A 118149-nucleotide genomic window follows, 5' to 3' on the forward strand; every position below is an offset into this window, starting at 1 on the left:
CTGAGCAGCAGATGAGGGGTAGTAGCATTCGGTGCAGTGTGGTTGATAACATGATGGCAGCCATGTGTTGCCTTGATGCACTTGGGGTCCATTCCTGAAGGCGGATGGATACCTGAGGTCCTGCAATGCCCTAATGTAGCCAACAAATGCAGAGGTGACTGGGAGCCTGCACACAAGCTCTGTATTAGGCTCATAAGGCCCCCAATCTTGAGGTTAATTAGGCAGCTGCCCTGTTGCCGAAGCACCCATTTAGAATGGGTGTTGAAAGGGAGCTGATGTTAAACCTTTTCTTAAATAATGAATATTCTGCTTATTTTTTTACCTCTTGGCAACCCTGGTTCTCTGGTAAGATGGCCTTCAAGCTTCTCAGCACACTGTCAGAGATGCACCCAGATGATGAGCAAATAATACCAATGGTCTCATGTTGTGTGGTAAAGTTAGACCATTACACAGGTAGCTCAGTGCTCAAGCCACATTATCTGTCCCTATATCTAACCACTGCTTAAATGATTTGAAAGAAACTTAATAAGAATGCTACTGCAGCTGGTGGTCCCAGCAACCTTTCCTCAGTATCACTCAATTCTAAAGCAGGTAACAACATTCAACTGGTACCTGCACCACCACCAGAACATTATTCTATCGCTGTCACTATAGCAGCCACCTTACACACATCCTCAGCCCATGCTAACTTTGAGCTGTTCACCTTTCAGTATTTACATATGTTTTAGCTGAATTTCATGATTTAATCTTTGTGCAAGTCATAGTGCACGGGATCACAAACATTTAAAGTATGTTTTTAAAGACTATGCAAGGGGGAAAGGACTTTGATTAAAATTTTGTGCTAAATTCTACTGCGTTCCGCCTGTCAGTATTTGAAAATAGTGGATAGTCAGAGCAAATTTTGACAGTAACTTTTCTTTCCTCCAGTTGCGTGACAAAGGTTACAATTTTTTGCGTAAACTCACATGCTCCTTTAATTGTATTAAAAAACACACAATGGTTCATTGTCAGTTAGATTCTTCTTCTCATGTTTTTATTATTTATTAAGCTTAATGTCTGCGCCTGACGCCGTGCAATATCCGTAGCTGTGTAAAACGCGAGTTACAACCTGCTGTATCAGTGTTACGTGTTTCAACTATTGCATAGTTTAAGCTTTTATTGTCGTTGATGTTGACGTGTCCGGGCACTTTAAAAACCTTTGCAAGGTTCCCAGTCCTTTCGAGTTTCAGTTGCTTGTTTGTACACTGTTTTCTTGCTGTTTAAACGTATGCCCTCCATCAGGCGCATAGGTGTTTTGTCTGCATCATGCTGGAATATGTTTTTTTTTAAATTATGTTTTAAATTTCCGCTATCATCAAATGGTAGTGCTGTAAATTCTGCAATTAATGTCCAATAAACTGCTTTTATTCATTCCAGACTGAATTTGGAGTAGTTTGTTACAGCAAATATATTTGTATCTTCTCCAACTATCATCCTGTGTCTTAGCTCTCTGTCCTCCTTGAATTCACTATTGCCCAGCTCCACGCTCAATTTTACCAAAAGTTTTCAAATCCCTTTAATGTGCCTTTCTCTCATCCTGCATGGGAATCTAGGTCAATGTCATCATTGGTATTCTCTACGATTGCATTCATGCCATATTGTCTGTCCATGACCTCTCCACAGCATTCAATACAAACCCCTCTAATCTCTCCTATTTCCTAGCCTTCATTTCTCTCATTTGATTTAATTCTTAACTGTCCCACTGTATCCAAGAAATGGCTTAACATGGGGTTCGGTTCCACCTGTAAACTGACAACACCCATTTCTGCTTCACCACCTTAACTTCCGTTACCTATGACCTACTAAATATAGATGTCTAGGTCCTATGCCACGGAATTGTCTCCTTAAACCTCTTCCTTGGACATCAAGTTCGATACCCGGCTTGGGTCATTGTCTGTGTGGAGTTTGCATGTTTTCCTCGTGTCTGCGTGTGTTTCCTCTGGGTGCTCCGGTTTCCTCCCACAGTCCAAAGATGTGCAGGTTTGGTTGATTGGCCATGTTAAATTGCCACTTAAGTGTCGGGGGACTAGCAGGGTAAATATGTGGGGTTACGGGGATAGGGGCTGGAGGGATCGGGGTTGGTGCAAACGTGATGGCCTGAATGGCCTCTTTCTACATTGTAGGGATTCTATGATTCTATGAACCTCTCTTCCACCCTCCCCTGCTTTAGAGCCATCGTTAAAACCCATCCAAAATAAAAACAGAAATGCTGGAACTCAGGCAGGATAGATTAGGGAGCTTGTCTACAGAGGCCCTATGGGTGGAGCTGAGAAACAGGAAAGGTATGACCACGTTAATGGGGTTGTATTATAGACCACCCAATAGTCAGCGAGAATTGGAGGAGCAAATCAGCGGAGAGATAGCTGACAACTGCAAGAAACACAAAGTTGTGATAGTAGGGGATTTTAATTTTCCACATATAGATTGGGACTCGCATACTGTTAAAGGTTTAGACGGGGTAGAGTTTGTAAAATGTGTTCAGGAGAATTTTCTACATCAGTATATAGAGGTGCCAACTAGAGAGGATGCGATATTGGATCTCCTATTGGGAAATGAGTTCGGGCAGGTGATGGATGTGAGTGTGAGGGAACACTTTGGATTCAGTGATCATAATGCCATTAGTTTCAACCTGATCATGGATAAGGATAGATCTGGTCCTCGGGTTGAAGTTCTGAACTGGAAAAAGGCCAAATTTGATGAAATGAGAAGGGATCTGGGAAGTGTGGATTGGCACAGGCTGTTCTCTGGTAAGGATGTAAATGGAAAGTGGGAGGCCTTCAAAGGATAAATTTTGAGAGTGCAGAGTTTGTATGTTCCTGTCAGGATTAAAGGCAAAGTAAATAGGAATAAGGAACCTTGGTTCTCGAGGGAGATTGTAACACTGATGAAGAGGAAGAGAGAGTTGTATGAAATGTACAGGCAGCAAGGAACAGATCAGATGCTCGAGGAGTATAAAAAGTGCAAGAAGCTACTTAAGAGGGAAATCAGGAGGGCTAAAAGAAAACATGAGGTTGCTTTGGCAGACAGAGTGAAGGAAAATCCAAAGAGCTTCTATAGTTATGTTAGGAGCAAAAGGATAGTGAGGGATAAAATTGGTCCTCTTGAAGACCAGAGTGGTAGATTGTGTAAGGAACCAAAAGAGATGGGGGAGATACTAAATGGTTTTTTTGCATCCGTATTTACTGAGGAAATGGGCATGGAGTCTACGGAAATAGGGCAAACAGGTAGGGAGGTCATGGAACCTTTACAGATTAAAGGGGAGGAGGTGCTCGCTGTCTTGAGGCAAATCAGAGTGGATAAATCCCCAGGACCAGATAGGGTATTCCCACGGACATTGAGGGAAGCTAGTGTTGAACTTGCAGGGGCCCTGGCAGACATATTTAAAATGTCAGTATTCACGGGGGAGGTGCCGGACGATTGGAGGGTGGCTCATGTTGTTCCGTTGTTTAAAAAAGGTTCCAAAAGAAATCCGGGAAATTATAGGCCAGTAAGTTTGACGACGGTGGCGGGCAAGTTATTGGAAGGTGTGATAAGGGATAGGATCTACAAATATTTGGATAGACAGGGACGTATTAGGGAGAGTCAACATGGCTTTGTGCGTGGTAGGTCATGTTTGACCAATCTATTAGAGTTTTTCGAGGAGGTTACCAGGAAAGTGGATGAAGGGAAGGCGGTGGATGTTGTCTACCTGGATTTCAGCAAGGCCTTTGACAAGGTCTCTCATGGGAGGTTAGTTAGGAAGGTTCAGTCGCTAGGTATACATGGGGAGGTAGTAAATTGGATTAGACACTGGCTCAATGGAAGAAGCCAGAGAGTGGTTGTGGAGGATTGCTTCTCTGAGTGGAGGCCTGTGACTAGTGGTGTGCCGCAGGGATCAGTGTTGGGCCCATTGTTGTTTGTCATCTATATCAATGATCTGGATGATAATGTGGTAAATTGGATCAGCAAGTTTGCTGATGATACAAAGACTGGAGGTGTAGTGGACAGTGAGGAAGGTTTTCAAAGCTTGCAGAGGGATTTGGACCAACTAGAAAAATGGGCTGGGAAATGGCAAATGGAATTTAATGCAGACAAGTGTGAGATATTGCACATTGGAAGGACAAACCAAAATAGAACGTACAGGGTAAATGGTAGGATTCTGAAGAGTGCAGTTGAACAGAGGGATCTGGGAATACAGGTACAGAATTCCCTAAAAGTGACGTCACAGGTGGATAGGGTCATAAAGAGTGCCTTTGGTACATTGGCCTTTATAAACCGGAGTATCGAGTATAAAAGTTGGAGTGTTATGGTAAGGTTATATAAGGCATTGGTGAGGCCGAATTTGGAGTATTGTGTACAGTTTTGGTCACCTAGTTACAGGAAGGATGTAAATAAGGTTGAAAGAGTGCAGAGAAGGTTCACAAGGATATTGCCGGGACTTGAGAAGCTGAGTTACAGAGAGAGATTGAATAGGTTGGGACTTTATTCCCTGGAGCGTAGAAGATTGAGGGGAGATTTGATAGAGGTGTATAAGATTTTGATGGGTATAGATAGAGTGAGTGCAAGCAGGCTTTTTCCGCTGAGGCTAGGGGAGAAAAAAACCAAAGGGCATGGGTTAAGGGTGAAAGGAGAAAAGTTTAAAGGGAATATTAGGGGGGGCTTCTTCACGCAGAGAGTGGTGAGAGTGTGGAATGAGCTGCCGGATAAAGTGGTAAATGCGGGGTCACTTTTAACATTTAAGAAAAACTTGGACGGGTCCATGGATGAGAGGGGTGTGGAGGGATATGGTCCAAGTGCAGGTCAGTGGGACTAGGCAAAAAATGGCTTGGCACAGACAAGAAGGGCCAAAAGGCCTGTTTCTGAGCTGTATTTTCTATGGTTCTATGGAAATGGAGAGCTGGTACCGACATGAGGGGTTGAATGGCCTCCTTCTGCGCTGTAACAACTCTGCGGTTCTGTTCAGCAGGTCAGGGAACATCTGTAGAGAAAAAGAGTTAACATTTCAGGTCAATGGCCTTTCTGAACTTATTTCGGATATCCAGCATTTGCAGCATTTTGTTTCTGTAAAATCCACCTGCTTGACCAAGCTCCTCATCCAATATTTCCATCTCTGGTTTGATGTCAGTTTTTATTGATCATTCTTCTGTGAAGCATCTTCAGATTTTTTTTCTGTATGGGAGGTCTTATGTGAATGTGAGTTGTCTCCAGCCCCTCATGATCACCTCCAGAGTACCTTAGGATTCCAACCCCTGTTGTTCTTTCTTTGCATACCGCTTTCAGAGGAAGTGCTCACCCTCCAGGCATCAGGTTTTGTAAGCATGCTGAAAAGAATTTCAGCCTCCACCAGCACCCTCAGTTCCACAACCATCTCAATTCTGTCGGACTCCATCTGATATCAATTCACTGATCAGCCAGAAGTTTACTCAATTTAGTATTAGAGGAACAAAGTCCATCTTATTTGGGTTCTGCCAAAATCTTTGCACTCTTTCTCCATCTCTTTTCCATGTTAGAGCTGCTGAGTTAGACTGAACCAGGTAACAGATAAATTGCAATTGGATTGTCCTGTTTAATCCCAAACTGAGTTTCAAACACCAATCCAATCATTTCAAAGACCAGTTGCTGCTATTGTTAATTGTAAATTAATTGTATTTAATTGTGTGCATTTGTTCATTCACTGGGGATTTACTTGTGCCCCTATACATAGGCATTGCTTAAAATTGTGGCTGGTGGGCTAGGAAGTACATGTGTATAATGTATGGCTCTGCAGATAAATGTTTTTTTTTAATGTGTAAAAATTGGCTCCAGTTCTATCCTTCACTTTCTGGCCCATAACATGACAGTGTAGGTTGGTTGCCTAAAGTTGAAGGTTTGAAACTAAGAAAAAAATAAACATATAACTGATATTTGAGTGGCCTCTGTGTCAAAGATTGGCAAAATTCAATTTTGGGATCCCTGGATCGGCACCAACATTCAGATTGTTGGATTGCATCAAGGTATGGACAAATGGACAGGCTACTCTGACTGGTGTTCAGTTCATGGAAAAGGAGACACTATTAGAACATAGAAAAAATACAGCACAAACAGGCCCTTCGGCCCACAAGTTGCGCCGGTCATGTCCCTACCTACCTAGGCTTATATATAGGCTTACCTATAACCCTCAATCCTATTAAGTCCCATGTACTCATCCAGAAGTCTCTTAAAAGACCCTATCGAGTTTGCCTCCACCACCACTGACGGCAGCCAATTCCACTATTGGATCAGATGTCTGCTGCCTGGACAAATTCCCAGAAAACAATCATCTATTTCAGCCTTCATGGAACATTTGAACACAGAAAAGTCAACTCAATGACGGCCAGGTTTCAAAATGACCCAGATATTGGACTCAGTCATCAATAAAAATAAAAGATTAAGGATAGGCAGAAAAAGAATGATGGCACCTTTAGCAGATTGACTATTATAGCAAAAACAAAATTGTAACAGAATAAGGTGAATGAATCCCAGAAATGCCCAAGGAATAGATAATAGATATTTTAGGCATAACTTGAATTATCATTACATGGTGAACTGCCCAAAGGGAAGATACAGGGGTTTCAACATGACACAGGAAGAAGATAATTCTGAGGGTACAGGTTGAACATAATGATGAATCTGAACAAGTTACACTGGTCATAAGAAGTTTTACTCCTGTGATGAATATGTTAGTTACTGATTTTAAAAAAGAGAAATACATACCTAGTTTCCCATCCTGATGTGACCCAATAAAACATGATGTGGAGATGTCGGCATTGGACTGGGGTGGGCACAGTAAGAGGTCTCACAACACGAGGTTAAAGTCCAACATGTTTATTTGGTAGCACGAACTTTCAGAGTGCTGCCCCTTCATCAGGTGAAGGAGCAGTGCTCAGAAAGCTCGTGCTACAAAATAAACCTGTTGGACTTTAACCTGGTGCTGTGAGACTTCTTACTGTGAAATCAAACATGAAACAGGTAATCTTTTGTGATGCTGCACATGCGTATCTTATTGATGGATATTCCAGTTTAGCTGGTTTCATCTTTCTAATGGGAAAGAATAGGAAGTGTTTGTCTTTGAGCTTGGGAAGCTAAGAAAAATATTTTTTTTAATTATAAAAGTTCTTTGGCTATGAAACACTGACTCTTGTGATGGCAGTGGATCTGACTTTCCATTTGTCAAATTTTTTAAGTCAGGTTTTGTACGATGGGAGTGCTGAAGATAGAATGCCCATCAAATGTTGCATAGGGTAATCATTCACTGGGGAAAATGTATACTCAATTAAAAATGTAAGTGAATAACGTTTACAGGTTGACTTGGCTGGCTTGAAATACATGTTGGGGAGGAAATAAATCTCTAAACCTAAATGGATGGCAAGTTATCAAATGTCTGATTGTTTTACGAAAAGAAATGGTCCAAGGGGAGGGGTGTCTCACAATGCTTTACACAGGTATGGAAGTTGTTGCTTTAATTTGTTTTCCAAATTTGGCTGCACATGTATACTTTAATTTTTTTTTCAAGAGAGAGAAGGGAACCTGTTAATTGCGTATTAACCATATGCAGGTGGTATTTTTGGGGGGTTCACTTATGCCTTCATAAATAGAGAAAGACTGAAACTGTGGTTGCTGAGTTAGGAGGTGTATGCTTGCAATGTATTAAACCAAATAAATGCTTATAAAAGTGTGTAAAAAGCGGCTCCAGTTCTATCCTTCACCAACTGGTTTTCTGGTGTATACACAGTAAGAAGTTTAACAACACCAGGTTAAAGTCCAACAGGTTTATTTGGTAGCAAAAGCCACACAAGCTTTCGAGGCTCTGAGCCCCTTCTTCACCTGAAGAAGGGGCTCAGAGCCTCGAAAGCTTGTGTGGCTTTTGCTACCAAATAAACCTGTTGGACTTTAACCTGGTGTTGTTAAACTTCTTACTGTGTTTACCCCAGTCCAACGCCGGCATCTCCACATCATTTCTGGTGTATAACATGACATCCACAGTTTTACTTACCTCCATCCTGACCTCAAACCCCACCACTGAAACTGATGATGGTTTTCCCAAACATGGACAAATAACCTTTGGGTGGTAATTATCTGCTAGATTTGGCTCATAGAGTTGGATGTTTGGGGAGAAGAGTCATCTCAGAGTTCAGGAAACATATGTATATAAGAATCAAGGGATAACTTCATGACATACTCTGTGTATAGCCATCAGTGTAGTTAAGTGTACTCTTGTCACATATTATAGTCCTTCTTGTTGTGTCTTTTTCTTTTAAGTCTTCATTAATTGATCACAAAATGACTCTGCTGTTCCTCCTTGGTTTGTATGTCTTTCCTCACATTATATGAAGTTGAACATGTACACCACTAAGAACTGTTGTTCCAAGTTACCCTTCTGGGTTTTGGGATACCCACGCCATTAACATCAGCAGAGTTCTTAACAAAATGCTATGAACCTTCTTTGTCCTTTTCGAAAACAGAAAACAGCCACTTCAGATACAGGTGTGAGTCCAGACATTTATGTAGGCAGCTGTCAACCGTTACACATAAAGTGCTGAACATGAAAGATAAACATTATCTCTGCTTGATTGTTTTGAAGACAGTGACACTGTGGTCATAGGAACAAATATTTCTAATGTTCACTTTCTGGTGAAAGTTTCTGCAGAATGTTAATAAGATGGTACACACTTTACTGGGAATCTTAGCCATTTTTACACTTCCATATTACCTGGTAATTTTCATGTATACTGCCCAATATTTATTGATCCAACACCATTTGCCAACAAACATTTTATAAACTATATTCCAGATATGCAAAATTGTTCGCTGTGGCAGGATATAATTTTCACACCATAAAAGACCTCACATTTATATTGTACTTTTCACAATCATGAAACTTCTTGAAGGCCTTTGCCCGCAATGATTTGCTTTTGAAGTGTAGTCGCTGTTGTGGGAAACACGGCAGCTAATCTGTACACAGCAAACTCCCACAAACAGCAATGTAATCATGACCAGATAATGTGTTTTTGTTGAAGACAATTCAAAAGAGTTAACTCTTTGGACAACTCATTAAATATGACGAGGTTGGATCCTTTTGAATTTAAAAAAGTCTTTTTAAATAAGTAAGCTTGGGCAAACACCACAATCCGTAACTTTACAGAGCAAGTATGAGAAAACAAATATGGATTAACAATGCCATAGTGATGCTACGTTATTTAGATTTTTTTAATTTTCACAAGATCCAAGATACACCGGCAAGACTTCATTTATTGCTCATTCTTGGTTGTCCTGAGTAATGTTATCTGCTGCAGTCAGTGTGGTGATGGTACATCCTCTCACAGATGTCTAAGTAAAGAATTCCAGGATTTAGACCGGGAAAGATATATCCAAATAGAACATAGAACATAGAAAAGCTACAGCCCTTCGGCCCACAAGTTGCGTCGAACATGTCCCTACCTACTAGGCTTACTTATAACCCTCTATCTTACTAACTTCCATGAACTTATCCACAAGTCTCTTAAAAGACCCTATCGAATCCGCCTCTACCACCACTACCAGCAGCCGATTCCATGCACCCACCACCCTCTGAGTGAAAAACTTACCCCTAACATCTCCTCTGTACCTACTCCCCAGCACCCTAAACCTGTGACCTCTTGTGACAACCATTTCAGTCCTGGGTAAAAGCCTCTGAGAATCCACTCTATCAATATCTCTCAACATCTTATACACCTCTATCAGGTCACCTCTCATCCTTCGCTTCTCCAAGGAGAAAAGACCTAGCTCTCTCAACCTATCCTCATAAGGCATGCCACATAATCTAGGCAACATCCTTGTAAATCTCCTCTGCACCCTTTCAATGGCCTCCACATCCTTTCTGTAATGAGGTGACCAGAACTGGGCACAGTACTCCAGGTGGGGTCTAACTAGGGTCCTATACAGCTGCAGCATTATCTCCCAATTTCTAAACTCAATTCCTCTATTGATGAAGGCCAGTATTCCATACGCCTTCATAACCACAGCCTCTACTTGTGACGCTGCTTTGAGCCATGATTGAATGGTGGAGTGGACTCGATGGGCCGAATGGCCTTACTTCCGCTCCTATGTCTTATGGTCTTATGGTCTTATGGTCCTATGAACCCGGACCCCAAGATCCTTCTGATCTTCCACATTGCCAAGCGTCTTACCCTTAATATTATATTCTTTCATCCTATTCGACCTGCCAAATTGAACCACCACACACTTATCTGGGTTGAAGTCCAACTGCCACTTCTCCGCCCAGTCTTGCATCTTATCTATGTCTCGTTGCAACTGCTGACATCCCTCTACACAATCCACAACACCACCAGCCTTTGTGTCATCAGCAAACTTGCCAACCCATCCTTCCACTTCCTCATCCAGGTCATTTATAAAAATCATCTGTCAGGGTAGCTTGTATCCCTTGGAGGTGATAGTGTTCCCTTGATTTTACTGCTCTTATTCTGCGCAAGTTGCGGGGCTGAGAGGTGCTATCAAAATAAGTTTGGCCAGTCACAGTTATGCACCCCTTCAGCAATATATATACCAGAACCAATATGTACTGGCTATGAAGAACCTACGTTAGAACTAAATTATAAATATAGCAGTAGATTCCAGTGGGGATAAATCTGTAGTTTCTCGAATTGGTAATAAGACATGAGAAATGCAAACAGACTGGGTCACGCCTAATCACACATAATTATGCTAATTGGATTTCATTCTAAAAGCAGCATTGGTATCTCCCTAAAATGAAGATTGATGCTTGACTACGATTGGCTTGATTGAGGACTGGCAAATTTGTCAAATGAGCACTCAGGTATGATACTGGGAATATAAAAACTGATCCTTTGTCCGATAGAGTTGAGGGAATGGTAGCATTGTGATAATATTACTTGATTTTATTAATTCCTAGGATGTGGGCATTGCTGGGACAGCATTTATTGCCCACCCCTAATTGCCCATGAACTGAGATTCTTGATTAACGTGGAGGTGAAAGATTATTGGGAGGAGGCAGGAATGTGGGGTTGAGGTTGCAATCAGATCTGCCATGATCTTATTGGATAGTGGAGCAAATTCGAGGGGCTGAGTGGCCTACTCCTGCCCCTAATTCATACATTCAGAAGAGTAATATTTCAGAGGGGATTTAACCACATTGCTGTGGGTCTAGGAACATAGGAATTAGGAGCGAGAGTAGGCAATTCAGCTCTGTGAGCTCACTCCGCCATTCTATATGATCATGGCTGATCTTCATCTCGTCCTAACTCCAATTTCCCAGCCTTTTCCCCATAGCCTTTTATCCCGCTTTTGATCAAATATTTATCTATCTCTTTCTTGAATCTATTGATTGATTTTGCATCCACTGCTCTCTGGGGCAGTGAGCTCCAGAGATTCACAAACGTCTGTGAGAAGTAGTTTCTCCTTATCTCTGTTTTGAACCACCCCCTTTAATTCTACAACTATGACCACTTGTCCTAGACTATTCTAGAAGGGGAACATTTGGTTAACATTTACTTTATCAATTCCATTGAGTATTTTATATACCTCAATCAAATCCCCTCTCATTCTTCAGTACTCCAGCGAGTACAAGCCCAAACTACTCAACCGCTCCTCATTCAACAGCCTCTTCAAACCAGGGATCAATCTAGTGAAACCCTTCTGAACCACCTCCAGTGCCGCAACATCCATCCTCAAGGAAGGTGACCAAAACTGAACACAATATTCCAAGTATGGCCTCGCCAATGCCTTATACAACTGTACTCTAGCCCTTTTGCAATAAATGACAAGATTCCACTTCCCTTCTTTATAACATTTTGCACCTGCATACCCACTTTCTGAGACTCATGCACAAGGATACCCAGATCCCTCTGCACAGACACCCCTTGAATCTGTTTACCATTTAAATAGTAATTTGCCTTTTTATTTTTCCAGCCAAAATGGATAACCTCACATTTATCCACATTAAACTCTATCTGCCAGATTCTGGTCCATTTCCCTAGCCTGCCAATATCCATTTGTAAATTTTTAATCTCCTCATCACAGCCTTCTTTCCCACTTATTTTTGTATTGCATTGTCAGCAAATTTCACTATGTTACATTCTGTCCCGACTTGTAGATCATTGATATAGATTGTAAATTGTTGTGGTCTGAGAACTGAACCCTGCAGGACCCCGCTAGTTACCGATCACCAACTGGAGAAGGACCCATTTATCCCAACCTTCTGCTTTATATCAGTCAGCAAATCCTCGATCCTAACCACTACTCTACCCTCAACCCCTTGGGATCTAACCTCATGGATCAATCTCTTGTGTGGCACGTTATAAAATGGAAGTCCAGATAGATCACATTCACAGGATCCCCAATATCTACCTTGCTGGTTACATCCTCAAAGAATGCTAGCAGGTTTGTCAGACAAGACTTACCCTTCACAAAACCATGCTGATACTGGTGAATTGGGCTTTGCTTTTCCAGATGTTCAGTCACCTCCTCCTTAATGATTGACTCCAGCAATGTTCCCACCACAGAGGTCAAGCTGACTGGTCTATAGTTTCCCACATTTTGCCTCTCTCCTTTCTTCAATAAGGGCATCACATTAGCATGTTTCCAGTTCACCGGTACCTTTCCAGAATCCAGGGAATTTTGGAATATCATAACTAATGCATCCACTATCTCTGCTGTCACCTCAGGTGTAGGCCATCAGGTCCCGGGGACTTCTCTCCTTTTAAACCGTTCAGTTTACTGAGCACCTTCTCTGGATTCACATGTAGGCCACACCAAGTAAGAATGGCAGATTTCCTGCCCTAAAGGACATCAGTGAACTGGATGAGTTTTTATGACAATCAACAATGGTTTCATGGTCATCATTAGACTTTTAATTCCAGATTTTTATTGAATTTAAATTGCACCATTTGCCACAGTGGGATTTGAACTTGGGTTCCCAAAGCATTACCCTGGGTTTCTGGATTACTAGTCCAGTGACAATGCCACTACACCACTGCCTACTGGGCCAGTAATTCAGAGGTCAAGACTATTGCCCGGGAGACATGAGTTCCTATCCCACCAGGGTAGCTGGAGAATTTAATTTCAATTAATTAATTAATTAAAATCTGTACTCTAATTCTGGTTTCATTAACAATGTGCTTCACTGATGCCCTTCAGGGGAAGAAAGCTGCTATCCTTACTTGTTCTGGCCTACATATGACTTCAAACCTTCAGCAATGTGGTAGACCCTTAACTGCCCGCTCAAATGGCCTAGTAAACCATTCAATTTAGAGAAAAACTGAATGAAAATTTAAAAAAAGGATGCCCACCTGTCATTGACCTAGGCATTGGAAATGATAAAGACACAAGCAGCCCAGACAACCCTGTTAAGTCTTCCTCAGTAGATCGAAGGAGGCGACTGGTGCATTCTGGGAGAAGTCGGACCAGCAACATTTACCAAGAAGTGGGAAACGAAAGATCACCTCCAGTGATAAACAGGAGTTAGAGCATCCGGTAGAGGCGGCTGAGGGATTTCACTGGTGCATTCTGGGAGAAGTTGGACCAGCAACATTTACCAAGAAGTGGGAAGCAGAAGATCTGGTGTCAAGGAGTGGTAAACCTGAAACACTACGTTAGTGTTTCCCTCCCTCTGCCTCTAACCAAAAAAAAGGCCACTGTGAGAAGGTAAAAGTGAAGGTAAGAGTTTTATAATTTTTTTCAAATAATTTCATTGCTGCTCGAAATGTTGGTCAGTGGGGTTAAGTGTTGCACTTGTGAGATGTGGGAGATCTGTGACGCTTCCAACGTCTCGGACGACTATGTCTGCAGGAAGTGCACTGTGGTAAACCACTGTTCTCTGCTATCTGTTACCTGTATATGTGGCACATCCCTGTCGGTTCCACCCAAGTCTCCTCCCCCTGGTCTGGGTATAAAGGCGGTGGCTCCTCCCCCCTTGCTCTTAGTTCAGACCAGATCACCGACAGGGATGGCTCCAAGTTCTTGCCAATAAGAGCCTATTTGTCTTGCTCACAACTAGTCTCGGCTCGATTGATAGTGCATCATGCACCCAATTGCAGCTCCTTACAGAACGCATGGATAGGTTGGAGCAGCAGTTGGATGCACTTAGGAGCATGACGGAGGCGAAAAGTGTCATAGATAAGAGCTTTAGAGACGTGGTCACACTGAAGGTGCAGGCAGATAGATGGGTGACCGCCAGAAGGGGCAGGCAGTCAGTGCAGGAATCCCCTGTGGTCATCCCCCACTCTAACAAGTATACCATTTTGGATACTGTTGGGGGAGATGGGCTATCAGGGGATACCAGCAGCAGGAGCCAAAGCTGTGATACCACGGCTGGCTCTGTTGTTAAGCAGGGAGGGACAAAGAGGACTAGAGCAATAGTTATAGGGGACTCTATAGTTAGGGGTAGAGATAGGCGTTTCTGTGGACGTGAAAGAGACTCCAGGATGGTATGTTGCCTCCCTGGTGCCAGGGTGCAGGATATCTCTGAACGGACAGAAAGCATTCTGAAGGGAGAGGGTGAACAGCCAGAGGTCGTGGTACATATTGGTACTAACGACATAGGCAGGAAGAGTGATGAGGTCCTGCAGCAGCAGTTTAGGGAGTTAGGTAGAAAGTTAAAAAGCAGGACCTCTAGGGTTGTAATCTCAGGATTACTTCCTGTCCCACGTGCCAGTGAGGCTAGGAATAGGAGATAGTGCAGCTCAACACGTGGCTAAACAGCTGGTGTAGGAGGGAGGGTTTCAGATATCTGGATCATTGGGGTCTCTTTTGGGGCAGATGGGACCTGTACAAGAAGGACGGGTTGCATCTAAGCTGGAAGGGCACAAATATTCTGGCCGGGAGGTTTGCTAGTGTCACACGGGAGGAGTTAAACTAGTTTGGCAGGGGGGTGGCACCCAAAGCAAAGGTGAATGAGCTGAAGGGGAACGAGAGAGTAGGGCCAGTAAGACTCAGAGAAACAGCAGGCAGGGTGGGATTGCAAATCAGAGAGGGTCTGGTGGACTGAAGTGCATTTGTTTCAATGCGAGAAGTGTAACAGGTAAGGCAGATGAACTTAGAGCTTGGATTAGTACTAGAAACTATGATGTAGTTGCCATTACAGAGACTTGGTTAAAGGAAGGACAGGATTGGCAGCTTAACATTTCAGGATATAGATGTTTCAGGCGTGATAGAGGGGGATGTAAAAGGGGTGGGGGAGTTGCACTACTGGTTAAGGAGAATATCACAGCTGTACTCCGGGAGGACACCTCGGAGGGCTCATACAGCGAAGCAATATGGGTAGAGCTCAGGAATAGGAAAGGTGTAGTCACAATGTTGGGGGTTTACTATAGGCCACCCAACTGCCAGCGGGAGATTGAGGAACAGATATGTAGGCAGATTTTGACACGGTGTAAAAGTAACAGGGTTGTTGTGGTGGGAGATTTTAATTTCCCCTATATTGACTGGGACTCACTTAGTGCTGGGGGCGTGGATGGGGCAGAGTTTGTAAGGAACATCTAGGAGGGCTTCCTGAATAGTAAGTAGATAGTCCAACTAGGGAAGGGGCCATACTGGACCTGGTATTGGGGAATGAGCCCGGCCAGGTGGTCGATGTTTCAGTAGGGGAGCAGTTCGGGAACAGTGACCACAATTCAGTAAGCTTTAAGGTACTGATGGATAAAGATAAGTGTAGTCCTCAAGTTAAGGTGCTAAATTGGGGGAAGGCTAATTACAATAATATTAGGCAGGAACTGAAGAATGTAGATTGGGGGCAGATGTTTGAGCGCAAATCAACATCTGGCATGTGGGAGGCTTTCAAGTGTAAGTTGACAGGGATTCAGGACCGGCACATTCCTGTAAGGATGAAGGATAAGTATGGCAAGTTTTGGAAACCTTGGATAACGAGAGATATTGTGAGCCTAGGCAAGGAGAAAAAGGAAGCATTTGTCAAAGCTAGGAGGCTGGGAACACATGAAGCAAGTGTGGAATATAAGGAAAGTAGAAAGAAACTTAAGCAAGGAGTAAGAAGAGCTAAAAGGGGTCATGAAAAAGCATTGGCCAGCAGGATTAAAGAAAATCCCAAGGCTTTTTACACAAATATAAAGAGCAAGAGGGTAGCCAGGGAGAGGGTTGGCCCACTCAAGGACAAGGGAGGGAATCTATGTGTGGAGCCAGAGGAAATGGGCGAGGTATTAAATAAGTACTTTGCGTCAGTATTCACCAAAGAGAAGGACTTTGGATGATGAGTCTGGGAAAGGATGTGTAGATAGTTTGAGTCATGTTGAGATCAAAAAGGAGGAGGTATTGGGGTTCTTGAGAAACATCAAGGTAGACAAGTCTCCAGGGCCTGATGGGATACACCCCAGAATACTGAGAGAGGCAAGAGAGGAAATTGCTGGGGCCTTGAGAGAAATCTTTCCCAGAGGATTGGAGAATAGCCAATGTTGTTCCTTTGTTTAAGAAGGGTAGCAAGAATAATGCAGGTAATTACAGGCCGGTGAGACTTACATCAGTGGTAGGGAAATTATTGGAGAGGATTCTTCGAGACAGGATTTATTCCCACTTGGAAATAAGTGGACGTATCAGTGAGAGGCAACATGGTTTTGTGAAGGGGAGGTCGTGTCTCACGAACTTGATCGAGTTTTTCGAGGAAGTGACGAAGATGATTGATGAGGGTGGGCAGTGGATGTTGTCTACATGGACTTCAGTAAGGCCTTTGACAAGGTCCCTCATGGCAGACTGGTGCAGAAGGTGAAGTCACATGGGATCAGAGGTGAGCTGGCAAGGTGGATACAAAGAACAAAGAACAATACAGCACAGGAACAGGCCCTTCGGCCCTCCAAGCCTGTGCCACTCCCTGGTCCAACTCGACCATTCTTTTGTATCCCTCCATTCCCACTCCGTTCATATGGCTATCTAGATAAGTCTTAAACGTTCCCAGTGTGTCCACCTCCACCACCTTGCCTGGCAGCGCATTCCAGGCCCCCACCACCCTCTGTGTAAAACTGGCTCGGTCAAAGAAGACAGAGGGTAGCAGTGGAAGGTTGCGTTTCTGAATGGAGGGCTGTGAGAAGTGGTGTTCCTCAGGGATCAGTGCTGGGACCTTTGCTGTTTGTAATATATATAAATGATTTGGAGGAAAATGGAACTGGATTGATTAGTAAACACAAAGGTTGGTGGATTCGCGGATACAGTAGGATATCGATCAGTTGGAGACTTGGGCGGAGAGATGGCAGATGGAGTTTAATCCTGACAAATGTGAGGTAATGCATTTTGGAAGGTCTAAAAGATAGGAAATATACAGTAAATGGCAGAACCCTTAGGAGTATTGATAGGCAAAGGGGTCTGGGTGTACAGGTAACACAGGTCACTGAAAGTGGCAATGCAGGTGGAGAAGGTAGTAAAGAAGGCATACGGCATGCTTGCCTTCATCGGCCGGGGTATTGAGTTTAAAAATTGGCAAGTCATGTTGACGCTTTATAGAACCTTAGTGAGGCCGCACTTGGAATATAGAGTTCAATTCTGGTTGCCACGCTACCAGAAGGATGTGGAGGCTTTGGAGACAGAAATGATTTACCAGGATGTTGCCTGGTATGGAGGGCATTAGCTGTGAGGAGAGGTTGGAGAAACTTGGTTTGTTCTGACTGGAGCGACGGAGGTTGAGGGGAGACCTGATAGAAGTCTACAAGATTATGAGAGGCATGGACAGAGTGAATAGTCAGAAGCTTTTTCCCAGGGTGGAAGAGTCAATTACTAGGGGGCATAGGTTTAAGGTGCAAGGGGCAAGTTTTAAAAGAGATGTACGATGCAGATTTTTTACACAGAGAGTAGTGGGTGCCTGGAACCCGTTGCCGGGGGAGGTAGTGGAAGCGGATACGGTAGTGACTTTTAAGGGGCGTCTTGACAAGTACATGAAAGTGATGGGAATAGAAGGATATGGTCCCCTGAAGCGTAGGGGGTTTTAGTTAAGTCAGGCAGCATGGTAAGTGCAGGCTTGGAGGGCCGAAGGGCCTGTTCCTGTGCTGTAATTTTCTTTGTTCTTCGTTGACCCAAAATGGAGAGAGCTGTTCCACAGATGAGTCAAGCCTGACACAGTCACACCCACCTAATTGTGCTGTGCTGTCAATGTCCCAAACTCTGTTATCACCATTGCTGGGTACGTTCTGCCAATGGTGGCGGCATAGTGGTACATCATTGAGAGGGAGTGATTATGGTCACTTCTCTTAATTGACTCCAAACTCAATGAAGTTACGTGGCATCAGGGCAAGCATAGTCAAGGAAACATCTTGCGAATTGCCGCCTGGCACCTCCCTCAATCATTCAATCAATCAATAAATCAATCAATCAGTATTGCTAAAAAATACTTTAAAAATACAGTAGAGGGCAGCCGAGTGGCGATGCTGATTGGTTGTTGTGGGAAAGATTTACATAGGTGCAGTCACTGCTACCAGAAGGTGGACTGTGGAGGAGTTGTCGTAAAGGGACAGTTAAACAGCTAAAAGCTTGGGAAGTACAGGCCAGTGAGCCTCAAATTTTTCCAGAAAAACACCTTTGACCATATGGTGGTCAAGTAGTGGTCCCCCCAACATTTCCCCTGTACCTACTCCCCAGCACCTTAAACCTGTGTCCTCTCGTAGCAGCCATTTCCACCCTGGGAAAAAGCCTCTGAGAGTCCACCTGATCAATGCCTCTCAACATCTTATATACCTCTATTAGGTCTCCTCTCATCCTACATCTCTCCAAGGAGAAAAGACCGAGCTCCCTCAACCTATCCTCATAAGGCATGCCACTCAATCCAGGCAACATCCTTGTAAATCTCCTCTGCACCCTTTCAATCTTTTCCACATCCTTCCTGTAATGAGGCGACCAGAACTGAGCACAGTACTCCAAGTGAGGTCTGATGAGGGTCTTATATAGCTGCATCATTATCCCCGGACTCCTAAACTCAATCCCTCGATTGATAAAGGCCAGCACACCATACGCCTTCTTAACCACCTCCTCCACTTGCGGGGCCGATTTTAGAGTCCTATGGACCCGGACCCCAAGGTCCTTCTGATCCTCTACAGCTCCAAGTAGTTGGACCGTACCGCAGCACCTGTCCTTCGTGGAGAACTTTTTCCGGAAACACACCTTTGACCACATGGCGATCAAGCAGTGTTCAGCACGTAATGTCCTTGAGGCCCTGAGAGAAAAGGAGATGGCGGATCCTGTCGGATGGTTCCCTGAGCAGACTGTCAGAGTCATCTGGCAGAATGCCTCATCACCAGAACTCACAAACAAGCACCAAGACCTGGCTTGGCTGGTGGTGAGAAGGGCACTCCCTGTCAGATCCTTTATGCACACTCAAGGTCTCAACACCACCGCACGCTGCCCTCGAAGTGGCTGCGGGGCTGATGAGACGGTCGCACACCTCTTTGTGGAATGTACCTTTGCAAAGAAGGTCTGGAGTGAGATGCAGTGGTATTTGTCGCGGTTCGTCCCGAGCAGCTCGGTGACGCAGGACTCTGTGCTCTACGGGCTGTTTCCAGGGACGGACACCGAGACAAATATCAACTGCTGCTGGACTGTCATCAACTCGGTGAAGGACGCACTTTGGTCCGCCCAAGACATGCTGATCTTCCAGTTGAAAGATTTGTCCTCGACCGAGTGTTGCAGACTGGCACATTCCAAGGTCCAGGACTACGTGCTGAGGGACGCGCTCAAGCTTGGGGCAGCCGCCGCAAAGGCACAATGGGGAAAGGCCACCATGTAAAGCCTTTCAACCGAGGCAGACCGAGGGCCCGGTAACTGTAGAGCACCCTCGGCCTGCGTAACTGTGTGCTAATCTGGAAAACAACCGCACACAGTAAAATCTGATGTATGTATATAGTTTCAAGTACTGAAATGTAATGAATGTAATGTCGCGTAAATAAGCATCGTACAGTACTGTAGAAATAACTGGTTCTTTTTGCACTGTTTGTAATTTTTGGATATGTTGTTTTTCAATGGCTTATTTGAGAGTTTTTTTATGAATAAAGTATATTTTTGAAATTAAAAAGAAATCTGTGCTTCTCGGCCTTTTGGCTAAGATCAAGTGTATGATCAAAGCCAAGGGCTTGGATTTCGCAAAGAGCTATCGAATTCCGATGGGGATTGTGGATTGAAGAAGCAGTCGGCAGACGACCGACTACATGGAAGAAGACAACACTTGAGCTTTGCTGCTACTGGTGGATCTTTATGCTGGTTTCAAGCCCCTGGCTTGGACCTAACGCCGGTACAGTTAGACTCAGTGTTTTCGAGCTATGGCTGCAGCTGCTCCGAGAGCTACAGGCCAAGGGCTGCCCAACACCATCCGGGTGAAGCCTTCGGGAGGAGGCTCGCCTGTGGGTCACGAGTACCTCGTGAAGAAGGTGTTGTTCGAGTGCTGCGATTTCCAAGCTGCAGACCTCTACGGTGTGGCTGAATACAACCACCAGCTGTACGTGGATGTCAGCTTCAGAAGCCTGTCAGGGTGCGTCAAGGTCCTGACAGCGTTGAAGGAGAAAGGAGAGGCCCCTCTCTATCCTGACGGCGGAGCCCCTGTTCACGATGCCGTCCCAGCGGAACCGGGTCATCACGTACCTGATGTATAACCCCTATGTCCCTGCGGCTGATATACTGACGTTCTTCTCCAGGTACGTGGAGGTGAAGGGAGAGAGCGTGGTCGTACGGAGTCTGGACTTGTAAAAGGCAGGTGAGAGTCACCCTGAAGATGGACCCCAAGGGAGGCCTCCTGCACCCGCCCTCCAATTTTGCCATCGGAGGGAATCGAGGCTTCCTGTATTATACGGGACAGCCACGAGTGTGCCGCATCTGCGGGAAAACCGGCCATTTTGCCGCAAGCTGCAGCACCACCTTCTGCAGAAACTGCTTGAAGGAAGGGCACCCGACCAATGACTGCAAAGAAAGCAAATGTTGCAACCCGTGCAGGGAGGCTGGCCATGTCTACAAAGTCTGCCCCAAGCGAAAGGTAACCTATGCCCAGATCACCGGTGGCGGAGCGAGGAAGGCAAGTACTCCTGCCGCCTCCGAGAACAAGAAATCCACCGCAAAAGAAGCTGGCACGGAGAAAGCTTCTGACGCAAAGGTGGATTCCCCGGTACAGCAGGATGACACATCCATGCCACCACCAGCAGAGGGCGCAGAGGCCATGGAGCAGGAGAGCGGAGATCCCGAGGGGCCCTGGCAGGACGTAACCTCCAAGAAAAACACCCACAAAAGAAAATCCCTCACAGCTGGAGCCTCCAGTGGCAACGCCTCCTCAGACGAGGAAAAGAAAGCTGGCAGCTGACGGAACATCAAGAGGCTCAACATAAAAGTGGCACGGGAACCACAGCAGGCACAGACCACCGACATCGAAACAGCCGGGGGACCCATCCAGCCGACGGATGCAGTAGCGCGGCCGAGGCTCCCCTGACCCCGGGAAACAGAAACGAGGACACCGACAGCACCAACAACGTCCAAGGCGGAGACCGGCCTGCAAGCCCGGCACTAACCGAGGGCTACACGACACCGCCGATGTCACCCAGTCGCGGTCGGGGAGCTGAGGCAGGGTCGGGCTGCTACCTCAGCCCTGCAGCCCTGCAGAATTTCGTCAGTGCCACAGGAATGCAGCACCTGGAGCAGGCTGACTGAAAGACATGTAAGAACTGACAAATCTTTTAAATTTTAAAATGTCTTTAAAGTTTGCTTCCATAAATGTACGCAGCATTAAAGACGGTTTGAGGTGTGCGGCCAACTTATCCTACCTGGCCAAGGTCAAGGCCGACCTGCTGTTCCTGCAGGAGTGTGGAATACCTCACCTCAGCAGTTACAGGCGCTGGTCGAGTGTGTGATCCCACAGACCGTCTATCTGGTCAGGCGGGAACGACTGCCGTTCCTCCGGCCTAGGCATTCTGCTGCAAGGAGGCAACTTCACCGTCTCCGAGGTTAAGGAGGTGGTGGGAGGACGCCTCCTCATAGCAGACGTCACCTACAAGAACTGCCCTCTCAGGCTGATTAATGTGTGCGCCCCCTGCCGTCAAGAGCGAGCGGCTGGCACTTTTTGAACAGCTGCCACTGCTGCTCACCACCTCCAGGCCAGTCATTCTGGGTGGGGATTTTAACTGCATTACAGATACGGCCGGCCGATCCAGCAGGGCTGAAAACGAACTGGATGCAACGTCCAGATTCCTGCTGGAAACAGTCAAAGATGCCAAGCTGCTCGACGTCTTCAGCAACCCAGCAGACGGAGCGCAGCGTAGATACACGTGGTTGCGGCCACACGGGTCTGTCCGCTCCAGGATCGACTTCATGTTTGTATCCCGCGCGCTCACGGTCAGGTCCACTGACGTCAAGCTGGTGTTCTTCTCTGACCACTGCCTCCTGCTGGCCGACTGTCAGCTGGAGGAAAACCAGAAAGTGGGCAGGGGGTCCTGGAAGCTAAATGTAGAACTGTTGACCCCAGAGAACCTCGAAGAAATCAAAAAGGTTTACCATGGTTGGAGAAGCGTGAAACCCTTCTTTGAGTCTCCATCGCTCTGGTGGGAAACCATCAAGGACAACATCAAGAGGTTCTTCATCCGCAAAGGGGTTCAGAAGGCCAGGGAGAGATGGGGGGAATGTCCCGACTCCAGAAAAGCATGCAGAATCTACTCCAACTGCAGTCGATGTCAAGGAGGATCTCCGGGAGGTGAAGAGCCAGCAAGCCTCGCTCTTTGCCTCGGAGGCCTCCAAGGTCATCTTCCGATCCAGGGTCCGCTCCGTGGAGCAGGATCAACAAACAAAGAACAAAGGACAATACAGCACAGGAACAGGCCCTTCGGCCCTCCAAGCTGCCGCTCCTTGGTCCAAACTAGACCATTCTTTTGTATCCCTCCATTCCCACTCCGTTCATATGGCTATCTAGATAGGCCTTAAACGTTCCCAGTGTGTCTGCCTCCACCACCTTGCCTGGCAGCGCATTCCAGGCCCCCACCACCCTCTGTGTAAAATATGTCCTTCTGATATCTGTGTTAAACCTCCCCCCCTTCACCTTGAACCTATGACCCCTCGTGAACGTCACCACCGACCTGGGGAAAAACTTCCCACCGTTCACCCTATCTATGCCTTTCATAATTTTATACACCTCTATTAAGTCTCCCCTCATCCTCCGTCTTTCCAGGGAGAACAACCCCAGTTTACCCAATCTCTCCTCATAACTAAGCCCCTCCATACCAGGCAACATCCTGGTAAACCTCCTCTGTACTCTCTCCAAAGCCTCCACGTCCTTCTGGTAGTGTGGTGACCAGAACTGGACGCAGTATTCCAAATGCGGCCGAATCAACGTTCTATACATCTGCAACATCAGACCCCAACTTTTATACTCTATGCCCCGTCCTATAAAGGCAAGCATGCCATATGCCTTCTTCACCACCTTCTCCACCTGTGACGTCACCTTCAAGGATCTGTGGACTTGCACACCCAGATCCCTCTGCGTATCTACACCCTTTATGGTTCTGCAATTTATCGTATAGCTCCTCCCTACGTTATTTCTACCAAAATGCATCACTTCGCATTTATCAGGATTGAACTCCATCTGCCATTTCTTTGCCCAAATTTCCAGCCTATCTATATCCTTCTGTAGCCTCTGACAATGCTCCTCACTATCTGCAAGTCCTGCCAATTTTGTGTCGTCCGCAAACTTACTGATCACCCCAGTTACACCTTCTTCCAGATCGTTTATATAAATCACAAACAGCAGAGGTACCCAATACAGAGCCCTGCGGAACACCACTAGTCACAGGCCTCCAGCCGGAAAAAGACCCTTCCACTACCACCCTCTGTCTTCTGTGACCAAGCCAGTTCTCCACCCATCTAGCCACCTCCCCCTTTATCCCATGAGATCCAACCTTTTTCACCAGCCTACCATGAGGGACTTTGTCAAACGCTTTACTAAAGTCCATATAGACGACATCCACGGCCCTTCCTTCGTCAACCATTCTAGTCACTTCTTCAAAAAACTCCACCAGGTTAGTGAGGCATGACCTCCCTCTCACAAAACCATGCTGACTATCGTTAATGAGTTTATTCCTTTCTAAATGTGCATACATCCTATCTCTAAGAATCTTCTCCAACAACTTCCCCACCACGGACGTCAAGCTCACCGGCCTATAATTACCCGGGTTATCCTTCCTACCCTTCTTAAATAACGGGACCACATTAGCTATCCTCCAATCCTCTGGGACCTCACCTGCGTCCAGTGACGAGACAAAGATTTGCGTCAGAGGCCCAGTGATTTCCATAAGGCCATAAGACATAGGAGCGGAAGTAAGGCCATTCGGCCCATCGAGTCCACTCCACCATTCAATCATGGTTGATTTCAACTCCATTTACCCGCTCTCTCCCCATAGCCCTTAATTCCTCGAGAAATCAAGAATTTATCAATTTCTGTCTTGAAGACGCTCAACGTCTCGGCCTCCACAGCCCTCTGTGGCAATGAATTCCACAGACCCACCACTCTCTGGCTGAAGAAATTTCTCCTCATCTCTGTTCTAAAGTGACTCCCTTTTATTCTAAGGCTGTGCCCCCGCGTCCTAGTCTCCCCTGTTAATGGAAACAACTTCCCTACGTCCATCCTATCTAAGCCGTTCATTATCTTGTAAGTTTCTATCAGATCTCCCCTCAACCTCCTAAACTCCAATGAATATAATCCCATGATCCTCAGACGTTCATCGTATGTCAGGCCTACCATTCCTGGGATCATCCGTGTGAATCTCCGCTGGACCCGCTCCAGTGCCAGTCTCCCTGAGCAGCCTTGGATAGATTCCATCAGGCCCTGGGGATTTGTCAGTCTTTATATTCTCTAACAAACCTAACACTTCCTCCCTTGTAATGGAGATTTTCTCCAACGGTTCAACACTCCCCTCTGAGACACTCCCAGTCAACACATCCCTCTCCTTTGTGAATACCGACGCAAAGTATTCATTTTGGATCTCCCCTACTTCTTTGGGCTCCAAGCATAATTCCCCACTTTTGTCCCTGAGAGGTCCGATTTTTTCCCTGACAACCCTTTTGTTCCTAACGTATGAATAAAATGCCTTGGGATTCTCCTTAATCCTGTCTGCCAAGGACATTTCGTGACCCCTTTTTGCCCTTCTAATTCCCCGTTTGAGTTCTTTCCTACTTTCTTTGTACTCCTCCAGAGCTCCCTCCGTTTTTAGCTGCCTGGACCTAACATACGCCTCTCTTTTCTTTTTGACCAGTCCCTCAATTTCCCTGGTTATCCACGGTTCTCGAATCCTACTCTTCCTATCCTTCTTTGTCGCTTCTTTGGACACGGGTGAGGTCCCTGAGGATTGGAGGATAGCGAATGTGGTCCCGTTGTTTAAGAAGGGTAGCAGGGATAATCCAGGAAATTATAGGCCGGTGAGCTTGACGTCCGTGGTAGGGAAGTTGTTGGAGAGGATTCTTAGAGACAGGATGTATGTGCATTTAGAACGAAACAATCTCATTAGTGACAGACAGCATGGTTTTGTAAGAGGGAGGTCGTGCCTTACAAATTTGGTGGAGTTTTTTGAGGAAGTGACAAAAACGGTTGATGAAGGAAGGGCCGTGGATGTCGTCTATATGGATTTCAGTAAGGCATTTGACAAAGTCCCACATGGCAGGTTGGTTAAGAAGGTTAAGGCTCATGGGATACAAGGAGAAGTGGCTAGATGGGTGGAGAACTGGCTTGGCCATAGGAGACAGAGGGTAGTGGTCGAAGGGTCTTTTTCCGGCTGGAGGTCTGTGACCAGTGGTGTTCCGCAGGGCTCTGTACTGGGACCTCTGCTATTTGTGATATATATAAATGATTTGGAAGAAGGTGTAACTGGTGTAATCAGCAAGTTTGCGGATGACACGAAGATGGCTGGAATTGCGGATAGCGAAGAGCATTGTCGGGCAATACAGCAGGATATAGATAGGCTGGAAAATTGGGCGGAGAGGTGGCAGATGGAGTTTAATCCGGATAAATGCGAAGTGATGCATTTTGGAAGAAATAATGTAGGGAGGAGTTATACAATAAATGGCAGAGTCATCAGGAGTATAGAAACACAGAGGGTAGTGTGCAAGTCCACAAATCCTTGAAGGTGGCAACACAGGTGGAGAAGGTGGTGAAGAAGGCATATGGTATGCTTGCCTTTATAGGACTGGGTATAGGGTATAAAAGCTGGAGTCTGATGATGCAGCTGTATAGAACGCTGGTTAGGCCACATTTGGAGTACTGCGTCCAGTTCTGGTCGCCGCACTACCAGAAGGACGTGGAGGCATTGGAGAGAGTGCAGAGAAGGTTTACCAGGATGTTGCCTGGTATGGAGGGTCTTAGCTATGAGGAGAGATTGGGTAGACTGGGGTTGTTCTCCTTGGAAAGACGGAGAATGAGGGGAGATCTAATAGAGGTATACAAGATTATGAAGGGTATAGATAGGGTGAACAGTGGGAAGCTTTTTCCCAGGTCGGAGGTGACGATCACAAGGGGTCACGGGCTCAAGCTGAGAGGGGCGAAGTATAACTCAGACATCAGAGGGATGTTTTTTACACAGAGGGTGGTGGGGGCCTGGAATGCGCAGCCAAGTAGGGTGGTGGAGGCAGGCACGCTGACATCGTTTAAGACTTACCTGGATAGTCACATGAGCAGCCTGGGAATGGAGGGATACAAACGATTGGTCTAGTTGGACCAAGGAGCGGCACAGGCTTGGAGGGCCGAAGGGCCTGTTTCCTGTGCTGTACTGTTCTTTGTTCTTTGTTTGTTCTTTTTTACAGGCACATGCCTGTCCTGTAGCCCTAACAAATGTTCCTTAAAAGACTCCCACATGCCAGATGTGGATTTACCCTCAAACAGCCTCTCCCAATCAACAGCTGCCAATTTGTGCCTAATCCCACTAAAGTTAGCCTTCCCCCAATCCAACACCTTACCCTTGGGACACCACTCATCCTTTTCCATCACTATCCTAAAGCTAACAGAATTGTGGTCACTATTTGCCACATGTTCCCCTACCAAAACTTTGAAGACCTGACCGGGCTCATTCCCCAGTACTAGGTCCAGTATAGCCCCCTCTCTAGTCGGGCTGTCTACATATTGTTCCAAAGAACTCTCCTGTACGCATTTTACAAATTCCTCCCCATTCACAGTCCCAGCTCTCAGCGATTTCCAGTCTATACCAGGGAAATTGAAGTCTCCCACTACAACAACCCTATTTTTCCTGCACCTATCCAGTATCTCCTGACATATTCGTTCTTCCACTTCCCTTGGGCTGTTGGGGGGCCTGTAGTATATCTCCAACATAGTGACTGCGCCCTTCCTGTTTCTAAGCTCCACCCAGAGTGACACGTTACACGACCCCTCTGAATTGTCCTCTCTCTGCACCGCTTTAATATGCTCTCCAACTAATACAGCTACTCCCCCACCTCTTTTGGCCCCTCCTCTGTCTCGCCTAAAACACTTGTACCCCAGACTATTCAGCTGCCAGTCCTGTCCCTCTTTCAACCAAGTCTCTGTCACCGCAACCACATCCAAATTCCTCGTGAGCATTAAGGCCCTAAGTTCGTCTGTCTTACCTGCTACGCTCCTTGCATTGAAGTATAAGCACTCCAGACCTCCAGGCCCAGTGAGGTCATCCTCCCCCAGCCTTGTCCCAGCCCCAAGCTCGTCCCCATCCTCTACACTTGTAGACCTAATATTTTGATCCCCACCCCCCTGCCATACTAGTTTAGTACTAGATGAAACGTGCTCACATTTCTTCTTCCGAAAGGTGCACAGAGAAACCTCTGTGATCAGCAGCCTGAAGGAAGAAGATGGCTCTGTAAGGTCATCGCAGTCTAACATTCTGAGGATCTGCAAATCCTTCTATGCCGGACTGTATGGCCTGAAGCCAACAGACAGCACGGCCTCCCAGTCTTTCCTGTCATCTATCACGCAGGTCTTAGACGACGGCAAGTGGGAGAGCCTGGACAGAGCACTATCTCTGGATGAGCTGACAAAGGCCGTCGAGTCCTTTCAGAAGGGTAAAACTCCCGGAAGCGACGCCTTACCGGCTGGGTTTTACTCGGCATTGTGGGACTTAACGGGCCCGGACCTGCTGGAAGTATACAAGAGTATGCTTCGGGAAGGCAGCATGTCAGAATCCATGAGGAAAGGCATCATTACCCTCATCTACAAGCAGAAGGGGGAAAGGGAAGAAATTAAAAATTGGCGACCCATTTCACTATTGAACGTGGACTATAAAATTTTAGCCAAGGTCATCGCCAACTGGGTCAAGTCTGCTCTGGGGTCAGTGATCCATCCTGATCAAACCTGTGCTGTACCCGGCAGGAAGATCTCTGATAGCCTCGCGCTACTCAGGGATATGATTGCCTACGTGCAGGACAGGCGGGTGGACCAGCTTAGACCAGGAGAAGGCGTTTGACAGAATATCGCACAGCTACATGATGGATGTGCTCTCCAAAATGGGCTTTGGGGAGGGAATCCGCAAATGGATCCAACTGCTCTACACAGACATCAGTAGCGCAGTTTCAATCAAGGGGTGGGAATCAGATAGGTTTCAAATCAGGTCTGGAGTCAGGCAGGGCTGCCCTTTCTCCTCTGCCCTTTTTGTGTGTTGCATTGAACCCTTTGCCGAGGCCCTCAGAAGCGACCCAGGCATCAAAGAGGTTACAATCCCAGGCAGCGGAGGCACACAGGTCAAAGCCTCCCTCTACATGGATGACGTGACTGTCTTCTGCTCGGACCCCTCGTCTGTTCGCTGGCTCCTCCAAGTCTGTGAGCAGTTCGAACTGGCCTCGGGAGCCAAAGTCAACCGGGGCAAGAGCGAGGCCATGTTCTTTGGGAACTGGGCTGATAGATCCTTTGTCCCCTTCACCGTCAGGGCAGACTACCTTAAGGTGCTGGGGATATGGTTTGGAGCGGCAGGGGCATGTGCCAAAAACTGGTATGAGCGCATCGCCAAAACGAGGCAAAAATTCGGCTTGTGGGAGAAACACTCCCTCTCTATCAGCGGAAAAAACCCGGTCATCCGGTGCAAGGTACTGTCCGTGTTGTTGTATGTGGCGCAGGTGTGGCTGATCCCCAAATCCTGCGCAGCAGCAGTGACAGGCCATCTTCAAATTTATCTAGAGATCAAAGATGGATCGTGTCCGGAGAGAAGCGATGCACAAATCTCCAGAGAACAGAGGGAAAAATGTTCCCAACGCCGCCCTCATCCTGATGGCCACCTTTGTGTGCGGCTTCATCAAGCTGTATGTAGATCCTCGGTACACTAACAGCAAGTGCCACTACCTTTTGAGGTACTACCTGTCCCAAGTGTTACGGAGGATGGGTCTGGCCACATTGCCGCGGAACGCTCCAAGTAGTTGGACCGTACCGCAGCACCTGTCCTTCATGGAGAAATTTTTCCGCAAACACACCTTTGACCACATGGCGATCAAGCAGTGTTCAGCACGTAATGTCCTTGAGGCCCTGAGCGAAAAGGAGATGGCGGATCCTGTCGGATGGTTCCCTGAGCAGACTGTCAGTGTCATCTGGCAGAATGCCTCATCAACAGAACTCACAAACAAGCACCAAGACCTGGCTTGGCTGGTGGTGAGAAGGGCACTCCCCGTCAGATCCTTTATGCGCGCTCGAGATCTCAACATCACCTCACGCTGCCCTCGAAGCGGCTGCGGGGGTGATGAGACGGTCGCACACCTCCTTGTGGAATGTACCTTTGCAAAGAAGGTCTGGAGTGAGATGCAGTGGTATTTGTCGAGGTTTGTCCCGAGCAGCTCGGTGACGCAGGACTCTGTGCTCTACGGGCTGTTTCCGGGGATGGACACCGAGACAAATATCAACTGCTGCTGGAGGGCCATCAACTCGGTGAAGGACGCACTTTTGTCCACCTGAAACTTGCTGATCTTCCAGTTGAAAGATTTGCCCTCGACCAAGTGTTGCAAACTGGCACATTCCAAGGTCCAGGACTACGTGCTGAGGGACGCGCTCAAGCTTGGGGCAGCCGCCGCAAAGGCACAATGGGGAAAGGCCACTGTGTAAAGCCTTTCAACCGAGGCAGACCGAGGGCCCGGTAACTGCAGAATACCCTAGGCCTGCGTAACTGTGCTAATCTGGAAAACAAAAAGCACACAGTAAAATCTGATGTATGTATATAGTTTCAAGTACTGAAATGTAATGAATGTAATGTCGTGTAAATAAGCATCGTATTGTACTGTAAAAATGACTTTTTTTTTGTACTGTTTGTAATTATTGGATATGTCGTTTTGCAATGGCTTATTTGAGAGTTTTTTTTAATGAATATTTGAAATTAAAAAAAGATCTGTGGTGGGTAAACCTTTTGGCTAAGGTGCAAATGAGATCAAGCCTTGGAGGAGGTGCAATGCCTACTCCAATCAGCTTGGATCATGTAGATCAAGCCCAAGACAGGAGGTGAGAGCCCTGTCTTGTCAGCGTGGATCCGGAATGTCTCACTTGTTGAGACTCTAAATTGGACTTGATTTGATTGAATTGGAGTTTTTAAAAAAATCTGTGGTGGGTAAATCACTTCTCAGCCTTTTGGCTAAGATCAAGTGTAATATCGACATGCTGTACTTGGTTGAAGTCATTAGGTTACATTTTAGCTTAATTTGAAGCGATTTTTAAAAGCAGCATCTCGGCCTTTTGGCTAAGATGCAAATGAGATCAAGCCTTGGAGGAGGTGCAATGCCTACTCCAATCAGCTTAGATCAGGTGAGAGCCCTGTCTTGTCAGCTTGGATCGGGAATGTCTCACTTGTTGAGACTCTGAATTGGACTTGATTTGATTGAATTGGAATTTAAAAAAAAATCTGTGGTGGGTAAATTGTTGGAAGGTATTTTGAGAGACAGGATCTACAGGCATTTAGAGATGCAAGTACTGATTAAGGACAGTCAACATGGCTTTGTGAGTGGATAATCATGTCTCACAAATTTGATTGAGTTTTTTGAAGGGGTAACCAAGAAGGTAGATGAGGGCAGTGCAGTTGATGTTGTCTGCATGGACTTTAGCAAGGCCTTTGACAAGGTACCGCATGGTAGGTTGTTGCATAAGGTTAAATCTCACGGGATCCAGAGTGAGGTATCTAAATGGATACAAAATTGGCTTCTTGACAGAAGTCAGAGGGTGGTTGTAGAGAATTGTTTTTCAAACTGGAGGCCTGTGACCAGCGGTGTGCCTCAGGGGTCAGTGCTGGGTCCACTGTTATTTGTCATTTATATTAATGATCTGGATGAGAATATAGGAGGCATGGTTAGTAAGTTTGCAGATGACATCAAGATTGGTGGCATAGTGGACAGTGAAGAAGGTTATCTCGGATTGCAACGGGATCTTGATCAGTTGGGCCAGTGGGTTGACGAATGGCAGATGGAGTTTAATTTAGATAAATGCGAGGTGATGCATTTTGATAGATCGAACCAGGGCAGGACTTACTCAAGTAATGGTAAGGCGTTGGGGAGAGTTATGGAACCATGACAGCATCGGTGAGCGTGACTACCAGATGGTCATTGTGAACACAAGAACACAAGGAATAGGAGCACCAGTAGACCATATGGTCCATCGAGTCTGTTCTGCCATTTCATCTGATCACAGCTGATCTTGGGCTTCAACTCCGTTTTCCTGCCCACTCCCTATATCCCTTAATTCTCTGAGAGAGAGAAAAAAATCTGCCTATCCCAGCCTTAAGTATATTCAACGATGGAGCATCCATAACCTTCTGGAAAAGAGAAATTCCAAAGATTCATAACCCTTTAAGTAAAGTAATTTCTCCTCATCTCTGTTCTAGATAATTGGTCCCTTATCCTGAGACTATGTTTTAGATTTCACAACCCTGTGAAACAATCTCTCAGCATCCATCCTATCAAACTGCCTCAGACTTTCTTTTTTACGTTTTAATGAGGTTGCCTCTCATTCTTCGAAACGCCAGAGAATATAAGCTCAATCTACTTAGTCTCTCACCATAGTACAAACCCCTTATCCACCCCAGGGATGAACTTAGTGTTACATTGTTGTATCACCTCCGATACAAAGTATACTGATTCCCCAAACCTGCCTGACTTGCAGTCACACCCTTTGTCCCTGACCACTGACCAACTATCAAGTCCTGCCTAATCTAATCTGGGAACAATGGAGCAGGAGATGACTATTTGGCTCTGCAAACCTGCTCTGCCATTTACCTAGATAATGACTGATCTTCTATCTTCAACACCACCTTCCTCCACTATTCCCGTATGCTGTGATGACATTGATCTTATGGATCTTATGGAGACTTATAAGATAATGCAGGGGCTGGATAGGGTGGAGGTGGAGAGATTCTTTCCACTTAGTAAGGAAGTTAAAACTAGAGGACACAGCCTCAAAATAAAGGGGGGTCGGTTTAAGACAGAGTTGAGGAGGAACTTCTTCTCCCAGAGGGTGGTGAATCTCTGGAATTCTCTGCCCACTGAGGTGGTGGAGGCTACCTCGCTGAATATGTTTAAAGCGCGGATGGATGGATTCCTGATCGGTAAGGGAATTAAGGGTTATGGGGATCAGGCGGGTAAGTGGTACTGATCCACGTCAGATCAGCCATGATCTTATTGAATGGCGGGGCAGGCTCGAGGGGCTAGATGGCCTACTCCTGCTCCTATTTCTTATGTTCTTATGTTCTTATGATAGCCGGAGATCCATCGGCCTCTGCTTTGAACATCTGCAATGACTGAGGCATCATGGCCCTCTGCAGCATGCTTTCCAACCTCTTCTTTATCCCTTCTCATCACATTCCACCTATATGACTTATATGACTTATTTCAGACCAAGCCTGTGTACAACAAGAGGGAGTGATTCCAGGTTGGAGGTGGGGGGGGCAGCGGGCGGGGGGAGCTGAAACAACGGACCTTCTGGTCGGATATCAGAAGGACGTATTGGATATCAGAAGGACGTATTTTACACAGAGGGTGGTGGGGGCCTGGAATGCGCTGCCAGGCAAGGTGGTGGAGGCGGACACACTGGGAACGTTTAAGACTTATCTAGATAGCCACATGAACGGAGTGGGAATGGAGGGATACAAAAGAATGGTCTAGTTTGGACCAGGGAGCGGTGCGGGCTTGGAGGGCTGAAGGGCCTGTTCCTGTGCTGTATTGTTCTTTGTAATTCAAGGAGGATGCTGCTGACTTGCCAGGGGTGATGGAATCACTGTTGTGGGGAAGGCAAGATTGGCTTCTCTCAGCAAGTCAGTATAGGTGAGGTCGCCACGAGTTGATCACATCCTGACATTCTCAATCAGTTACATGCAATGTTGCACTCAGTCTGTTCATGAACTAAATCTATCTGCTCTCTCTTACAGGCATCAGCTGGTCTGTACACTCCAGCAGAACCACCAAAAGCCCAGCCCCAGCCCCCAGGTCACCTCAGACAAGGAAACCGAGGATCCGTTTGAGAAACATCCATCACTGCATTCACCTCCATCCTCCATTAGCTCAGTGACACACACTTTGATGAGTCCTAGTTTTGGAATGGACTCAGGGTCATAATCTGGAGAACACCTCACTGACACATCTCCACAGCAGTCAGAGACAGTGACAACACAGGTCACTGGCACTTGGAGGACTGCTGGAGAAAAGCATCCACTGAGTCTGGGTCTGAGTTTGATGATCAGCCTCCGGAAACAACCATGTCATACATGCTGGAAATGCAACAGGCAGCAGAAAATCAAGTAGAGTGCGAGAGGCAGTAAGCGAAAGATGGAGGAGTCCATTTGCATGCTCTTTGGCTGCAACATGCGAGCACCTAGAGGTCACCATGGGAACAGAGGCAACCACCTTAGAGACTTTGGTCCAGCAGATATGGCTAGATTTGCACTTGAACCTGCATTCCATCATTGTAGGTATTGGTGGAATCCCTCATGGCTCGATGAGGTGAGGGGAGTGGTGAGGCTCTTTGACCTTCAGGTGCTGCTTCACCTCAGGACAACAGGCAGTGTCCTTAGGCACCCATAGAGAGGAGGACCAGCAGCTGGAGACCTCAGGTGACTGCCTAGGTGGCAGCTAGAGTGTCCAGCTGATGACAATCCCCTGTGCCTGCGACCCCCATCACCTCCCGCTGTATAGGGAGGAAGGTGCTGACCTCATAAGGTGCGGTGAGAGTGACTGCCCTTGCTATCAAGGCAGCATTTAATTGAGATGCAGTCACAAAACTGGAGTCAATGGGAATCAGGGGGAAAACTCTCTGCTGGTTGGAGTCATACCATGCACAAAGGAATATATTTGTGTTGGTTGTAGGTCAATCGTCTCAGCTCCAGGACATCACTGCAGGAGTCCCTCAGGGTAGTGTCCTAGGCCCAACCATCTCCAGCTGCTTCCTCAATGACCTTCTTTCCATCATAAGGTCAGAAGTGGGGATGTTTGCTGATGATTGCACAGTGTTCAACACCATTCATGCCTCCTCAGATACTGAAGCCCATATGCAGCAAGACACGGACAACATTCAGGTTTGGGCTGATAAGTGGCAAGTAACTTCCACCCCTTACAAGTGCCAGTCATAGAGATCATAGAATCCTGCAGTGCAGAAAGAGGCCATTCGGCCCATCGAGTCTGCACCAACCACAATCCCACCCAGGCCCTATCCATATATCCCGACATATTTACCCACTAACCCCTCTAACCTATGCATCCTGGGACACTAAGGGGCAATTTAGAATGGCCAATCAACCTAGCCCGCACATCTTTGGACTGTGGGAGGAAACCGGAGCACCCGGAGGAAACCCACGCAGACACAGGGAGAATGTGCAAACTCCACACAGACAGCGACCCAAGCCGGGATTCGAACCCAGGTCCCTGGAGCTGTGAAGCAGCAGTGCTAACCACTGTGCTACCGTGCCGCCCCTATCATTCACTATCTCCAGCAAGGGAGAATCCAACCATCTCCCCTTGACATTCAATGGCATTACCATCACTGAATCCCCAACTATCAACATTCTGAGGGTTACTGTTGACCAGAGACTCAACTGGATTGGCCAAATAAGTACTATGGCTAAAAGAATAGGTCAGAGTTTGGGACTCCTGTGACAAGTAACTTACTTCCTGACTCTCCAAAGCCTGTCCACTATCCACAAGGCACAAGTCAAGAGTGCAATGGAATACTCTCCAGTTGCATTCTACAAAAAAGCACTTCTAACTCCAGATGTCAGCATCTCCCCCTCTCCAATGTCTGGATCGCCTCCCCATGTCCGGATCCTGGAGCAGTTGTGAGCAATTAAAGAAACCTCCAGACAAGGTTACTATTACAAGATCACTATTACAAGATCTGGGCATACCAGTAGATTACCTTTATGTTTTTGAGACTCATAGATTAATCAGTTATATGTATTTGTGTAATTGGAAACATGTATTGTAAATAGTTATACTTCTTTTGAAGGGGGGGGAAGTATCTTTAAAAAGAAAGGGAGGATGTTGTAAAATGCCTATAAGGAATAGTCATGTGTCATCACTAAAAGGGAAGTGTGTCATGTGATCCAGTCTCAGTTTCACATCAGCCTGGAGCAGAACTCAGCACTGCTGCTGATGTCTTCAAGTTTTTTATCCGTGTTTATATGTTCTTCTGTAGTTTAAACAAATTAACCCACACCATGTTTATCTAGCATCTAATGAGTGACTGGTGCCTTTATATCATTATAACAAACACAACATACAGAATAATAGGGTGGCATGGTGGCACAGTGGTTAGCACTGCTGCCTCACAGCTCCAGGGACCTGAGTTTGATTCCCGGCTTGGGTCACTGTCCGTGTGGAGTTTGCACATTGTCTGCGTGGGTTTCCTCTGGATGCTCCGGTTTCCGCCCACAGTCCAAAGATGGGTAGGTTAGATAGATTGGTCATGCTAAATTGCCCCTTAGTTTCCTGGGACGTGTAGGTTAGAGGGATTAGCAGGGTAAATAGGTGGGATTATGGAAATAGGTGAAGGGTGGGATTTTTGTCAGTGCAGACACGATGGGCCAAATGGCCTCCTTCTGCACTGTAGGGTTTCTATGATTGCTATAGAATATGTCTGGGGGATTCATAATGGAAAATAAGAAAATTGCAGATGAATTTAAAATATTTTGCATCTGTCTTCACTGTAGAGGAATACCATCCCAGAAATAAATCTGCATCAAGAGGTGAAAGGAAAGGATTTTGGGACTCCACACTACTATTCCTTAAAGGCATATTACAACATCTTCCCTGGGGTGCATTGGAGGTCATCTTCCAGTATCCTATAGACTCTGGAACAGTCCCTGCAGATTGGAGGGTAGATAATGTAACTCCAATATTCAAAAAGGGAGGTAGAGAGAAAACAGGGAGGGGAAAATTCTCGAATCCATTATCAAGGACTTTATAGCAGAGTATTTAGAAAACAGTGGCAGGATCAGACAGAGTCAGCATGGAGTTATGAAGGGGAAATCATGCTCGACAAATCTGTTGGAATTTTTTTGAAGATGGAACCAGTAGAGTTGACAAGGAGGAGCCAGTCAATGTGGTATATTTGGACTTCCAGAAAGTATTTGATAAAGTCCCGCATAAGAGATAATCGTGCAAGATTAAAGCACATGGTATTGGGGGAAGTGTATTGAGATGGATAGAAAACTGGTCGGCAGAGAAGAAACAAAGAGTAGGAATTAATGGGTGTTTTTCAAATTGGCAGACAGTAACTAATGGGGTCCCACAGGGATCGGTGCTGGGAACCCAGCTATTCATAATATATATTAATGATTTGGAGGGAACAAAATGTAACATCTCGAAATTTGCAAATGATACCAAGTTGGGTGGGAGGGTGAAATGTGACAAGGATGCAGAACCTTCAGCATGATCTGGACAGGTTGGGTGAGTGGGCAAATCAATGGCAGATGCAGTATAATTTGGATAAATGTGAGGTTTATGCTTTGGAAGCAACAACAAGGCGGCAGATTACTACCTGAATGGCTGAAAATTGGGAAGGGAAGTGTGCAGTGGGACCTGGGTGTCCTTGCACACCAGTTGCTGAAGGTAAACATGCAGGTGCAGCAGGTGGTAAAGAAGGCAAATGGTATGTTGGCCTTTATTGTGAGAGATTGAGTACAGGAACAGGGATGTATTGTTGCGATTATACAGGGCCTTGGTGAGGGCACACCGAGAATATTGTGTGCAGTTTTGGTCTCCTTTTCTGAGGAAGGATGTTCTTGCTCTCGAGGGAGTGCAGCGAAGGTTTACCAGGCTGATTCCGGGGATGGTGGGACTGATGGATGAGGAGAGATTGACTAGGTTAGGATTGTTTTCACTGGAGTTCAAATGAATGAGGGAGGATCTCAGAGCCTTACAGGACTAGACTAGTAGATGCAGTGAGGATGTTCCCGATGGTGGGTGTGTCCAGAACCAGGGCTCACAGTCTGAGGATTCAGGATAGACCATTTAGGACAGAGATAAGGAGACATTTCTTCACCCAAAGAGTGATGAGCCTGTGGAATTCATGACCACAGGAAGTAGTTGATGCCAAAACATTGAATGTATTCAAGAGGCAACTGGATATAGCATTTGGAGTGAATGGGGTCAAAGGTGATGGGGAGAAAGGATTAGGCTATTGAGTTGGATAATCAGCCACGATCGTGATGAATGGCGGAGCAGGATCAAAGGGCCAAATGGTCTCCTCCTGCTCCTATCTTCTACGTTTGTATGTTTCTATGAACTTAAAACAGTTAGAATCACCAGGGAAACAGTGCTAAGAAAATTAAAAGTGAAAGCTGACAGGTCCCCAGGTCCCAATGGACTTCATCTTAGAATCCTAAAAGGTAAAGGCTGCTGAGATAATGGCTGCATTGGTTTTAATTTTAACCCCCACAAACACCTGCACCACCCCCCCCCCCCGCCCCCAACCAAGCTGATGAACGAGTAATAATTCTCCATGTTGAACATCACCTGGAGGAAGAACGGGGGTGGGGGAGGGGTGGTGACATAAGTGCACAGATTGTGCTCTGGATGAGGGATTTCAATGATGTCCATCACCAAGAGTGGCTCAGTAGCATCACTCCTTGATCACTGCGACTTGGACATTTTTATTCATTTACACGATGTGGGCAGGGCTGGATAAGCCAGTGTTCATTGCCCATCCCTAGTTGCCCTTGAGAAGGTGGGAGGCCCGGTGGCACAGTGGTTAGCACTGCTGCCTCACAGCGGCAGGGACCTGGGTTCGATTTCGATTCCCAGCTTGGGTCACTGTCTGTGTAGAGTTTGCACATTCTCCCCGTGCCTGCGTGGGTTTCCTCTGGTACTCCGGTTTCCTCCCACAGTCAGAAAGATGTGCTGGTTAGGTGCATTGACCCGAACAGGCGCCAGACTGTGGCGACTAGGGGAATTTCGCAGCAACTTCATTGCAGTCTTAATGTAAGTCTTACCTGTGACTAATAAATAAACTCTAAACTTTAGATACCTTCTTGAAGCACTGCAGCCCCTGAGGTCTAGGTGCACCCACAATGCTGTTAGAGAGGGAATTCCAGGATTTTGACCCAACGACAGTGAAGGAGGGGCGATATATTTCTAAGTCAGGATGATGAATGACATGGTGGGGGGGAAACTTCCAGGTGGTGGTGTTCCCTGCTATCTGCTGCTCTTATCCTTCTAGATGGTATGGTCATTGGTTTGGAAGGTGCTGCCTAAGGAACCTTGGTGAATTCCTGCAGTGCCCCTTGTGGCAAGTGGTGAGGGAACCAACAAGAGGAAATAAATACTTGAACTCATCCTCACCAACCAGTTTGCCACAGATGCATCTGTCCATGACACTACTAGCAGAACTGACCATCACACAGTCCTTGTGGAGACTCAGTCCCATCATCAGATAAAGGATACCCTCCATCGTGTTATGTGGCACTATCACTGTGCTAACTGGGATAGACTTCAAAAACATCTAGAAACTCAATACAGGTGATCTGAGACACTGTGGACCATCAGCAGAATTGTACCCAACCACAATCTGTAACCTCATGGCCCAGCATATCCCCCACTCTCAAACCTCGTTCATTTAAGATTCCAGGAGTGCATGCCAAGAACACCAGGCATATCCAAAAATAAGGAGTCAACCTGGTGAAGCTACAACACCTGAATGCTAAACACCATAAGCAAAAAGCAATAAACTGAGCTAAATGATTCCACAACCAATGGATAACTTCAAAGCTCTGCAGTCTGCCACACCCAGCCATGAATAGTGGTGGACAATTATACAACTCATTGGAATAGAAGGCTTCACAAATATCCCAATCATCAATGATGGAGGAGCCAGCATATCTGTGCAAAAAATGAGGCCTGAAGCATTTCTAGAATCAGCCAGAAGTGCCGAGTGGATGATCCATCTTGGTTTCCTCCAGAGGTTCCCAGCATCACAGATGTTAGATTTCAGCCAATTCAATTCACTCTCCGTTTTCATTAAATGGTTGGAGGCACTGGATATTGCAAAGACTATGAGTCCTGGCAATATTCCAGCAATAGTGCTGAAGACTTCTGCTCCAGAACTTGTGGGGCTCCCAGCCAAGCTCTTCCAGTTCAGCTATAACACTGGCATTGACCCAGCAATGTGGAAAATTGCCCAGGAATGTTCTGTACACAAAAAGCAAAACAAATTCACCTCAGCAAATTACTGCCCTATCAATCTACTTTCAAATCATTAAAGTGATGGAAGGGGTCATCAACAATGGAAATATATCACCGTTCTTTCAGTCACTGGGTCAAATTCCCTTTATAATTCCCTCCCCAACAGCGCTGTGGGTGTACCTACACCACAGGGATTGCAGTTGTTCAAGAAGGCAGCTCATCATCACCCACTCAAGTGCAATTAGTGATGGACAATGAATGCTGGTCCAGCTTGTGAAGCCCATATCCCTTGAATGAGTGAAAAAAACTAGAGGACCAAAAGACCAAGGAATGCATCTACAACATGTGAAGAATTAGGTACTCTTTAAACTGGTAATGTGTGGCCAATTATTCGTGAAGGTACAAAAATGTTCACAATTTCTAACATCACTGAGAAATTCCTCTCTTGTTGGACCGAAACTAATCCCGATCACACCAGCTCTGAGAATTCTATGCAATACCTACCCTTCGTACAAAGTGATCCCCACCCCAACTAGCAACCAGTTCAGCCTCATTCAAAAGAAATCAGTGAACCAGCATTGACTGCTCGAGTTGGCAGCCTGTTCCACAAGTTCCCTTTTCTCCAGAAAAAAAAGCAGCACTTGCTAACATCTCACCTAGATCTGGCTTTATTCAATTTAAAATTATGATCTCTGGTTCCCAGAATTAGAATAAATACACACATAATCTTTTCCCTTGAGCATCTTGTGAACTTCAATCAACTCACATAATAAAATCTCCAGTTCTTTAGAGTTCCAGCTCTTTTAACCCTTTCTGATGTCCAAGAAGCTTGAAAAGTAAAATTGATCCATTGGTCCTCCTCAGCATCCTTCTCAAAGCCATGAGATTACCATTAACCAAATGAGGAGACCAAAAATGGGACAGTGTTCTGAGGTTTGACCAAAATCTTGCACAAAGATGTGTCTAATGGTCAATTGTCTTATAAACATACTCCAACACCCTATTGGTTCTTGCTATCCATTCATAACATCACTCATGAACATTTAAAGATTCATATACTGGAATGTGCAGATCTTTCTTTCTTCATTTTCTTCAATGCTTTCCCCTAAAGAGTGTATATTCACCACATTCAGTTGGGGTGGAGAATTCATGTATTGTGCTGCACAAGACATCACAATTTCACGGGTCACATTGGATGTGCATACATTAACATAATCCAGGTTTTTAAATCGCAAGTAACATTTGCACCACACAATGGTCAGGCAATGACCATCACCAACAAGAGAGCCCTACCAACTCCCTATGCCATTCAATCATCAGCGAAACCCTCATCAACATCCTGGGATCAACAACTAACTAAAAATTGAATTGAATCTGCCACAAATGTCATGACTACTACAGGTCAGAGGCTTGGTATTCTGCAGTAAGTGGTTCACCTTCCAAATCCTCTCTGCCAACTACAAGGAGCAAGGCAGGAGTATAATGGCATAAATTTTACTTGTCTGCATGAGTGCTGCTCAACTTTAGGCCTAGTGAGAAGTGATTCCAGGGGTGGGAGGTGCTGTTCAAGTAGTTGAAGTAGCCACTGTAGTGCATCCTGGATAAATATCAGCGAGAAGACCCTTGAGAATTACCCTTCTTTTCAAATTCTGCCCTAGCATTTTGTTTTATTCATGGGCTATGGAGCCTCGCTGGCTGGCCAGCATTTATTGCCCTTGGAAGGCAGTTGAGAGTCAACCACATTGCTGTGGCTCTGGAGTCACATGTAGGCCAGACCAGGCGAGGGTAACAGATTTCCTTCCTGAAAGGACATTGGTGAATGTTGGAGAAATCCATTGGTTAGAGACATTTCAAATAATCCAGGATTTAAGACACTAATAAATTACTAGCAATAAGTGAAATGACCTCAGGTCAGACTCACGTCGAAGAGGGGAACTGCCTACATGAAAACAGTATGAACACAGTAAGAGATTTAAATAAGTATTAGATTTGAACAAGTATTTCTGATTTAAACATGTATTTTGGTATTCGCTATATTTTTAAAAGTAAATGTACACTTTAGCTAAAGGCAGACTGCTGCAAGGAATGATGGGATGAAGCCTTAGCAGATAGAACCACATTCTTTGAACAATTAAACCACAGAATGTGCATAGTTTTATCAGCAAAAGTTACAAACAGTAAGGTTCCCTAAGCCACTTTATGAATAGGGCTGTTCAGGTGTCCAGATAAGATAGTTCTTTTCAGACATGAGAATTTTAGCTGTCTGGTTCAGCCATTGACGTGAATAAGAATTGGTGGGAACTGTAACTTTGACCTTTGTAGCTAAGCATCTGGGGTTGCTAAACTGCAGGGGTAAGCAGCATCCAGATTCTACGGACCAATGAAATCCCATGATGTCAGAGGGTAGAATGCAATTGTATGTATATGACAATTGCTGACAGTGATTGATTTGCATTAATAATGATGGGTTCATAACTAATGGAGAGGCAGGAGAAGCAAACTTGAGAAATGTATAATTGTTTTGACAGATGTATTGTAACCTCACAGTGGTATTAGAATGCTCAAGGCCTTCTCTTGTAATAAGGCTTTGGACTGCCCAGTGCTAATCTCTCCCTTTGATCGTTGGTCAAAAAAAAAACATCCTTCACTGGGACACTGGCTTCGTCTTTGTATTTGCTCAGGTTTTTGGTGACACCTAGTCTCTGGAAAGACCCCCGCACCAGTGAACCAGATGGGTTTTTCTGACAATCGACAATGGTTTCATGGTTGTCAGTTGATACTTAATTCCAGATATTTTTTATTCAATTCAAATTCCACCAACTACTGTGGTGGGATTCGAATTTGGGTCCCCAGAGCATTAGCTGGATTTCTGGATTAATAATCTAGTGATTATACCACTAGGCCATCTCCTCCCCCTTTTACATCCATCTAAGGCAGAAGTCTTAGTCTGTCAGATTTGTTATCCTCATTACTGTACTGTTGCCCTGTAAGATGATTTGAACTTCCAGCAATGACTGAGAAGTAAAATGGTTACAAACTGAGGCAAGCTGACAATTCAACATTGTAGCTGGGATTATTTTAAAACTTTTCCATTAAATACATAATTCCTAACTTGTATGTATGTAATAATGTATCACAAAGATGTTCTGGAATGAATTGTTTTGGCAAAGTATAGATATATTTTATTTAATAGATAGCTCACATTCTTTCCACAAACTCAAAAAAAATTAAAATGGTGGTTTACTTACTACATTACATAATTCAATGCGCTTGCATACAGGCAAGTACGCCAGTCTCATTAAAAACAAGTGCTTCAGATAAAACACAGTACAAAGAATTGTTTTCATCACTTCATGTTAAAACCAGGGTCTTTTCTCCATTTTGTTTCTTTTCATTTTCAATTTCAAACTTCACATAAATGATCACCATCAGCGAAAAAGACTTATCAGAAATTTACGGATGTGTATGTTTAGGTCATAGATCATTTCTGGCAACACAGCACACAAACTTTGATGTGTCTATTATTTCTATATAGTTACGGTCCAGTAACTGCCATATAATGGATAATCATGGTCATGAAAATTAAATGAAATACAAGGTGTTTATTCTTTATGAAGAGTTCCAAAGCAATAATCTCAGAATGCCATTTGATCATCTAAGCCAACTGGATCATTATCTGGCAACTGATAAATTGTCATTGTTCATAAGATTCTACATTTTTATTTTATATGGTTTCCCTTACCTCTGTAAATTCTGGTGTTTTTTTTTCCCCCCAGTGTTACTTGAGCAAAACAGATGATTTAAAACTAAGGGTATTCCTCATTTATAAATATAGAAACAAAAACTAGAAGCAGGGGCAGGCCATCCGGCCCTTCAAACTTACTCCGCCATTCTTTTTGATCATCGGATTCAATATCCTGATTCCCCCTTACCCCCCACATCCTTCGATCCCTTTAGCTCAAAGAGCTATATCTATAGAAACATTGAATACATTCAATCAATGATGGCAAAGTGGATCAAATGATATCTGTTATATTAAGTTATTTTTAACAACTGTTTACAAGATTACAGTTAGCTCAGTTGGCTGGAGGACTGGTTTGTGATGCAAAGCAATGCCAACAGCATGGGTTCAATCCCCGTATCAGCTAAGGCTATTCATGAAGGTGTGCCTTCTCAACCTTGCCCCTTGTCATAGGTGTGGTGATCCTCAGGTTAAATCATCACCAGTCAGCTCTCTACCTCAAAAGGAGGAGAGCAGTCTATGGTCACCTGGAACTATGGCGACTTTACCTTTATGGGTTTATAAATAAAAACAATGACAAACTTATAATAAGCATTAAACTGTGCGCGATTCAGTGCTGTAACAGTAGGCAAAATTAGCAGAGTGGCGGGAACTGGATTTTGAGAGGAAGAGTGCCAGTGAGGAACAGTGCAAAGTTCCAACAAAAAAAAAATTATATGGAAGCACAAGAACTTAAAACACAGAAAAGGTCTTTTTCTGTTCAAATAACCTTCATTGAGCTCTATAATTAACAGAGTTTAGGTCAAAATATTCACTCACTTTGACCAATTCACAGAAAGAACTGGCATGCTACATTAAAGGTAATATAAGTACAGTAGTATACAAAGCTTTTATCACCCCAAAGATTCTCCCAATTTAATTCAGCGCTATCACTGACATGAGTGAACCCGAATCTCAATATGTTCCTTTCAAGTAGTTTTGAACAAAAAACAAAGAAAATTACAGCACAGGAACAGGCCCTTCGGTTCTCCAAGCCTGCACCGACCACATCTTTCCACATCTGAACTAGTGTTTGTTTCTAAACACTGAAATTAAGCCAAAGTGTTTTTCTGTTCATAGCAATAAGTGAAAATAGCTTATAAATTGCACTTAGTAAATTATTTAGAGTATTCAGTTCAGATTTTGCAAAAGCAGAAAGGATCTTTTATGGTAGACCTGTTACATGAATTTCAAAGAGCAGGAAATTGCATCGACATCATTCAATCAATACAGAACATCAAACATTCTTCTATTCAACTGGAATATGGTTTATAATTTTAACAATTAGCATTTCTCTTCAGATAAAATATACAAACGTTTGGTGCCAAAAATTGTTAAAAGCTTTGACTAGAAAAAGAATTCATCAACACAAACTGGTGCTTAAGGAAGAACATTCAGAAAAAAGCACCTGATATTCGTTTTAGAAAATTAGAATTAATTTTCTTTTTCTCTTGAAATCTATTTCTTTTAAAATCAGAAAATGCACTTAATGTTGTCATCGGAACTGAATAAACAAGCAAGGTAAGAATTATTTGCAACATATGGGACTCTATGTGATGAAGAAATGGAGTGATTTAATGAGGGTAATGTGGTTGATGTGTATAATGAGCTTCTTAAAGTTTTTTGATACAGGTGCCACATAATAGATTCACAAGCAAAAATGAAGCCCAAGGGATTAAATTGGCGTTGAGAATATGAAACTGGCCGAGAGAAAGAAAGGAAATGAAGGGTCGTGAAACCCCAAAAAGTCAGAAATGAGATCACTGCTCTTTCCAATATGTAGTAATGACTTGGACTTTGGTAGACACGGTATAATTTCAAAGTTTGCAGATAATAGAAAACTCAAAACAGTAAACAGTCAAAACGACAGTACAAGCGTCAAGAGGTCCTGGATAGACTGGCAAAATGCAACGATAGCTGGGAATAAAGCAAGGTGCGCAGCAATTCAATTATCCCCCAGGATGAGATCAAATCAGGCCCTTTAAGTTACTGCCTTGTGTGAAAAATTTTAAAGGCTGACATACTTCTAAATTGACCATGTACAATAAAAGAAAAATTACGGTAAATGTTGCATGACAGATGAAATTTGATGGAAATATGAAATGATTCAATATTGGAAGATTAAGGAGAAATAAAAATGTGTACAATTTTCAAAGAGATCTAGGAATAGAGACCTGGGGATTCACATACATAAATCTTTAAAACGTGGCACAAGTTGATAAGGCTACTAAAGCAAACTGGACCCTGGGCTTTATAAATGGAGGTATAGAATACGAAAGCAAAGCTATCCTGCTAAACTTTCATAATTCATTAGTTAGGCCTCAGCTGCAATATTGTGTCCAGTTCTGGACCCTACACTTTTGGAAAGGTGTTAAGGTTTTGGAAAGGGTGCAGAAATTTCCTAGAATGGTACCAGGGATGAAAAACCTTAATTACAAAGGAGAAACCACACCAGCTGGGATTGTTCTCCAAGAGCAGAGAAAGTTAGGAGTACATTTAGTAGAAGTGTTCAAAATTATGAAGGGTTTGACACGGTAAATACGTAATAACCATTTCCCCTGCAGACATGCCTGAAGCTGATTTAAGGTCACTGGCAAAAAGGACAGATGAGATTTTTTTTAAATTCAGTTTATGGTCTAGAATTCAGTCTAAAAGAGAGGTGGAAGCAGATTGAACACCAAATTTTCAAAAGGAAATTGGATAAATAATTGAACTGAAAAAAAATGGTAGAGGCAAAGCAGGGGAATGTGACTAATTGGACAGATTTCAAAGAGCTGTGTGGGATTCTATGATTAACTTTGTTTAAAATTATGGAAAAGATATAATATTCTTAAATGCCACATCCAATGGTCATTTGCTCAATCTCAACACATGCCATTCCAAAGTTATAAGTTTGAGACAACTTCACATTCCCACTTACTTATGTAGCTTCTCAGTCTTTAGGTAAAGTTGATAGGAAAGAACAGGATAACTTACTGCTGCCAATCAATCATATCTGCTACTGATGGGCAAATACAACACCTTTCCAGATGTGTAAATTGATGGTTAAAAGTGATGTAAAATACATGGGTGAGGAAAACAAGCCTAGAAGGAGAGTTAAACCAGTCCAGCTTATTGTATATTTGAAATTATTCAGCAGACAATACCCAAATTCATTAATGTGTGCAATGATGCATTTCCTTTTTTACTGAGTTGCTCTGTAGCGCGAAATCTTAATGAAGTACATCCAGTGCATGAAAATATATTTCTTAGCTCATACTGCAATCTCAGTAACTGCTTTGCAGTCTGAACGATTCTGCTCCGCTATCCATTTTACAAACCCAATACCATTTTATTTGTTCCCTTTATATTCCATAGCAACATGAGGCACTGTTTCATAAACAAAACGGATCAAAGTATAACATATAAAAAAAAGGGCTGAATTTCACAAAATATAGGCCAAGGTGCAAGGCCAGTGAAGGCATCAATTTTGCTCCTCACCATTTCATATTATACATAGAATACTATCCATTTTGTTTCTGTGCAGGCAAAATAACATACTGCACATCACACTGAGAACAGACTACCCTCAAATGGATGATCAATTACAGAAAAGTAATCCGCAGGTATAGACATTAAAACTTGCCCTTTCCTGGAAAGAGATTTTCATAAAATCCATAAGGCAAATGAAGAGAGAAATTGGATGAATTAGGATGATCCCAACTGGGCAAACTGTTCTGTACTGGCAGGCTACTGTATGAGCCGGTAAGCTCCGAGCAAGAAACTCTGTTGTCTGCTGGAGGTCTCCAAGCCTTGGCTCTGCCAACCCAGACTTAATCTCTGCACTTTGTGTCACAGAGAAAGTGTGCGCACTCTTTATTAGGTAAACAGTCATTTAACACATAGGTTTCTCAGTAGCTTGGTCTGGAGACTCTCTTTTTCACTCCAGCCCCCAGAAAGGATGTTAACGGGCCAGTTTGGTCAGGCGATTGGAGGTGGGGTATACTTTTTGATCCACTCAGTTTTAAAGCCTGATATTAGTATTAGATTTCTGATTGTTAGCAGTTTCCATTTTATATTGTTGAGAATATTTTTTCAATAGCCAATGTTTCTCACTTTGCCTCAAGTCAATGGACTCAAATGGATGAAGTCAGAAATGCGAGTTAATGTCAACATTCATAGAATCCCCACAGTGCAGAAGAGGCCATTTGGCCTATTGAGTCAGCACCAACTCTCTGACAGAGCATCTTACCCACGCCCACTCCCCTGCCCTAGCCCATAACCCCACACATTTCCCATGGCTAATCCATCTAATCTACACATGTTGGGACGCTAAGGGGCAATTTACCATGGCCAATCCACATAACCCACACATTTTGGACTGTGGGAGGAAATCCATGGAGAATGTGCAAACTCCACACAGTCACCCAAGGCTGGATTTGAACCCGGGTCCCTAGAGCTGTGAGGCAGCAGTGCTAACCACTGTGCCACCTTGCTGCCCATATCTTGGGGAATACAAGGTATATGATTTAGAGTTTTTGTCCATAAATATAGATTTCTTAAAACAACAATCTCTACAAGGTGAGGTTGTGCAAGGTGTTCACTCGAGCTGGCATGCCAAGCATCCACACCTTACTTAGTCACGCTGAGTTGGGCCAGTCATGTAGCCAGAATGCCTGACAATTGATCACCAAAGTGAACCTTCTAAAGGGAGTTCAAGTCTAATGATGAACATGGTCAAGGATGAGCAGGATAATCTCTACCAATATACATGTGAACCATGTTCAAAGATTTAACTCTTTAGCCCTCAAAAGAAAAACGATGGAATCAAATAAGAAAAATATGCTAAGGAACTAGTGGAAATTAAGCTTCCTTATCCATGCACAACGCTTTGAGAATAGTGCAGGCTAATTTATCCATAATTTCTTCAAAAGTCTAACCATCACTGGAATAAAGGATGCAGCTTCAGAAGTGAGAACAATATTTAGATTGAGATTGAAACTCAACATAGATGCTATTTCAGATATCACAGCAGAAAACAAGCAAAGAACCAAGGTGACCACTGATCAACCATTTTCTGAAGGGCAGAAAATTTCTGGACAAGTGCCATTTCAGAGATTCTGTTTAGCAAAAAATGCCTTGGTTTCTCCACATATTGGATTAACACAGAGTGGACAACGTAAACGCAACTGTCTGGAAGACGTTTCTGCTGATTTTAGATGAGTATTTACCAAATCTGCCAGAGCCTAGAAAATAAAAAATGGTAATTAATGAGACAAATGAGCATTTTTATTCCGAGAACCATTAGTATCAGTACATAAGAACACATTTACTACCAGTAACTACATGTCAGGCCATATATGGTGGGGGTATACAATTTACTGCTGATGATCCCAGTTTTAGGCTGCTAGATAAACCCTTAATCTGTCCCATTTAGCATGGCCATAGTGTCACACTTCATTGGTTTGTAGGACATCTCTCCCAGTCAGGACACCAGACCCCAAAATTGGGGAAAGGACCCATGAGGGTCAACTGGGCTAACACTGCTCCAATCTTGTCTTAGTAAAATGTCATAGATCCATTCAATTTTTTTTTTCCAATACTGAAACACAATGTTAGACCAGAGTTGTTTGCACTATGAACATGGTAGGCTCCCTTTAATTGGCATTAACAAATCAACTGGGATTTTATGGCAACTATGAGTTAAGGAACTATACCCAAGCCTTCAAACAAAATGTTCAGCTATGATATGGAGTCATAGTGACCCAGAAGATCTCTGGCCTGATAATGCTCTGCACTGGGCCAGGTAACCATAGACACTGATGCTTCAACTGATCTCAACCTCATGATCTCCGATCAACATTCTTGAATTAAGAAGAAAAATATCACTCTTTGACAACCAAATATATCTGCCGGAAAGAAAAAAAACCTCCTTGAATTTACATTATATTTTCACAACCTTAATGCCCCAAAACACTTTATAGCCAATGAAATACTTTTGAAGAACAGCCACTGTTGTGTTCTAGGCAAAAATGCCAAAAGCTACATGCAAACACATTGCCCAGTGAGATGACTGAGCTCAGCTGGAGCATTGCATGAGCAAGTGACCTAACACTCACTATTCAGCCTTATAATTACAGATGCCAATTTAGCTGACGCAGAGAGCTGACGATATGTGTAGAACAAACTCCCATTATGGCTTCAGGAGAAATCACAAAATAAAAATGCAAAGTGCAAGTATGTCTATTTTTTTCAAAAGCTATTCTGTATACAAAAGACCCAAAATTTCTACTGGATCTCGGATTGCTGAATTTGAATTATTTTTTAACCACCATCCCCTCCATCTACACACGAAGAGATGCTGGAGATAGAAGTAACATACAGCACATAAGTTTATCCATTTCAGAGATACTGCAATATATTGAAAGGAAAAGGTGGTGGAGTTGCATTGTTGATTAAAGGTGATATTGATACAATAATGAGGAAAGATATTAGCATAAATGATGTGGAATCTGTATGGGTCGAGTTAAGAAACAAAGGGCAAAAAACATTAGTGGGGGTGGGATACAGACCACAAAACTGTAGTGGTAATTTTGGGAAAAGCATTAGACAGGAAATCAGCGTGTTGTGCAATGAGAAAGGATTAGTTGGCAATCTATTTGTGAGAGAACCCTTGGGGACGAGTGAACATAATATGGTAGAATTCTGTGTCAAGGTGGATAATGATGTATTTGATTCTGAGACCAGGGTACTGAATCTCAATAAAAGGTAACTATGATGGTATGAGGCATGAATTGGCTACGATGGACCGGGAAATATTACTGAAAGGAAGGACAGTGGACAGGCAATGGCAGGCATTTAAAGAACAAATAGGTGAACTCCAGAAGTTGTCCATTCCTGTTTGATGCAACAGTGGTAAGGGAATTGTGGCCAAACCATGACTTACAAGGGAAATTAGAGATGGTGTCAGATTTAAAGAAGTATACAAATGGCAAGAAAAAGCAATAGGCCTGAGGATTGGGAGCTGTTTAAAATTCAGCAAAAGAACCCCAAGGGATTGATTAAGAAGGGAAAAATAGAGTATGAAAGTAAGCTAGCGGGGAACATAAAAACTGGCTGTGAAGAGAAAAAGATTGACAAAAATGTCAGAAATGGGAGAATTCATGCTGGGGAATAAAGAAATGACTTAGGAATTAAGTTTGTACTTTGTTTCAGTCTTCACAAAAGGAAGAGATGACTAATGTACCAGAAGTGTTGAGAAAAACATGTTCTAGTGAGGAGCTGAAGGAAATCAGTTTTAGTAGAGAAATGGTTTTGGGGAAATTGATGGGATTGAAGGTGGATAAATCTCCAGGTCCTGATAAGCTTCATCCCAGAGTACTCAAGGAAGTGGCCCTGGAAATAGCAGATCCATTGGTGCATTTTCCAAAAATTCTTTGGACTCTGGACTGGTTCCTACAGATTGGAGGGTAGTTAATGTAAGCCCGCTATTCAAAAAGGGAGGTAGAGGGAAAACAGGGAACTATAACACCCATGAGCCTTAAGTTGGTACTGGGGAAGTTGCCAGAGTTTATAATCAAGGATTTCATAATTTGGCATTTGGAAGGCAGTGGTATCATCAGAATAGTCAGCATGGATTTACAAAAGGGAAATCATTTTTGATGAATCCATTGGAATTCTTTGAGAATGTAACTAGTAGCGTTGACCAAGGAGAACCAGTGGATGTGATTTATTTAGACTTTGAGAAGGCTTTTGACAAGGTCTCATTTAACAAAAAAAAGTTGAAGCACATGAGATTACAGGTAATGTCTTGAGGTGGATAGAAAGTTGGTTAGCGGATAGGAAGCAAAGAGTTGGCATAATTGGATCTTTTTCGGATTGGCAGTCAGTGGCTAGTGGGGTTCCACAGGGATCTGTGCTAGGACCCCAAATGTTCACATTATATATTAATGATTTGGAAGAGGGAACTGAATGCATTATCTCCAAATTAGCAGATGATACATAGTTGGGTGGGAGGGTGAGCTGCGAGGAGGATGCAGAGATGCTTCAGCGTGATTTGGACAGGCTGTGTGTAGACATCTGCATGGCAGATGCAGTATAATGTGGATAAATGTGAGGTTATCTGCTTTGGTAGCAATAATAGGAAGACAGATTACTTGATTAGCTGTAAATTGACAGAGGTGGATACTCAACGAAACCTTGGAGTCCTCGTGCATCAGTCGCTGAAAGTAAGTGTGCAGGTACAGCAGGAAGTAAAGAAGGCAAATGGTATATTGGGCTTTATAGTGAGAGGGTTTGAGTATAGGAATAGGGATGTTTTGCTGCAATTGTATGGGACGTTGGTGAGGCCACACCTGGGAGTATTGTGTGCAGTTTTGGTGCCCTTAATTGAGGAAGGGTGTCCTTGTTATAGGGGGATAAAGCAAAAGGTTTACCAGGCTGATTCCTGGGATGGAAGGTCTGTCATATGAGGAAAGACTATGTCAGTTAAAATGATATTAATTGGAGTTTAGAAGAGTGGAAGGGGATCTCATAGAAACTTATAAAATTCTAACAGGGTTAGACAGGGTAGATTCAGAAAGAATGTTCCCAATGGTGGGGGAGTCCAGAACTAGGGGTCATAGTTTGAGGATAAGGGGTAACCTTTTAGAACTGAGGTGATGAGAAATTTCTTCACCCAGAAAGTCGTGAATGTGTGGAATTCACTACCACAGAATGTAGTTGAGGCCAAAACGTCTGATTTCAAGAAGAAATTAGATACAGCTCTTGTGGCTAAAGGGATCAAGGGAGGATCAGGGTATTCAATTCGATGATCTGCCATGATCAAAATAAATGACGGAGCAGGCTCGAAGGGCTGAATAGCCTACTCCTGCTTCTAGTTTCTATGCTTCTATGCAATATATTAATCATGATACAGTACAATGGCATAGTTCTCTAGATTCCGAATCCTCGGTTTCCATTTTACTTCTGCATTTTAGTGGAGAATGAAAGTGCTATTACGCTGCACAGCTTTTGCACACAGTGAGATATAACATCCAGTAAGATCTTAACTTTATTGGCACGTCAGTTGTGGCTTGGTTAGTAGCACAGTCGGTTCCTGTATGGCTTAAGCGCAAAAATCATGATGGGTACTCCAGTACAGCATTAAGGGGGCGTTGCAATGTTAGAGGTGCTATCTTTCGGATGAGATGTTAAACCCAGGCACTATAGAATTATTTGCGATGTGCTGGTCAATACTTATCCCTCAATCAACATCACTATCATTATCACATAGCTATTTGTGGGAGTTTGACACACACCACACACACCAAATGGATTTATTTTACAAATTATAGATGGACATATATCAGAGACTGAACTGAATTGATTGCAAATTGACTCCAGTTTTTCGTTGAAGCCAATTTAATGACTGTCCATTAGGCCTTTATTCAATCATAAACATTATGTGGTGTGAGAATGGGTACAAAAACGCATCAAAATCAATGAAATTTTAGAGGGCCTCTTAGTGAAGTGTAAAAACAGTACAGTAAAAGTGATTTAGGATTAACTAACATCCTTATGTTATACAGTTTTCAAGAAAACACCATCGCAAAAAACCCACTAATTTCAAACTGTAGTAATATTGATATCCAGTGATGCAGTATGGTTAATATCCAAAGATTTATTATTAGCATCCTGCCAGTGTTAGCCACTTTGTAGCTCAGGCAATTATCAAATTCTGTGCTGCACTGGAATTGACAAAATGATTAGCTGTTTTAAGTCACTGGGAAAAGTCTTGGAACTTCCTTCCCAACAGCACTGTGGGTGTACCTACCATGTGAACTACAGCAGTTCAAGAAGATAGTTCATAACCATCTTCTCAAGGACAACCGCAGATGGGCAATAAATGCCCACATCCCATTAATGAATAAAACAACTCCTTTATTTTCCCTTTTAAACTACCAATGAACCTATAATCTGAAAGCGTTCCTTTCACAAAAATAATCACACTAGGGTCAATGTAAGTTGACTTTAGAAAATTATATAAAATAAAAATACATCACCTTTATAAAAAGTTGATTTCCATTTAGTGACTCTGCGCGCCTAATATTTTCAACACCACACTGAAATGGGAAAGCAAAAAAGTTAGTTACTTTGAAACATATTTCAACAAGACATTTAGTTCCAATTCTACACACACCTCATTTTTAGTGGTCTAAGTGAGCAATAGCTCAGCACACTGCCTTTATGCCACTGGGTGAAATCTTGCTCAGACTGATTAAATATTTTCTTTCTGCAGGTTTCCTGATTTTTACATGAAATGCATTTGTTCAGACTCAATCCAAAAGCCCATAGCATAAAAGTGCCCCTAAGATAATACTCATTGACAATCTCACTCACAGGCTTTAATAAAATTTACACGTATATAGCAAGGCATGTCTTTCAGTTTAGGGTATAATGATGAGGCACATTAACAGGAGGTTTAACACTGCAGCTGCGTTAAGTGACAGGAGATTGTCCAGAGACACTGAAGAGATTATTTTTTGAAAGAAGTATTTAATTATTAATATTATTCATCTTAATGAGCAAAAGAGTCATTCACCAGATTATTCAAAAAGGGAAGGAGACAGAAAGCAAGAAACTAGACCAGTAAGCCCAACATCTGTCATGGAGAAAATGTTAGAAACTATTTTAAAGATGTTATAGCAATACTGGGGCCTCAACTTTTTATAATTTATGTAAATGACTTGGATGAAGGGACTGAAGGTGTGGCTGCTAAATGGAAAGTAACTTGTGAAGAGGATGTAAGGAAGCTACAAAAGGACACAGATAGGTTAAGTGAGTGGGCACAAAATCAGGCAAATGGCGTATGATGTCAATCAAAAAATTCTGAGTATATTCAATGACCCAGCCGTCACTACTTTCTGGGGCAGTGAATTCCAAAGGCTAACAATCCTCTGAGAAAAGAAATTCTTCCTCATCATGTTTGTCTTAAAGCCCGGGGGCTGAAAGGGAGGGAGGACTTTTTTTTTAAAATTTAGATTTAAGATTTTAGATCCAGATTTAGAATCTCCCAAGAGGGGAAATATCTTTTAGCATCAATCCTCTTAAGTGCACTCACAATCTTATGTTTCATTCTTGTAAATTCCAATTCACATAGGCCCAACTGTCTCGACCTTTCCTCATAAGACAACTCCTTCATCACAGGGATCAGTCTAGTGAATCTTCTCTGAACTACTTCCAAGGCAAGTATATCCTCTCTTAAAATCAGGAGACCACCACCATTGGTGTGGTATCACCAATGCCCAGTACAGTTAGAGCAAAGTTTCTCTTACTTTAATAGTCCATCTCCTTTGCAAGGTCAGCACTTCATTTGTCTTGGTAAATATTTACTGTACTTGCATGTTAATTGTTTGATTCATATAAAAAGGACACCCAGATCTCTACACCACAGTCTACATTCTCACTCCATTTGAATAATATTCTGCTTTTATATTACTCCTGCCAAAGTGCACAACCTCACATTTTCCCATATTATGCTCAATCTGCCAAATTTTTGTCCACTCACTAAACCTCTCTACATTCCTTTGCAAACTCTTTATATCCTCCTCACAACTTGCTTTCCTACCAATCTTTGTCCGATCAGCACATTTAGCATAAGTCAGTCCCTTTATCCAAGTCATTAATATAGATGGCAAATAGTTGAGACCACTGCTGTGACCCTGTGGTGCTCCACTAGTCTCAGTTTGCCAGCCTGAAAATGACCCATTTACCCAGACAGTCTACCTCCTGTTAGCCAGCCAATTTCATATACATTTTAATACATCATCCCTAACATGAAAGGACTCTTAACCTGTGCAGTAATCTTTTATGTGGTGCTTCATCAAATGGAAATCCAAATATACAACATCTGTTGATTCCTTCTTACACACTCTGCTTTTATATCCTCAAAGAACGCTACCAAACTTGTCAAACACAATGTCCCTTTCTCAAAACCATGCTGACTGTTTGATAGTCTGTTTGATTTGGTACATATACTGCTCCTGCCTCAATGATGGATTCCAGCATTTTCCCAATGACAGATGGAAGACTAATTGGCCTACAGTTTCCTGCTCTGTCCCTGAAGTTTCTTGAGTAGTTGTGTAACATGTGGTTTTCCAATCTGCTGGAACCTTCCCAAAATCTAGGGAACTTTGGAAATTACAACCAACGCATCCACTTCCTTTAAGACCCTAGGATGCAGGTCATCAGGCTAAGGAGACTTGTAAATTAAGATTACTAAAGGCTGCAAAATATTAGGTGGGTGGAAGAATGATTTAGATTTGGTGCAGCCAATTGTTATAAACAAGATAATTATCCAGAGGATGTAGTGTACTTTTAGGATGAAAGAAAAAAATCATTAGACAACTGCAAAGGTGGTCAAGAAAACTAATGGCATTCCCTTACCATGTCTCAATTATGCACAAATGTAATTTGCAACAAGTTCATGCACCAGGGACTAAGAATACATTCAAGTAAGCGTATTATAATGAAAATAAGTTATTACTGAGACTTGCACTTGTAAACACCCACGTTCTTCACAGAAATTCCATCTACAACAGTACAGGATTTGCCTACTATATCATCCCAACCCTTTCCTCTGCAAACAAAAATATGTCCAACTTCCTCAACCAATTAGATTAGGAACTTCCCATCAGAAAGATCATCCATCACAAACAGCGTTGCAACCTACCTCATTGGCTAAGATTTGTGCATATTCTATATCAAGTTCATGCAGTGTTTCAATATGGTCACTGGTGAAAGCAATAGGGACCAATAGTAAGTTTTTGTTGCCTCTCTCACACAATCCTTTGATGGTATCATCCGTTGAAGGGCCAAGCCAGGGCATAGGACCAACCTGTATGAAAGAAAAATGTCACAGACGGCATTAATGAAAGTACTCTCTCATCATCTTCAATGTGATCAGTTCAGGTTATTTACACTGTTGCAGTGTTTATGACAGTAAACTAAATGATGCCATCAGATACAGATAAATGAACCAAATGATCTTCAACAGTTGCAGTGAATGTCAAATGCCAGTAGGTGTCACTTGATGTCAGCATTCCATGTCATGTCACCTCAAAATGAAATACCACTCTACACTACATTCTAACAATTTCCCATCACAACCTTAACGGCTACTCTACAGAACCTATATTTTATCACTTTTGTAATTAAATTCAAACACAACATGGTCAACTAAGAATTATTTCCAACTGGGAAAAGGCAAAACAAAAATAGTTTGAATTGGATAGGTACCAAAAGTACATAGCAAAGAGGAACTCCTATATTTTATCTATTTGTTTATTTATTAGTGTCACAAGTAGGCTTGCATTAACACTGCAATGAAGTTACCGTGAAAATCCCTAGTCGCCACACACCGGCACCTGTTCGGGTACACCGAGGTTGAATTTAGCATAACCAATGCACCTAACCATCACGTCTTTCATGGAAACATAGAAACTAGAAGCAGGAGTTGACCATTCACTATGCTGGGGGTGTACTACAGACCACCCAACAGCCCACGGGAAGTGGAGGAAAGGATATGTCAGGAGATTCTGGATAGGTGCAGAAAAAATAGGGTTGTTGTAGTGGGGGACTTTAATTTCCCTGGCACAGACTGGAAAGTGCTTAGAGCTGGGGGTCCGGACGGGGAGGAATTTGTAAAATGCGTACTGGAAGGTTCTTTGGAACAGTATGTAGATAGCCCGACTAGAGAGGGGGCTATACTGGACCTAGTTCTGGGAAATGAGCCCGGTCAGGTCGTCAACGTTTCGGTAGGGGAACATGTGGCAAATAGTGACCACAACTCTGTTAACTTTAGGATAGTAATGGACAAGGATGAGTGCTGTCCTACGGGCAGGGTGCTAAATTGGGGGAAGGCTGACTATAGCCGGATTAGGCAGGAATTGGTGGATGTTGATTGGGAGAGGATGTTCGAGGGTAAGTCCGCGTCTGGCATGTGGGAGTCTTTTAAGGAACTATTGATAAGGCTGCAGGAAAGGCATGTGCCTGTAAAAAGGAAAGATAGGAAAGGTAGGATTCGAGAGCCGTGGATAACCAGGGAATTTGAGGATCTGATTAAAATGAAAAGGGAGGTGTACGTTAAGTCCAGGCAACAGAAAACAGATGGAGCTCTGGAGGAATACAGAGAGAGTAGGAAAGAACTCAAACAGGGAGTTAGAAGGGCAAAAAGAGGTCACGAGATGTTCTTGGCAGGCAGGATTAAGGAGAATCCTAAGGCATTCTATTCATACGTTAGGAACAAAAGAGTTGTCAGGGAGAAAATCGGACCTCTCAGGGACAAAGGAGGGGAATTATGCTTAGAACCCAAGGGAATAGGGGAGATCCTAAATGAATACTTTGCATCGGTCTTCACGAAGGAGAGGGGCGTGTTAACCGGGAGTGTCTCGGAGGGAGGTGTTGACCCGTTAGAGAAAATCTCCATTACAAGAGAGGAAGTGTTAGGTTTTTTAGGGAACATTAAAACTGACAAAGCCCCAGGGCCTGATGGCATCTATCCTCGACTGCTCAGGGAGACGAGAGATGAAATTGCTGGGCCTCTGACGGAAATCTTTGTCGCTTCTTTGGACACGGGTGAGGTCCCTGAGGATTGGAGGATAGCGAATGTGGTCCCGTTGTTTAAGAAGGGTAGCAGGGATAACCCAGGAAATTATAGGCCGGTGAGCTTGACGTCCGTGGTGGGGAAGTTGTTGGAGAGGATTCTTAGAGACAGGATGTATGTGCATTTAGAACGGAACAATCTCACTAGTGACAGACAGCATGGTTTTGTAAGAGGGAGGTCGTGCCTTACAAATTTGATGGAGCTTTTTGAGGAAGTGACAAAAACGGTTGAAGGGCGGGCCGTGGATGTCGTCTATATGGATTTCAGTAAGGCATTTGACAAAGTCCCACATGGCAGGTTGGTTAAGAAGGTTAAGGCTCATGGGATACAAGGAGAACTGGCTTGGCCATAGGAGACAGAGGGTAGTGGTCGAAGGGTCTTTTTCCGGCTGGAGGTCTGTGACCAGTGGTGTTCCGCAGGGCTCTGTACTGGGACCTCTGCTATTTGTGATATATATAAATGATTTGGAAGAAGGTGTAACTGGTGTAATCAGCAAGTTTGCGGATGACACGAAGATGGCTGGACTTGGATAGCGAAGAGCATTGTCGGGCAATACAGCAGGATATAGATAGGCTGGAAAATTGGGCGGAGAGGTGGCAGATGGAGTTTAATCCGGATAAATGCGAAGTGATGCATTTTGGAAGAAATAATGTAGGGAGGAGTTATACAATAAATGGCAGAGTCATCAGGAGTATAGAAACACAGAGGGACCTAGGTGTGCAAGTCCACAAATCCTTGAAGGTGGCAACACAGGTGGAGAAGGTGGTGAAGAAGGCATATGGTATGCTTGCCTTTATAGGACGGGGTATAGAGTATAAAAGCTGGAGTCTGATGATGCAGCTGTATAGAACGCTGGTTAGGCCACATTTGGAGTACTGCGTCCAGTTCTGGTCGCCGCACTACCAGAAGGACGTGGAGGCGTTAGAGAGAGTGCAGAGAAGGTTTACCAGGATGTTGCCTGGTATGGAGGGTCTTAGCTATGAGGAGAGATTGGGTAGACTGGGGTTGTTCTCCTTGGAAAGACGGAGAAGGAGGGGAGATCTAATAGAGGTGTACAAGATTATGAAGGGTATAGATAGGGTGAACAGTGGGAAGCTTTTTCCCAGGTCGGAGGTGACGATTACGAGGGGTCACGAGCTCAAGGTGAGAGGGGCGAGGTATAACTCAGATATCAGAGGGACTTTTTTTACACAGAGGGTGGTGGGGGCCTGGAATGCGCTGCCAAGTAGGGTGGTGGAGGCAGGCACGCTGACATCGTTTAAGTCTTACCTGGATAGTCACATGAGCAGCCTGGGAATGGAGGGATACAAACGATTGGTCTAGTTGGACCAAGGAGCGGCACAGGCTTGGAGGGTCGAAGGGCCTGTTTCCTGTGCTGTACTGTTCTTTGTTCTTATTCAGCCCGCTCTGCCATTCATTTTGATCATGGCTGATCATTGAATTCAACATCCGGATGCCCCCTTCCTTTCATATCCCTTGCTCCCTTTAGCCCCAGGAGCTATATCTAATTTCTTCTTGAAATCACATGTTTTGGCCTCAACTACATTCTTTGGGAGTGAATTCCACACATTCACCACCCTCTGGGTGAAGAAATTTCTCCTCACCTCAGTTCTAAAAGGTTGACCCCTTCTCCTCAAAGTATGATCCCTAGTTCTGGACTCCCCCACCATTGGGAACATTCTTTCTGAATCTTCCCAGCTAACTCTTAAAATTTTAAAAGCTTCTATGAGATCCCCTCTCACTCTTCTAAACTCTAGTGAATATCATCGTAACCGACATATAATCCTAACTGATTTAATCTCACTTCATAGATCAGCCATCCCAGGAATCAGCCTGGTAAACCTTCACTGTACTCCCTCTATAGCAAGGATATCCTTGCTCAAATAAGGACACCAAAACTGCACACAATACTCCAGGTGTGGCCAACACCCTGTACAATTGCAGCAAAGAATCCCTATTCCTATATGCAAATCCTCTCGCTATGAAAGCCAACATACCATTTGCCTTTTTTACTGCCTGCTGTACCTGCACGCTTACTTTCAGTGACTGATGCACATGGACTCCAAGGTCTCGTTGAGTATCCACCTTTCTTAATTTACACCCATTCAAGTAATAATCTGTCTTCCTATTATTGCTACCAAAGTAGATAACCTCACATTTATCCACATTATACTGCATCTGCCATGCACATGTGCACACACACACAGCTTGTCCAAATCACGCTGATGTACCTCTGCATCCTCCTCACAGCTCACCCTCCCACCCAATTTTGTATCATCTGCAAATTTGGAGATAATACATTCAGTTCCCTCTTCCAAATCATTTACATATGATGTGAACAATTGGGGTCCTAGCACAGATCCCTGCAGAACCCCACTAGTCACTGACTGCCAATCAGAAAGAGACCCATTTATGCCAACTCTTTGCTTCCCATCTGCTAGCCAGCTTTCTATTCACCTCAACACATTACCTGCAATCCCATGTGCTTTAACTTTACACAGTAGACCTTGTCGAAAGCCTTCTGAAAGTCTAAATACACCACATTCTCTGGGCAGCAGATTTTGGACTGTGGGAGGAAACTGGTGCACCCAGAGGAAACTCACGTAGACACAGGAAGAACGTGCAGACTCTACACTGACAGCGACCCAAACTGGAATCGAACCCAGGCCCCTGGCACTGAGAGACAGCAGTGCTAACCACTGTGCCGCCCTTCGTAAGATCTCGGGTTCCCGATAAGTCTATCCTCTAGAATGATATCATAGGCATTCAGTTGGATTCCAACAAGATCTATTGATGCAATGTCCCTACTATTTTAATTGCCTCAAATGGCATTTTACTTGGTTTTCTTACAAAAAGGTTTTTAACCTTCCAGCAGGCACATGGGAACACCACCACCTGGAAGCTCCCATCCGAGCTTTTCACCATCCTGACTTGGAAATATGCCGCCATTCCTTGACTGTCCCTGGTCAAAATCCTAAAACTCCCTCCCTAATACCACTCTGGATGTACCAATACCACACAAACTGCAACAGTTCAAGAAGACAGCCTGCCATCACCTTCTCAAGGGAAATTAGGGATGGCCGTGAACATTGGTTTACCAGCAAAGCCCACATCCCCTGAATTATTATTTTTAAATCTGCTGCTCTTGTCCTTCTAGACGGTAGTGGTCATGGGTTAAGAGGGTGCTGTCTAAGGAATTTTGCTGAGTTCTTGCAGTGCATCTTGTAGATGGTATACACAGTTGCTATTGTTCTTCAGTAGTGGAGGGAGTGAATGTTTGTGATGGAGTGTCAATCAAACAGGCTGCTTTGTCCCGGAAGGTGTCAAGCTTCTTGAGTGATATTGGAGCTGCATCCATCCAGGCAAGTGGAGAGTATTCCATCACACTCCTGACTTGTGTCTTTTAGATTGTGGACAGGCTTTGGGGAGTCAAGAGGTCAGTTACTCACTGGAGGATTTGTAGCCTTTGACTTGTTCTTATAGCCACAGTATTGGTATGGCTAGCCCAGTTAAATTTCTCGTCAATGGTACCCCCCAGGATATTAACAGTGGAGAATTAAATTATGGTAATACCATTGAATGCTATGGTTAGATTGTCTCTTGCTGAAGACAGCCATTTCCTGGCACTACTGTGGTGCGAACATTACTTGCTGTGTAGAAGTTAGAAATAAATTGACCACAGTAAACTGGCTGAATTATTTTTGGGTAACACACAAACGGGGAGGTATTCAAAGAAATATCTGGCACAATGCAAAACCAGCATATTAAGGGATATGAAACAAAGACAGTTAAACAGAATTGAGGTACAAAAACAGAAAATGCTGGAAAATCTCAGCAGGTCTGACAGCATCTGTGAAGAGAGATTAAAGTCAAAATTTTGAGTCTGGATGACCCTTCGTCGGAGCTCTAACGAAGAGTTATCCAGACTCAAAATGTTGGCTCTATTCTCTCTCCACAGATGCCGTCAGAGCTGCTGAGGTGTTCCAGCATTTTCTGTTTTTGTTTTAGATTCCAGCACCGGCAGTATTTTGTTTTTATTTTGGATTGAGGTACAGTTCAGTCACAATCTGTTTGAATGCAGAGCACATTAGTTATGTAACTTTCTGTAAAAAGATAAATAATTGTACAAACTAGTGCAAGTTACCTTAGACTGCCAGACCAGTCTGTATGGGTTACTGAAATTCAGTGTTTCCATGACTCGCTGGACAGTTGCTCCCACTTCCTGAGGATAGGGATCACCTCGATTCACAACCTTAAGTACAAACAATGGTAAATTTAAGAAGTGCAATAATGGACTGTATAGGTCTTTAAAATACAGGATGTACAATAAATGCTACATTTGTCAGCAACATGCAAATCTGAATTAAATTTTTAAAATCCCTAATTAACAGTCAGCATGCTCTAATGGGCTTCACAAATTTTCCATTCACTTTCTTCCAGTTGTTCACTGCATATTCCAACCTTTCAAAATATAGAATGTCAAATTCTATTCACAGCATCTTTTTTCCCCCTTCATAACAGGCATATTTATTTTCTACACATGACAGAGAAACAATCTTTATAATAAGATTGCATACAAGACAACTAATGCAGACTTAACGTCTAAAAACTTTAAACAAAAAATATCCATGGTGAAGACCCATAAATCTCACACTGCCAAAGGACAAATTACGAAAGTATTTTCTCTCCTGCCAATTCAATTATCCAAAAATCAATATTTGATCTCAGCCCAAATGAAACTTGCGTCCATCCTCACAGTTACAGTAGAAATAATATACACAATTATTTCCCTTTGTGTAAAATTTTACATCAATTCCAGATAGAATATGAATGGATTAGGATTTAAAGTTGGCAAACATGTTTGGTTTTGTCAAGAAGGCCAAACGTTTCTCCAAAGCCTTGAAAAAATCTGAGAAGGTCGACATTTCGAAAAGATTAAATCCATGTTCAAACCTCTTCCAACGTAGCAAGGATCCAGAAGAACTTGATCCCTGGTATCCTGACCAATATTTATCCCTCAACCAAACAACCAGAACAGTTAAATATCCCTTTGATGTTTGTGAGGTCTTTATATGGAAACCTAGAGGTCACATTTCACTACATAACAAATTACTTCAAAAGTAACTAATTGGCTGTGATGCACTTTTACATGGGATGGCCTAATTATGAGAAAGCATCACATAAATGCAAGATCTTCTTTCCCTTTTGCGGGCATTGCCACATCTGGACTCCAGATCTTGACCCAGTCTTTGCTCTCTGCTCGGCTTTGATCAGTATTATAACATGGGTACCAAGAAAAGTAAAGTCTGAGATGGTCAACATTACTAGAAGGTTAAATCTATGTTCAAACATCATCTAACAATAACAAGGATCTGGAGGCAAAATAATGAACTCAAGCACAAATTCCAAAGTGGAATAAAATACCTGGCAGCAAGAGGTGCAAAAACTCAGGATCCATTTTCCTTTGTTTTGTTAAATAACAAATTACATTCTTGTATCATAACTTTTCTGAACTTTGTTTTGTTAGGAGAACAACTGAGAGGCTAAAGATGCAGCTTGTGTTTCGAAGGCTCCTCCAATTCCATCTAGAATGGAAGACCACTGCGCTTCTAGTCATTTTTATACTTTCAAATACAAGATTGCTCTGAGGCACTTACAGACATCGGCAGTGAATGAGCAGAGAACAAAATGACTACATCATTGCTTTTCTCAGGTGGAAATCGATCAAGTTCCTGCCGTATATGATCTGCAAAACACTGCACGATAAATGAAATCTTTAACCTAGAATGCTTGAATATAAATGCAATCATCAACTAATCCACTTCTAATTAAAAATCATATATTATAAAATATTCCTAGATTCTGAGATCATCCAAAGTATTTTATTTTCAAAGGCAAGTAATCCTACAAAGTAATTAGATGTAATCATTTAGACAGCTTGTCAGTGACTGACGACAACATTAGCAGCTCTATTATGCAGGCCAAGGTACACCACTTCAAAAGCACAATACAATGTTAAGTTTCTGATGGAACGGACAAGGTGGAATATAATCTCATGTTTCGCATTTCCTCCTGTTAACCAGGATGCAGCACTAGAAAAAGACACTTTGCAAGGCTGTCACTTAAAAGACAGAAAAATAAAAACTCAAAAAATTTAAAGGTCCCAGACATGTGTATTACAATAACCAGCTTCTGAGATTTGCTTGTGTCAGGGAACAATATACAAGATGTGGAGATGCTGGCGTTGGACTGCGGTAAACACAGTAAGAAGAAGTTTAACAACACCAGGTTAAAGTCCAACAGGTTTATTTGGTAGCAAATGCCACTAGCTTTCGGAGCGCTGCCCCTTCATCAGGTGGAGTGGAGATCTGCTCGCAAACAGGGCATACAGAGACACAAACTCAATTTACAGAATAATGTCTCATTGTGTCCGCTGTTGGCCTCTTGGCCTCTACATGCACACCAAGAGCAGGAAACTTGAGAAACTCAGCATCACCATCAGCAGCAACCAAGCCTCCCCCCATACCACAGTAGAAAACAGTACCACTGCAGGGAAGTCCATTGTCAACTTGTCGGACTGCACACTTCAACCAGATGAAATCGAAGTTCTCAGCCGAGGACTCAATTTTTGTCCCACCACCAAAATAGACCCCATCAGTCTCGCAGCAGACACAGAGGAATTCATCAAGCGATTGAGGCTGCGTGAGTTCTTCCACAAACCCCAAGAGGCCAACAGGGAACACAATGAGACAGCCAATGAACCGGAACAGCCGACAGAGAGATCCGCAGTGCATCCGAAGAGGAAAGAGTCGAATTGGACTCCTCTGGAAGGCCGCTGCCCTCGACTTGACATGTATGCCGAAGCCATCAGGAGGTGCGTCAACACCAAATTCATCAGCCGCACTCACAAGACAGCCCCGAACATCACCCAAGCACAACACAACGCCATCTGCGCTCTCAAGACCAACCGCAACATTGTCATCAAACCAGCAGACAAAGGAAGGGCCATCGTCATACTGAACAGAACGGATTACTGCAAAGAAGTGTACAGACAACTGAACAACGAAGAACACTACAGACAGTTACCCGCAGATCCGACCAAAGAACACACCCATCAACTCAACACTCTGATCAAGACCTTTGATCCGCACCTTCAGAGCACCCTCCGTGCTCTCATCCCACTTACTCCCTGCGTTGGAGATCTCTACTGCCTCCCGAAGATACACAAGGCAAACACATCCGGCCGTCCCATCGTATCGGGCAATGGGGCCGTGTGCGAGAACCTCTCCGACTCTATCGAGGGCATCCTGAAACCCATTGTACAAAGAACCCCCAGCTTTCGTCACGACACTACGGACTTCCTACAGAAACTCGGCACACATGGAGCAGTTGAACCAGGAGTGCTCCTCGTCACAATGGATGTCTTGGCACTCGACACCAGCATCCCCCACGATGATGGCATTGCTGCAACGGCCTCAGTGCTCAGCGCCAACAACTGCCAGTTCCCAGATGCACTTTTACAACTCATCTGCTTCATCCTGGACCACAATGTCTTCACCTTCAACAACCAGTTCTTCATCCAGGCACACGGAACAGCCATGGGGACAAAATTTGCACCTCAATATGCCAACATCTTCATGCACAGGTTCAAACAAGACTTCTTCACCGCACAGGACCTTCAACCGATGCTATACACTAGATACATCGATGACATTTTCTTCATTTGGACTCATGGTGAACAATCACTGAAACAACTATATGATGACATCAACAAGTTCCATCCCACCATCAGACTCACCAGGGACCACTCTCCGGAATCGGTTGCATTCTTGGACACACGCATCTCCATTAAGGATGGTCACCTCAGCACCTCACTATATCGCAAGTCCACGGATAACCTCACGATGCTCCACTTCTCTAGCTTCCACCCTAAACATGTTAAAGAAGCCATCCCCTACGGACAAGCCCTCCGTATACACAGGATCTGCTTGGAGGAGGAGGATCGCAACAGACACCTCCAGACGCTGAAAGATGCCCTCATAAGAATAGGATATGGCCCTCGACTCATCGATCAACAGTTCCGACGTGCCACAGCGAAAAACCGCACCGACCTCCTCAGAGGACAAACACAGGACATGGTGGACAGAGTACCCTTCGTCATCCAGTACTTCCCCGGAGCGGAGAAGCTACGGCATCTCCTCCGGAGCCTTCAACATGTCATTGATGAAGACGAACATCTCGCCAAGGCCATCCCCACACCCCCACTTCTTGCCTTCAAACAACCGCACAACCTCAAACAGACCATTGTCCGCAGCAAACGACCCAGCCTTCAGGAGTACAGTGACCACGACACCCTACAACCCTGCCGCAGCAACCTCTGCAAGACAAGATGATTCTGGACAGGAGCGAAAGTAGCAGGGTAGTTGTACTGGGGGACTTTAACTTTACAAATATTGACTGGAAAAGCTACAGTTTGAGTACTTTGGAGGGGTCGGTTTTTGTCCAATGTGTGCAGAAAGGCTTCCTGACACAGTATGTAGATGGACCAACAAGAGGCGAGGCCACATTGTATTTGATACTGGGTAATGAACCAGGCCAGGTGTTAGATTTGGAGGTAGGTGAGCACTTCGGTGACAGTGACCACAATTCGATTACGTTTACCTTAGCTATGGAAAAGGATAGGTATATACCAAAGGGCAAGAGTTATAGCTGGGGGAAAGGAAATTATGATGCGATTAGGTGAGATTTAGCTGGCATAGGTTGGGGAAGGAAACTGCAAGGGATGGGCACAATTGAAATGTGGAACTTGTTCAAGGAACAGCTACGACGCGTCCTTGATAAATATGTGCCTGTCAGGCAGGGAGGAAGCAGACGTGTGAGGGAACCGTGGCTTACTAAGGAGGTTGAATCTCTTGTGAAGAGGAAGAAGGAGACTTATGTAAGGATGAGGCGTGAAGGCTCAGTTAGGGCACTGGAGAGTTACAAGTTAGCCAGGAAGGACCTAAAGAAAGAGTTAAGAGGAGCCAGGAGGGGACATGAGAAGTCTTTGGCAGGTAGGATCAAGGAAAATCCTAAAGCTTTCTATAGGTATGTCAGCTTTCTATAGGTATGAAAGAAATGGCTGAGGTAATAGCAGATGCGTTAGTAGTAATTTATCAAAATTCGCTGGACTCTGGGGTAGTGCCGGCTGACTGGAAAACAGCTACTGTTACGCCGCTGTTTAAAAAAGGAAGTAGACAAAAGGCGGGTAGCTACAGGCCGGTTAGCTTAACGTCCGTAGTTGGGAAGATGCTAGAGTCCATTATTAAAGAGGAAATAACAGAGCACCTGAATAAGAATGGTTCGATCAAGCAGATGCAGCATGGATTCATGAAGGGAAAGTCGTGTTTGATGAATCTACTGGACTTTTATGAAGTTGTCACTAGTGCGGTTGACAGAGGGGAACCGGTGGATGTGGTGTTTTTAGATTTCCAGAAGGCGTTCGATAAGGTGCCTCACAAAAGGTTGCTGCAGAAGATTGGGGTACACGGAGTTAGGGGTAAGGTGTTGGCGTGGATTGGGGATTGGCTATCTAACAGGAAGCAGAGAGTTGGGATAAATGGGTGCTTTTCTGGTTGGCAGTTGGTGACCAGTGGCGTGCCGCAGGGATCGGTGCTGGGGCCTCAATTGTTTACCATTTACATAGATGATCTGGAGGAGGGGACTGAATCTAGGGTATTCAAGTTTGCTGATGACACGAAGGTGACTGGGTAAGCGAATTGCGTGGAGGACGCGGAAAGTCTGCAGAGAGATTTGGATAGGCTGAGCGAGTGGGCGAGGATCTGGCAGATGGAATATAACGTTAGCAAATGTGAGGTTATCCACTTTGGAAGAAATAATAGTAAATTGGAATATTATTTAAATGGAGAAAAATTACATCGTGCGACTGTGCAGAGGGACCTGGGGGTCCTTGTGCACGAATCGCAAAAACTCAGTCTGCAGGTGCAGCAGGTGATCAAGAAGGCGAATGGAATGTTGGCCTTTATCGCGAGGGGGATAGAATATAAAAGCAGGGAGGTCTTGCTGCAACTGTACAAGGCACTGGTGAGGCCGCAACTGGAGTACTGTGTGCAGTTTTGGTCCCCTTATTTGCGAAAGGATATATTGGCCTTGGAGGGAGTGCAGAGAAGGTTCACCAGGTTGATACCGGAGATGAGGGGTGTAGCTTATGAGGAGAGATTAAACAGATTGGGTCTGTACTCGTTGGAGTTTAGAAGGATGAGGGGTGATCTTATAGAGACATATAAGATAATGAAGGGGCTGGATAGGGTAGAGGTGGAGAGATTCTTTCCACTTAGAAGGGAAACCAGAACTAGAGGGCACAGCCGGGGGGGGCCGGTTCAGAACAGAGTTGAGGGGGAACTTCTTCTCTCAGAGGGTAGTGAATCTCTGGAATTCTCTGCCCATTGAAGTGGTGGAGGCTTCCTCGTTGAATATGTTTAAATCACGGGTAGATAGTTTTCTGATCGATAAGGGAATTAGGGGATATGGGGAGCAGGCGGGTAAGTGGAACTGATTCGCTTCAGATCAGCCATGATCTTGTTGAATGGCGGGGCAGGCTCGAAGGGCCAGATGGCCTACTCCTGCTCCTATTTCTTATGTTCTTATGTTCTTAGGAGTAAAAGAATGACTAGGGTAAGATTCGGGCCAGTCAAGGACAGGAGTGGGAAGTTGTGCGTGGAGTCTGAAGAGATAGGAGAGGCACTAAATGAATATTTTTCGTCAGCATCCACACTGGAGAGGGACAGTGTCGAGGGGCGTACTGAGATGCAGGCTGTTGGACTGGATGGGATTGAGGTTCATAGGGAGGAGGTGTTAGCAATTCTGGAAAGGGTAAAAATAGATAAGTCCCCTGGGCCGGATGGGATTTATCCTATGATTCTCTGGGAGGCTAGAGAGGAGACTGCAGAGCCTTTGGCTTTGATCTTTGGGTCATCATTGTCTACTGGAACAGTGCCAGAAGACTGGAGGAGAGCAAATGTTGTCCCCTTGTTCAAAAATAGGAGTAGGGACAACCCTGGTAATTATAGACTGGTGAGCCTTACTTCTATTGTGGGCAAAGTATTGGAAAGGATTATAAGAGATAGGATTTATAATCACCTGGAAAGGAATAATTTGATTAGGGATAGTCAGCACGGTTTTGTGAAGGGTAGGTCATGCCTCACAAACCTTATTGAATTCTTTGAGAAGGTGACCAAAGAGGTGGATGAGGGTAAAGCGGTTGATGTGGTGTATATGGATTTCAGCAAAGCGTTTGATAAGGTTCCCCATGGTAAGCTTTTGCAGAAAATACAGACACATGGGATTGAGGGTGATTTAGTGGTTTAGATCAGGAATTGGCTGGCTGGAAGAAAGCAGAGGATGGTGGTTGATGGGAAGTATTCATCCTGGAGTTCAGTTACTAGTGGTGTACCGCAAGGATCTGTTTTAGGGCCACTGCTGTTTGTCATTTTTATTAATGACCTGGATGAGGGCATAGAAGGATGGGTTAGTAAATTTGCGGATGACACTAAAGTCGGTGGAGTTGTAGACAGTGCAGAGGGTAGTGGCAGGTTACAGAGGGACATAGATAAGCTGCAGAGCTGGGCTGAGAGGTGGCAAATGGAGTTTAATGCGGAAAAGTGCGAAGTGATTCACTTTGGAAGGAGTAACAGGAATACAGAGTACTGGGCTAATGGTAAGATACTTGGTAGTGTGGATGAACAGAGGGATCGGGGTGTCCATGTGCATAGATCCCTGAAAGTTGGCACCCAGGTTGATAGGGTTGTTAAGAAGGCGTACGGTGTGTTAGCTTTTATTGGTAGAGGGATTGAGTTTCGGAGCCAGGAGGTCATGGTGCAACTGTACAAAACTGGTGCGGCCGCACTTGGAGTATTGCGTACAGTTCTGGTCGCCGCATTATAGGAAAGATGTGGAAGTGTTGGAAAGGGTGCAGAGGAGATTTACCAGGATGTTGCCTGGTATGGTGGGAAAATCGTATGAGGAAAGGCAGAGGGGCTTGAGGTTGTTTTCGTTAGAGAGAAGAAGGTTAAGAGGTGACTTAATAGAGGCTTACAAGATGATCAGAGGATTAGGTAGGGTGGATAGTGAGAGCCTTTTTCCTCGGATGGTGATGGCTAACACGAGGGGACATAGCTTTAAATTGAGGGGTGATAGATATAGGACAGATGTTAGAGGTAGGTTCTTTACTCAGAGTAGTAAGGGCGTGGAATGCCCTGCCTGCAGCAGTAGTGGACTCGTCAACATTTAGAGCAGTCAAATGGTTATTGGATAAACATATGGATGATATTGGAATAGTGTAGGTTAGATGGGCTTTAGATTGGTTTCACTGGTCGGCGCAACATCGAGGGCCGAAGGGCCTGTACTGCGCTGTAATGTTCTATGCCGGATCATCGACACAGATGCCATCATCTCACATGAGAACACCATCCACCAGGAACACGGTACATACTCTTGCAACTCGGCCAACGTTGTCTACCTGATACGCTTCAGGAAAGGATGTCCCGAGGCATAGTACATTGGGGAAACCATGCAGACGTTACGACAACGGATGAATGAACACCGCTCAACAATCACCAGGCAAGACTGTTCTCTTCCTGTTGGGGAGCACTTCAGCGGTCACGGGCATTCGGCCTCTGATCTTCGCGTAAGCGTTCTCCAAGGCGGCCTTCACGACACACGACAGCGCAGAGTCGCTGAGCAGAAACTGATAGCAAAGTTCCACACACATGAGACGGCCTCAACCGGGATCTTGGGCTCATGTCACACTATCTGTAACCCCCCACAGCTTGCCTGGACTTGCAGAATCTCACTGGCTGTCCTGTCTGGAGACAATACACATCTCTTTAACCTGTGCTTAATGCTCTCTCCACTCACATTGTTTGTACCTTTAAGGCTGGATTATCTGTAAAGACTGCATTCCAATCATTATTCTGTAAATTGAGTTTGTGTCTCTGTTTGCCCTGTTTGCGAGCAGATCTCCACTCCACCTGACAAAGGGGCAGCGCTCCGAAAGCTAGTGGCATTTGCTACCAATTAAACCTGTTGGACTTTAACAATATAGAAGACAGAGTGCTCTACCAAAGTAAAGGATCTCGCAACCAGTTGATCCATAAACAACATTACCTGAATTAGTAATGGATGCGTTGGCCACCTGTCAATGGTACTCCATTTCATCTTTGGTGCTGTGCTCCTGCCATTATAGTATCGATAAATTGCATTTAAACTACTTCCTACAAAAGAAAGTCAACAATCAAATAAATTACTATTCTCATGTACCTCTCACATTGGTCAATTAATTCGGAGGTCTCACCACCATCTTCCACTGAAACTGTAAATGACATGTTGCATTAAGGTGTATGATATGCATTTTATTTTTTGAGATAACTCGCAAACAGTGAAAAATAAAAAATAGACAATGACAAATAAATGAATTTATGATTAGATGACACACAATGTACATTGTAAAAGCCCAAAGACTATGACATATCACAGCTGAGGAAAGTAAGGAGTTCCACTGTTCTCTTACCTCCAAATCCAAAAGACTGTGCTTTGAGTCTTAACTTCAGTATAGTGAGAATGCAGGAGGGTGAAACGCCATTTAAAACACATATTCATAGCTTACAAGAAAAATGGCCATAGTACAATTAATGAGTGAAGGAGCGAGGAAGGGGTAGCACGGTGGTTAGCACGGCTGATTCACAGCTCCAGGGACCTGGGTTCAATTCCCGGCTTGGGTCACTGTCTGTGTGGAGTTTGCACATTCTCCTCGTGTCTGCGTGGGTTTCCTCCGGGTGCTCTGGTTTCCTCCCACAGTCCAAAGATGTGCGGGTTAGGTTGATTGGCCATGCTAAAATTGCCCCTTAGTGTCCTGGGAAGCGTAGATTAGAGGGATTAGCGGGTAAAATATGTAGCAATATGGGGGTAGGGCCTGGGTGGGATTGTGGTCGGTGCAGACTCGATGGGCCGAATGGCCTCTTTCTGTACTGTAGGGTTTCTATGATTCTATAAGAATATGGATACTAGAGATTGAGAGTGGTTAGCTCTTTGCCTACAAAATGTTTCTTGAATCCAGTGAAATAGATACATCTCCCAAAGTATCGGCAAGTTCAAAGCATGGGTACATTTTGCCTTTCTATAAAGATTTGAGTTATTCATTGTTAAGGGGTTACATATTTAGTATAAATGAGGAAAGCAAGCTTTTTGAAGTAGATTTAACAATGTAATTTCCATCTGAATTCGGAAGAGTTAGCAAAACCAAAAATGTCAACATGTGAATGAGACGTGCATCTGCAAAGGTAAACAGTGGCAGCCCTTGGTTAAACTTGTAAGATATTCAAATGAACTGTGTCTTTGAATAATTGATGGAAACAAAGTTCTCAATCTTCAAAAAGTTACAAAGAAGATTAAAAATGTAATGGTTCGCCACTGCACTGGAAGATCTGTGCAGTTAGAGTATGTAAGGTGAAGGAAATGAGCAAGTTGAATATTGCTGGAGAGAGAAAAATGTTGCTGAAGCTTTTCATCTTGCATTCATCAGAGATAATTTCAAACAATCACAACAATTTATAGAACAGGAGAAAAGGGTGCCGATTGGCCGGCAAGTCAATTCGGATTGTTGCTTTCTCCATGACAGCGTCTCTGCCCGGGAACAATAGGCTCTCCAAGATCCTGGGTAATTCCCAAAAAAATTGCAAGGCCTGAATTCCTTTTGTTTGCAGAGAACGGGCATGAAAAAGCACTGACAGGTAGGATTAGGGAGAATCCAGAGGATAACCAGGGAAAGAGTAGGGCCTATTAGAGACCAAGGGGGCAATCTGTGCATGGAGCTAGAAGACATTGGTGGGGTGCTAAACGGGTACTTCACATTTGTCATCTTTGACATCGGGAACGAGGTGGTATTGGAGGTTTTGGCTTAAATGTGGACAAATCCCCAAGTCTGGATGAGTTGTATCCCAGGCTGCTTTGGAAGACAAAGCAGGAATTTAGAGGGGCTCTGACCTGAATTTTTAATTCCTCTCTGGCCACAGAGGAGGTGCCAGAGAATTAGAGGACAGCTAATGTGGTTTGGCTATTTAAGGAGGGTTGCAGAGCTAAGCCAGGGAACTACAGACCAGTCAGTCTCATGTCAGTGGTAGAGAAACTATTCGAGAAAATTCTGAAGAAGAAAATTAATCTCTACTTGGAGAGACACGGTTTGATTAGGGATAGTTAGCATGGTTGTGTCAGAGGGAGATCATGCCGAACAAATTTGATTGAAGTTTTCAAGATGGTGATCAGGTGTGTAGATGAGGGTAGTGCAGTTGATGTAGTTTATATGGATTTCAGAAAAGCCTTTGTAAAGGCTCTCACATGGGAGACTGATACAGAAGGTAAAAGCACATGGAATCAAAGGTAACTTGGCAAGTTGGATCCAAAACTGGTTTCGTGGTAGGAACAGTAAGAAGTCTCAACACCAGGTTAAAGTCCAACAGGTTTATTTGGCAGCACTAGCTTTCTGAGTCTCGTAGGAGACAGAAGATGGTGGTGGAAGACTGCTTGTGTGACTAGAGGCCGGTGTCCAGTGGCGTACCACAGGGATCAATTAGTCTTAGATCTCTTATTATTTGTTTGATATAAAATAAGGAAGGAGGTTGCAGGAAGATTTGGACAGGTTGATCAGATGGGCAGATCAGTGGTAGACGGTATTTAACCCTGAAAGTGCGAGGTGATGCACTTTGGAAAGAGTAACAAAACACGTGAATACTCGATGAATAGCAAGACACTAGGAAGTTCAGAGGAACAGAGGGATCTTGGGGTGCTTGTCCACAGATCCCCAACGGTGGCAGGATAGGTTAATAGGGTAGTCAGGAAGTCATATGGGACACTTGCCTTTATCAGTCATGGCTAAGATTATGAGAGCAGGGAGGTTATGTTGAAGCTGTACAAAACTTTAGTTCAGTCACAGCTGGAGTGCTGCGTTCAGTTCCGATTGCCTCACTGTAAGAAGGATGTGATTGCACAGGAGAGGACAAAGGAGATTCACCAGGATGTTGCCTGGGATGGGGCATTTGAACTATGAAGAGAGGCTGGATAGATTCAGGTTGTTTTTGTTGGAGCAGAGAAGACTGAGGGGGACCAGATTGGGGTGTATAAGATTATGAGGGATATGGACAGGATGGATAGGAAGCAGCTGATCCCCGATGTTGAAGGGTCGATATTGAGGGGGCACAATATTAAGGTTTAGAGAGAATTAGAGGACAAATTCTTTCACTCTGTGGGTGATGGGAGTCTGGAATACACCGCCTGGGAGGGTAGTAGAGGTGGAAGCCTCACGACCTTTAAAAAGTAAGTGGACGAGCACTTCAAATGTCATAACATTCAAGTCTATAGGGGCACAGTGGTTAGCACTGCTGCGTCACAGCGCCAGGGACCAGGGTTCAATTCCAGCCTCGGGTGACTGTCTGTGTACTTTTCACGTTCTCCCATGGCTGCATGGGTTTCCTCCTGCAGTCCAAAAATGTGCAGGTTGAGTGGCAATGCTAAACTGCCCATTAGTGTCAGGGGGATTAGCAGGGTAAATACGTGGGGTCAGGGGTTAAGACCTGGGTGGGATTGTTTTCGGTGCAGGCTCGATGAACCAAACGGCCTCTTTCTGCACTGTAGGGATTCTATTCTATGGGCCAAGTGCTGGAAAGTGGGATTAGTGTAGATTTAATGTAGTTTTGTCGTTGCAGACTCAATGGGCTTCCTTTCTGGTATATGACTCTTAAGTGTAACATGCAGGTTGATAATACAACAATAGTACTTTACAAGGCAAACATTCATAAAGAAAAATTGAAGAAAGTCAAAAATTGAACTAAATGCTCAAATGGATTTGGAATGCATCATCTGGCTCTCAAACTCAACTTGTGTCCAATCATAGCATCTTTTGCTGGAAACCAAAGTGAATTCTAGTTAGGAAGCTAACTTTGAAGAGGGCATTTTGAACAGAGCCACGTAAGGTCAAAGAAAACCCAGCAATGCTAAATGGTGCGATTCACAAAACCGGGCTGTGGTACAAGTGCATTATGACCAACAAGGAAAGACAAGTTTATCTATGAGCACATCAGCCATTGGATAGTCAGCTGATAGTCACATCCTTGGTTCAAACATTTAAAGTTTAGAAAATCCATACAGTGCACGAGGCCATTCGGCCCATTGAGTCTGCATCGACTACAATCCCACCCAGGTCCTATTCCCGCAACCACACATATTAACGCTGCTAATCCCCTGACAGTAGGGTCAATTTAGCATGGCCAATCAACCTAACCCGCACATCTTTGGACTGTGGGAGGAAATGGGAGCATCTGGAGGAAACTTATGCAGGCACGTTTTATTTATTAGTGTCACAAATGGGCTTACGTTAACACCGCAATGAAGTTATTGTAAAAATCCCCTGAGTTCATTACAGTGTTAATGTAAGCCTATTTGTGTCCTGCCCTTGGAGATCAGAGGAAGTGAGGAAAGGTGGAAACTAGTACAAAGGATTTTTAAAATGAGGAATAAATCCTGAGGTTGCCCTAACACTTCGAACAGAATCTCTACATTTTAACATGTTGATTTTTAGTGAACAGCATTTTCCATTTATACACCAACATTGCTATACCTGTGGTAGAACAGCTATACTGAGGATATTGTGTAAAAGCTACTGCTCGCTCAATCCCATCTCTCTCCATTTCTTCAACTGCTTCTTCTGTTAGCGGATGAACATATCGGAAACCAATGTAAAATTTGTGCGGTGCTGAAAAATAAGATGCACAAACAATGCAAGGGTTATTTCATCTAATGGAATGGGAAACGGAGCAAGATTCCCACAGCGTACATCTAACATGTTCCAGCCCTCAAAAAGAATGGGCAACCTCCCAGGGAAATACATCTCCCAGAGGTCTTTGTCGCCGACAATGGCTGCCTGTGCAACCCTTTGCGTCAGCCCCATCAGCAACAGATCCTTGATTATACTCTCTGGATCTCGCTCCCTAATCCCTTCTGCCTTTCTACCAATCCTCTTTTTAAAAATAAATCTCAAAAACCTACCTTTTTGACCTATTTTCCCCTGCAAATTACTTTGGGATGTCTTTTTAAGAGCTGTTATATAAATGGAGGGTCTTTTGAAAATTGCTGCAACATTTATTCATAGAAATTTCTCATCTTTTCACAGCTCCAAGATGTTGCCAAAGTTGCTGATATAATTTTGAAAAACTGATTATGTTCAAATGCTAAACCCGCACAGCTTAAACAGAATCAATTGTTATATTATTAGAGGTTTAGATAGGGTGGATAGTGATAGCCTTTTTCCTCTGATGGAGAAATCCAGCACGAGGGGGCATGGCTTTAAATTGAGGGGGGGTAGTTATAGAACCGATGTCAGGGGTAGGTTCTTTACCCAGAGGGTGGTGAGGGATTGGAATGCCCTGCCAGCATCAGTAGTAAATGCGCCTAGTTTGGGGGCGTTTAAGAGATCCGTAGATAGGTTCATGGACGAAAAGAAATTGGTTTAGGTTGGAGGGTCACAGTTTTTTTTTAAACTGGTCGGTGCAACATCGTGGGCCGAAGGGCCTGTTCTGCGCTGTAATGTTCTATGTTCTATATTTTTGGAGAGAAGCAGTGAAGAATAGCCACATATCAGTTCAGCAACACACTATTATCAGTTACTGCCCCTCTCCGCCTAACCACAGTGTGACTTAAGCAAGATAGAGAGTGGTATAAGAAAAGGGTGTGCTTCTTTAGTCGATTCTCAGAATTTTAAGTCAAACAGGTTATCTAACATTCCAGGAAAATGAAACGACAAATTACAAAATGTAGAATGCAATGGACATATGGAAAGCCAATGGGCCTAACCAACCTTGTATCGTGAGATCTAAAGAACTATTACCAAATCACATAATAACAGCTACTTGCAAAGCTTTACACCATTATTTCTCTCCTTTTATTTGAATACCCCTGTCTTCCAAAGTCTCTGCTGCAGAAAAAGCCCTAGTTAAATCTGGGCCATCAATTTGATTTATCCTAAAGGTATTTGGTCTGCTATTGCTTTCATTAGCATGCCATTAATATTTAGATTGAAAAGAATTACCCACCCACTCTTCATAAATGCAACATCATTGATGTAAATATTCGATTGGTGTTTTGATAACATTGTAGAAAGCAACTACATCTTTTATACTGTGGCATACATTACTGGTGAGATTTAATCCAACACCGAATGCTTGGAGGATCATTTTTTTCCCTTTTGGACAGGAATAAGGATAACAGCACTTAACAAATCTCAACTCCTATGCATATAACACCTAGGTTGCAAAACTGTGGCATTTCATGCTTTTCTGTAAAATTACAATAATTTCTATTACTACCTCCTTCTGATTTTATATATGATTTTATCATTGTACATTTGCAGACATGATTAAAATAACCACACGTGGAATCGGAGGAACTTGTATTTACAGCATGCATAAGGTAACAGTCCTCATATAGCTTGGATGACAGAAAATCATCCAGGGAAAAAAAAAGTACTGTTCTGCCAAGAAATAAATATATGCCGCAAATATTTATTGCAAATTACAAGTAGCGTGAGCTACAATAACAACAGACAATTATTATGATGGGAGGATAAAAACTTCAGGCCACAAATTCTCATTTGGTTCATGTGATAGGTCACACTATGAACATAGGAATTAGGGGTAGGCAATTCAGCCCTTCTCCACCATTTAATCAGACAGGGTGGACTAAATCCTCAAAATTTACACCATTAAGTGGGATGGACAGAAGGAAAGCAATGGAAACACACATATAGTGAATCAGATAAAGAGCAGAAAACTATACAACAGCAAGAAGTGTCAAAACATAAATACCCAAGACATTTGAACATCCTCTCTTAACTGAGTCTAAAGCTTTTGGCTTCACTATTCCCAATATAACTGGAGTGAAAAACATTTCACCAATGTGGACCTACACTCCCTTGTAGTAGTGATCCTCAATTTTTAAAATTTTTTATGGGACGTGGGCATCGCTGGCGAGGCCAGCATTTATTACCCATCCTTAGTTGACCTTGAGACGCCATGGAAGAAACTGCCTTCTTAAACTGCTGCAGTCCCTGAGATTTAGGTAAACCCACTGTGCTGTTAGGGAGGGAGTTCCAGGATTTTGCCTCAGTGACAGTGAAAGAAAGAATGGCAACATATTTCCAAGTCAGGATGGTGATGTCTTGGAGGAGAATCTCCAGGTGATGGTGCTCTCAGGTATCTGCTGTTCTTGTCCTTCAAGATGGTAGAGGTTATGGTTTTGGAAGGCGCTGCCTAAGGAAGCTTGGTGAGTTCCTTTCATGCATCTTGTGGTTGGTACACACGGTTGCCAGTTTATCGATGGTGGAGGAAGTGAATGTTTGTGGAAAGGGTAACAATCAAGTGGGCTGCTTTGTCCTGGATGGTGTCAAGCCACTTGAGTCTTGTTGGAGCTACACTCATGCAAGCAAGTGAAGACTATTCCATCACATTCCTGACTGTACATGGCAGACAGGCTTAGGGGAGACAGAAGGAGAGTTGCTCGTCACAGGATTCCGAGCCTCTGAACTGCTCTTGTAGCCACAGTATTTAGAAGGCTAGTCCAGTTCAGCTTCTGGTACATGACAACCCCCAGTACGTTGACAGCAGAGGATTCGGCAATGGTAATGCTACTGAATGTTAAGGTGCGACGGTTAGATTCTCCCTTGTTGAAGATGGTCATTGCTTGGCACCTGTGTGTCATGAATATTATTTGCCACATGCCAGCCCAAGCCGGGTTTTGTCCAAGTCTTGCTGTATTTGGACATGGACTGCTTCAGTATCTGAGGAGTTGTGAATGCTGCTGGACATTGTGCAATCATCAGTGAACAACTTGCTTCTGACCTTATGATGGAAGGTCAATGATGAAGTAGCTCCAGATGGTTGGCTTAGTAATGTTCAAGAATTGGGATGATTAACCTCCAACTACAACCAACTTCTTTTGTGCCAGGTATGACTCCAACCAGTGGAGGATTTCCCCCTGACTCGAGTTTTACCAGGCCTTCTTGACGCTACACTTGGTCAAATGCTGTCTCACTGACAAGGGCAGTCATTCTCACCTCACGCCTTTTCGATATCATTTGATATCTGTACACATTTTAAGTAATCTCCTGAACTAGTTTCAATCATCGGTAGAGGGTGGAGAGCAATTTCCAAAATTCTTTCCATCTTATTGGCTTTTTTGTTTCTCTCAGGAGGCAAAATGTAAATCCAGGATCATCTGGCCATCGAGGCATGGTTAGGATTGATAGAGATAGGTTGTTTCCTGCCTGGGGAGGCAGTGAAGCATTGGCATTGGCATTGTCATTGGATTAGTAATCCAGAGACCCAGGGCAAGATCTGGGGACCCAGGTTCAAATACCGCCATTGCAGCTGGTGAAAATTGAATTCAATTTTTTAAAAAATCTAGAATTAAAATTCTAATGATAACCATGAAGCCATTGTTGATAGTCATTAAAAACCCATCGAGTTCAATATTTTCCTTTAGGGAAGGAAATCTGCCATTTTACCTGGTTTGGCCGACAGGTGACTCCAGATCCACAGCAATGTGATTGACTCTCAAATGGCATCATTAAAAAGGAGGGCAATTCAGGACGGGCAGTAAAGTCAAGTTTTTCCTCAATAAGCAATTCTACGAAATTAGTGATCAGTTTTATGGTTCTTCAAAACACATTTTTTAAAGTAAAATATTGCCTCAGCATGTTTGTAGCAGGAGTAGTATTGTAGAACAAGTGGTAATCATTAAGGATGATTGAAGTTACAACATCACAGAACGTTTTCTACAATAAAATCTTTGGACACATTATTGTAATTGTTAAGGTGTTCATTCAACTAGGAGAATCAGTACTGACATGCATCAAGAATCTTGACAGATGAAAGCACTAAAACTAGATGGAGTTCATGTTTTGAAATAAATGGGAACCACAGTTGTTGATTCAAAGCTAGGTGTGAATGCAATTTGTGTGGAGGATACAAAGGTGTATAGAATAAGGAACAAGGTGGAATGTAATGTAGGCATGTGTGAAGTTATTCACTTTGGTAGTTACAGCGGCATGGTGGCACAGTGGTTAGCACTGCTGCCTCACGGCGCCAGGGACCGAGGTTCGATTCCCAGCTTGGGTCACTGCCTATGTGGAGTTTGCACATTCTCCCTGTGTCTGCGTGGATTTCCTCTGGATGCTCCAGTTTCCTCCCACAACCTGAAAGACATTCCGGTTAGGTGCAGTGGACATGCTAAATCCTCCCTCAGTGTACCTGAACAGGTGCTGGAGTGTGGCAACTAGTGGATTTTCAAAGCAACTTCATTGCAGTGTTAATGTAAGCCTACTTGTGACACTAATAAATAAACTTTAAACTTAGAATAGAAAAGCAGTATTTGCTTTAAAAAGGTATGACGTTTGTAAACGTTGATGTTCAGAGGGGTTAGGGTGTACTTGCTCAAGAGACAAAGATAGTTAGCATGCTGATACAGCAAGCAACTAGATGTGTGACTTCATTGCAAGGGGATTGGAGTACAACTATAAAGAAATCTTGTACAATTGTAGAGGGTTTTGGGGAGAGCACATCTGGAATACTGTGCACTGTTAGTCTCCACATTTAAGAAAGGATATGCTGCATTTACCATGGAGGCAATGCAGCATAGGTCAACTAAATTCATTCCTGGAAGAGGGTAGTCCTAAGGTTTGAAAAAATTGGGCTTCACTCTCTGGAGTTAAGAAAAATGAGATGATCTCACCGAAACATACAATATTCTGAAGGGGCTTTGCAGGTCATTTTCCTGGAACTTAGAACATGAGATTATATAAGGGGTTGTTCATTTAGAACCAAAAGGAGGAGGACGTTCTTCATTCAGAGGACTATGGACCACTGGAATTCTCCACCCAAGGGGGTTGTAGATACTCCATCGTTTAATATACTGAGTGTCACAATAGATAGATCTTTGGTCTCTGTGAATCAAGAGGCATGGAGAGCAGGCAGGAAAGTGGAGTTGAGGCAGAGTATCAGACTCACACTGAACGGTGGAGCATGCTCAAGGGGGCCATGTGGTCTACATGTAGGGGACTAGCTAGGATAAATGTATGGGGTTATGGGGATAGGGCGTGGGTGGGATTCTGGTTGGTGCAGGCTCGATAGGCCAAATGGCCTCCTTCTGCACTGTAAGATTCTATGGTACACCTGCTCCTACTTCTGTTCTTGTATGATATAGTGGGGGCCACCAAACTGATGAAAATTTTAAGAGCTCTGAAAATAGCAAGAAAATAGCAAGACGTTGCCGGTACCACGTGATAGCGAGTTGAGGAACAGGGAGAGAGTGCAGTTAAATATGTGGTTGCAGGGATGGTGTAGGAGGGAGGGTTTCAGATAAGTGGATAATTGGAACACGTTCTGGGGAAGGTGGGACCTGTACAAACAGGACGGGGTGCACCTGAACCAGAGGGGCACCAATATCCTCGGAGGGAAATTTGTTACGGCTCTTCAGGGGGGTTTAAACTAATTTGTCAGGGGAGTGGGAAAGGGAGTTGTAGTCCAGAAGTCAGTGAGGGTGGTGAGGTATTGGGGAAGGTATCAGGGTCAAGGGTGGGTACTGGTAGACAGGAAGGTGGGTTGAAGTGTGTCTACTTCAATGCAAGGAGCATCCGGAACAAGGTAGATGAACTTGGGGCGTGGATTGGTACTTGGGACTACGATGTTGTGGCCATTACGGAGACGTGGGTAGAACAAGGACAGGAATGGTTGTTGGACGTTCCGGGGTATAGATGTTTCACTAAGTGTAGGGAAGCTGGTAAAAGAGGTGGAGGAGTGGCATTGTTAATCAAGGATAGTTTAACGGCTGCGGAAAGGCACTTCGTGGGGGATCTGCACACTGAGGTAATATGGGCTGAAGTTAGAAATAGGAAAGGAGCGGTCACGTTGCTAGGAGTTTACTATAGGCCCCCAAATAGTAATAGAGATGTGGAGGAAGAAATTGCTAAGCAGATTATGGATATGTGTGGGGGTCACAGGGTAGTTGTCATGGGGGACTTTAACTTTCCAAATATTGATTGGAACCTTTGTAGGTCAAATAGTTTGGATGGGGCAGTTTTTGTGCAGTGTGTGCGGGAGGGTTTCCTGACACAATATGTGGATGGGCCGACTAGAGGTGAGGCCACATTGGATTTGGTACTGGGAAATGAACCGGGCCAAGTGTTAGATTTGGTTGTGGGAGAGCAATTTGGAGATAGTGACCACAATTCGGTGTCTTTTGTTATTGCAATGGAGAGGGATAGGGCCGTACGGCAGGGCAAGGTTTACAATTGGGGGAGGGGTAATTATGATGCGATTAGGCAAGAATTAGGGGGCATAAGTTGGGAACAGAAACTGTCAGAGAAAGGAACTAATGAAAAGTGGAATTTTTTCAAGGAACAAATACTGGATGTCCTTGATAGGTATGTTCCTGTCAGGCAGGGAGGAAATGGCCGAGTGAGGGAACCATGGTTCACAAAAGAGGTGGAATGTCTTGTGAAAAGGAAGAGGGAAGCTTATGTAGGGATGAGGAAACAAGGTTCAGATGGCTTGATTGAGGGTTACAAGTTAGCAAGGAATGAGCTGAAAAAGGGGCTTAGGAGAGCTAGGAGGGGACATGAGAAGTCCTTGGCGGGTCGGATCAAGGAAAACCCCAAGGCTTTTTACTCTTATGTGAGGAATAAAAGAATGACCAGGGTGAGGTTAGGGCCGGTCAAGGACAGTAGTGGGAACTTGTGTATGGAGTCAGTAGAGATAGGCGAGGTGATGAATGAATACTTTTCTTCAGTGTTCACCAAGGAGAGGGGCCATGTTTTTGAGGAAGAGAAGGTGTTACAGGCTAATAGGCTGGAGGAAATAGATGTTCGGAGGGAGGATGTCTTGGCAGTTTTGAATAAACTGAAGGTCGATAAGTCCCCTGGGCCTGATGAAATGTATCCTAGGATTCTTTGGGAGGCAAGGGATGAGATTGCAGAGCCTTTGGCGTTGATCTTTGGGTCCTCGCTGTCCACGGGGATGGTGCCAGAGGACTGGAGAATGGCGAATGTTGTTCCTCTGTTTAAGAAAGGGAATAGAAATGACCCTGGTAATTATAGACCGGTTAGTCTTACTTCGGTGGTTGGTAAATTGATGGAAAGGGTCCTTAGGGATGGGATTTACGACCATTTAGAAAGATGCGGATTAATCCGAGATAGTCAGCACGGATTCGTGAAGGGCAAGTCGTGCCTCACAAATTTGATAGAATTTTTTGAGGAGGTAACTAAGTGTGTTGATGCAGGTAGGGCAGTTGATGTCATATACATGGATTTTAGTAAGGCGTTTGATAAGGTCCCCCATGGTCGGCTTATGATGAAAGTGAGGAGGTGTGGGATAGAGGGAAAGTTGGCCAATTGGATAGGCAACTGGCTGTCTGACCGAAGACAGAGGGTGGTGGTCGATGGAAAATTTTCGGACTGGAGGCAGGTTGCTAGCGGTGTGCCGCAGGGATCAGTGCTTGGTCCTCTGCTCTTTGTGATTTTTATTAATGACTTAGAGGAGGGGGCTGAAGGGTGGATCAGTAAATTTGCTGATGACACCAAGATTGGTGGAGTAGTGGATGAGGTGGAGGGGTGTTGTAGGCTGCAAAGAGACATAGATAGGATGCAAAGCTGGGCTGAAAAATGGCAAATGGAGTTTAACCCTGATAAATGTGAGGTGATTCATTTTGGTAGGACTAATTTAAATGTGGATTACAGGGTCAAAGGTAGGGTTCTGAAGACTGTGGAGGAACAGAGAGATCTTGGGGTCCATATCCACAGATCTCTAAAGGTTGCCACTCAAGTGGATAGAGCTGTGAAGAAGGCCTATAGTGTGTTAGCTTTTATTAACAGGGGGTTGGAGTTTAAGAGCCGTGGGGTTATGCTGCAACTGTACAGGACCTCGGTGAGACCACATTTGGAATATTGTGTGTAGTTCTGGTCACCTCACTATAGGAAGGATGTGGAAGCGCTGGAAGGAGTGCAGAGGAGATTTACCAGGATGCTGCCTGGTTTGGAGGGTAGGTCATATGAAGAAAGGTTGAGGGAGCTAGGGCTGTTCTCTCTGGAGCGGAGGAGGCTGAGGGGAGACTTAATAGAGGTGTATAAAATGATGAAGGGGATAGATAGAGTGAACGTTCAAAGACTATTTCCTCGGGTGGATGGAGCTATTACAAGGGGGCATAACTATAGGGTTCGTGGTGGGAGATACAGGACGGATATCAGAGGTAGGTTCTTTACGCAGAGAGTGGTTGGGGTGTGGAATGGACTGCCTGCAGTGATAGTGGAGTCAGACACTTTAGAAACATTTAAGCGGTTATTGGATAGGCACATGGAGCACACCAGGATGATAGGGAGTGGGATAGCTTGATCTTGGTTTCAGATAAAGCTCGGCACAACATCGTGGGCCGAAGGGCCTGTTCTGTGCTGTACTGTTCTATGTTCTATGTTCTAAAAAAAAAAGGTCACAGGTCCTGGATGGTGACTTCTGCTTATTTCAAGGAAGTCCATTTTCTTGGTGTAGTCAAACTGTATTTATGACAGAAAACAGGTGCTCTGACAAATACCTGCAATACACAACCGTGTTTACTAGATATATTGAAATTGATGACACAATCATAAGCATACGGTGTATTAAACTAATTATCTTCTGCTGGTGAAACATTATAAGCTGAAGCAATACCCGTTTCTGGAGATAATTCATCAAGCAGTTTCACCATGCCATCGCCTTGTTTGGCAGTCCACATTTTAATCGGAGACCCTCCACCAATTCTGTGGTACTGTTCCTGGATCTTCGGAGTACGGCGCTTTGCAATAAAAGGAGCAAGTTTGCTGAAAGAAAATTGCAGAAAATAAATTGCTGTTTTACTTCCTCATTGTTGCCTTGGAGGATCTAGCTCCGACAGTCTAAAGTTGAGTACAGGGCATGAGTCTACTGCTTATTCACCATCAACAAAGTTACATGATGATTGAAGTATGCAGATAACGCAAGCGGTTAGGAAGGCAAATGGAATATTGGTATTTACTGCAAAGGGAAATGCAATACAAAAGTAGGAAAGCTGTGCTGCGGCTGTTACAGGCCTTCATCAGATAACATCTCGAGTAGTATATACAGTTTTGGTCTCCTTATTTGAAAAAGGGTATAATTTCACTAGAAACAGTTCATAGAAGGTTCACGGGACTCATTTCTGGAATGAAGGGCCACCCTTATGAAATAATGTTGACCATTGGAACTTATAAGAATGAGAGGTGATCATATTGAAACATACAAGATCCTAAAGAGACTTGATAGGATGGAGACAGGGAAGATATTTCCTCTTGTTGAGGAGACCAGAACTAGGGCACGCAGTTTATGAATAAGAACTATCCCTTTTAAGGCAGAGATCAGGAGAATTTTTTTTCTCAAAGGATCATTAGTCTGTGAAATTCTCTTCAATGGCAGATGCAGTATAATTTGGATAAGTGTGAAGTTATTCACAAAGGCAAGACGGCAGATTACTACCTTAATGGCTGTAAATTGGGAGAGGGGAGTGTGCAGCAGGATCTGGGTGTCCTTGTGTACCAGTCATTGAAGGTAAGCATGCAGGTGCAGCAGGTTGTAAAGAAGGCAAATGGCATGTTGGCCTTCATTGTGAGAGGTTGAGTACAGGAGCAGGGATGTGTTGTTGCAGCTATACAGGGCTTTGGTAAGGCCACATCTCGAGTAGTGTGTGCAGTTTTGGTCTTCTTTTCTGAGGAAGGACATTCTTGCTCTCGAGGGAGTGCAGCAAAGGTTTACCAGGCTGATTCCGGGGACGGTGGGACAGATGTATGAGGAGAGATCGACTGGGTTAGGATTGTTTACGCTGGGATTCAGATGAATGAGGGGGGATTTCATAGAGCCTTATAAAGTTCTAACAGGTCTAGACAGGTAGATTCAGGGAAGATGTCCCCGATGGTGGTGGAGTCCAGAACCAGGAGTCACAGTCTGAGGATTCAGGATAGACCATTTAGGACACAGGTGAGGAGACATTTCTTCACCCAAAGAGTGGTGAGCCTGTGGAATTCATGACCACAGGAAGTAGTTGATTAGCCCACTCGCCAAAACATTGAATGGATTCAAGAGGCGGCTGGATATAGCACTTGGGGCGATTGGGATCCAAGGTTCTGGGGAGAAAGCAGGATTAGGCTTTTGAGTTGGGTGATCAGCCATGATCGTAATGAATGGCGGAGCAGGCTCGAAGGCAAATGCCCTCCTCCTGCTCCTATGTTTCTTAGTGTGCCCACCCCAGTCCAACGCCAGCATCTCCACATCTTAGTTTAATGGGCATTATTGTTTGCATTCAATCTTGGTTATGGTGTGTGGTACCAGGGGAGCGGGATGGGTAAGACGCTCAGTCATGATCACATTGAATGGTGGAGCAGGGTCGATGGGCAGAAACGCCTGCTCCTGTAGAGACATTTTCATGATCTGATTTTCAGCTTTAACGCCTACCTCATTTAGTCCACATGCTTGTATACTGAATTTATGAGTTTGTTACTTCATAAAAGACATTTAACCATAATTTTTAAATCTTACTTTTAACTTTATACCCTTTATTTCCTGGATGTGAGACTGCCTAGCTTCTTTATCAACAAAATGGAGAATAATGTTTTATGGCATATAAATAGATAAAAAAGATAAAATGGCCAAAAGGGGATAGAAATACACCCCTGAATAGCAGACAGAGAGAATAGCATATAGGGAGAAAATATCTGAATTATCATTAAAAGTTGGAATCAATACCACTGTACATGTTTACATAACTGCAGAAATTTATCTCATTGTTTTAATAAGAATCAGATACTTTTACATGAACAATGCTTTGCTTTAAAAGCAGCTTCCGTTGTTCCAAATGATAACTTTAAAAAAACGAATTCAGCTATTACTATAGATTTTACCTTTGAGCTGGAAGTGGAATAAGATCTTTATCTCTGAAAAGCCGAAGTAGGAAATCATGAACATCATCTAAAGTTTCAGGTCCTCCCATGTTTAACATGAGGATGCCAGTCTTGGATTTCCTGATCAAATGGGAGGGCAAAGAAGTGTTTTGAATAGTAACACATTGAGCAACATCTTCAACAGCATAATAGTAAAATTGTTACAGCGCAGAAGGAATCTATTCAGCCTGTCAAGCCTCTGGCAGCTCCCGACAAGAACAATTTAGCTGTTCCAACTCCGCTGCCTTTCTCCTGCAAATATTTCCCCTTTGAAATGCTTATCCAATTGCCTTTTGAATCTGTGTCTACCATCCTTGAAAGCAGTGCATTCCAGACTCTAACTGCATAAGAAGAGTTGGCTTCATGCTGTCTTTGATTCTTTTGCTGATCATCTTAAATCTGTGTTCTCTGGTTCTCACTCCTTCTGCCAATGGTAAACAGATTCTGCATATCCACTCTTCCCAGATTCATCATATTTTTGAACAGTTCTGTCAAACCTTTTCTCAACGTCCTCTTCCCCAAGGAGAACAACCCCAGGTTCTGCAATCTATTCACATCGAAGTCCCTCATCCTGGAATTACTCTTGTAAAAGATTTTCCATGCCTTTTCTAAATACCTTCACAGATTTCCTAAGTGTAGAATTGGACAATACACTGCGCTCGAGACAGAACCAGTATTTTACCAACTCTTCGTACTTCCTTGCTTTGTACTCTATGTCTCTCTCCATAAAGAATAGGATCCAATATTCATTTTTAATTACTTTCTCAACTTGCCCTGCCACCTTCAATGATTCGTAAACATACACCCCTAGGTCTCACTGCTCCCGGACCATATTTAGAATTGTACCCTTTATTTAATATTCCCTCACCTTAATTGTCTTGATAAAACGTACATTACTTCACACTTCTCTGCATTAAATTTCATCTGCCATGTGTCCAACCATTCCCTTAGCCTGTTCATGCCCTTTTTGAGGTTGATTAATTTCCTCAGAGCTCACAATTTTAATTTTTTTGTAATTTGTAACTTCTGAAATTGAGCCCTCGATACACAAGTCTAACTCACTCATATATATCAAGAAGAGCAATGGTCCCAGTACGGACGCGAGGAGCACCACTGCATACTTTCCTCCAAAAGAAAAACTGTTCACCACTACTCTTGGTTTCCTGCCACTTAACTTTGCATGCATGCTGCCAGTGTCCCTTTTATTGCATGGGTTCAATCTTTCTGGCAAGCCTATTTGCAAAACTGCAGATGAGAAGAAATTGCAATCTTATGTAAAACAGAGCACTTAGCGAAAACCATTAGCTTTCACAAATTCAAAAAAAGATGATCTGACAGAACCCCAATATACTGATGATTGCCTTTATAAAAAGTTGCCTCATAAGCCACATCACAAATTACAGCCCAGATATTACTTTCTTACTTACGTACAAGTGTGCTGTGTGAGGTATTGTCAGTGGAATACAATGAACAGAAGGAATATTAACACAACTCATACATTTCCCTCCCTTTCTACTTGTAAGAGCAGCTCAGCCAATGCCTAGCACCTCAGGCCAGGAGCAGCAATGATCCATATTCCTTTATAGCTTTGTCACAGTGACTAAAAACCAATAACTCACAGGAGGTGCTTTGGCATAAGACACACATACTTCACTAACTGTTTAGCTGAGAACTATGAACACAATTTAAAACTTTGAGCTCCCACCAGAGTCAGACATCTGTAAGGCTACCGTATCAATATGCTCTCAGTTCACCTTTATCTTATGTGTCGCTCTGCATCACTAACCAGCTGTCCAGCCAACTGAACTAACCGGCCCCCTCATCAACACATATGTAGAAACTTGAAACAGTGTGATGTGGCAGCATGTAGCTGCGAATTAGGAGAGAGTCAAAGATGGGTTCTTGGGGACCAGGGGAGGCAATGTTGCAGGAACAGAAGAAAATCCACTACTGCTGATTCTTTGATACAACTAGACAGGTAAAAATGGAACTAGGGTAGTGTTTGAAAATGCAGTTGCAAATAACTGGGAGAGAGCTTTTGTAGGGTCAGATACAGAAGGGAATGTGGTTGGGAGGGGGAAGGGAATGTAGGTGGAGATGTATATAAGGAGGCAATCAGAGATGGCCTTATCTGTAACAGACACGATGGGAGTACCAAGGTTGCATGAGATGGCAAGGTCAAAGAGGTATCTGTGGTAGGAGAGATTAAGGGAGGATAGGAGTGAATTTAAACATTCCTGCACTTAAAAAATAACAATACTGTTGCCCATTACTTGTGAAACAAGTAGTTAGTATTTAAGTTGTAGAAAAAGACTACAACAAAGGAGGTTCATTTACTAAAACTGGAGCTGAAATGTTGTTCTGGTATTTTATTAACTGTAATTTGGCATATTCAATTGAACTTTGAAAGTGTTCCCCTTATTTCCTGAAGCCAGTGATCAATATATGAGCCTGTCTGCATGGGAAATCCTAGAAAGAGAGCCAAAGCCAACTAATAAACCATTATATATCAATGGATAATAGTCAAGGATTGAAACCCAAGGTTCTTTGTTCATCTGACCAGTTTCCCCATGCCTCTCCCCCATCTCTTCCCAGGAAGGAGTCAACTGCAGCAACTCTACTACTGCCCACACAAAATAAAAGCATGGATCAAAACTGGTACCGCATTGGTCTACATGCCTCCAGAGCACATCAAACACATTTGCTGAGCATCTAAAAAGCCAAGAGGGATCATTTTTACGTTCACTGGCTGGGCAGTTATCTAGTACGGCAAATGGTTTGCCCCTGACAAAACCTGCCCTATTTTCAACCATTCAAAATCAATGGGATAAAAATTAGGTTCGGCTACGTGGAGACAATCCACTTGGCCAAATTACCATAGTGGTAGTGAAAATTAACCTCTTTAACCTTTTTTAAAAATCCTAGAAGTTTCACTCACTTCGAATCACTGGGAAATAAACATGCAAAAGAGATTAACATAACTTATAGGCCATAAAAAGTTCACAAGGACAAGAGCCCTGACTTATGAAAACGTATTTCAACAAGTCAATTATCTTCCATGCCTATATGGTTCAATGCACATGACTTGCAACAATGCATATTTTTCTTCACACAGGCAATGTTCTCTGTTGACCACGACAACTAATTTTCCAAGTACAAATTATCTAACATGCAAAGTGGCTAAAATTAAATCAATTGTTTGAATAAAAAGCTCCTGAACTTTCATAGTCCTTATATCATCCACCAGCAGTACTCATTCCTTAGATCCAGGTAACTGAAAAAGAGTAAGTATTTTAATACCACACACAGGGAGGAAGGTTAGAAAAGCAGATGGCGGCAATTCTCATTCACAAACTGCTGTTGAAGTAGAGTCTCTAGAATGTTTCAAAAAGGAAATGAGACAGTTGTTTGAGCGAAAGAAAATATTAAATAAGGGGTAAGCAAGAAGGCAGGATTTGTTTAGGTGACCAAAAAAAGTGCAGATTTAATAGGCTAAATAGCCCACTTCTGGATACTGACAATCCAGTTCAAACAATTTACAAAATGTCACGAGTCTAAATAACAATCACAAGAAGTTCCAGGTGGTGGGGTGCCCATGTGTTTGTTGCTCTTGTCCTTCCTAGATGGTAGTGGTCATGGGTTTGGAACCTGCTGCTTAAGCAGCCTTGGTGAGTTTCTGTAGTGCATCTTGTAGACAGTACACACTGCTGCTATTGTGCGTCAGTGGTGGAGGGAGTAAATGTTGCAGGTGGTGGATGGGTGAGAATCAAGAAAGTTGCATTGTTAGAGCTGCATTCAGGGCCTGTTCCTATGTTGTACTGTTCTTTGAGTGCAGGGCCAGTGAGATGGCGTCTGCTGTGAACCTGGTGCGGTGGTAAGTGAACTGTAATGGATCCAGGCAGTCCAGGAGGCTGGAATTGATTCGCGTCATGACTAACCTTTCGAAGCACTTCATAATGATGGGTGTAAGAGCCACCGGACGATAGTTATTAACGCACGCTGCTTGGCTTTTCTTTGGTACGGGGCTGATGGTCGTCTTCTTGAAGTAAATAGGGACCTCAGATTTTTGTAAAGAGAGATTGAAGATGTCTGCAAATATCTCCGCCACCAGGTCCGTGCAGGATCTAAGTGCTCGTCCAGGTACCCCATTCGGGCCAATTGCGTTCCATGGGTTGACCTTCGAGAAAGCTGCTCTGACATCTGCAATGGTGACCTCAGATATAGGTTCATCAGAGGCTTCCAGGATGGGGGGCGTGCTCTCGCTGATCTCTTGCTCAAAATGGGCGTAAAATGCATTGAGCCATGCCATCAGCTTGTAGCCTGTTATGTCTTGCAGACCTTGCCATAGTCTGCGCAGGTCTGTGTGCTAGCTTGGGACTCCGGCTTGGTCCAGTACTGTCTTTTGACATCTCTGCTGGATCTCCTTAGATCATATGTCACATCAAAGGTTATTGTGTAAAATAAAAATTCATGGCAAAGGGGATTGAAGATTGGCTATCTAGTAGGAAACAGTTGGCATAAATGGGTCTTATTCTGGTTGGCAGGGTGTGATGAGTGGCATGCCACAGGAATCAGTGCTGGGGCCTTAACATTTTACAATTTGTATAAATGACTTGGATGAAGGGACTGATGGTTGCTAAATGTGCTAACGACACAAAGATAGATAGGAAAGTATCTTGTGGAGAGAATGCAAGGAGGTAACAAAGGGACATAGATTAAGTGAGTGGGTAAAAATCTACCAAATGGAATATAATGTGGGCAAATGTGAAATTGTCTATTTTGGCAAGAAGAATAAAGAAAAATACTCATTATCTAAATGGTGAAAGATTGCAGAGCTGAGGTGCACAGAGATCTGGGTGCCACAGTGCATGAATCACAAAAGGCTAGTAATAGATACAGATACAGCAAGCAATTAGGAAAGCTAATAGAATGTTGTCTATTGTGGGGGGAATTGATTACACAAATAAGGAGGGCATTGGTGAGACCACATCTGGAATATTGTGTACAATATTGGTCTCCTTATTTAAGGAAAGATGTAACAATGCATTAGAAGCAGTTCAAAGGAAGTTTACTAGACTAATACCAGGAGGAGTGCATTCTCTTATGAGGAAAGGTTGGAGAGGTTAGGTTAGTATTCACTGGTGTTTAGAAGAGTAAGAGGCGACTGAATCAAAACCTTTAAGATCCTGAAGGGCACTGACAGGGTAAGATGTGGAGCGGGTGTTTCCTCTTGTCAGAGAATCTAGAACTAGGGGTCACTCTTTAATAATAAGGGGTTGCTCATTTAAAATGGAGACTCAAAAATCTCTGGAATTCTTCTTCAAAAGACAGTGGAAACAGTCTTGTAATAACTTTGAGAGAGCGCTAGATAGATTCTTGATTAACAAAGGGGTGAAAGGCTATCAGGGTAGGCAGGAATGTGGGGTTGAAGTTACAATACAGCAGGATTGAGCAGCCAAGTGGCCCATGCTTGCTCCCAATTCGTACATATGTAAACTGGAACTGGCCTGACTTAACTTTCTAGGGCAAGGTTATTTCGTATCCACCCTGCAATTTTGGGAACTTTCCAGCAGCAAGGGCATCTGAAAGAGGAACCTGCATCGAGTTGCTGGTTTTGTGAGGATAACAGTTGTGCAACTTTGGCAGCAAAACTTCAATTTGTGCTTAATCATCGAACTACTATGGCATTTGTGCATAAATTATAGCAATGACCTCACTGTAATATAGGCAGCAACTGTTGGGTTAATGTATTTGAATTTGTTTTCATTTTTAATGTTGTTTTTCTTCCATTACAATGGACATACAAAAAGAAAACATAGGTGAAAAGCTAATAAAAACTTTCTGCCAAATAAACTCCAATGCATTGCAAGGTCAAACAAACATGGTGTACTTTTGGGGAACAATAGACTGAATTGTAAAATCGGTTCAAGCACGAGCAAGTTTAGATTTTAACATTCTTTTGAGGGGTCCTTTTGTTTTTGTTTTGTGTGCACATAAGGTTTCACCATGTTTAAGTATAAGATGACAAAAGCAGTGAGAGCATTTATGAGACCACATCTGGAATATTCTGTACAATATTGGTCTCCTTATTTAAGGAAAGATGGAAATGCATGGGGTGGCACAGTGGTTAGCACTGCTGCCTCACGGCTCCTGGGACCTGGGTTTGATTCCTGGCTTGGGTCACTGTCTGTGTGGAGTTTGCACATCCTCCCCGTGTCTGCGTGGGTTTTCTCCGGGTGCTCCGTTTTCCTCCCACAGTCCAAAGATGTGCGGGTTAGGTGCATTGGCCGTGCTAAATTGCCCCTTAGTGTTCCGGGATGCGCAGGTTAGAGGGATTCGCGGGGTAAATATGTGGGGTTACGGGGATAGGGCCTGGGTGGGCTTGTTGTCGATGCAGACTCTATGGGCTGAATAGCTCCTTCTGCACTGTAGGGTTTCTATGATTATTTTAAAAATCTCCAACAAGTAACATAGAAATCCACAAATATGGGAGGCTAATGTGCCCATGCTGATGGGAAAATGGTTGTGTTTCCCGTTGGTGCTAGCGGCGTCCACCAGGCAGGATTCACCCACCCGAAAGATGCTAATTTCAAGCTTCCCACTGGCCAGCTCCGCTGCTCTGAGACAGGGCTGCCTTTTTTAAAGAAGGAATATGGATGTTGATCACAGAGCTGCCTGAAATCATCATAGTAAGAGTTTTAACGACACCAGGTTAAAGTCCAATAGGTTTATTTGGTAGCAAATGCCATTAGCTTTCAGAGCGCTGCTCCTGTCGAGCAGCGCTCCGAAAGCTAATGGCATTTGCTACCAAATAAACCTATTGGACTTTAACCTGGTGTTGTTAAAACTCTTACTGTGCTTACCCCAGTCTAAACCGGCATCTCGAAATCATTATGCCAGGGGTGATCTACACAGATTCACCACTCTCTGGCTGAAGAAATTCCTCCTCATCTCTGTTTCAAGGATCGTCCCTTTAGCCTGAGGTTGTGCTCTTTGGTTCTAGTTTTTCCTACTAGTGGAAACATCCTCTCCATGTCCACTCTGTCCAGGCCTCGCAGGATCCTGTAAGTTTTAACACGATCCCCTCTCATCCTTCTAAACTCCAACGAGTACAGACCCAGAGTCCTCAACCGTTCCACATACGACAAGCTCTTCATTCCAGGGATCATTCTTTCCAAGGCCAGCACATCCTTCCTTAGATATGGGGCCCAAAACTGTTCACAATACTCCAAATGGGGTCTGACCAGAGCCTTACACAGCCTCGGTACATCCCTGCTCTTGTATTCTAGCCCTCTCGACATGAATACTAACATTGCATTTGCCTTCCTAATTGCTGATTGAACCTGCACGTTAACCAAGAGGGTCACCCTCATACCAGCATGGTGTAGAACATAGAACAGTACAGCACAGAACAGGCCCTTCGACCCACGATGTTGTGCCGAGCTTTATCTGAAACCAAGATCAAGCTATCCCACTCCCTATCATCCTGGTGTGCTCCATGTGCCTATCCAATAACCGCTTAAATGTTCCTAAAGTGTCTGACTCCACTATCACTGCAGGCAGTCCATTCCACACCCCAACCACTCTCTGCGTAAAGAACCTACCTCTGATATCCTTCCTATATCTCCCACCATGAACCCTATAGTTATGCCCCCTTGTAATAGCTCCATCCACCCGAGGAAATAGTCTTTGAACGCTCACTCTATCTATCCCCTTCATCATTTTATAAACCTCTATTAAGTCTCTCCTCAGCCTCCTCCGCTCCAGAGAGAACAGCCCTAGCTCCCTCAACCTTTCCTCATAAGACCTACCCTCCAAACCAGGCAGCATCCTGGTAAATCTCCTCTGCACTCTTTCCAGCGCTTCCACATCCTTCTTATAGTGAGGTGACCAGAACTGCACATAATATTCCAAATGTGGTCTCACCAAGGTCCTGTACGGTTGCAGCATAACCCCACGGCTCTTAAACTCCAACCCCCTGTTAATAAAAGCTAACACACTATATGCCTTCTTCACAGCTCTATCCACTTGAGTGGCAACCTTTAGAGATCTGTGGATATGGACCCCAAGATCTCTCTGTTCCTCCACAGTCTTCAGAACCCTACGTTTCACCCTGTAATCCACATTTAAATTAGTCCTACCAAAATGAATCACCTCACATTTATCAGGGTTAAACTCCATTTGCCATTTTTCAGCCCAGCTTTGCATCCTATCTATGTCTCTTTGCAGCCTACAACAGCCCTCCACCTCATCCACTACTCCACCAATCTTGGTGTCATCAGCAAATTTACTGATCCACTCTTCAGCCCCCTCCTCTAAGTCATTAATAAAAATCACAAAGAGCAGAGGACCAACCACTGATCCCTGTGGCACTCCGCTAGCAACCTGCCTCCAGTCCGAAAATTTTCCATCCACCACCACCCTGTCTTCGATCAGATATGATGTGGAGATGCCGGCGTTGGACTGGGGTAAGCACAGTAAGAAGTCTCACAACACCAGGTTAAAGTCCAACAGGTTTATTTGGTAGCAAATACCACAAGCTTTCGGAGCACAACTCCTTCGTCAGATGGAGTGGATATCTGTTCTCAAACAGTGCAAACAGACACAGAAATCAAATTACAGAATACTAATTAGAATGCAAATCTCTACAGCCAGCCAGGTCTTAAATGTACAGACAATGTGGGTGGAGGGAGCATTCAACACAGGTTAAAGAGATCTGTATTGTCTCCAGACAGAACAGCTAGTGAAATTCTGCAAGTCCAGGAGGCAAGCTGTGGGGGTTACTGATAATGTGACATAAATCCAACATCCCGGTTTAGGCCGTCCTCATGTGTGCGGAACTTGGCTATCAGTTTCTGCTCAGCGACTCTGCGCCGTCGTGTGTCGTGAAGGCCGCCTTGGAGAACGCTTACCTGAAGATCCAAGGCTGAATGACCGTGACTGCTGAAGTGCTCCCCCACAGGAAGAGAACAGTCTTGCCTGGTGATTGTCGAGTGGTGTCCATATATCGATCAGATAGCCAGTTACCTGTCCAATCAGCCAACTTTCCCTCTATCCCACACTTCCTTACTTTCATCATAAGCCGACCATGGGGGAGCTTATCAAAACCATGGAGGACCTTATCAAAAGAGAATGCACTCCTTGGTGTGTGTGGAGGAAAGGGTGTTTTTGGCAGGGGGGCAGGGGTTATGTGGTGTGTGTACCCACACGCCAGAAGAATTTTGGGGGGGGAAATGGCCTGTTAAACCTGCTGATGTCATTCAAATTAGCGGCTTTGCATAATTATTGGGTTGCTGCCTGGTCTGAACAGGAACCTGAGCGGGAGCCTCATGCCCGTCGGGGATCTTGATGTTTGGCCGACCTCTCATTCACTGGAGCATTGGGATTCCCGCCAGCCACCTGAAGAGGTTGGAGAATCAAGTCTGCACTTTTAAGGTTTTAAACTTTAAACTAATTACGGTTCTCAATGGCAAAGCTCAATTCTCACCCAGGTTCAAACCACAAGCTTGATTCAGTGGTCAATCATCTGTGCCCTGGAGTATTTGCTCAAGGGAGGCAAATCATTAAATTGTAACTAAGTGAGCTGTTAGTCATCCTAAAACACATCGCCTTCAACCTTCTTTTAACCACAGGAAAAACATAAATCATATGCCACCAATTGGACGTGCGAATTTCAATAACTCGGTTAAATGCAGCAAACTCTGTTTATCAGCTCATGTTTTCACACACAGCCTGTAGGTGCTGGCCTTCTTCGGTCGGGGCGTTGAGTATAGGAATTGGAAAATCATGTTGCAGCTATATAAGACTTTGGTGAGGCCGTCTGCTACACTACTGGAAGGATGTTGATGCATTGGAAAGGGAGTAGAAGAGATTTACCAGGATGTATCCTGGTTTGGAGGGTATGGACTATGAAGAAAGGTTGAACAAACTTGGGTTGATTTCATTGGAGCATCGGAAAATGAGGGGGCCTGATTTGGTTTACAAGATTATGACAGGCTTAGATACAGTGGATAATCAGAGACTTTTTCCCAGGGTCGAAGAGTCAGTTACTCGGGGGCATAGGTTGAAAGTGAGAGCGGGAAAGTTTAAAAAAGATGGAAGGGGCAGGTTTTTCAGATAGTGAATGCCTAGAACGTGCTGCCGGAGGACGTGATGGAAGCAGATTCTATGACAACGTTCAAGAGGCATCTAGATAGTTACATGATTAGGCAGGGAATAGAGGGATATAGACCACGTAAAGGCAAGAAAATATTAGATTAGAGAGGCATCTGTGTCAGCACAGATTTGGTGGGCCAAAGGGCATGTTCCTGTGCTGTACTGTTCTATGTTCGTAGGCTCCTAATCCAATATCTCTATTCAGTAAGGCACAAGGACCTACAAAAGTCAACTTGTGCCATTTTAGTCAGTGATACTTTTGAGGAGTTTTAAAAATGTGCCAATGAGGCTCATTTCTTTACCCAGGATACCGCCTCAAAGAACAAAGAAAATTACAGCACAGGAACAGGCCCTCCAAGCCTGCACCGACCATGCTGCCCAACTTAATTAAAACCCCCTACCCTTCCGGGGACCATATCCCTCTATTCCCATCCTATTCATGTACTTGTCAAGACGCCCCTTAAAAGTCACTACTGTATCCACTTCCACTACCTCTCCCGGCAGCGAGTTCCAGGCACCCACTACCCTCGGTGTAAAAAATCTGCCTCGTACATCTCCTTTAAACCTTGCCCTCCGCACCTTAAACCTGGCCCCCCTAGTAATTGACTCTTCCACCCTGGGAAAAAGCTTCTGACTATCCACTCTGTCCATGCCTCTCAATCTTGTAGACTTCTATCAGGTCTCCCCTTAACCTCCATTGCTCCAGTGAGAACAAACCAAGCTTCTCCAGCCTCTCCTCATAGCTAATGCCCTCCATACCAGGCAACATCCTGGTACATCTTCTCTGTACCATCTCCAAAGCCTCCACATCCTTCTGGTAGTGTGGCGACCAGAATTGAACACTATATTCCAAGTGCAGCCTAACTAAGGTTCTATAAAGCTGCAACATGACTTGCCAATTTTTAAACTCAATGCCCCAGCTGATGAAGGCAAGCATGCCGTATGCCTTCTTGACTACCTTCTCCACCTGCATTGCCACTTTCAGTGACCTATGTACTTGTACACCCAGATCCCTTTGCCTATCAATACTCTTAAGGGTTCTGCCATTTACCGTATATTTCCTATCTATATTAGACCTTCCAAAATGCATTACCTCACATTTGTCCGGATTAAACTCCATCTGCCATCTCTCCGCCCAAGTCTCCAACCGATCTATATCCTGCTGAATCCTCTGATGGTCCTCATCACTGTCCGCAAATCCACCAAACTTTGTCTCGTCCGCAAACTTACTAATCAAACCAGTTACATTTTCCTCCAAATCATTTATATACATTACAAACAGCAAAGGTCCCAGCACTGATCCCCGAGGAACACCACTTGCCACAGCCCTCCATTCAGAAACACGCCCTTCCACTGCTAACCTGTCTTCTTTGACCGAGTCAGTTTTGTATCCACCTTGCCAGCTCACCTCTGATCCCATGCGACTTCACCTTCTGCACCAGTCTGCCATGAGGGACCTTGTCAAAGACCTTACTGAAATCCATGTAGACGACATCCATTGCCCTCCCTCACCAATCATCTTCGTCACTTCCTCGAAAAACTCGATCAAGTTAGTGAGACACGACCTCCCCTTCACAAAACCATGTTGCCTCTCGCTAATATGTCTACTTATTGCCAAGTGGGAATGAATCCTGTTTCAAAGAATCCTCTCCAATAATTTCCCGACCACTGATGTAAGGCTCACTGGCAAGTTCTACTACACTTGCTTCGTGTGTTCCCAGCCTCTTAGCTTATCAAAGAGAAAAAGGAAGCATTTGTCCAGGCTCACAATATCTCTCGTTATCCAAGGTTCCCAAAACGTGCCATACTTATCCCTCATTCCCACAGAAATGTGCTGGTCCTGAATCCCTATCAACTTGCACTTGAAAGCCTCCCACATGCCAGATGTTGATTTGCCCTCAAACATCTGCCCGCAATCTACACTCTTCAGATCCTGCCTAATATTGTTGGAATTAGCCTTCCCCCAATTTAGCACCTCTTGTAAGGTATATTCCAAACAATGGGCATTTGGGATGTCATTGAGAAATAAATGCAGTAGTTTCCCTTCTTTCCCATCTACAGCTTATTTGTGCCAACACACAGTAGCAATTTGAGTTTACCTTTCATTTAGCTGAGGCTTTTCTTTCACATCAGCTATCTGCCCAGTTGCTGCTGCGGAGGTCGAATGCCATTGCTTTGAGACACGAGGGCACAACTTATTTGAGTTGTTCTTTGCAACTGCATAGGAAACAGAATAAATTTTCCACATCAATCACCTGTGAGTTTAGTTCACTGATAATAATTCAAAATACACCCTGTGAGCATGACAGCTGAAGTAGTAACTTATTTTTACAAAATCATTCCATATTTATCCATGGAGATGATGGAAACATTACTGTCTCATTCTAGTGATTTTAAAGAAATAAACACCAATTGTTTCAAAAGCTTAAAATACTTGTGCTTAGTGAAGTCTTTTCATAAGGCAAATTTTAAGTTTCATCAGGTCTTGGGAAAACAGCCTTAAATATTTCTTCACAAAGAAAATGCATTCTAAAATTCATTTGCTTAATACTTTAGGCCGTATATATTTTAGGTAGTCATTTGAACAATAGTGCACAGATTTGCTGCTGTAAACAGCATTCTCCACCAACTCAGTATTATCCAATTTCAATTATCGAGACATGACTTGGAGGGAGGGAGGCAATGACCTTGTGATTTTATCGCTAGACTATTAATCCAGAAAGAGCAAAGAACAAAGAACAAAGAAAATTACAGCACAGGAACAGGCCCTTCGGCCCTCCAAGCCTACATCAACCATCCTGCCCGACTGAACTAAAACCCCCTACCCTTCCGGGGACCATATCCCTCTATTCCCATCTTATTCATGCATTTGTCAAGACGCCCCTTAAATATCACTATTGTATCTGCTTCCACTACTTAAAACTCAGCTGAAGTTCTGGGATCCGGGTTCGAATCCTGCCACAGCAGATAGTATGAATTTGAATTCAATAAAAAATATCTGGAATTAAGAATCTACTGATGACCAGGAAACCATTATAAATTGTTGGAAAAACCCATCACTTATGTCCTCGAGGGAGGGAAATCTTCCGCCCTTACCTAGTCTGGCCGACACACGACTCCCAGAGCCACAGCAATGTGGGTGACTCTCAACTGCTCTCGGGTAACTAGGAACAGCCAATAAGGGCAGCACAATGGTTAGCACTGCTACCTCACAGGGAAGTCTCACAACATCAGGTTATCAATTGGGCCAGTGTGCTGACGAATGGCAGATGGAGTTGAATTTAGACAAATGCAAGGTGATGCATTTTGGTAGATTGAACCAGGGCAGGACTTACTCAGTTAATGGTAGGGCGTTGGGGAGAGTTACAGAACAAAGAGATTTGGGGTACATGTTCATAGCTCCTTGAAAGTGGAGTCACAGGTGGACAGAGTGGTGAAGAAGGCATTCGGCATGCTTGGTTTCATTGGGCAGAACATTGAATACAGGAGTTGGGACGTCTTGTTGAAGTTGTACAAGACATTGGTAAGGCCACACTTGGAATACTGTGTGCAGTTCTGGTCACCCTATTAGGAGCATAGGAGGCTGAGGGGTGACCTTATAGAGGTCTATAAAATAATGAAGGGCAGAGATCAGCTAGATAGTCAATATATTTTCCCAAAGGTAGTGGATTCTAAAACAAGAGGGAATAGGTTTAAGGTGAGAGGGGCAATTTTTTCACACAGAGGGTGGTGAGTGTCTGGAACAAGCTGCCAGAGGTAGTAGTAGAGGCGGGTACAATTTTGTCATTTAAAAAGCATTTAGATAGTTACATGGATAAGATGGGGTAGAGAGAGATATGGGCCAAATGCAGGCAATTGGGATTAGTTTGGGGGTTTAATAAAAAGGATGGCATGGACAAGTTGGGCCGAAGGGCCTGTTTCCATGCTGTAAACCTCTGACTCTATAAAGTCTTTAACCTGGTGTTGTGAGATTTCTTACTGTTTTTACCCCAGTCCAACGCCGGCATCTCCACACCTCACAGGGATGCAGGTTCAATTCTGTGACTGTGTGGAGTTTGCACATTCTTGCCGTGTCTGTGTGGGTTTCCTCCAGGTTCTCCAGTTTCCTCCCACAGACCAATGATGTACAGGTTAGGTGTATTGGTAATGCTAAATTGCCAATTCAGTGTCGCAGTAAGCATAGGGGGGAGATCAGCAGGGTAAACTCGTAGGGTGGTGAAGAAGGCACTCGTGGTGTTCCACAGGGCTCTGTACTGGGGCCTCTGCTATTTGTGATATATATAAATGATTTGGAAGAAGGTGTAACTGGTGTAATCAGCAAGTTTGCGGATGACACGAAGATGGCTGGACTTGCGGATAGTGAAGAGCATTGTCGGGCAATACAGCAGGATATAGATAGGCTGGAAAATTGGGCGGAGAGGTGGCAGATTTAATCCGGATAAATGCGAAGTGATGCATTTTGGAAGAAATAATGTAGGGAGGAGTTATACAATAAATGGCAGAGTCATCAGGAGTATAGAAACACAGAGGGACCTAGGTGTGCAAGTCCACAAATCCTTGAAGGTGGCAACACAGGTGGAGAAGGTGGTGAAGAAGGCATATGGTATGCTTGCCTTTATAGGACGGGGTATAGAGTATAAAAGCTGGAGTCTGATGATGCAGCTGTATAGAACGCTGGTTAGGCCACATTTGGAGTACTGCGTCCAGTTCTGGTCGCCGCACTACCAGAAGGACGTGGAGGCGTTAGAGAGAGTGCAGAGAAGGTTTACCAGGATGTTGCCTGGTATGGAGGGTCTTAGCTATGAGGAGAGATTGGGTAGACTGGAGTTGTTCTCCCTGGAAAGACGGAGAATGAGGGGAGATCTAATAGAGGTGTACAAGATTATGAAGGGGATAGATAGGGTGAACAGTGGGAAGCTTTTTCCCAGGTCGGAGGTGACGATCACGAGGGGTCACGGGCTCAAGGTGAGAGGGGCGAAGTATAACTCAGATATCAGAGGGATGTTTTTTTACACAGAGGGTGGTGGGGGCCTGGAATGCATTGCCAAGTAGGGTGGTGGAGGCAGACACGCTGGCATCGTTTAAGACTTACCTGGATAGTCACATGAGCAGCCTGGGAATGGAGGGATACAAACGATTGGTCTAGTTGGACCAAGGAGCGGCACAGGCTTGGAGGGCCGAAGGGCCTGTTTCCTGTGCTGTACTGTTCTTTGTTCTTTGTTACAGGGATAGGGCCTGGGTAAGATGAGTTAGTGCAGATTCAATGGGCCAAATGGCCTCATTCTGCACTGTAGGATTCTATGACCTGACTGACTTACTCTGTCAGTATATAAAAAGGACGTACTCACAAGGGCTCTACAAGTAATTTAGGAAAGAAAGTTCCGCAATTTCCAATCTTGGTGGTGATGAAGGGGCTGGTAGCTCATATCCAGGAGGTGCAACTACACCCTTAACAAAATAATTACCCTGAAGAGTTAGCAGAATTAACAATGCTTCTAACTCCGAGGTAACCACTATCAAGCCAAAGAGATCTGGATGAATTTAAGTTTGTGGAGGGCAGAAGATGGGAGGCTGGCGAAAATAGCATCAAATAGTCATGTTTGGAGATAACAAAAACCAGCCCCCCCATCGCCGCCACCACTAAGATTGGAAATTCCAGAACTTTCTTTCCTAAATTACTTGTCGAGCCCTTGTGAGTACGTCCTTTTTATATACTGACAGAGTAAGTCAGTCAGGTCATAGAATCCTACAGTGCAGAATGAGGATTTAATTACAGCTGTCTTCAATTTCATTATTTCACCTCGTTAAGTTCCCATTTCTTACTTTGCTGACACTTCATTTACTGAGCAGGGGCAAATAACTTCCTGACAAATTCCGGCAAGCTTCAGAGGGAGAAAGGAACTGAAATCTAGGTGGGGCTCAGTGACAGACACATGAGGAAAGTAAAACCACCCTAAAGGGATTGTGGTTCTTCCTGATTGACAACAACTGTTCATTCTAGTGCTATATTTATCCTGGTACAGGTCTGGGGGCCAAGAGGCCTGAGTTCTGGGTTGGACTTCTGGTCAGCTTAAAGTAACAGAGAAAAAGTCAAAATGTACTTGTATAGAGTGCCTTTAATGATATTCTGAAGTGCTTCATAAGTCATTCACTACTTTCGAATGTATTCATTATTATAAATATTGCAGCCAATTTGCAACAGCAAATCCCACAAACGTCTGGTTAATCTGCTTATGGTGGCATTGGCTTGACATTGGAACTCACTACTTTTCCAGAAATTAGTCAACCAGGCAGACAAGGCTTCACTTTAATGTTGCAATGATTTTAAACTTTTTTTAAAAAGAAACAAATCTCTCAAATAAGATCAGTTACTCTTTAATAAAAATAAGATTAATACATTTCGTGAAATAAAACTGCAGAATGAAATAATTTTCTCTGACAGTTCCAAATCTTGCTTAGGTTCATGTACGAACAGGCAAATCACTGTGGCAACACCAAAAGCTGCATTAAGTGCCAGGGACAGAGTCAAGGAGGAAACTAAAAATACAATACCAGGAAACAAATATAAACCCAGACTGAAAAGTAATTAAATAAAATTAAGAAAACCATTTGAAAGGTCATCGACCCGAAACACAATCTGTTTGTTCCATCACAGAGGCTGGGTATTTGCAACATTATTTGTTTCAATTTCAAATTTTCAGCAGCACAATACTTTGTCTGAAAACATACATTGCTCGATTAAAGCATAAGCAGACTTGGACACAAATTTCCCTATTGTTTCCCTTTACACAAAACTCAAATAATGAGTCAAGATCAAAACTAAAACTTGATAGGAAACTGGCCAAAACATTTTCATTATGTTGTTGAAATCTGGAACACACTATTTGAAGAGGTGCTGGAGAGTGATTCCATAAAATGCTTTTTAAAATGGGAATTGGACAGGGACTTAAGGAAGAAGCACCCAAGAGTTACGAACAAAAATGCAAAGTTGTGAGACTAAGCATGATTGATCTTTCAAAGCCAGTTTAGGAATGGGCCAAATGGTAAGTTTTCATGATTCTATGGCATCGAATTTCCTCTAGCTGTGCGGTGATGTGAGGACCGATCCATCAGCTGTACTTAAGAATGTGGGAACAGGAGTGGGCAATTCAGCCCCTTGGGCAGTCTCATCATTCAATTAGATTAAGGCTGATCATCAACCTTTATCCACCTTGATTCCATATCCCTGAATATCTATACCAAACAGAAATCTATATATCTCAATTTTGCAATTTTTAATTGACTTATTCTTAGCCTCAGCAGATTGAAAGGGGAAGGACGGTGGGCGAAGAGAAGAGACCCGAGGAAACAGTTTCTCAAGCAAAATCCTTTAATCAAACTGAATTTGCACTCCACTCCTCCAAAGAGCTCCTACTCTAGTTGGGGGCCTGTCAGAGCTCCATACAACTGAAACACAACTTCCCCATTGCAAACTTTGAGATAATGACCAACACACCCTTGGCCTTTAATTATCTTTCGTTTGCATCTGTGCACAGCACAAACTCCAAAATCTCTCTGCTCACACATGGTACCCAGCTCCTCTCTGTTCAAGAACAATGCTGATTTATCTCACTTAGCTCCCAAGTGACTGAACTCCACCCGCTGCGGGTTTTGTCCACTCAATCCATTAACTAATGCCTCTCTGCAACTTTCCAATACCACCTTTTGCCACTGAACATAGTAATAGAAACATAGAAAACTACAGCACAAAACAGGCCCTTCGGCCCCACATGTTGTGCCGAACATATCCCTACCTATAACCCTCCATCCTATTAAGCCCCATGTACTCATCCAGGAGTCTCTTAAAAGACCCTATTGAGTTTGCCTCCACCACCACTGACGGCAGCCGATTCCACTCGCCCATCACCCTCTGTGTGAAAAACTTCCCCTGAACATTTCCCCTGTCCCTACCCCCCAGCACCTTAAAGCTGTGTCCTCTCGTAGCAGACATTTCCACCCTGGGAAAAAGCCTCTGAGAGTCCACCCGATCTATGTCTCTCAACATCTTGTATACCTCTATTAGGTCTCCTCTCATCCTACGTCTCTCCAAGGAGAAAAGACCGAGCTCCCTCAGCCTATCCTCATAAGGCATGCCACTCAATCCAGGCAACATCCTTGTAAATCTCCTCTGCACCCTTTCAATCTTCTGCACATCCTTCCTGTAATGAGGCGACCAGAACTGAGCACAGTACTCCAAGTGGGGTCTGACGAGGGTCTTATATAGCTGCATCATTATCCCCGGACTCCTAAACTCAATCCCTCGATTGATAAAGGCCAGCACACCATACGCCTTCTTAACCACCTCCTCCACCTGCGGGGCCGATTTTAAGAGTCCTATGGACCTGGACTCCAAGGTCCTTCTGATCCTCTACCGTACTAAGTGTCTTTCCCTTTATATTGTACTCCTTCATCCCATTTGACCTGCCAAAATGGACCACTACGCATTTGTCTGGGTTGAAGTCCATCTGCCACTTCTCCGCCCAGCCTTGCATCCTATCTATGTCCTTCTGTAACTTCTGACATCCCTCCAGACTATCCACAACCCCACCAACCTTCGTGTCGTCGGCAAACTTACCAACCCATCCCTCCACTTCCTCATCCAGGTCATTTATGAAAATAACAAACAGCAAGGGTCCCAGAACAGATCCCTGGGGCACACCACTGGTGATCGACCTCCAATTAGAAAAAGACCCATCTATACACACTCTCTGCCTCCTTTGGGCAAGCCAGTTCTGGATCCACAGAGCAGCAGCCCCTTGGATCCCATGCCCTCTCACTTTTTCGAGAAGCCTTGCATGGGGGACCTTATCGAACGCCTTGCTAAAATCCATATAAACCACATCTACTGCTTTCCCTTCGTCAATGTGTTTAGTCACATTTTCGACGAACTCCACCAGGCTCGTAAGGCACGATCTGCCTTTGACAAAGCTATGCTGAGTATTCTTGAGCATACTAAACCTCTCTAAATGCTCATAAATCTTGTCCCTCAGGACCTTCTCCATCAGCTCACCAACCACTGAGGTTAGGCTCATCGGTCGGTAATTTCCTGGGCTATCCCTATTCCCCTTCTTGAAAATGGGAACCACATCTGCAATCCTCTCCCGTCTCCATCGACGACGCAAAGATCATCGCCAGAGGCTCTGCAATCTCTTCCCTCGCCTCCCACAGTAACCTGAGGTACATCCCATCCGGACCCGGCGACTTATCTATCTTGATGCCATTCAAAGATTCCAGCACAACCTCTTTGTTAAAGTCCACATACTCAATCTTTTCAGTCCACCGCAAGCCCTCAGTACATCCACCCATGTCCTTCTCCTCTGTGAAAACCGAGGCAAAATACTCATTAAGCACCTCTGCCATTTCTACTGGTTCCGTACTGATTTTCCCGCCTTTACCTTTTATAGGCCCTATTCCTTCCCATCTCATCCTTTTACTCTTCACATATTTATAGAACGCCTTAGGGTTTTCCTTAATTCTACTTGCCACGGCCTTCTCGTGACCCCTTCTGGCTCTCCTAATTTCCTTCTTTAGTCCCTTCCTACAAGCTATATACTCATCTAGATCAAGCTATATACTCATCTAGATCCCTAGATAGTGTTATTAATAAACTGAGGCACGTGCACACGGCTTGTCACTCTTTAGTACATTTGAAACTTGGGCTTTGTTTTGGTTTTTTAAGTCATGTCGGGGCAGGGGCAGGGGTGGGGGCGGGGGCGGAAAGAGGGTGTGCTGTAATGGTATTGTCACTGGACTAATAATAGAGACCCTGCAAAATGGTCTGGGACTAGGGTTCGAATCCCACCATGGGAGAGTGTGAAATTTGAATTCAATAAAAAAAATCTGAAATTAAAAATCTACTGATGACCATGAACTCATTGCCGATTGTTGTAAAAACCCATCTGGTTCACTCATATCCTTTAGGAAAGGGATTGTTTTCGCTGGAAAGGCGGCGGCTAAGAGGGGATCTTATTGAAACATATAAGATGATTAGAGGTTTAGATAGGGTGGATAGTGATAGCCTTTTTCCTCTGATGGAGAAATCCAGCACGAGGGGGCATGGCTTTAAATTGAGGGGGGGTAGTTATAGAACCGATGTCAGGGGTAGGTTCTTTACCCAGAGGGTGGTGAGGGATTGGAATGCCCTGCCAGCATCAGTAGTAAATGCGCCTAGTTTGGGGGCGTTTAAGAGATCCGTAGATAGGTTCATGGACGAAAAGAAATTGGTTTAGGTTGGAGGGTCACAGTTTTTTTTTAACTGGTCGGTGCAACATCGTGGGCCGAAGGGCCTGTTCTGCGCTGTAATGTTCTATGTTCTAAATCTGTCACAATTGCCCTGGGACAAATAGGGATGGGCAATAAACGCTGGCCAACCAGCGACACCGGCATCCTATGATTGAATAATAAACATTCAGATCAGCTCCTGCTCAAAACAACGTGGCGACGAGTCAGTGATTACACAACCCAACAAGGAGCGTCTTCCAACCCAAATATATCCCTCCCCCCCCCCCCCCCCCCCCCGCCTTCCGAAAACAAATCCCACAGTTTGTGTTTGATTGAGATTGGGGGGGGGGGGGGGGGGGGTTGTGTTTGCTGCCGGTAAAAACACCGGTTGTTTATTTCCTATCTGCCGGTCACCAAGTTACACAACAAGCCGCCGAGAGCGGCTCGCGTCGCCGTCCGGATTGGAACCCCCCCCAACCCCGGACAATCCTGAAACATCGCCACCCCTGCCACCACCTCGCTCCTACACCTCTCTTTCTGCGTCTTTAACGGATAAATTTAACGGTTAAACTCACCGACACACAACCGAGCGGACACCCTCAGCAGCGCCATGTTGTACAACACTCAATTCCGTCCGCGCTGACTCCGCCGCCGTCAGTTCCACCTCGCTGTGAGAGCGCAGCAACAAGTCCTGCTGCCTCACTCTGAAACAGCACCTAGACCAACCACACAGAGGCAGGGAGGGGAGAGAACGCCTCCTCCTATATTATTACCCTCCTCTTTTCCTGATATACCGTGCCAGTAGTCAAAGAACAAAACTTGCATTTCCGAAGAGCTTTCCACCCATCACTGGACCTCTCCAAGCACTTTAAGTGCTTTTGAAGTGTAGCCACCATTGCAATGTAGGAAACGCAGCCGCCAATTTGCACACAACAAGCTCCCACAAACAGCAATCCAATCACAGAACTGTTACAGCACAGAATCACCATAGAATCCCTACAGTGCAGAAGGAGGCCATTTGGCCCATCAAGTCTGCACTGGCCACAATCCCACTCAGGGCTTATTCCCGTAACCCCACATACTTACTCTGCTGATCCCCTGACATTAGGGTCAATTTAGCATAGCCAATTAACCTCACCTGGACTGTAGGAGGAAATCGGAGCACCCGGAGGAAACCTATGTAGACAAAGGGAGAATGGGCAAACTCCACACAGACAGTGACCCGAGGCCGGAATTGAATCCAGGTCCCTGGTACTGTGAGGCAGCAGTGGTAACCACTGTGCTACTGAGCAGTCATTTAGCTAATTGTGTCTGCACCAACTCCAAACATGACATGACTTTGTGCCATTCCCTACATTTTTCCTTCATGTTGTAATAATGAGCAGGTAATCTGTTTTAGCTACATTTATTGAAGACAGTTTTAGCTACGTTTATCTGCGAGGACAGACAGGATCTCGGTTCTAATGTCTCATCCGAAAGGCAACATCTCCAATATTTGCACTGGACTGCCAACCTAAATTTTCATGCTCATCATAGAATCATGCAGTGCAGAATGAGGCAATTCGGTTCATCAAGTCTGGACTGAATCTCTGATAGCATCTTACACAGGCCCCTTCCCCGTAACCCCACATATTTACACCACTAATCCTCACATCTTGGAACATTAAGGAGCAATTTAGCATGGCCAATCCAGCTGCACATCTTTTGACTGGGAAAAAACTGGAGCACCTGCAGACATGGGGAGAACGTGCAAACTCCACACAGACAAGTCACCCGAGGCAGAATTGAACCCAGGCCCCTGGCATGTGAGCCAGCAGTGCTAACCACTGTGGCACCATGCCATTCATGTCCAGAAGTGGAGCTTCAACCTTGTGACACAGAGTTGAGCATGCTCCCAACTTAGCCATGGCAGGCACAATGAAATGTTTGTTAAATATGAATAATAAATTCTAAATATTAGAGTTTGCAGCAAGTTCTCTGATTTGTTTCAAATTAATAACATAGTGCTCTGGAGTCAATCACGAATTTTTCATTGCATAATATATATTGTTTTTTGGTAATGTTGCTGAAAAGAACGACAGTCTTTTCATCTTGCATTCATCAGAACAAACACAAGAATACCAAATTTCAAATTATCACAACAATTTTGACATTTGTGGGACAAGTGTGGAGCTTGTTTTGGAGATTCTTGCTTCGGACACTATGAAGTAGGCTTCCACTTTGGAGTATGTGAACAGCAAGTTTTTATTAACAACTCATAAGGTTTAAGGTTTATTTATCAGTGTCACAAGTAGGCTTACATTAACAGTGCAATGAAGTCACTGTGAAAATCCCTTCTATGTACACATTTACAGTGGAAGGTACAGATATGAAGCTGACCCCATTTTAGGTCTTCACCCAACTCCAGACTGACGCTGGCTCTGGGTAAGGTGTCTTCTTGCATCACTGTGTACTCAATACATATTAACTCTTTATGTACCTGACCCTTCTACTACACTACCCTGAAGTCCTTATCCCATGGAAATAGAGATACTTTCGTTTACTTTCAAGTATTATATTGAAATAAGTCTTGTGCATTAACCTTCCTGTTACAGTCTTCATGCTCTTCTAACATTATTGATTTTACAGTATTAACATTAACAACATTCTCACTACCCCCATCTCTCTCCTCCAAATCCTTCAACTTAGAGATTCCGGAGGTCTCTGGCATTTATAACTCTTCCACATCTTGTTTGCCATTCTGTCAAGAGCGTGGTCTGCTCTGGTGTTGCTTGATCTTGTTGTTGGGTTGGCAGCTGTACTGGTCTTTGCATATAGTTTTATTCATTTCTTCCATTACTTGAGGTTAAACCATATCTGGTTAGTCTGGCTGGTTTGGCAGTCTATGGCTGTAGTTACACTTGACCGCATCTTGCGGGATATACGAACTGGTTATGGTCTATTTGGCAGTGTCTTTGCAGCTTCCTTCTCCACTTAGGCCATCTGGAAGCTCACTGAGGCTGAAGAAGAGTATTCCTGTGGCAAGAAGAAGATTGAGTAGCATGCCCACTTCTACCTTTTTCACTGTTGGCTTGCAACTGCTGCCAGGTTTGATCATCCCTTGTGGTTTTGTCACATTTGGAGTACTGCGTCCAGTTCTGGTCGCCGCACTACCACTATTGGGGACATTCCAGGAGCTGGATTGATGATGGGAAAATCTGCTCCACAAAAAGAAAAGGAAGATCACAGATGAAATCAGAATCTGAATAATCTTAAGTCTTTGAGGTCTCTGTTCTGGTTGACTAATGACTGTGATAGTCTTGACATCTTTCACTGGCTGGATAAGATCGAGGGCTACACAGGTATCCCTGTTCAGAAGGGAGTGAGGGTAATTATGGATGACATACATTAGCTCAAAGATTTGTTTGGTGCTCCATATTGTGTTGTCTCCAGTGATTAGTGCTCCCTTAGTAGAGTATAATTTCTTTATGCTACCTTTCAAGGTCATGTTCTGTAAATGTGCTTCTGCCAATTGGTATTAAAAGACCTCATGCTCTTTAGTGAGAGCTTCTATCTTTGCCATTCTATGTTTTTGATTTTCATCTCTTTGTATAGCTCTTTCAGAATGTAATGTTTTTCCAAAGTTCCTTCCGAATGTGCAACTGTTTTATTCAGCAATGTAGTTTCATTCTTGTACCTCTCAGCTTCCTCCCAGAATAGTGAACATTCCTGAGTCTTCTCTGAAAATCAAGTCATCGATTCTTTCAAACTGGCATTAAATCAATTTTGGCTCACTTCATAATGTTCCTGAGGATAAAATCTGGACCTGATAGGTTTGCAGCATGTGAATGCCCTTCAATAGGTTTTCCTGCCTGTTGCAAAGCTCAAGTACTTCACCTTGAGTTTTCTTGTAATTTAGCAGAGCCTCGTTCTTCTGCTCAAGATATTCTTTATTTTGTCATGTTGTCAAAGGGCAAAACAGACTGAATCTGATCCTGAAAGACAAGTTGCTACTTGTTTGTTTTCTTGTTTAGCTCACGTCTTCTTGAGATGCATATCAGTGTACAGCTTCCCATCCATTGACTCTGTCTACACTTCCCGCTGCCTCGGAAAAGCAGCCAGCATAATAAAGGACACCAAGCATCCTAGACATACTCTCTTCCACCTTCTTCCATCGGGAAAAAAATACAGAATTCTGAGAACAAATACTAACAGACTCAAGAAAAGCCATCGGACTTTTGAATCGACCTCCCATATATTAAACTGATCTTTCTCTACACCCTATCTGTGACTATAACACTTTATTCTACACCCTCTCCTTTCCTTCTCTCCTATGTACTCCATGTTTTGTCTGTATGTTTTGTCTGCATAGCGTGCAAGAAACAATACTTTTCACTGTATCCCAATAGAGGTGTGGCCAAATTCCACTCCAACTCCATTCTCATGTTTGCTGATGACACCACCATTGTGGGTCGGATCTCAAACAATGATGAGATGGAATACAGGAAAGAACAAAGAACAAAGAACAGTACAGCACAGGAAACAGGCCCTTTGGCCCTCCAAGCCTGTGCCGCTCCTTGGTCCAACTAGACCAATCGTTTGTATCCTTCCATTCCCAGGCTGCTCATGTGACTATCCAGGTAAGTCTTAAACGATGTCAGCGTGCCTGCCTCCACCACCCTACTTGGCAGCGCATTCCAGGCCCCCACCACCCTCTGTGTAAAAAACATCCCTCTAATATCTGAGTTATACTTCGCCCCTCTCACCTTGAGCCTGTGAGCCCTCGTGAACGTCACTTCTGATCTGGGAAAAAGCTTCTCACCGTTCACCCTATCTATCCCCTTCATAATCTTGTACACCTCTATTAGATCTCCCCTCATTCTCCGTCTTTCCAGGGAGAACAACCCCAGTTTACCCAATCTCTCCTCATAGCTAAGACCCTTCATACCAGGCAACATCCTGGTAAACCTTCTCTGCACTTTCTCTAACGCCTCCACGTCCTTCTGGTAGTGCGGCGACCAGAACTGGACGCAGTACTCCAAATGTGGCCTAACCAGCGTTCTATACAGCTGCATCATCAGACTCCAGTTTTTATACTCTATACCCCGTCCTATAAAGGCAAGCATACCATATGCCTTCTTCACCACCTTCTCCACCTGTGTTGCCACCTTCAAGGATTTGTGGACTTGCACACCTAGGTCCCTCTGTGTTTCTATACTCCTGATGACTCTGCCATTTATTGTATAACTCCTCCCTACATTATTTCTTCCAAAATGCATCACTTCGCATTTATCCGGATTAAACCCCATCTGCCACCTCTCCGCCCAATTTTCCAGCCTATCTATATCCTGCTGTATTGCCCGACAATGCTCATCGCTATCCACAAGTCCAGCCATCTTCGTGTCATCTGCAAACCTGCTGATTACACCAGTTACACCTTCTTCCAAATCATTTATATATATCACAAATAGCAGAGGTCCCAGTACAGAGCCCTGCGGAACACCACTGGTCACAGACCTCCAGCCGGAAAAAGACCCTTCGACCACTACCCTCTGTCTCCTATGTACCGCACAGGACCTTCAACCGATGCTATACACTAGATACATCGATGACATTTTCTTCCTTTGGAGTCATGGTGAGCAATCACTGAAACAACTATATGATGACATCAACAAGTTCCATCCCACCATCAGACTCACCATGGACTACTCTCCGGAATCGGTTGCATTCTTGGACACACGCATCTCCATTAAGGATGGTCGCCTCAGCACCTCACTATACCGCAAGCCCACGGATAACCTCATGATGCTCCACTTCTCCAGCTTCCACCATAAACACGTAAGAGAAGCCATCCCCTACGGACAAGCCCTCCGAATACACAGGATCTGCTCGGATGAGGAGGATCGCAACAGACACCTCCAGACTCTGAAAGGTGCCGTCATAAGAACAGGATATGGCGCTCGACTCATCGATCAACAGTTCCGACGCGCCACAGCGAAAAACCGCACCGACCTCCTCAGCATACAAACACGGGACATGGTGGACAGAGTACCCTTTGTCGTCCAGTACTTCCCCGGAGCGGAGAAGCTACGGCATCTCCTCCGGAGCCTTCAACATGTCATTGATGAAGACGAACATCTCGCCAAGGCCATCCCCACACCCCCACTTCTTGCCTTCAAACAACCACGCAACCTCAAACAGACCATTGTCCGCAGCAAACTACCCAGCCTTCAGGAGAACAGTGACCATGACACCACACAACCCTGCCACAGCAACCTCTGCAAGACATGCCGGATCATCGACACGGATGCCATCATCTCACGTGAGAACACCATCTACCAGGTACACGGTACATACTCTTGCAACTCGGCCAACATTGTCTACCTGATACGCTGCAGGAAAGGATATCCCGAGGCATGGTACATTGGGGAAACCATGCAGACGCTACGACAACGGATGAATGAACACCGCTCGACAATCACCAGGCAAGACTGTTCTCTTCCTGTGGGGGAGCACTTCAGCAGTCACGGGCATTCAGCCTTGGATCTTCAGGTAAGCGTTCTCCAAGGCGGCCTTCACGACACACGACAGCGCAGAGTCGCTGAGCAGAAACTGATAGCCAAGTTCCGCACACATGAGGACAGCCTAAACCGGGATGTTGGATTTATGTCACATTATCAGTAACCCCCACAGCTTGCCCCTGGTCTTGCATAATCTCACCAGCTGTTCTGTCTGGAGACAATACACATCTCTTTAACCTGTGTTTAATGTTCCCTCCAACCACATTATCTGTACCTTTTAAGACCTGGCTGGCTGTAGAGATTTGCATTCTAATTAGTATTCTGTAACTTGATTTCTGTGTCTGTGCACTGTTGGAGAACAGATAACCACTCCATCTGACGAAGGAGCAGCACGCTCCGAAAGCTTGTGGTATTTGCTACCAAATAAACCTGTTGGACTTTAACCTGGTGTTGTGAGACTTCTTACTGTCCTATGGCCAAGCCAGTTCTCCACCCATCTAGCCACTTCTCCTTGTATCCCATGAGCCTTAACCTTCTTAACCAACCTGCCACGTGGGACTTTGTCAAATGCCTTACTGAAATCCATATAGACGACATCCACGGCCCTTCCTTCATCAACCGTTTTTGTCACTTCCTCAAAAAACTCCACCAAATTTGTAAGGCACGACCTCCCTCTTACAAAACCATGCTGTCTGTCACTAATGAGATTGTTCCCTTCTAAATGCACATACATCCTGTCTCTAAGAATCCTCTCCAACAACTTCCCTACCACGGACGTCAAGCTCACCGGCCTATAATTTCCTGGGTTATCCCTGCTACCCTTCTTAAACAACGGGACCACATTCGCTATCCTCCAATCCTCAGGGACCTCACCCGTGTCCAAAGAAGCGACAAAGATTTCCGTCAGAGGCCCAGCAATTTCATCTCTCGTCTCCCTGAGCAGTCGAGGATAGATGCCATCAGGCCCTGGGGCTTTGTCAGTTTTAATGTTCCCTAAAAAACCTAACACTTCCTCTCTTGTAATGGAGATTTTCTCTAACGGGTCAACACCTCCCTCCGAGACACTCCCGGTTAACACGCCCCTCTCCTTCGTGAATACCGATGCAAAGTATTCATTTAGGATCTCCCCTATTCCCTTGGGTTCTAAGCATAATTCCCCTCCTTTGTCCCTGAGAGGTCCGATTTTCTCCCTGACAACTCTTTTGTTCCTAACGTATGAATAGAATGCCTTAGGATTCTCCTTAATCCTGTCTGCCAAGAACATCTCGTGACCTCTTTTTGCCCTTCTAACTCCCCGTTTGAGTTCTTTCCTACTCTCTCTGTATTCCTCCAGAGCTCCATCTGTTTTCAGTTGCCTGGACTTAACGTACGCCTCCCTTTTCATTTTAATCAGATCCTCAATTTCCCTGGTTATCCACGGAAAGTGCTGGTGAACTGGTGCGACAACAATAATCTCTCCCTCAATGTCAGTAAAACAAAGAATATAGTCATCAACTTCAGGAAGCGTAGGGGAGGACATGCCCCTGTCTACATCAACGGTGATGAAGTGGAAATGGTCAATATCTTCAAGTTTCTAGGTGTCCAGATCACCAACAATCTGTCCTAGTAACATATTGGCATGGATTGAAGTTTGGCTAAGGCTAACAGGAAACAAAGAGTTGGCATAAATGGATCTTTACCTAGTTGGCAGGATGTGATGAGAGGTGTACCATAGGGATCTATGCTGGGATCTGAACTTTTACAATTGATATAAATGATTTAGATGAAGGGAATGAGGGTGTGGTTGCTAAATTTGCTGACGACAAAGCAGATTGGAAAGTAAATTATGAAGAGGATGTAAGATGGCTGGAAAGGGACGTGGATGGGCTAAGTGAGTGGGCAATAATCTAGCAAATGTGGGCAAATGTGAAATTGTCCATTTTCGCAGGAATAAAAAAGCAATTTATCTAAATGGTGAAAGATTGCAGAGCTCTGAGGAGCAGAGGGCTCTGAGTGTTCTCATAGAAGAATCACAAAAGGTTAGTTTACAGGTACAGCAAGTAATTCGAAAAACTAATAGAATTTTAGTATTTGTAAGGAGAATTAATTACAAAAATCAGGAGGTTATACAGGATATTGGTGAGACCACATCTGGAATATTGTGCACAATATTGGTCTGCTTATTGAAAGAAAAATGTAAATGTGTTAGAAGCAATTCAGAGAAGGTATACTGGACTAATACCAGGAATTGTCCAGGGTTGTCTTATGAGAAAAGTTTGGAGAGATTAGATTTGTATCCCGTGGAGTTTGGAGGAGTAAGAGGGAACTTATTCGAAACATGTAAGATCTTGAGTGGTATTGGCTGGGTGGATGTGGAGAGGCTGTAAGCTCTTGTCGGAGAATCTAGAACTCTTTAAAAGAGTCACTTTTTAAAAATAAGTGGTCACTCATTTAAGACAGAAGTGTAGAGCATTTTGCTTTCTCGGAGGGTTGAGAGTCTCTTCTTTAGTTCCAAACAGCAACTTTTCTTAATGTTTAAACGACAGAACCAATTAAACCATCAATACCCTATTTTGCATCATTATTTTTCTTATATACAATTAATAAGACAGTCACTTAGGTGGATGGCTATGTCTTTTGGGCTGTCCTCAACTTACTGAAATTTGGCTACTCGAGACATCGAGTTATAGAGATTTACAACATGGAAACAGGCCCTTCGGCTCAACTTGTCCATGCCGCCCTTTTAATTTAAACCTCGAAGCTAGTCCCAATTGCCTGCATTTGGCCCATATCCCTCTATACCCATCTTATCCATGTAACTGTCTAAATGCTTTTTAAAAGACAAAATTGTACCCGCCTCTATTACTACCTCTGGCAGCTTGTTACAGACACTCGCCGCCCTGTGTGAAACAATTGCCCCTCTGGACTCTTTTGTATCTCTCCCCTCTCATCTTAAATCCATGCCCTCTAGTTTTAGACTCCCCTACCTTTGGGAAAAGATATTGGCTATCAACCTTGTCTATGCCCCTCATTATTTTATAGACCTCTATAAGGTCACCCCTCAGCCTCCTACGTTCCAGACAAATAAATCCCAGTTTATCCAGCCTCTCCTTATAACTCAAACCATCAAGTCCCAGTAGCATCCTAGTAAATCTCTTCTGCACTCTTTCTAGTTTAATAATATCCTTTCTATAATAGGGTGACCAGAACCGAACACAGTATTCCAAATGTGGCCTTACCAATGCCTTGTACAACTTCAACAAGATCTTGGAAGTGTCCTCTTTTTCTTCAATTGGTAATTCTCCATGTGAAACTATTTTAGTGTGAGTTTCAATGGTATTGAAGTTGCTTCAGAAACAGAATTTAGTTTTGTCACTGTGATTAGTCTCTGTTCAGAGGTATCACGACTAAAAATTTCCATTGAAATACTTCTTGTGAAATTTCAATGGTTTCACTCTGAGAGTATCTGATCAATGTGACATCACCAAACTCTCTCATCATCACTCTATACGGTGTAAGATATTGGACCAATATTTGCCATGATAATGGCAGGTACCCATTTTTCATTGGTTGTGTATCTTCTTGCCAGTATTCATTCTCCCTGAGTAAATACTCTCCTTGTAGACACAAAAATACAATATTCTGGAAAATCTCAGCAGGTCTGACAGCATCTGTGAAGAGACAATAGGGTTACTGTTTCGAGTCTGGATCCAGATTCCAGCAACCAGTCATTTGCTTTTACTCTATTCTTAGAGTTCTGTTCCTTCTACATTCTGTACTTGTTGCAATCTCTAAAGTATCTGGTGGTATCAAAAGGTTAAACTTTGTTCTTAGCTTTTTTTTTAGAAAGCAGCAAGGGGTATGGAGGGAAAGCAGGAGTGGGATATTTAAAGTGCATAATCTACCTTGATCATATTGAATGGTGGTTCAGGCTCGAAGGGCCAAAAGGCCTACTTCTGCACCTGTTTCTCATGTCCCTATGTGTTTGAGTGACTACGAATCGTTCGGCCAATACATTTATAGTCCAAAGATGTGCGGGTTAGGTTGATTGACCATGCTAAAATTGCCCCTTAGTGTTCTGAGTTGCGTAGGTTAGAGGGATTGGCAGGTAAAATATGTAGGGATATGGGGGTAGGGCCTGGGTGGGATTGTGGTCGGTGCAGACTCAATGGGCCGAATGGCCTCT

The 118149-nt window shown here is 44.0% G+C and overlaps 1 protein-coding gene and 1 non-coding gene across 2 annotated transcripts; one reads left to right on the forward strand and one right to left on the reverse strand.

Annotated features, from left to right (window-relative positions):
• Positions 1-30552: 30552 nt before the first annotated feature.
• Positions 30553-30742, forward strand: LOC144501462 (U2 spliceosomal RNA). Its single transcript, XR_013499113.1, has one exon. It is a non-coding gene; the product is annotated as a U2 spliceosomal RNA (small nuclear RNA).
• Positions 30743-42750: 12008 nt separating this feature from the next.
• On the reverse strand, positions 42751-108207 carry fech (ferrochelatase). Its single transcript, XM_078219922.1, has 11 exons — positions 108060-108207; positions 99324-99441; positions 87031-87150; positions 84794-84942; positions 75664-75798; positions 71163-71269; positions 63656-63754; positions 62143-62250; positions 56067-56231; positions 53398-53457; positions 42751-48600 (listed from the first exon to the last, which is right to left on the reverse strand). The coding sequence occupies exons 1-11, from the start codon at positions 108094-108096 to the stop codon at positions 48466-48468; spliced, it is 1233 nt and encodes a 410-aa protein (XP_078076048.1). The 5' UTR covers positions 108097-108207; the 3' UTR covers positions 42751-48465.
• Positions 108208-118149: the final 9942 nt, after the last annotated feature.

This window comes from Mustelus asterias, chromosome 1, assembly GCF_964213995.1.
Source record: "Mustelus asterias chromosome 1, sMusAst1.hap1.1, whole genome shotgun sequence".
In the NCBI taxonomy this organism is placed as follows: Eukaryota; Metazoa; Chordata; class Chondrichthyes; order Carcharhiniformes; family Triakidae; genus Mustelus; species Mustelus asterias.

Excerpts from the sequence above, each read along its gene's own strand:
- fech (XM_078219922.1), bottom strand. The coding sequence starts at position 108,096 with ATGGCGCTGCTGAGGGTGTCCGCTCGGTTGTGTGTCG. Across the intron at positions 87,151-99,323 it reads AAGCCTCAGCTAAATGAAAG|GAAATCCAAGACTGGCATCC; the intron begins GTAAACTCAAAT and ends CCATTTGATCAG. Across the intron at positions 63,755-71,162 it reads CGCATCCATTACTAATTCAG|TGTTTTGCAGATCATATACG; the intron begins GTAATGTTGTTT and ends TTTATCGTGCAG.